The 112,231-nt window shown below is 46.4% G+C and overlaps 3 protein-coding genes across 7 annotated transcripts; 2 read left to right on the forward strand and 1 right to left on the reverse strand.

The window, feature by feature from the left end:
- Positions 1-343: 343 nt before the first annotated feature.
- Positions 344-13,563, forward strand: POPDC2 (popeye domain cAMP effector 2). 4 transcript variants are annotated; one of them, XM_074897204.1, is made up of 4 exons: positions 344-1,273; positions 3,659-3,767; positions 7,047-7,554; positions 13,109-13,563. In XM_074897204.1, exons 1-3 carry the CDS (start codon positions 729-731, stop codon positions 7,506-7,508), a joined length of 1,116 nt encoding a protein of 371 aa, XP_074753305.1. In that variant the 5' UTR covers positions 344-728; the 3' UTR covers positions 7,509-7,554; positions 13,109-13,563. The 4 variants fall into 4 exon arrangements, with proteins under 4 accessions (XP_074753305.1, XP_074753296.1, XP_074753314.1 ...); XM_074897195.1 differs by having other exon boundaries at positions 7,047-7,499; positions 13,120-13,563; XM_074897213.1 differs by having other exon boundaries at positions 7,047-7,416.
- Positions 13,564-15,254: 1,691 nt separating this feature from the next.
- Positions 15,255-33,867, reverse strand: PLA1A (phospholipase A1 member A). Of its 2 annotated transcripts, XM_074927784.1 has the most exons (11): positions 33,728-33,867; positions 31,708-31,909; positions 29,719-29,896; positions 28,106-28,214; positions 24,599-24,700; positions 23,635-23,724; positions 22,595-22,762; positions 21,476-21,565; positions 20,907-21,015; positions 17,289-17,453; positions 15,255-15,973 (listed from the first exon to the last, which is right to left on the reverse strand). In XM_074927784.1, the coding sequence occupies exons 1-11, from the start codon at positions 33,798-33,800 to the stop codon at positions 15,889-15,891; spliced, it is 1,371 nt and encodes a 456-aa protein (XP_074783885.1). In that variant the 5' UTR covers positions 33,801-33,867; the 3' UTR covers positions 15,255-15,888. The 2 variants fall into 2 exon arrangements, with proteins under 2 accessions (XP_074783885.1, XP_074783895.1); XM_074927794.1 differs by lacking the exons at positions 21,476-21,565; positions 22,595-22,762.
- A 6,703-nt stretch (positions 33,868-40,570) lies between these two features.
- Positions 40,571-76,920, forward strand: CD58 (CD58 molecule). Its single transcript, XM_074900282.1, has 13 exons — positions 40,571-40,685; positions 53,392-53,691; positions 54,346-54,600; positions 55,086-55,187; positions 57,525-57,581; positions 57,796-57,849; positions 58,822-58,916; positions 60,401-60,446; positions 60,904-61,101; positions 64,518-64,586; positions 64,765-64,830; positions 65,167-65,235; positions 71,643-76,920. The coding sequence occupies exons 1-12, from the start codon at positions 40,634-40,636 to the stop codon at positions 65,232-65,234; spliced, it is 1,362 nt and encodes a 453-aa protein (XP_074756383.1). The 5' UTR covers positions 40,571-40,633; the 3' UTR covers position 65,235; positions 71,643-76,920.
- The last annotated feature ends 35,311 nt before the right edge of the window (positions 76,921-112,231 follow it).

The raw sequence follows: 112,231 nt of genomic DNA on the forward strand, positions 1-112,231 counted from the left end.
TTGCCAAGTCCCTGCCACTGCTACAGGCCGCAGTGGGAGAAGGGGGTGACCTTTTTCCTTTTTTGTGCTGGGTGAAAGTCATTCTTGCAGGAGCGCAGAGCGGTGCAGAGCTCCACGCGAGGCCGGAGCTCACGGTGATAAGCTGGTTGTTTTCCCCTATCCTATCCCCTCCTTGCGCTGCGCCGGGCTTATCTGGGCGCCTGAGTTATGTTAAGTAGCGGGTGCGTGCTTGCTCTCTGTTCTCCTCGCTGCTTTTGCTCCTTGGATTTCAATTCCAAACATGGTTATCCATTTGGGGTCTCTCTCCTTTCCGCTGCCAAGTGATACACATTCCACACTCAGCACCGGCTCCCTCCACTGCTCTCTCGCGGTCGCTCTTTCCATTTGCCGGAGGGCAGGCGAGAGAGGCAGCGCGACGAGATCTCTGTCCTGCCTGCGAGTTTTACAGCTAATGGCCTCTACTCTTTCTTTGACTGTGCTCTTTTGGCCTCTTGTTTGCCAGCTCCTTTTCTCACCGGTGTGGCTAAGGAGAGAGCCAGCTGCTGGTTTGTGAGCCACAAAGAGGAGAAAAGAGCACTTTTGGGATTTTTCGGGTGCAAAAACGTTCGGCAGCGCTTTAACATGTCACTCTGAAGCGCGCTGCTGTGGGACCTGCCGACGCTCAAGAGGAGGAGGAGGAACAGCTACCCAGCAGCTCTGGTTTCAGACCTCTGCAGCACCCTTTGTGTATGACAATTCCTTCTGAGCGCAGGAAGGCCAGGGAGGGTGGGGAGTGGGGAAGGATGAGCGCAAGCAGCCTCTCTTGGGACCAGGCTGTTCTCCAGCCTCCAGTGTGTGATGCCTGGAAGGAGGTTATGGAGGGAGCAGCCTACCACCTGGCCAGCTGCATCGTCCTCCTGGGTTACATGGGGGGAAGCGGCATCTTTGGGTCCCTCTATATCTTTGGCCTCCTGGCCCCAGGCTACTTCTGCTACGCCCTGTGGGGCTGGCTGAGCGCCTGTGGGCTGGATATCTTCACCTGGAACATGCTGCTCGTCCTTGCCTGCTTGCTTCAGCTGGCTCACCTGGTTTACCGGCTCCGCAGAGACACCATCCCAGAAGAGTTTGACCTCCTCTACAAGACCATGTACCTGCCCTTGCAGGTGCCCCTGGAAGTCTACAAAGAAATCGTGAAGTGCTGTGAAGAGCAAGTGCAATCGCTAGTCAGAGACCAGAATTACGCGGTGGAGGGCAAGACGCCCATTGACCGCCTCTCGTTGCTGCTGTCTGGCAGGTAAGGGCTCTCTGGTTTCTGGACAAAGTCTGACAGCAAAAGCACTGTGGCTTATTGTTGAATTTTCACCCTCTGTAGAAACTGGGGTGAGGACTGTTTCCTTCCTCTGAAAGGGCTTTGAGATACACACCTGTTTGTTGGGGAGGGGTGTGATTTGCTTTTGGGGGTTGTTTTTGTTTTCTCCCGTTTTTCTAAGTTAGAATATTTCAGGGAACAGTTTGCAGAATCAAGCTATGTGCGAGCTCAGCCTTGCTTGTGATACTGCTGGGGAATCCTTACCTCTTTCTCTGACATTTTAAAGTGTTCTTATTTCTGATGGGAGCAGACTGGCCATGAGAAAGTGTTTCTCAAGGCAGGAAGGCAGTATGCCTGGACCTGTGGTCTCAGAGGGTACCAAACACACCTCTGTGATGCGAAGGGCTGTGCACCGAGTACACCGAGTCCTCAGTTCACCTTCTCCCCCTGGCCAGCAGTGTTCAGGGAGAGGTTCCACCCCTGTTCCCAACACCTTAACCCTCAGGGCTCTGACATTTTTTGCTTTGAGAGTAATTTTGTAAAAAGAGAGAGCACTTTCCTGTGGTGGATCCTGCCTCATCGGGCCTCTTTCTTTCCCTGTGCTGTCATGTATTCATGATGTTCCTTCCTCTGGACCATCAAGGATGACCTCAGGGACCTCTAGGTAGTCACGCTGGGGGTTTGATTATTGAGAGAACTGTGCTGATGGAGTGTTGGCATTTGTTCACCTGAGATCCTGTGGCATGCCTTTATGAGCATAGCTCTTAATGAGCTGCAAAATTCAAATGCATGCAAATAGTAATGATATTGGCTTCCCAGCTGCTGCCAGGCACTTGGGACTAACGTCAAGTGAGAGTGGGAAAGGTAGGAGATCTGTAAATGGGAGCAGTGCTGAGCTGTAGGAAGTGTGTCGCTAAGGTTTTCCTTTGGGAAGACAAGCTCAACATCACCTGGGGCTCATGTTTTACTGCGGTGGTCCATCCTCTCGGATGAGGGTGGAGGGGGGGGGGTGGTGTAAAGAAGAAGGGTTGTCCTTCCTTTTCTTGGTGTTTGTACCTTTTCTAGGATGTGCTAAAAGCATTCTGGGGCCACTGAACAGTGTTTAATGGCAAAGCACTGGAAGGAAATTGGGTACGTGTTTCCATGAGATGTCTTTCCCCTTAGCAGATGTCTGTGCTGAGCAGCTTTCTGTGAAGTTTACTGTATCCGCAAGTAACGTTAGCGAGGAAGAGTCTGTGCTGGCTTGCCCTGCACTGGATAATCTGATGCTGCTCAGTGGGCAAGAAGGTGCTGCAACAGACAGTAATCCAGTGCTGGCAAGGTGATTGTCTGCTCTTTTGTGGTGGGAAGTCTGCATCTTTGCTGGTATAGTATGCTCTGTGGAGATGGGATCGGATTTGCATTTTCTGCTGCCATTCTATGGCTTTGTGAGGTCCTTGCTGGCCCAGCAGAGCATTTCTACTATAGTGGTGCCCCCCCTTAAACTGAACAATATCAAGATAAGAGGGGTTTGGAAGCACAGAACATGCCTGGGTCAGGAAACCTGTCTTGCAATCCCTGACCCTTCCAGGCAGCACTCCCAGCTGGCTGGAAGCCAACGGTGAACTGAGCCTTGTAACTCCTGAAAACAAGAATTGCCTTTGAGCAACATACAACGGGGGGGAACATGGCAACAGGGAGGCAAGAGACCCCAAATCTGGTGGTGCAGCACCAGAGCTCCAGAATGCCCTGGCATTGCCCCAGGCCTGTGCAGCTCTCCTCTGCTCCCACAGCAGAGCTGGGTGCAAGTTCAACCTTGATATTGGTAGGCAGTTGTAGCAGAAGTAGGGGAAAGGGATACTTGGGAGGCCAAGAGAGATTGAATGGTAAAGTGCAGCTTGAGCTCACAGTGTGATGTGTCAGGAACGATGGCCAATGTGATTCTGGGGGGTTCTGGGTCTAACAGCTTCCCAGCATCAAGGCAGGGAATGCCTGCGTGCAACCCTGGGGACAGGAAAAAGATGCAAGTGTGAAGAGCCACAGACTGGCTTAGAAGTACCTGAAAAGCAGCAGCAGACTTGTGGGCTGAGAAGTCCTGGGTTAGGATCAAGCATTGCACCTGCGAGGGCTGGCTTTGTAGCAGTAAACAGAAAACAGATGGAATATGGGGAAGTGGAGCAGATATTGTTTTCTGCAGAGAAAGGAGGGACAGCCCCATAGACTGGAGCATCTGCAGCTATCCCGGAGAGGGTACAAGACACGTGTGAGATGAGGAGAAATCCCTTCCTCCCTGGCAGGACCGGCTGCCTGCACGTTGTATGAGCTGATCAGGTTCGTGTGATGATCTGTTTTGTGGACTAAGCCTGTGTGCCTCACTTGTTCTCTCTGCAGGATCCGGGTGAGCCAGGACGGACAATTCCTTCACTACGTCTTTCCGTTCCAGTTCCTGGACTCTCCAGAATGGGAGTCGCTGCGACCCTCTGAGGAAGGAACTTTCCAGGTAACCCCACGCATCCCCGCAGCAGTCCAGCTTCGCTCCTTGCTGCTTCATTGCACGTCTGAGAAGGGGACAGAGGGGGGCTTATTATACCATTCAAAGGAACACTTTCCTCCACTTCCCCGTGCTTTAGCCAGCACAGGATGGGGCATCAGCTGCGTTAATTTATTTTTCTACCTTCCTCAGAAGACGTCAGTTCGTGCTCCTACTACCAGCTGATAGCAGGGAGGGTGGAGCGTGGTGCTCCTTCCAGTTTAGCAGGGAGACGAGGTATCAGATTGCTGGCTTTCTGCCAGCACAGCGTTCCCTAGTACCTATGTTGATGCATTTCCCCTACACACTGCTAGCAGGGTGCGTCGTTCCAGCATCACGACAATATGCAGCAGGGATGTAAATCCATAAATATCCTGTTCCTCAAAGAAGTACTGATGATGATATGTTTGGGATGGAGAAGCAGAAAGGATGATTCACACCCAAATATGGCTCTTTCTGAGCAGAAGAATCCTTTGCTGAGAGGCCAGACCAATTCTTATTTGCAGCAACTGAAAGGATTTTGCTCTTGCTGTCAACACCCCACAGTATGTGTTTGACTTTTCTTCTGGAGGAGATTACTTAGGTCCACATCTGTCTGCCATTAACTCACACCCCAGGACAGGCTGATCCCTGTCAGGAAATCAATCTAGAACATGTCGCTTAGGGCATATGAGGAGGGATTTTGCTAATCCCTTGGGAGCGTGGGACAGTCATAAGAGCATGATGATGCTTTCTTATGAGGGCAGCAACATTCAGACTTGGTTAAACCAGAGCAACTCTCCGAATCTGCTTTCCTCAGGTCTGAATTTGGCCTGTGTGTGAAAGGGTCATGGCAGTCGCTTCTGGAAGCTGTGCCATCGCCAGTGGTTACGGTCTTGCAAGAGGAACAGTTCCAGGAGATATCTGACCATGTGGCTGTGGCACAGGACTACAGCTCGTGGCAGAAATAGGGATGCCAGGCCAAGATAATGGGGTTTAGAGGGCAACAACAGCATGGCTGTGCTAGGGGTGAGGGTATCTTGTGTTTCACACAGAGCTTCAATCCAACAGCAGATTGTTACTAGCTCCTGGACTGCATTTTCCTGAGAATCGAGCAGAGAATGACAGCTGCTTGGTGCTCCTGGTAGGGGAATAGCTACTTGGATGGCATGTAACCTGCAAAGACCTCTGCAGCATTTTCTGAGCTAATTTCTTTGGAACTGAGTGTTCCCAAACCTGTCTTTATCTGCAGTGTGTGAGGCGGCTCAGGAACAAGCTGGTGCCAGGCTGCACCAGCCCTGTCAGCACCACGGTCTTGGCCCCTCTTCTTGCTCTGCGAGGCAGGGCTGGTCAGGGAGGTTGGTTGCGCCTGGCACCAGGATGGGCAGGTAGAGTCCCAGGTGGGGAAAGGCTGCAGCCATGTGCTGGAAATACTTGAAAACCCATGTCTGCTTACTGAGGAGCATGAAGAAGTAGCAGCCTTCAGCAGGTGAGTCTTGACCAGTCCATGTTCCTGGCAGGACAGCACCCTTGATGGCCGTGCTTAGCCACGGTGATGTGCTGCTTTTGGCAGCTGTTTAACCCACTAGTCCCTCTTACCTGAGTAGTTAATAAAACTCTGTGGCATGTCTCAACCTTATTTCTAGCATCACAATCATTTGGTTAAAAAAGTGTATGTTCGACTCTAGCACTTTGCTGGAGGAGTGCATGGAAGGTTTTCCTTGCCCAAGTTTTCTCCATGGCTCTCTAGATTGAGCAGTTTCAAGTCTGAGCCCACTGAAAAATGGCAGAAGCGTGACTTAGTCTACAAGGAGAGGTGATTTTCTTGAGCTTTCTGCTTTAGCTGTGTCTTCTGGTTCCCAGTGCCTGAAGGAGTTGGGTTTCAGGGTTGGCACTTTCCTCCAGAAGGCTGAATTATGGTCTCTGCAAATGCTGGAGCACTTGCATTGGGGGCTATTCACGAGTAAAATCTGTCCTGGTTAGGAGGCAGGTTTTCTTACTACATCTCAATCCCTCATGAGAAGCAGAAGCTTTTGGTTGCTGTACCAAAAGTGGGTTAGGAAAATGAGATTCTAGTCATTTTCGTTTCCATGTGACCCTTCCTCTTGCTCACCTCAGCCTGGGAAGGTTTTCAGATTTTATCTCCTATATTTCTTTCATAAGGCAGCTGCCTGCATGGCAGTGGCATTGGATATCAAACCCAAGGACACACACATGCAGCCAAGCCATTTTCAGCTTCCCAGTGGCCCTCTGCCATGGTGGCTGGCTGAGGAGACCCCTGGATATAGAGTGAAAGGGAGCCCCCGGGATATTTTGGCTCCAGCACTTGTTCACATGCCAGTGTCTCCATTACACTCGGATGTTCTTCTTTGGCCCAAGGCAGTTTGACCCTTCCTGTGTTTCTTATATTTTTGTATTATTATTATTATTATAGTTATATATTACAATATACACTCATGTATTGTATCATGGTTTTTATTATTAATAATCTAGTCTTACAGCTAGGGGGACAAACAGCTCAGCGTTGGCTCTGTTCTCAAAAGCAAAATGAAACATTTTCTAAAGTCAACCCAATAAAACCTCAAATGAGTTCCCTACCTACACACAAACACAGTAAAACCCTTTTATTTCCTCTCTTGTTGAGCTGTGCTGCGCTGCGCATCCTTCAGGGCCATTAAGCCCTACAGCGCCCAGCAGAGCTGGTGAGACAGGATGTCCCTCTGGTGCAGGGTGGCCAAGCAAAGCCTTCCAGATGTCCAAGCAAAGCCTTCCAGGTGGCCAGGCAAGCCCTTCCTAAACTCAGGGCCTTCTCAGAGCAGGGGTTGTGCGACCCTGCAGCCGGACGGGCTGGCATCTGGCAACTTAGATTGGCTGAGCATGAAGAAATGCCTCCCTCTGTAAGATTTCTGTAGAGGGATAAGGATGTCTGTGCTGCCCTGCTCCATTGAGCTGCATTGCTCAGGTGTCAACAGGGAGCATCATCTGAGAGCGAAAGGGTGAAACGTAGCCAGCCATGTGGCTAGGTTAAGCAAGGACATGCCACTGATTGCATTGGAGAACCTGGTATCTAGCTCCTTGTGGAGAAGAAACTGAGGTAGGTAAAGATCCCATTGTTCAGCTTGGACAATCTGGCTCTCCAGCCCTGCTGTCTCCAAGGAGAGCAGGCATCGAAGAGGCAAGGGGCCTTCCCTGGAGAGAAGCGTCAATCTCTGAGGCGGGTGAGCCATGCCCAGGCGGTGGGGCTTACTCCGCTCCCTCACTGCCCCACAGGTCACGTTGACAGCTGAGACTGACTGCAGCTTCATCACCTGGCCGAGGAAGAAGCTCTATCTCCTCCTGAGGAAGGACCGCTACGTTGCCCGGCTCTTCTCCTCCCACCTGGGCTACGACATCTCAGAGAAGCTTTACTCCCTCAATGAGAAGCTCTTCGCCAAGTTTGGCCTTCGCTTTGACATTCGCTTGCCCAGTCTCTACCACGTCCTTGGGCCACCGTCCTCTGAGGGGGACCCGGAGGACTGCGAGGAGCTGCCGCTGCCTGCCTCTGGCGAGGCTGGTGCCTCTGAGCCCCCTCCACAGCCACCACCGCCGCCGCCGCCAGCTCCGCGCCCCCGAGCATCCCGGCCCGACAGTGACCTGCTGGGTGAGGACTCCACCAGTCTTGTCTTGGAAGATTTTGCTGAGTTGCCGGGGTCTTTTATGGACTATGTGAGCGAAGGGGAGTATATGAAGTGAGGGCACTCCTGGCATAGGCACGCCTCACCCTGTGTGGGACCCCCGCGTAAGTACCCCTCTTGTGGAAGCAAGTCCTTCCTGTGGTGCAACTGCCCAGGCAGAGCAGCAGCCCCCAGCCTTTCACCCTCTTTTGCCACAGGTTTTCTCCTCTGTAGCACTTTTTTGCCTGCTGCCCCAAGGAATCCCATGAGGTGGGCTCAAGTTTTGTGACTTTTCTTAAGGAAAAGTAGCAGGGTAGAGGCTTAACTCCAGGCACCAGCTGCACCGTGCGGCGGCAGGGTCGGTAACCTGAGCGTAGAAAGCTCTTCCCTGCCCTATCCTCTCTCCATCCCTCAGGAGAGGCAGAGAAACTGAAATGATGTCCAGGCTGGCGGGTGGTACACGAGTGCCTGCAGAGACTCCATGAGGCACAACCTGCCTCGCCCTGAGGTAGAGTTGTGCCTGGAGATATTCCAGTATTGAGCTGAGGAAGATGTCTGCAGGTGAGAGAGCAGACAACCCAGAAGATGCTGACAGGGGTAGAAACAGTTCCGGGGTTTACAGCAGATTGAGAATGAGGAGCTGTTGTTCACCCTATGAGTGCTTAGTCTGGGCAGGGGGAGAAAGCTCAGAGTCCTTCTTCCCTCTGCCTGTCACAGCTCATCCCAGTATTTGATTTGTCCTCCTTGTGTCTACTGAGCTTCATCTCAGCCAGATCAGTGAGGTATTGGAAAGGCAGCCCTGTGTGGTATAGCTCTTGCCTCCGATCACCCTGACTGGACTGACAGGCTAAATCTTGTTTTAATGTGCCCCAAACTTCTTTATGGTGAGTGGGAATGAGATGTTCTCTTCTAAAATGCCAGCTTACTCTGCAAGGGAAAAATTCCCGGGCCTGGCGGATGTTGGGGCAGAGGAGCAACACACGTGAACAGAAATAGATGGAAGGGTGGCTCGTGCTTGAAATTCAGATCCAAGTGGCCAAGAGAGAAATTCCACACTGAGCTACTTTTAGCCAGCCACTGCATGCCAGCTGCAGACCCCAAAATGTACATTCCTGCTGCTGCCCTGTAATAGCTGCTTTCTGTAACCCAGGTACCACCCGCCAAGCCTGGGACTGGGATTTGTGTCTTAGAAGTGACTGCTGCGTGTGTCCCAGTTGGGTGTGTGGGGAGGAAGTTGCGGGGCTGGGCTGCATCTCAGGAGATCATTTTCCAGCAGGAATCCATAAACACGGGGCACCATCACACTCTGGTCTTCCCTGTGCCTGCTTGGCTCTACTTCTGGGCCACAAATGCCTGTGGGCTCACTGGCAGGGAGCATGAAGCGGGACACCCTGACTGCTGGCGTCAGCCCTGACACATCAGCAGTAACCTTCCCTACCCTGCAGTGTTTGTGTGCAAGTCTCACTGCTGTGACAGCAAGGGGACCCTCCCTCCTCGGGGCTCTGCATTTTGGAATTTTATTTAGAATCTGCATGGAAAAGCTATCTGAGTCAGACAGCGCTTGTTGTTTGCAGTAGGTCTCTGGTGGAAGAGGCCTTTCGTTCTGCTTCATCCAGTTGCTATTCTTAGTTTTTGAAAACAGTGGAACTGGAAGATCTTCCTGTTTTGTACAGTTTTGTTTTGAGCTGAGTCACATGCCTGTCTCTGTACTGCTTTCATGCCTCCAAACTTAAAATCTGGGATGTGAAGAAACTGGCCAAGGAAGTAACAAGTGTATTTGGTTTTGCTTGAATCAGATAAAAAGTCAGCAAGAGTTTTGCATAGGTTTTGGGAATTATTTTGAAAAAAGGCAGCACAGAGGGAAAAAGGAAACAAAAATCCTCATTTGTTTTCTAGCTTAGAAGTCCTAGGAATGTGAAGTCCCTGGGTTCTTTTGGTAGATTGCCGGAGAAACGAATTTGCAGCTTTTTCAGTCCTTACTTGGAGAGGCAGGAACATTGAATCCCTTATGAGACAGCTATCTTCCAAACTGTCAGGCATGTCTGTCGAATACACGCCAGCAGAAATGAATGCAGATAGTGTTGTGAAGTCACTTTGTCTATGCTTTTTTTTGTATTTCGTCTTCTCAGCAGGAGGGTATCCATTCTCAGGTCACTGGCAGAATTCTCCTAGTGGATCAAGCTCAATAAAATCAGAATTTCAAATGCAATTAGAAAAGGAAGGATGCAAGGAACACTGTTGCTTTTTTTGAATAGTTTCTACTCATTTCTGGTGATGAGTCAGTACTGTGAACATACACACAAGAGGTGTGTGTGTGTGTATGTGTGATGGGGAAAGCTTGTGCAACACAGCACAAAGCTGTTCTTTCTTTCACACAGTCCTTTTAAAATATGTTGGAAGCTGGAAGCTTTTGTCTTTCTAAATCTTGTGAATGAGACAATATCAAGGTGTGCTGATACTTGCAGTAGAGACCTGCAATAAAAGCTCAAATGTTTCAGAGGCTGATCTTTGGGGTGGGAGAGGAGGATGATCTTCCTTGTCTGTCAGTCTGGAGACAATAGCCAGTATAGTATTTCAATTTCTAAGGTAATTAGACAAGGAAATACAAAGTCTGTTTAGCATGTGCATAAGAGTGAAACGAGTGCTTCCTTGTTACTCTGCTCACCATTTGGGTATCCTAATCACACCCCATCCCAGCAGCACAATGGCAATTGGCGCATGCAGACAATAGTCCACAGCAACTTGGGACCCTAACCACAAAAATTAGTGGTACAAAGGGGCTGCAATTTTCCATTCTGTCCAGGCACTTGTCACAGCTCAGTGGATGGTGGTCTGCCATGGTCCGGGAAAGCAGAATCACAGAATCACGTAGGTTGGCTTTTAAAGACCTTGAAGATCATCCAGTCCAACCATTAACCTCACACTGACTGTTCCCACCAGATCCCTCAGCGCTGGGTCAACCCGACTCTTCAACCCCTCCAGGGGTGGAGACTCCCCCCCTGCCCTGGGCAGCCCATTCCAACGCCCAACAACCCCTTCTGCAAAGAAATACTTCCTAAGAGCCAGTCTGACCCTGCCCTGGCACAGCTTGAGGCCATTCCCTCTTGGCCTGGTGCCGGTTCCTTGGCTCAAGAGACTCATCCCCCCCTCTCTGCACCCTCCTTTCAGGGAGTTGTAGAGGGTGAAGAGGTCTCCCCTCAGCCTCCTCTTCTCCAGACTAAAACCCCCCAGCCGCACCCCATCAGACCTGTGCTCCAGACACTGCACCAGCTCCGTTGCCCTTCTCTGGACACGCTCGAGTCATTCAATGGCCTTTTTGGGGTGAGGGACCCAAAAATGAATACAGGAATCGAGGTGCGGCCTCACCAGTGCCGAGCACAGGGGTCAGATCCCTTCCCTGTCCCTGCTGGCCACACTAATCCTGATACAAGCCAAGATGCCATTGGCCTTCTTGGCCACCTGGGCACACTGCTGGCTCCTGTTCAGCTGGCTGTCAATCACCCCACCCCCCCAGGTCCCTCTCTGACTGGCAGCTCTCCAGCCACTCCTCCCCAAGCCTGTAGCGCTGCTGGGGGTTGTTGTGGCCCAAGGGCAGCCCCCGGCATTTGCCATTATTGAAACTCATGCAGTTGGGCTCAGCCCATGGCTCCAGCCTGTCCAGGTCTCTCTGCAGAGCCTCCCTACCCTCGAGCAGATCAACACTCCCACCCAATTTGGTGTCATCTGCAAACTTACTGAGGGTGCACTCAGTCCCCTTGTCTAGATCATCAATAAAGACATTAAACAGGAGTGGCCCCAAAACTGAGCCCTGGGGGACACCACTCATGACCAGCCACCAACTGGGTTTAACTCCAGTAGATTTGCCAGTAGATCGGTGCTTCTGCAGGGCTATGAACTGTTTGGGGTCTATTTTCTCTAGATGTAGGAGTCCCCACTGAATTGTGCCGGAGTGGATGTGGGGACAGGGGTGCTTTCATCTGCTGAAACAGTAGGATGGTTAAAATCTGTGCAGCTGCTTGTCTAACACAGACATTTGGCCAGTTTCCTTAAATATGTGTTCAGCTGCGTGTTTTGTTTTTTTATACAGCCTGTAGCACTGCTGGGGGTTGTTGTGGCCCAAGGGCAGCCCCCGGCATTTGCCCTTAGTGAAACTCCTCCAGTTGGCCTCAGCCCATAGCTCCAGCCTGTCCAGGTCTCTCTGCAGAGCCTCCCTACCCTCGAGCAGATCAACACTCCCACCCAACTGGGTGTCATCTGCAAACTGACTGAGGGTGCACTCGATCCCCTCGTCCAGATCATCAATAAAGATGTTAAACAGGAGTGGCCCCAACACCGAGCCCTGGGGGACACCACTCATGACCGGCCACCAACCGGAGTTAACTCCGTTCCCCACAACTCTTTGGGCCCGGCCATCCAGACAGTTTTTTACCCAGCAAAGCGTGGGTACCCAGCAAAACGTGCCCACCCAAGCCTTGAGCAGCCAGTTTTGCCAGGAGAATGCTGTGGGAAACGGTGTCAAAGGCCTTACTAAAGTCAAAGTAGACAACATCCACAGCCTTTCATAACTTTTCCTGCAGAAGTGGTGAAAACATCCATAATAAACAGGGATATTCCCTGCGGTGTCATTGTTTGAAGGAAGCGATAGCTGCGGTCCCTGAGGTCAGAGATACCCTGGGGCTTTCCCCTGATTGTGCTCTCACCTCCTTCTTCAGCAACAGCCAAACTGGGTAATCACCTTCCAGCTCTCTAAATTCCCTGTGCTGAAGTGCTTCTTTTTCATTTTCTGTCACTACAATGGCCACCTTGCAATACTACAGCGCAGGAGGGCAATTGTTGAGTGCCTAAAGTGCCGCAAAGATCATGCAAAAGAAAATATTCATGAGAGATACTTTGGTCTACCAGTTCCTTGAGTTTCTAGTCTGCTTATGAGCAAGGCAGACTGTGACATCCTTCTGAAGAGCACATTCTTTCTCTGAGGTGGAGAGATATTTCAAGAATTTACAGGCTGCCTGTTTAAAAGAGGCAGGTTCAAAGGTTCTGTTTAAAACTTGCTTTTACAGCGTACAGCTGTAAAGCTGAGAGCTCCATAGCATACTAAGCCTTATTCCTTGCATGAAAATTCAAACAACCGAAAGTCACCTGGTTTTTCCCCTTTTCATGCTGCATTTGTTCTAGTTTGTTGCTACCAAGTACTTGCAAGATACGGAGCTGTCGCTACCTTGTTTTGTACAATTACATATTGGGGCTGGCTTTCTATTTGGTGGGTGAGGTGGACGGATGGCTGAATGCTCAATGGCTTCTATCTTGGTATCTAAGTCGGTAGGAATCATTTTATACCTGCTTTGAGAGCAAAATCAAAGGAGCTGTGGTCTTTGTTTCACCGGTATCAGAGAAGATCCTTTTTAGAGTTGGTTTTTTTTTTTTTTTTCTGTCACAAAATGGTTGTGTAATCCCATTTTCTCATGTATCCCATGTTCAAGAATTACATAGTTTGCATTCTAATTTAGGAGGGGAGGGGAGCAGGACAGGTAACAGTGGGCTCTATGGGGTTTGTGTATTGGAAAAGTTTGGAAGTAAAATTTATTCCTGTGATAATAATGGTATACTCTTTCTTTCTCTTTCTCTCCCCCCTTTCCCTGCTCTCATTTTCCTCCCTTCTTTATTGTTTTCCTTCTGCAGCCTCTGGAAACCTTCTCCGGAGTTCTCCCCACCCTCCCTGCAAAGGACGAGCCCCTCTGGCTCCCACTCAGACCCCTGAACTCTAGGGAACAACAGGCCATTTTCAGCCCAAAGCCCTTCCAGGGGACCGTATGCTCACCCAGGTTTCTGACCAGAGAAACACTCTTTAGCACGCACTGAGACATCTGCCTGCAGACATGTACACTCAGAAGCACGTGAAACACATGTGTGAGACTGCGGTGTGACACTCCAGCACCTCCCACCCCATGGCTGTTCACCAGAGCTGCCTGCCCCAGTGTGCTCCCATGGTTTGTTTTCTAGTCCTGCCTCTCTGAGGTGTGTCGGCAGCTCTGATACCAAGGTACACCAGTATCACTGCAAGTGATACCAGCCTGCTCACAGAATCTGTGTTCCCTTTGATTTAATGATTCCCATTAAAGTCAAAGATTAAACTACTGGCGTTTGAGGATTTGGAGAGGGAAATAACACCGTTTGAAAGGTTCGAGGTGATCTTAAGGCATGGAGGGGAAAGGACAGGGGAAAATGAGATGCCTGATGGCTTTGGTAATAGGCTTGCAATGGAGGGCATAATATGGAGGTTTGATAGCATGCATCTTACTGGGCATCCGCTCTAGTGAGACAAGAAATTACTTTTCCAGGGGTTAGGATTTCTCATATATGACAAGCACCACCTCTCAAAGAAGTTACTGACTTCTGGTGAAAGGTTGGTTATTTGAGTTGATTCATTTGGAATAAGAAAGAGGAGCAGCTGGGACTGGGGGCAGGTGTAAGCAAGGAGAGCCTGAACCCTTAACCATTTTTTTTTTTTTTTGTGAGCTCACTGGGGGATGACCTCAGGGTGCACACACCGAGTGATGAAATGAGTGAGTACAAAACATCTCTGGGGTGAGCAGTCACTGAGTCACTGGTAGGGAGAAGTGAAATATCTTAGATGAAAGAGTGTAGAGATGGAAGGCCTCTTCCAACTTCAACGGGTGTTGGCTAACGAGCTTCCCCAGACATTTCCTCTGGCAGGGAATGGGAGATGGCAGTACTGGTGGAGGAATCCTCTGTCCCACAGAGCCTGGTGCAACCAGGCTGGTGGTGAGGGTGGGAGCTTCTCCGGGATAAATATTAAGGGAAGGAGCGAGGAGCGTCAGTCCCTCTGTCAGCATGCATGGGATCATCCTGCTAATGGTTATCATCCTGCTCTGTTGCTGCATTCTTGCTGTAGCCTGACCCCATTGCTCTTCACAGCTGGGAAATGTCTCCAGCAAATTAACAGGAGAGCTGTTGGGGTCCTTTCTGCAAAGAAACTCACAGGAAATGCACAATGGAACTGCTTCCATCTGTCATGGTGCTTTATAAACCTGCTGAAGTAGGGGACTGGGCTGGGCTGAATTACACTTCACGGGTGCCTGCTGAGGCTATATTCCAGTCTTCCAGTCTGAGCAAGAAGCTCCCTGGAAATTCTTCAGTCATGGCACTGACTAACCTGGATCTCTGTCAGGTTGTCAGAGCTCAGCTTTAAGCCCCTCCCTAGCATATGGTGGAGATGGTGTTTGTTAGCTGGCCGTCCAAACAGCCACATGGCAGGGCCCAAAAGCTTGGATGTGAGCTGAAAGCAGGAGCTGGCTCTGCAGTGACACTGTCTGGTGGAGCAGTAGTGACAGCTCATGCCAAATGACAGGCTTCTTCATGGCAGAGATGCCTTTAGCAAGCCCCTCTCTCCTGACAGTGGTGTTCCTAGTGCACTTCTTTATCGCCCAGTGAAGCCAGTTCAGGGAACCAGAGAAAATGGTCCACAGAAGATGTGGTTTGTGAGCAGAAGTGATGAAAGACTTGTCTCCTCTCTAATTTGGATATGCATCAAAGTGGTGGAAAAGCTGCATCTGGGTGAGGCCTGATTCTATGTATGTGCACCTCATATTGTAATCTTACACCTATTCTTTCCAGACCTCAGCTACTTTTTCAGGTCTGAAAAGCTGTGCTGAGTTCCTGGGACTAATTTGTGTTAGGTGGCCCTGTAGCTACAACACTCTGTCCTCCTCTTACTACCTTCTGTTCTGTGCAGTTGGTCAAAGCCGTGCAAATTTGGACACAAGAGCAGTGCCGAGCTCCTGGTGTCTGTTTTGCTTCGTATGTGAGCTTCAGAGAGAACAAGCCAACAGCTGGAAGACCTGCTCCAGGACTATCAGGGAAGGAGATCCATTCTGATTACTCAGCAGGAGTGCTAACATGAAATCAGTAGGGTCTCACTCTGAAAATGTCTTGTCGATGGGACTAGTGAGTTTGCCATGGGAGCGCTGGCTAAGAATGATCCCTTCCTGTGCCAAACCTGAACCACACCATATCCCCTTGCTGAGGAAAAATAATACCTCTTACCTTTCACATAAAGATCTAAAGATACTTTAATATAAAACACAAATTAATTGTCCCAATACTGCTGCTTGTAGGAAGAGTGATATTATCTCTTCCTTCTTTCATAAACATCCAAGTCTTCTTGAGATTAAATTACTTGCCTGTCTCGGAGCTGGGTACAGAACCCGTGAGATAAAAGTCCCAATCCAGTCTTTTAACTGAGACGTCTTGATGTAACCAGTCAACCTGGTACTCATCGATCTGCCGCACACTTCTTTTCCTTGACATCCTGTCCCTAATGCAGGAAGTAAACAACCCATCCAGTTTTATGGTGAAATTATCATCTGTGAGCAGAGAGCAGGAATAAGTTTAAGGCTCCTTTCTGGATTTGGGCATGCCTATGTGCTCCAAAGGCAGTGCTAGGCACAAGCGGCGGGCAGCTCATAGGAGATGTCTGTGTTGCCAGGGAGGGTGAGGTTCCAGGGCAGGCACGACATCGTCCTGCTGTGGGAAGAGCAGAGCAAAGTCAGGCTGGGCATTAGGAGGTGGATGCTGCTCTAACACAGAGGCAAGCGAGATGCTGGTGGACAAACCCTTGGCATGACGAACAGGGTGCTGTGCCCTGGCAGGGGTGAATTGGCTGGAGGGGTGGATGTGGGGTTGTGTCCTTCACCTTCCCACTGCTCTCTCCTAGCAGTACCATTGCTGCTCTGAGTGCTCCCAGTTTAGTGATAACTTGTGCAACTCTACAGCTTTCTACCTCCATCACAGCCAAGACCAGTGCTTCCAGGGATGCAGGTTAGCACACCTTTAAGGTGATGGGCCATGCTTTCCCATTCCTAAGTGATGAAAAGCCATGTATGTGCACATCCACATCCCAACTTCGGAGTGCTTTGCTCTGCAAAACATGCTAGTCAGTAATAGTCCTTATGCTCAAAGGAGTGCCTGGTATTTACACAGGAATGCCTCTTTTTTCTTCCCCCATCTGGGCCTACTGGATATACTTTTACTGCCCTTGTGCTCCTTACTGCCCATCAGAACAGAATTTGAATGTAAGCCCAGTTTGCCTTCTGGTTTTCCCTGCTTTGGAGTACCCACTAGCTTGCTTCAGCCTGGAGCCAGCTCAAAAGCAATTTAGACAGAGTTTAGTATGTCAGTATAGACCCAGCCATTTTACCCTGCCTGCAAGAACCTTAGATCTGCAAAACTCCTGGCAAGAATACTTATGGATTATGGAGAAGACCATTATCTCTCTCAGGATGAGGAGGACTTGGCTGCTTCTACTCTGGGTAAGGTTATTATGGCTGAAGACGTACAGTCTACAAAGCCTGGCCTAGAAATGCCAAAATGGTTGTCTTTAGCCTTAGTGCTTTATAATCCTGTGCAGTATAAGATGCAGAAATAGATTACTAGTCCTCTGTTGTGTCATCCTGAAAAATGTTTATCTGTCATGTTGCAGATGGAGGCACGTTGTAGACAGGGGCAAGATGGAGAGAGCAAGCTAGGGCAAAAGGAATAAATTCAAGTTAGTACAAGCTTTTGCCATGGTTTGCGACTTAAGCATCTCTAAGGTGATGTGAGTTGCAGCCATTTTCCATGGCACAATGCTTTTATCCTGGAGGAAGTATTGTAGAAAACTCCTAAAGAACCACCTTGATAGTTTTTCTTTCTCACAGGTAGAAAATAACTTACACAGGGACATAGAGGTGATGGGAGAGACCTCTTTACATGTTTATCTAAAGAGGAGAAAGTGTTCTTTCAAACCACAGGCTGCATCCACAGGCTTACTGGATCCCTGTAAGATATTCTTGTGACTTACTTGCTATCAAGAGGCAGCGGGGCTGCACAGAACATGCCAACAATGGATGATTCATCCTTCCTCCAGAAGTGATCCTTGGGGCGGTACCTCAGTGTCACGCTGTTTATCTGGGAGAGGGGAACCCTGTGGGCCAGCAGCCGTTTGCCCACCTCCTGGTGCTTAGGTCTGCAAGGCAGGGTGAGAGATGTGGGGGAGAACATTCAATCAACCTGCAGATGCAGGCCCTATGCAGATGTGCTGAAACACTGCGACAACCTGGAGTGTTGTGAAGCCTTCACATAACAAAATGGAGTGAGTCAAAACAGGGCATTGCATGAGAGTCTTACTGGTATATTTCTGTATGAATATCCTTCCTTCCATCACACAATTACAACAAATCTTGCTATTGTGTATAGATTGAACACTGCCAGGATTGGTATGGAGAGGTAAGTGGTAGATAAGCTCAGCATCTATGAAATCACGAATGGCATGGATAGGGATCGGTTGTTCACCATTTCTTCCAGTACACGAACAAGGGGTCATCAAAGAAAGCTAAGAGGTGGCAAGATCAAGAAAAGATTGAACACTGCACAGAGCACCTTTCCTTTTAAGCTGTTAAAATCCTTGCTGTGGAAAGCTTACATGACTGTACAAGTCATGGAAGGGAGACTGGACAAGTTCATGGGAGACAAAAGTTAATAAGGACAAAGACTTCACCTTTGTCTCTAAAAGTCCCTGAGATCCCAGTCAGACACTGGGAATCTATTTGGGCAAGTATTGCTAAGTGCTTACACTGCCTTTTTTTATACTCTTCTCTAGGTATTTGCTTTTGACTGTGTTGAAGGTGGGATGCTTGGATAGAGGAATGTTTGTCTGTCCCTATGCTCTTACCCAGATAACATGAACTGAGAAATTCCAGAGGTTTGGTAAACTGCCAGGGATCAGAGCCCAGTCGGTCGAGTGCTGCCCAGCCAATTTACATAGGTGGGCCACCTGTGGAGTCCATCCAATGGGCCTTCCTATGCTTGAGCTACTTGGCACCTCTAAGAGCCTGGCGATCATCGATTTCCTTGTACTCATGAAGAGTATGTGTGTAGCTGACTCAGCACAATCTCAGAAGCACCTGGGCGACAGCCTGATCAGCAATGTGATGGTAGGGAAAGGGGAGAGGTGACAGAAGGAAGAGCCTACAATTCTGCTAACTGAAGTAGCTCCTGGCAGCAGGCTGACAGCTGCACTCAGCATCCCCCTAGGCCAGATTGGCCAACCCAGACCAGTACATCCAGTCCCTCCCTTAGACTGCAGTGGTAGATGCTGGATGTGTTTCTGACTGTGGCTTGAAGCTGCCAAAACCAGTGAGCATAATGGAATTGTGGTTATAAAGGTGAATAATGGATTGCAAATGAAAAACAAACAGAGGGGAAGCCATCTCTCTACTGCATACTGTCCATGGGCAGGATCCAGCCCTGCCCGAGGACCGAGGAACACAAGGTCCAAGGTTAAGCAGGTCAAAGAAAGTCACTCTTGGGACTGACGTTTGGTCCAACTCTACAAGCTTTGGATGGATGTAGGACTCTTGGCTGGCTTCAGAAGTATGTTTTCTTGGATATGGGGGATGATGTTATGCGATGTGTAAGCAGTGGCAGTGCAGCTGGGAAGTGTGCTGTGTAACAAGCTCCTTACTCTGTCAGCCCCACAGCAGCCATGGGGCTTGGGGACATGTCTTTTGGGACACTCTGATCACTGTGTGGGTCATCCCAAGGAGTGAGATTGGAATTGATGTTTGGGAGAGGAGAAGAGAAGGGCAATATGAGGCAAGACACAAACACATGAGTCACTCGCTAAAGGTATGAGACTGGATGAACACTCCCAAGTCCCTCTGCACTTCTGGGGAGCTGCAGGGTGACACGTGTGTCAGATCACCTGAAATAAGTCTGTGATCCATCAGTGTCTGAACTGTGATGTGAGAATCTATGTTTAGATGCCTGTTGGACACTCTGAGCTTGACTGCACTGGAGAACTGAGTGTTGCCTAGAGTGGGGAAGTTTCTTTGCTACTGTGGGAATTAAAAGGGATATCTTCAATTTTCTTTCCTACTGTGGGAGTTAAAAGGGATATCTTCAATTTTATACTCTCAAATCTGTAGGTTTATTGCCGTAAGAAAATTTTTCCATTTAGCCTTGTGCTTCTTAGGAAGGCATTTAAATGAAACAACAGCTGCTGTTCTCCCAGGGTAAGGATATCTCAGGATATCTTACCCTGCTAAAACTCTACTGTCTGATTAAAACTTGAGGGTACAGTAAAGCCTCGGGATTGCCTGCCTGTCTTGCTTCCCCAGGAAGCCTTTCTCTCCAGTGCTCACATGCCTCCTGCTGGGCACCTCACAAGCCCTGTGTCAGACAACTGCAAAATGAAGTGCTGCATGTCTTTCTGAGCAGATCAAGGATCCTGACTTGATCTGGGTGTTACTATTCCCTCCTTCCTGCATCTTAGGAAAAGGCAGATTTGGTTTCCAAGTTGGGGAGGGGTTGAGCAGGCTGAACCCCACCAGGCTGGAGTACAAACTCCAAACTGCAGTGCCTGGCTGGAAATCTGTGACCAAGCAACTATGTCACACTGGAGAGCAGCCTAGAGCGTGACTTCCCCTTCCCTGGTTCTCACCCCTACCTCCTGGTGCTCCGCACTGAACCAGCAACACAATTAGCTTCAGGTCACAATGTTTTGGCTTACCAGTCAGGATGGTGTGGGTGCCAGGACCGGAACCCCTCCAATCCAGGGAGAGCTGGCTGGAGCTCTTTAGCAGACTGTTTTCCTGCTTCCAGAGGAAGCCAGCAGCATGCTAGCTGACATCTACATTGCGGTTCCCAGCCCACAACAGTGGGCAGGAAGGAGTAGGAAGAAGTGAGGAAGACTTCTGGGGAACTTCTCTGTGGTGGAGAGATCCCCCTGTGGCAAGGGCTGTGGAACAGGAGTCTGTTATCTTAGTTCAGATATGGTTTGGAGAAGGGTGGTGCTTTTCAGAGAGATCTGTCTGTCTACACATGTGGTGTTGGTCCCTGGCCCCCTGGACTTTTCCCTACAGTGTGAGGCTGTGTACTTTGCTGCGTTACCGCAGAGGCAACAAGCCACCGAACACACTTCTGTCTGCGCAGACATGCACTCATCTCCTCTTTGCAACTGCTGTCCTATTGGGCATCAAGAGAAATGTCTAAGCCACCAAGTTCACGAGTCTGGAACCTCTGGTGGATGGGGCCTTGCTGTAGCCATCTCCTTCTGGCAGAGTAAAGCTGATAACTATTTGACAGTGACTGCGGTTTGAATTGGCACCGGGCAAGGGTATGGTGTAAAAAAGGAACCAGTGTAGCAACACAAAATTATGCAGATTTGGGGATTCTAGAATATACCTACTGCTCTGTGCACTCAGGGAAGAGTTGGACCTAGCCAGGGTTACCAAATAATGGTAGCACATGCCTGATTTTTGGTGTAATGCAGAGGGACTCAAGAAGGAAGGTTGTGGTTCATCGCACAGTGCCTGCACTCAAGGAGATATGCTATTGTTGAGCCTTTCCTGAACTGGTATAAACAACCTTACACACAGAGCTGGGATAAAACAGGCCAGAAGCACGCACTGTCACTCACATGGTGATCTTCGTTGTGTCCTTGGTGCTGTTGCTGCAGAAAGTGATTTCAATGCTGGTGACTATGTTTCTTTTCTTCTTCAAGTGGAACTCAACCAGGCTGTGATGGACTGAGCAAGAAGCAAAGTATATGGGAGTGAGGGCAGGGACTATCATTTGGACCTGCCCCAGCCAAAAGAAAGCCTCTAGCACTCATTCCCTGGGCCCACCAGCAGAAAGCAGAGTAAACAGACATAAGAAAGAAACTAGTCTCTGTGGTATGAGAGGCACAGTGGGCAGGTCTGCATAGCCCAATGTAAACACACAGGCATTTTCATGACCCTTTACTTCAGTCCTGAAGCCATGGGGCTGTCTTAATCCAGGACTGTGCCCACAATAATAAACCCATTGGTAAGGGCTTTACAGGGGAGATGAGCAGGGTTATTGCTCTTCAGCTGTGCGTCTCAGACCATCTGGGCCACAAGAACTGATCTGGATGGGGCTGGTGGTTTGTAACTACCTGACCTGTCCAGGCAACCAGCCTCATTTTGTCAACCCCCTTCTGACTCATTTTTTCTCATTGCTACTTACCACAGAATGGAGCTGAGGGACTGGTCATTAAATAAACTTTCACTTCCTTGGGCAGCTTTCTCATGTTGACGCCTGCCTGCTCCAGCAGGCCTGCAGGAGGAAATTAAGCCAGTGCAAGGAAAGCCATGAATGACCCAGAACAGAAATATAATCGGTCCCAGTTCACCTTCTCTCACCCTGCCCAGCTTCACTGTCTCAGAGGTCAGACCCTTTGTTTGTACCAGTGCAAATCGGAGGAAGCACAGGTTTGTGGTGTCTGTTTGACAGGTTAACATCCCCCTAGAAAACCTACTCTGGCTACCCCAGGTAATCCATCAGCAGCAGAGTACCTCTCTGGTTTTGTTTCATTCCTCTGCTAACAAATGGTATCATCAGTTGCACCTGTGCAAAACGAGCAGGACTAAAGACTATGTAGTGCAAATGTAAATGACAATGCAACACAAGGTGCTGGGAAACTGGATTTCTGGATCAAGTGAGAAGACCACCATAACTTGAGGCACCTGCACCAGTGACTAACTGTCAATGTAGCTTGGTGAGTTTGGGGAAGGGGTGGCTGGTCTGAGAGCACCTATACCAGAAGAGGCCTCTCCTTATGTTCCTCTGGTACCAGACTGCAAATAGCACCAGAGGATACTTCCTCTCCTCATAGCCCAGTTTCAAAAGCCTAAAAGAGGCAACTACCACCTTCTCCCATTCCAGGGGGTTCATCTCTGGGGTGGCCATAGCAGGAATTTATGAGAAGGTGGTGACACAGCAACAGTGAGTGGTTTGTAGACAAATGGGGCTCCAGGCTTGGGCTAAAATATCCATCTGCTTCTCTAAGCAAGACACTTTTTGAGCTAATTGCCCATTTGTTAGGTAGGTGATTCTGGAGACTCCCTTTCAACTCATTTGTGGGCCCTATGAAATGTTTAAAAATCAGAAATGTTCAAGATGTTGGTGCTCTACCTTGGGCAACATATGACCTGTTAGAGTGTCTCTACAGAAACCTGAAAACAGAACAGCTTCTCACTATCCCAAAGGAGATCCTAAACAAATCCTGCTTAGAGATATCTGGACCCATACCCATCAGGAATGTATTGTCATCTGCTCCAGGAAGGTCTTGTGCTGGTACTGTACCTATTCTAGGACAGGAGAACAGGAAGGGGTCAACACAGTCCAGGCAATGACCGTTTAAAAAATCTTGATGACTTGCACAGGGGAACGCCAGGATCAGACAGGGATGTTTCAAGGCACTGACATAGAGATGTACTGCCCTCATGTGATCACAGATCAGATACTTATAGCCTGCAAGAAAAAATGCATGCAGAGAAAAGCAGGCATGAGCCAGCCTTTCCCTCAGCTTCAGACTTTTTGCATGTTTGCCAGGAACTGAGAATCAAGAAACACTGTTAATAATTCTACAGCCATCCCATTACCCTTAATAAAACTTTGCAGAGCATCTGTGACTACAAGCCCAGACCCCCTGCAAGAGGGGTTATGCAGGAAGGTAGAAGTGTATCGCCCAGACTGAGTCCTCCAGAGGTGGGGGGACCACAGGGCTGCCATGTCTCCATCTGTGTACCATCGATGAAGGCACCAGGCTCTCTGCAAGGGGGTACAGCAGTGCAGTGACTCCCACCTGCACTGGGACCCCAGCTGTGGGAAGTGAGGTACCAGAGGTGTCCCCTGTAACATAACCCTCAATGCAGCTGCCTCATCCAGAACATACTTGAATATTTATCCACGCTGTTTACTGTATAAAGGCCTAGTCTCTAGAAGGAAAAGGCAGTGATTGTACAATGTAAGTATAGACACAGCTTACAGCATGGAAACAAAAAGCTTTTGCTAGTAGTACCTAAGAGCCTTTCTAGCAAAAATGTTTTCTTTGTTGATACAAACTCTACTGATGGTAGGGTTTTGGCTCATAGAGAAGTGTCACCAAAATCTTGTCTCTTGACAGGGGTGCTGCCAAGACACTTGATCTGTATGTGATTTTAATTTCAGCTACTTGTTGTACTGCTGAGAGGAGATGTGGGCCATGAATCTCTGCTGCCATGTGTCTTTACATGTACATGTTGTTCCATTTTGATGTCTGCCCTGACTGAAGCAGGACCTGGTTGCCAAACAGCTTTTTCACAGGCATGAGATCCCTTTTCTTAGCCACAGATTGTTCTCACCTGCAGAGATGAATCGGGGGCATCCTGGCTGATCTTTGCCTCCATTGACAAAATAATCGATGTGGCCTACAGGAATTCGGATCCCAAAATCTGAAAGAAGATGAAATGCCACTTCATTCTTATTCTTGGCTCTTCTATAGGCATTCCCCTACATGGTGTTTGAAAGACCCCAATAATTGGTTGAACATTAGTAGTGCTGGATCCAGCTCCAGTGCTGGAGACAACAAGGACAGACTTCCTGTTCCTACACACCTGCATCATGCAGGTTTGCTGCATGGAGCAGGGAGTGCTCCAGGCCCCGCTATCATAATGACTGGGAACTGTGGCTTAATTACCTCTTCTGTGACTCAGGTTCTTGAGTTGGTATAAAGGAGAACAAAACTGACCACAACCTTAATGGGAGGTTATGAGGCACGATTGAGAGATACATTGTTAGAGATTTTTGTGATTTCCTGGCAAGAGGTGTGACACAAAGGCACCACATTATTCTTTAGCACATGTTCTGCCTACCTAGACCCTAAGTGCTTTAGAAAAGTTACTCTGCTGTTGCACCAGCTGTTGGTTTGACGCTTAACTTTCCACAGGCCCTTGCAAGTGGCACCCTTCTTACGTCAAGTGGTTAAAAGGAATGTAAGATATGTAAATTCTTTCCAGGTTATAAAAGCCACACCGAGCTGATTCTACATAAACTCACCCTCCTGTAGCAGAGTTAAGGAAGCAATATTTGCTGGAAGATTTCCCTGTATCTCATCTCTAGCTACCTGCTGTGGTGAAGTATTCTGGGATATGGATACCTGCCAATAAATTAATCATTAAAGCCTAGCTAATCGAGAAACATCCTCAGAGTGAACTGGAACTCATGGTAATCTGGCATAAAAGGCACAATCAGCTACACACATTCCTTAGCAGTAATGACAGCAGGAGGAACAGAAGCACAAGCTGAAGAAGATGGAAGCCAGCTTACTGTCAGCATCGGTATGAATGGCTTCCACAAAGAGGGCATCCCCAGGATCCAGGCGTTCCTCAGGGCTGGCTCTGGTGTACTTAGGGCCTGCGGGATCCAGGCCTGTAACAAAATCAAACGCCTTAATAAGAAGTGCTCTTCAGCCCCTCTCTTATTTCTAGACCAGTTATTTTATCCAAAACTTTAACAATGTTGATAGGCAGAAGTGATAAATTATTCCCAGGTCTCACTGACCATGCTCCAGAATGGTTTCTGCCCTTGCTCACTTCCACCATATCTTCCTTACCTTGTTCTCCACTGTTCCTTTAGCAGTTTTGTACCTCAAGTTTCTAGGCTGTAAAGCCATGACTGAGCTTCAAATAGGTCTGACAAGGTGGGTGCAGCGTCTTTTGGATTTTCAGTGAAAGAGAATCAAACTCATAACGCCTTCCCTAATTGTACTGTTGCCTGTGTTAGCACTACAGTCTGAGAAATGTCACTGAAGATCATCACTTGGGTGATTCAGCATCTCAGGCATTAGCCAGTCCAAGCATTACAAAGGTTTGATACCATCAAACATCCTTAAAACAAGGAGGCTTCTGAACCCTCTCCCCACAAATAAAATTGAGTCCTTAAGCAGCCATCTACATTTTTGCCTAAATCTTGCTCCCTCTAGGTAGTCAAAGAAATACAGAAAATTATCCGTGGCAGTAACAAGGAACAGATTAAAGACAATTTTCTGTAGTTGTTGTTCTGGCTGAGGTTTATCCTGTTCAGTTTTCATGGAAAAGTAATCTCACAAGATGTTTTTCACTCCTCAAGCAACAACAATATTTTAAGAAGCAGCTCTGCTTGACATGCCACTTAGCCTCAGAGCTGGCCAGTTTCACTGCCTTGGACTCAGTCACATTAATTCTGACATATGGAGAAGGCAATATCAACAATATACAAACTAATGTGGCTGCATTTGTGAGGGGGGAGAGAAGGAGGAAAAGGAGAAGGAAAAAATATTCCTATTCTTTCTATAAATAAAATCTAATAATGGGACAAGTGGTCAGAAGAATGTACTGCTTTAATTTTTCTCCTGTGTTCTTTAATCTTGACACATAAAAAAAGCTGAGAGGTTCCCCACCCACTTTTACAGAAGGAGGAAAAGGAAAACAAGGAAAAAAAATTATTTCCTATTCTTTCTATAAATAAAAGCTAATAATAAGACAAGTGGTCAGAAGAATTTACTGCTTTATTTTTTCTCCCATGTTTTTAATCTTGACACACACAAAAAGCTGAGAGGTTCCCCACCCACTTCTACAGATCAAGTTTTTGTTAAAGGCTTTAAGAGATACTGAAAAGTATTGTTTGATATATTCCTGAGAAGGAAGAAACACCAAATAGGAGCAGCAGCCAATTATAGCACAGCTCCGTGGCAAGCACGTTTCTATCCACTATTCTCTATGCTTATCTCCTCGAAGTACAAGCAGCATAAACTCTGTTGAGATGTACATCCTCAGCAGCTAAGAAAACTATACACTGAAGCTATGCAGCTGAATTCCTTCAGCCTTTTAAATTTCCTCTGCAAGTATTGAAACAAATTGCTCTTCAGCAATTTTGTATACGGGCTGTTCATTCCAGTTCCTGTACCATTTGCTTTCCTGCACAGGGAAATATCCACAGGAACAGGCATGGGTCAAAGAAACTCACTTCACAAAAATAGTCTGTTCTCTGATCTCCAAGACTCACTCTGGTTTTGCCCCACAGCTCTTTTTAGGTCATTGAAAACACTTCAGCAAACTATGGCTCTGAGATCACATTCTTCTCTGTGTGTATGCATGTGTGTGAAGAGGCAAGAGATGAGATCAGACATATCTTGGGTCTAATTCCACCTATCTTCAGTCTCCTAAATCTCAACTGGAGCTTGCAATGCCCAGTGTGCCTATGAAATCATAGGACAATCAAGAGCGTAGAAAAAGGGTTGTCTTCTAGCAGAGTTAAAAAATAATGGAATAAAGAAACCTACAGAGTTTTTATTACCTGTGGACAACATAAAGGGGAAAAGTCTCTGACTCTGAAGTTACTTACCATGGTTTTCTGGGAAAATGTCTGCTTCTGCTCATTTGAAGATGTTGCTGCTCAAAAAATCCTGGTGCAGGAGAGCGGTTACTCTAAGACCCTCCTAATGTAAATTTTGATTCACAGCTTAAAAAAAGGCCTGGCATTAAACTCAGCTCCTGTTAAGAAATGCCTCTATGTCATGCAGTGTGGGTAGCTGTGACATGTGAAAGCTGAACCAACATTTCTCTGAACTGCCCGTCTGAGTGCACAGTGAGACCCTCCTTAAGGATACCTCTGTGAGACAGACCAGCATGGGCGGAGGCAGGCTGGGAGCTGTGATCACTCTGCTGAACCCTTTATGTCTGCTCCTTCTTGGTGGCATTTTCCCTCCTCTCAAAAGGAATCTATATCCCTGGGGATTCCCAGAACTTGACCAGACCTGCAACAACCTGATCTCACTTAGAAGGCAGCTTGCTTTGAGAGTGTGTGTGTGGACTAAAGGTCCCTTCTTACCTAAATCATTCTGTGACTCTATTCATGCTCCATACTGAAAAGCTGACAGGCCCTGAGTGAACCCAAAAGCTCTAAACGCTATGATCAGCCTCTAACTATCTTTCTCTGTAATTTTCCCCACTGCAGCCTCTTCCTCACACCCAGGAGTCTGCTCTCTGTTTTTAAGGTCAGCTCTGATTTGGTACAACTGGGTGGCCTTGTACCAGTCTACAGTGAAAACAGCTGACTTGTGGGAGAGAACAGCAAGAAGCCTCATCTGGTGCCTCCCAACATTGGCTCAGGCTCTTGCCTTTGGTCTTTGCCTGGGGATGCCATGTCCAGCCATGTGTCTTGCTGGTCCTGCTTTTATCTTGCTGACTTGACTTCCTGGCTCAACTTTGGGCTTGTCTCATCACTACAGACTTGCCTGGTGATCACTCGGCTGTGGATGACCTGGTTCCTGTCACTGGACCTGCTCTGCTCTACTTGCCCTGATACAGTAGGTCTTGTGTCCCTCGTCAGTGAGGCCACTGTCCCTGCCTACCTTGCTGTCCCCTTGGCTCTCAGCTCACATTTTCCCACAGAGCAGCTCACACTTGTTGCTCCCCCACAATGACATGCATTGTGGGCTTTCATTTTAAGAGCTACAGAGGTATACATGCTATAAAGTGGAAGCAAAGCACACGGGTATTGTGGGCTTTCATTAGACACAAGGCTTCGTATTCTTTTAAACTGGCAGCAATTTGAAGAGTGGAGTAGAAGCAGAAGGACCCTTTTGCAAATACATGCATTCTTTTGGCATTGTGGGAGTGGCTGATGGCTAGAAAAGCATTCTCAGGCTCTCCTGAAGCTAAGAAGCAGCCTGTAAACTTGAATATAATGAGCCCTTGCGCAATTAAAAGAGCACTTTGGATTACTTCCCTTTCTTGCTCTTCCCTTCTCTCCCTTGAAGGGCAGGTGAGGACCCAAGACTCCATTTTATGATACCTGTTATCCGTCCCAGCTGACCGCCATGGAAGTGCCCCACCAGGCCCCCGACGTGTGCACCGAGGCTCACCCCAATGATGTGGATGGATGTCCCTGAGACTCCCAGGGCCTGCAGATTGATGATAATACAAATTAATGTTTCTGCAGCAGAAAGGTGAAATACCCTGTCTCAGCCCACACAGCAACTCTATAACTCTTCTAATATAGGACTGATTTTGAGGTGTATGACAGATAACCAAATAGATGTGGGAATGATGGGTATTGCCCTTTCTGTTTTTCAGAGTCTTTCTTCAGGTCCACAGATGCAAACCCAACCCTAACCAGGTCAATCAGATGTTCCTGTTCATAACTACACAGCCTGTAGCTTCTCTTTCCACGGCTTGCTTCAGACTGAATTTCCCTCTCTCAAGCTGAGTGACCCATGTTCACCATGTGAAGAATAGTTTTGTCAGTAAAGCAGAGGAAAATTTTTTTTTCACTTTCATACCACCATTGTACCAACATCCTGATTAGTATTTTAAGATTATATTTTCAGGGATTAGGGAGTTATCTATGGGCTGAACTGCCAGGTAAAGCCCAAACAGGTAAACCTGATGTGAGATGCCCCCATCCACGGGAATTCAGCTGCCTGCGGGCTGGTCTGTGTGATGCAGTACCATACAACGGGAGACAATGTGCTGCATGAGAGCATGGGGGCAAGATGAAAAATTCTGACTTTTAAATGTATGAGGCCATATCCTGGAGCTGTATTAAGGCTTATGAGAAGATAATATAATCTTCTGTGGTGTAGTATTGCAGGAGAGGCTGGATAGAAAAAGTCCTTAAGTAGCTGGACCAGAGCTCAGCACAGACACAAAATGAGTGGTGGAAACACTGTCCATCTCAGTCATTTGTTCACTGTGTCATCAGTAATGAGGGGTGACAGTCCTCTCCCCCTCGACTGCAGCCCCCATCCCTCTCCATCTAATGACACAGCATTCCAAGGGTTGCCATATTTCTGGATAGAATATGTGTGACTGCACACTATGTGGTGCGTACCCAAGAGCACCTATGCCCTGCAGCCTGGGTCTGCAATGCAAACATTACACAGAGAGTTTACACGTAGCTGGTTAACTACCATGTAGATACCATGTATCATCCTCACCGCATAAGTGTTGTTCAGCTGTGCTGTGCATGAATGAACTGGGACACATCTGGGGATTTCCAGCTACTGGGAAGTATATCTGAAGCCCAGAGCAAATATAAAATAGCCTCAAATCTCACCCCCTCCGGGTCCCTGAACAAAATTTCTGGGCAGAAGAAGACAACTGTCCAGTGAAGCACGGACCTAAGAAAACCCAAGCCACCCTTAAGGGTTGTCCCGGGCTGGAGAGGCAGTTGACAACTGGGATTTTTTCCAAAAAAATTCAAAACTCAAGAGAAAGAAGAAAAACAGTGGCATGCTCAAGTCTGGACTAAGAGAGAGGGGAAAGAAGAAATCTCTTCAGTGCTACACAACATTCACTCTGGAATAAAGACCCCGCTTGTCCAGCTCCTGGAGACAGCAGTCTGGGAGCAGTTCTCTGGATTGTTTGCACAAATGGTGTACTCCGGCCATGTTCCCCACCACTTACCAGGAGCTTGCTGATGAATTGTGAGATGGCGAGGGCCAGCTGTGTGACATTTTCCACTGCAGAGGGATAGGCTCCTGTAGACCCATAAACCCAGTCCACTGCGATCACGTTCACCTGGCTTTTGTGCAGTATGGCATGGACAAGCCCTTCAATCCATGAAGGTTTGGTACCCAAAGCCCTGTGGAGACATCAGAAACAAGTATGTTAGGTGTCTTCCAAAGCAGGGCATGTGCCAGCATGTTGTTCACTGGTGCTGGAGTTTCACGTGTATCAGAGGAGGCTCTCAGACAGTTGGTGAAAGTTTTTTCTGGTGCTAAACACCCACATCTGGCATTTCTTTGCAGTGGTGTAATAACACTTTTCAGAATTGTCTGATTCAGAAGGGAACCAGCTATTTTAATGAATGAGATAACATTTGCAGGGCTCAGGCTGAGGTCTCAGTCTTGCTGTGGTGCTTCAGGTAGCCACCACAGAGCCCACCTGGAGTAAGATAGCTGACCAGGAATGCCTGGATCCCGCTCTGCTACCAACTGGCAGGAAGTCCTTGGTCAAATCACCTAGTCTTTCACTGCTACATTTCCTCATCTGTAGACAACTGAAAAAAAAAATCTATACTCAAGAATTCAAGGAAAACTGAGATGCTATGTTCTACCCACTTTCCCTGATACCACCTGGTGATGGGTGTGCTGTGTCACATGAGGGCAACAACTGGTTTTCTGAAAAGACCCTGCAACATCTTTTGTGGTTTCATCCTGGTCTTCTAGGCACTCTCTATTCAGACTTTTGCACATCAAAACAAACAGTGTTATATGGTCACACCTGGCTGAAAAATGACACAGTAAAATAAGCTTGCAAAATGGTGACAGCTTAAAAAACCCAGCTCAAATTCCTACAGTTTCAAGAATAGAAGTATAATGTCTCTGGCAGGGCTTCTAAATGGCTGACTGATCCAAGCTGTTGATAAATTAGGACATGAGCTCCAAGAAAACAATTTAAAGGGACAAGAATCTTGAAGAAAAGACTTCTTAAATAAAAAGGTTGACAGAAAGAAAGAAAAGGAAAGAGAGAGGTAAAGGAGGAGTGAGAGAACAAGGAAGAGAGTGAGAGAGCATGAGAAAGAAAAAAATATTTTAATTCTCTGAGTCATCAGAGTGCAATCACAGCCCAGAAAACCAACTGTATCCTGGACTGCATCCAGAGAAGTGTGGGCAGCAGGTTGAGGGAGGGGATTCTCCCCCTCTACTCTGCTCTCGTGAGACCCCGCCCCCCCTGCAGTGCTGTGTCCAGCTCTGGGGGCACCCACAGGAGAAGAACACAGACCTGCTTGAGCACGTTCAGAGGAGGCCATGAAGATGATCAGGGGCTGGAGCACCTCCCCTGTGAGGACAGGCCGAGAGAGTTGGGGGGTGTTCAGCCTGGAGAAAAGAAGGCTGGGGGAAGACCTTAGAGAGGTCTCCCAGTACTTAAAGGGGCCACAGGAAAGGTGAGAAGGGACTCTTTATCAGGGGGTGTAGGGATAGGATGAGTGGTAGTGGTTTTAAACTGAAAGAGTGTAGGTTTAGATTAAATATGAGGAAGAAATTCTTTCCTGTGAAGGTGGTGAGGCACTGGAACAGGTTGCCCAGAGAGGCTGTGGCTGCCCCCTCCCTGGCAGAGATCAAGGCCAGGTTGGACACGGCTTTGGGCAACCTGGGCTAGTGGAAGTTGTCCCTGCCCATGGCAGGGGGAGTGGAACTGGATGATCTTTAAAATCCCTGCCTCTGGCCCTGGCCTACCAACAGCTTCCCAGACAACACCCAGGTCCAGTTCGGGGCTGAGCACTCCAGACTCTGACCTTAACAGGTGTTTTGCATACAGCCACTCTGCTGGTGAGACTAAGGTCACAGGAGCAGGAGATTTCTGTAGCAGCCCCACACAGTGCTTGGGAGTGCTCCAGCAGTGTTTAATTTACCACTAAAAACTTAGTCACAGTGTTCTTCTTTCTCTCACCTGAAGCCATGGATTATGATCTTGGTTTCCAGGCTGCTGTTGAAGCTCCCATTCTTGATGCCATCATCAGCTAAAATCAGCTTCCCACAGCTGGGGCTTGAGGAGGTGAACAGAAGAAACTGGACCTTAAGTTTACTGCCCCGTAGGAAATTTGCTGTCTGGAAGTCAGTGCAGTGATGCCCTGGGAGTCTGTCTCTATTCCCTGCAACAAGAGGGAGTGAATAGCATAGTTTAGTTTACATCTGTGCCATGAAAAAAAAAAAAAAACCCACCAAAAAAAACAACAAACCAAACCTCATTCAAATTCATTAGGAAGATGAAGGCAGCAATCTTGCTTCTATTGACAAAGATTAAAAGGATAGAGCATAAATTAAAATTAGCCTATTATGGAGACTGTCTGATCGAGTAGTGTTTCTCTCCTTTGATGGAATTCCAGAACTGGCTGGGGAAGACAACTGTGGATGTCATGGTAGCTTTAATTTCTGAAATTTGTTTTACTGAGCTGTGAATGACATTCTGTTGTTTGGGTTTTTTTCCAAATGAGCCACATATGCCAGCTACTAAGTACATTTATGAGCTGGTTATTAGATCTTAAAAAAAATGGTTGCTAACAGGTAGTCACCACTGAATGGGGATATTTCTATTCAAATTCTGGCAGGCTTAGTAGAAGGTACAAGTCTAATTGACAATTGTATCAAAAATCCAGAAATAAATATGAGAATGCTGATGACAATATGAGAATGTTTATGACAAAATGCGTCAGTGATAATTTCCTCATTGATCCATTTACTGGATGAAAATGCTTTATGGGAAGGAAAAGGCAGCTACTGAAAGGCACTTTGATCTAGACAGAAAAAAAAAAATCTCAAACCTGTAGCTAGTAAGCAACTGAGCAAATTTAGGCTAGAAAGTAAGCATAGGCATTTAGCAGTATGTGTGGCTAGCAGTATGTATAGCTAGGTTGCCCACAGAAGAGCTGAATTCTCCATCTTTTGTCATTTCAAAGAACTGGCTGTTGTTTTAGAAGGCTTATGGAAGGTAAGATGTTGGATTTACGGAAGGACTAATGGGGTGAAGTTTATTGACCTGCAATGAACAGGAAGACAAATAATTGATTAAATGATCCCTTCTGACCTATAAAGTCTTGCTTTATGAATTGTCATAGTTGCATGCACCTCCCCTTTTCTGGACTGGAGGAAGTGAAACAGCCTTGAATCTGCACATACAATATAATAGAAATAAAGAAATTAAAAAAAAAAAAAATCAAACAACCAGCTTCCTAACTGCCGACTGTTCCCATAGAAGATACTTTACATTAGCTAGGCAGAACATGGCATGAGGGTCAGCACAAAGGAATGAGATTGAACGTTCAGATTCCCCCTTGCGAGACGTGGCTATCCCTTACTGTTGTTTATTTTGATCTTCCTGTGTACTGAAAGCAAGAGAGAAAGGGATGTTCTCTAGAATTAATTTGGAAAAAACACAGTTCATGAGCCAGTTTAACCTGCACGGGCAGGTTCTGTGTAAGTGCAGTGCATGTCAGAAAAGGTGTAAGACAAGGGGGATTGTCAGTAAAGGTAGTGCAGGAGGTGCACTGCTGTGAAGCTGCAGGTGGTGTGGGACTGTAGTGATGACCACAAAAGCAGTTTCATTGACAGTATAATTAAGAAAGAAATGGAATTGTGGCGTCTGTTTATTTTCTCTCAGCTACTGCAGATTACAGTTACTGAGCTTTCATAGCAGGAGATGCCAGTGCCAGAGGGCAAGTGGTCCCTTTTCTTCTTCCTTACACTTCAGCATAAACCTGGATTGTTCTTTTAAATCAGGTCAGTGGAATTAAATCACTGAGACCGATTGAATCAAAGCATGGGAAAAGGCCATTCTTGCACTACCCTTTCTCCTGGCACCTAACTAGGTTATAGCAAGGACCTCTTGACACACAGGTTGTTTAGGGAGAATTGAATTCAGATCCTTCCATGTAAAACCTTCAATCCCTTGCCAAGCACTAATTTTTTCTTACCTGCTTGCGCTGAGCTGAGCAGCAAGAGGACAGCGAGAACAATGAGCGGCTTTCTCTCCATATTCTCAACCATCTTTCCCTGTCTTGTACAGGGAAAACCAGCCCGTGGTGGGTTGCTTGATCAGCTTGACTCTGTTAACGATCAACTAAACTGTGCTCTTTTGGGAAAAAAAGTGCAGGGGCGGTTACCTCTGCTCTTATTTGACCATTAGCCAAAGGCTGTGTCAGCAGGGGGCTTCAGTGACTCTTTGGTTAAAAAAAGATTATGACTATCCCTTTCCTCCCTGCCTCCATTTGCTCAAGGGACACTTCTCACTTCAGAAATCAGCTAATGAAAGCAGTCCCGGCAAGCGACAGAGTTACAGCACGTTATCCTTGCTACCTAGAGCTGTCTGCCAAACTCTGACTAAGGAGTCAGGAGGCTGATTCGTCACAGGGCTTTGCAGTAAGTCCATGCCAGGAAGACTGATACCAGCCTCGCATTTGTGTATTTTCCTATTGCATTGCTGTCTCTTTCCTATGTTTCTACTTTTGGTCAGAATTGCTTAACTGCCAAAAGAAAGAAAAGCAATGGATTACTTCTGAAAAGGGAGGGGAAAGACAGGCTAAAATGTAACTGGTGGCCATATCACCAAAATAAGCTCAGACTGTAAATGTCTTTGGGTGAGGACACTCCTCCTTTGGAGACTGCATTTCAGCTACTACAGGAAATAAACAGATGATCTCAGAAATGCACCAGCATTGTAAGCATGCAAATACTTCAAACAGATCTTTGAATAAAAAGTTTTACTGCTTTGGTGTAAACAGGTGGAGAAAAACATAAGCACACAACCAAATGTGTAACCAGGAGTCCATCACACGACATTCATGAGGTGGTTGTACAATCTCCTTGGCTGCATTAGACTTTCAGGTAAGGGTATACCTCTTTTCTAAGTCTCATTGCTGTGTGTTGGTCCTTCTTGCAGAAGAAAAAGGCAGCTTTGCCCTTGACTGTGTAAAATGGCAAGAAGGGTAACAAGCAAAGGAGCATTCCCTGTTCAGGCACTATTCTACAGCTGCTTTATTTATTTTTTTTTCTTCACAAAATGAAGAAATTGCTCCAGTCTGATCAGAAGGATGACGAATGACCTTTCCAAAAGCATCAGACAGTATTTTCCTTTACGCTTATTGGCAATAGTAGTCATTTCCTTACACGTTTGCTCCAGTCAAAGGCTTTGGGGCTGTTTTAGGCAGATCTTTTTTATTTCCAAGTCACTCCTGAGAGAAATTTCTCCAGTTCTCACAGGGAAGTTAGGCAGCGTCATCTGCCTGGCCTGGAGGGCCACTGAAGCCCTGCCCCATCTGCATCCTCCCAGAGACACATATACAGATACATTCTGATCCTGAAATAACTTGGCCCCACAATCAAGCTGGCTCATTGTCGGAGAAGTAGGTGTCTCTTCAAATATGAGATTGAGTTTGTTAACTCAATCAATTTTCCAAGATCGAAAGCTGCACTATGAATAGCCAACTCCTAGCTTCCAGCCCACTCTTCATCCTTCCAACCCTACCACTAGATTCACACTGATTCACAGATTGTAAGGCAAAAGCCCGTAGATTGCAATGGTCCCACTTCTGCATTACACCCACAAATTCCATGAATCTGGATAATCTCTCAATCAAGAAAGGGAAATAAACTTGTGAAATCATACCAATAGGCAATGACATTTCCATAGGGTCCTCCAGAGCAACAGTGTAATTGTGGAAATGACAAGGTTCTTAGAGTGTAACAAATTGGAGAACCTAAAGAAAACAAGCAAACATTTCTTCCCATTTTTTATTTAAAATTATGGTAATAAGCACTACTCTTTGTAACAGGATGCAACTGTTACTCTTTGCCAGGTTCTACAGGAATTTTGAAATGCCACATAATATAAGGCAGGCACTGATATTACAGCCTTAGAGTAAAACAAACCTGCAGCCAAGATATGCAGATGTGATTTAGTTTTACACTGCTGTGTGTATTTGCAGAGTTGTTAAACAACATCCTGGTATGATTAAAAAAAAAAAAAAAAGTCTTAATGAAATTGAAAACTCTGTTTTCTATGCAGGTTTTTTTCCTGTAGTCTCAGATTTAGTAATTCCAGGAAATTTTTTATTATATCAGCACACTGTAGTGGCCCTTCATGCAAGCAGTGAAAGCCACTCAGTTCCTCTGTGCTTAAAATGCTCTTACCAGTAAAACTATTTTGGTATGAAGAGTTTTCTTTTTTTTGTCTGTGAAATTAATTACTCAGTAACTACAGTTATATTAGTTCAGAAACTATATTGGTGCCACTTATTTTACTTCCCAATGGGAGTGATTATATAATGGCAACTGGAACACCGTTGCAAAGACTTTCAAACTACATTAGATTTCTTTTAACAGTTCTTTACAGTGCACATCACAAAGCACAATGTGATTCACTTGAGAATGAGTTAGCAAACAAACTTGATTTTAGGCACAAATTCTTTTCTTTACAAAAGTAGAAAAAATCTCACTGTTTGCACATTCTTCAAATGCTGAAAACGTTCAGCTGAAAATGTCACCTCCTCACCCACAAAGCAACAGCTGGCAGAGACATATAAGCACTGCAGATGCCCAGTAGTCAAGTGGAGTTCTGATCACAGCAAAATTCACTCAGACTGGAAAACTGTTCATTGATAGTGAAAACATTGCAGTCAGGGTAGCAGTGCAGGACCTTGGGGGAAACCAAGTGCGAGTTAAGAAATTATGACTATTTAAAGCCACTCCCCGTGGTCTTTGCATTCCAGGAAGGGCATGAAATACATGCAGAGCTTAGCTCACTGTACATTAAGGCCTGGATCCGCTCTACTGCTGGAAGACTTGGTATCCCAGCTCCTGTATTTTCTGTCCTTTGCCTGTGAAGTAGAAACCATGGCTTTACGTTAAGCACCTAGGCTCCGGTGTCTTGTTCCCAGGATTGACAGAGGAACCAGGTTTAGTTCTCACCTCAACAAAAAGCGATTCAAACTCCTGACTTTCAGGAGAGTCTCCTAACTATGAGATAGTAGGGAGAAAACATTGAAGATTGATTTGGCAACCGAGGAAGGAAAAACATGGGCAAGTCTGATTGGGTACTCAGTCAGGAAAGGAGGAAAACCTGTCATTTTCCTGAGTCTTTCATGAGTACTTTGTGGACCTTCTACCTATATATGACTGAGTAAGTATGCACAAGAAGGGAGAATGCATCCTTGTAGTCTCCCCAAAACAGGTGTGGGCACCAGCCACCAGGCTCAAGTTTCTCTCTCACTTTCTTCACCCCATGAAACCCTAATCATCCTTTACAACATGGAGCAGCCCAGTAGGAAGAACTTAACCCTGCTCTGAGTATGTGTGTGTGACCTCCTGCAGTTCCTTCCTCCCTAAATAATCTATTTCTGAGTGAAAGTGTCAGTCTTGCTTCAGATTTCTCTGTTAACCCCAAAGTTCTCATAACTTACAGGAAAGTTGTAGTATGCAAGGTGGGAGGCAGCATCCTCCCCACAGCAAGGTTCAATCCAAAGTCTCTGACATCTTGGGGGGACATTTTACCTGACAAGAGGGCTAGTCAGCTGCAGAGAACAGCTGTTCCTGCCATCAGGATACGGCAGAAATGTGGCCACATTCCATTTCTTGTGTAGACACTGCAACTTGGAAGGGTGGGAAGCTCCCTTTGACACTTAACAGAGATTGAGAACGGAGGGGAAAAGGGAACAGAAGGACAGAAAGGTTTGTTGTGGGTTTCTGTCACTGAGCAAAACGAATTTATGGGTCTGACTCCATTTGGAACCCAGTTATATGCCATGTCATTCCAACATAGCTCTGAAGAATGGATCAGTATTATTCTGGTTTTGGAAGAATTGAATGAGACAGCATTGCTCAGCTCAAGGTGCAGTGTCATTCTAACTTATGCTGCAGTCTGCTGAGATGAGGTAAGGAAGCTTGCAGCGATTCCTAGGAGGAAAAAAACCCCACAGAACATTTTCAGGGTTGATTTTAGAAGGTACTCTGGTTAGAGATCTCCGTGGCTGGCATATTTTTTTTTTCCTGAACTGCTATGGGCACTGTTGTGTGAAGAGTGGAACTGAGGTTGCTCCAAGTGGCATTGAATAGCCCAACACAGTGCCTTGGCAGTGAGTGCATGGGCCAAGCTGTCATGGATTAAAGTATTGACATAGTAATGATTCAGTAAGAAATCCAGATTTATTAATAACTAACAGCAATTTATCAATACAAAATAATTCAGAAATGTTGAAAGAAAGAAAAGCAACTTATTTACAGATTCTAAAATGACAAGATTCACAGTAACTTACTTAATGGTACCTTAGTTTATACATCTATACATGCACACACACAAAACGTACAAAGACGCACAGAGACAAAAGTATTTGGATCCAGTAGAATGAATACAAAATGTAAAAACACACACACAAACAAAAGTATTTGGATCCAGTAGAACGAAGTACGTACCCACACACCAATAAACAGAGAAAGAATGGGTGAAATAGAAGCTAGCTCAAAGAAAAAATTCCCTCTTGAGTTTAGAGCAAATACTCACAATGCCTTGGCATTCCTCAACAGACAATAACTGAGACTCGAGTGGGTTGACTTCGCCCTGGCCTTCCGTCAGATCTGGCAGCAGATGACACCTTAAGGGTTTTGGTACCTGGGAGGCATCCCAGCTCAGGGGAGATGCTGCTCATAGGCCCACTGCAATCCAGGAGAGCTCTAAGGCTCTCCCTTGTGGTCACTATTTATAGGGTCCAAGATAATTGACTTTGCCAGATACCTTCTGGTGCCTTCCAGCAGTTGCACAAGAACTTGATGAACGTGCAACTCTGTTATTGTTCCCATTTGACCACATCCCAGGCACAAGTGTGCCAGGCCCTTAGGAGATGATGGACCGTTATAACTGTTTGGGAGCAATGGGGAGGGGCAGGAGCCAAGCTCATTAAGGGGGCACCTTTTGGGGGATGTGGGTGGAATCACACCTAGCAGCCCAACAAGGAGGGGCAGGGAGGCGTGAGAATTGCATCACCACACAAGTGCACCAGGAGCGAGCCAGCTGAGGAATAAACCTGTGGTGAGAGGCTCCCTGTACAGCAATGGTGCCATGCTGGTATCCCTCAGGACAGGCACTCGAGGGTCCTGGGACCTCGCATGCTTTGAGGCTGCAAGGTCTGCAGCTGGATTGTCCTCAGCCAGGATAACGCACTGCAAGCGGGATGCAGGAGAACGACGATGAAGTGTCCACTCACAGTGAAGTGACTCCGTGCTGTGAGGAAAGCTGACTCAAGGCTGCTAGTATTTGGCAGATTATAATTTTTTCAATAGCTGCTGAGTATTAATATTTCCTAAACGATTGCAGTATTTTCCCTTTCTTCCTCAAAACCACTCTGTAGCGTCAAGATGCTAGTGATCCACAAAAGGGAATGTAAGTTTGTTTTAGTTTTGTGAATGGGTTTCTGAGCAGCTGGTGTGGAAGGAAACCCCTAGAAGTCAGAGCTGGTTTCTGTTTATTTTTTTCCCTTCGCTCATGCAGAAGGGTCACCTCTCCAGAGGCCAACCCAGCCTTGGGTGAAACAGGTCAGCATGGCCAGGCTGAGCCTCGAGCCCACCCCTCAAACGGAGATATTGCCAGGTGTCCCCCAAAGAGAACAGTGGGCATTTCGGGGAGCATCGTTGTCAAACTCCAGGCTCCAGGGAGTACAAGGTTTAAAATGACCATCATTTTCTGAGGTGGCAAGCGGCACGTTGTTACCTGCTGAAATTTGTTCTCCCGCTAACCTGGGGGGCTCCCACTCCACATTAAACTGATTTAATTTCAGCTTTTCACCCTACAGAGATGAAACTTCCCTGCTGTAAAGAGCAACATGACACTTTTTGCCGCCAGCGCTTCCTTGGTGTTCTTGCGCCCCATGAACCAGAAACGCCCTTGTGCAGCACCACCGTGTGATAGGTGGTAAAGTGTCTGTTCATCAAATTCAGCAAACTGTAATATGAACTATTGCATACTGTGTAATACTAATACTAACAGCAAATGCTTAATTGAACTAACATGATAGTGTAAAAAAAAAAAGTGACAGGAAGGGGGGGGGAACAACAAGAGAGGAAGCATCTGTAAGTCAGAAGATGTGGAGAATTGCAGGCGCATAATTGAATAAAACAGGAGGATGTTCACCACCATGAATCTCATTATGCAAAGAGATTACTGGGCCTAGACTGATAAGAACTCTGCAAACTCAGAGGATCATCACATTCCAAGCCAAAGGTGAAACGTACACTGTGAGGAGGACCTACGGCCTTCCTCCCAGAAGACCACCCCCCACGATTTGAAGACCCTTGACCGTAGTTTTAACAACTTCTGCGCAAGCGTAAAGGACCGATAAGCTAATTACCATACGAAGCGGGAGTAGGCGGGTTCAAGTAATGAATATGTATAGTGTATAATGACTATGTAATAGTTTGTAGTATAAGATTGAAACAGAGTGCCCTGGAGGGTGCGGTCCGTTGTTGGAGCAGGAGACTCCCCGGCCGCCCAGCGCTGTTTTGCTTGTTGCCGCTTGCTAAATAAAGAAATTGGGAACTCTGGCTCAGCCAAATTTAAGAAGTCAGTTTGTAGCACACCCCAGCTCCTCTCTGCCAGCCCGCGACCCACTAAGACACACCGGGGGTGGCCGCAAAGTCTGAAATCCCCTTTCCTAATGGGGAACCCCGGTTACTCAACACCCCAGAGCGGCTCCCCGCCACTGCCCCCCGCCTTCCTCGGCATGGCGGGGAGGGGCCGCCTGAGGGGCGGGCGCCTGAGGAAAGAGGCGGCAGGAAGCGGCTGGGGGCGGCGGCTCCTCTCTTTCGGTTTTTATTTGTAGTTTTTAAGCACAGTGATGAAGCTGCCGGCGTTGCTGCGGTGGCTCCCGTTTCTTGTGTCCTTGCTGGGTAAGTTGGGGGGGCGTGGGGGGTGTGGCGGCAGCGGCGACCCCTTCCCTGCCTCCTGGCTCCCTCTCGCCGGGGTCGGGGCTGAGGGAGCGGCGCCAGCGTTAATGGCCGCGCTGTGGGGAAGGAGCAGGGCACCCCCATGCCCATCCTTGTGCCGAGGCAGGGGCGGTGGCTTCGCCGTGGCGGTTCGGGTTTCGCAGCCGCGGTGAGTTCCGACCTGGGGAGCGGTTCCCCGGGGCCGTCCCCGCCCGGCCGCGGGAGCCCGGCCTGGCCCCCGCCGCCCGGCTCCGCGGGGCTGCAGGGGCGCTGCCCTGGCCCTGGATTTTCGGTCCCTCTGAAGGGCAGAACCAGGTAGCTGCTCCCCCCCCCCGCTCCTTCCCCGCCACAATGTCGCAGTATCACCGAGCGGTGTGTTTAGGATCTCCCTCTCTGTTCTTGGCACGGCGACATACTTGTGCTGTTGGTCTCCATTCCTTAAAACGGTAAGTTATAGTAGGGAATGGGTGTGTTTTTTATGGTAGCCTCGTATGACTTTCCTGAGCAAGTGAAATGGTTCTGCACTGGGCGGGAGGCACCTCGGAAACGGGGGAGCCCCGCGCTCCCACGGCACCTTTGTCCCCAGTTGCCGAGGTCTTAAGGAATTTAAGAAACTAGCGTTTATTTTTAAAATATTTGTGTCATCCCTGTATATGGAAATGCTGTTTATTTTGTATTCTGTCCTACTTCTTGCTCAAGGAAGAATCATCAGAGTTCTCAATGGTTTTGCATTGTGGTGTGGTTTGTTGTTTTTTTTTTTTTTTAAAGTAAACTATTAATATTAACTTTTGGTGAAATAGTAAACAAAGGCCTTCTTAATCCAAATTCCACCAGTGTGCCTGAGGAGCATAGCCCTATGTTCATAGCCCCATGCAAGGGCTATGGATATGAGAAGCATAAACAGAACTTGCGATTTTTTTAAATTGCAGACAGACATAAACTATATCATTGTCATCAGAAGTAGCTCCTATTGCTAGAAGGGCCAAGTGGCATGCCTTGCTTTATGTAGTTGTTAACATTCCTCTAGTCTAAGGTATTTCTCCGTTACTTTTGTTGCTTTGGAATTTCCTGGATGTTCCTAAAACAGGGCCTGTTGCCTCCCGTTTAAAAAAGAAAGAATCGTCTCCTATTGTCTTTCCTGAAGGCGCTAAGAATCTTGTTCTGCTTGTGAGTGTTCAGAATAATCCCCTGAGATGTCCTCCAGTACTATGCCAGTCAGACTTGTTTGGTTTGACTAAGATTGTGAGGTCCAGCTCAGCAGCCAAGACTGTAAGAGAGCACTGAAAATAAGTGTTAGTAATGCATGATAGAGTATCCTCTTGTAACTTTCTGTGTGTGAAGGCACTTTGTTACCTCACCTTACCTTACACAAGTTGGGATGCCGCTGCTACTCTGAGCATCTGAGTCCAAGTGCTGGGTGAGTGAACTAGAGCACCTAGAAGCATTCTGTGTCTGTAGTGAGGTTCATCTGAAAGCCAGGGAACTCCTTCAGTGTTCTGAGCATCAACTCATTTTTAAGAAGTATTACTACCTTCTAGTTCTTGAGTATTTTGCTGAGTTCTTTAATGCTTCCTTTCCCAATTCGACTTCTTTTTCAAAAATCGAGTTAAGTGGAGAAAACCTGGTTCACCTAAGAGCAGAAGTTACCGTATACAATACAGAGCATGGGCTGACAGGAAAATGTTGTTAACAGCACTCATGTTTTATTTCTGGCTTCTTCTGAAAGTGACAGACACAGAAACCAAGCTTACCTTAAATGTGACTTTTTGTTTCTTTCCCATTAGGCAGTTTAACAGGTTTGGGTGGGCTTTGTTTTAAAATTTCTTCCCTTTCTTTTTCTATGCACAAAAATTATGCTCCTTTCTATGTGTTCGTTGCTCGTAAAAATACCAGGAGTGTTCAGTGTTTTTTCCTGTGTCTTTCCACTCCATGAGAGGTGTCATGGGAACTACATCATGAGGCATGAGGAAGAATGGGTGGAAATATGGACTCCTAACAAAATCGGGTTGATTGTAGAGTGTACTTAGTTTGGTAGGCTGACTCATGAATCTTTTGAATAAACAGGAAGTTCTGAATTTTTCACAAAAAAAAAAAAAATATCTGCTGCCCCCTGCTTAAAAACTCTTGATAAATGCCTCCAGAGCTGTGGCTGTTATATTAAAAATGAACAGGAAAAAAAAGTGCCATTGATATTTAACACTAAAGGATGAACACAGAGTGAAAAAAATGTTACTGATAGTTTTTTCAGCTTAATTTGGTTAATGGTCTTAGTCCTTAGAAAGCCAGGGTCATCTCTGGCTTACATGCACAGACTGCTTTGATCTTGGGAGTTGACAGTGTGTTTCAAGGTTTTTGTCAAAAAAACAAACAAAAAAAAGATTTGATCATGTATATGGACTTTCTTTTTTTTTTTTTTTTTTAAATGATCCTCCTATGACTTTACAATCTTATGAGACCATACTGGCTGTGTTCAAGGTAGTGTGGCTGTAGGCTCTCTGGGTGATACAGGGTTTGGAAGTGACATAGGTTGTTGTTTGGAGTACGTTGAAACTGGTGTTGCCAGAGGACAAGAATGGTTCCTCTCTGTCACCTGTTTGTGCCAACAGAACTGCAAAGATGATCTGGATGAAAATGAACTTGATTGAAGGAAGTTGTTGAGACAGATGATTTTCTCAGTCCTGTTGATCATATAGCTACATAAAGGCTGTGCTGGCTCAGCTTAGAAGTGCTATCTGGATGTTGGGAGTAAGTGGCCAGAGGATTTGAACTGCTCTTTTTCTGGCAGTTCAGGGTAGATTTAAATGCAAGTCAGCTCTGTGCCTAGGAAAAGCCCAGAGTTCAAAAATAATCAGTATCCTACAGGACACAGTGATCCTCTCTAGTAGTGGAGGACATCTCGGGGAGTTGTTCACCATTGCTAAAATGGAGATTCCCAGATCTCCCCCTCCCTTGCCTCAGACCAACATGTGCTGTCTTGGGCAGTCTAGATTTAAGCTCATTGCGTTAATGGCAATGTAATTTGTCAAAAAAATCTGTAAGGTTAATGCCTGGTGTTGGCTCAGTCCAGGGAACAGGACCCTGAGACTGCCAAAAGGAGGGCAGAAGCAGCTGGAGGGGAGGGAGAGGGGGATGGCCCCCGATACCCAAACCCCATGAGTAGGTTCAGGTGTTTGCTTAATTGTCCTGAACTAATTAATTGTCCAGGGCAGGGGGCACAAGACTTTTACAACAGGAGTTCTGACATTGCAGCCTGCTCCTATGTGTGACCTGAAAAAAGGCCTTAGTGGTTATGTTCTTGACAGAACTAACTGAATCTTGCCTCAAAGTACAGGCAGTAATAGTATACTATATAAATCCTTCTGAAGCTGGACTTAAGTGATTAGGTTATCCAAAGTTTGTATATGCAGAGCATCTCATACTGTATCTACAGAACATACAAGTATGATTTTTATGTGCTCTCTTCCCACTGTTGCCCCATGTAGTTCCTCTCACAGCAAAAGATTTGGAAAGCATGGTCCTGCAACAATCCCCCCTCTGTATGGTGAATTCCCTGGAGTACTGCTCTGTTAGTGGGCTCTGACTTCCCCAGAATAGATGAAGTTTTTTTGCTCTAGAACTGCACATAAGAAAGTCTTGTAAGGCAGGGATCAGTCTTTCTTTGCCTTCTAGGGAATGTCTTTCACTTCCATAGTGTTTTATAGTAAGATGGGTTAAATCAGTGATCAGAATAACTGTGGCTGAATAATTAATAACATCATAATGCTGCTCAGAGGTAATTTCTGGGTCTGAGGCTCAGGAGGTAGAAGGACTATACAAAGCTAAAATCCTTGGGTTGTAAGGCTGCGTTATTATCCGAGTGGTAGGAATGGTGGAGGTGAACTCACATTTGTGCTAGCTAGGTAGTAAGAAGCAGTGTGACAAACTGCATGTAGTTTGCTTACCAGAAGTGAAAACTCTACTTAATCCAGGGTGATGATGAGAGCTGCGGGTAGGTGAAGTGACCAATGTTAGCCACAATACCACAGTCCTTAAAAGATAGAGATGTTATGCTAGCTAAAATGCTGGTAATTTTGTGAAGCTTTTTCCCTTGCAGCCTTTACTGTGGTCCTGGTGACACCATACACATCCTGGTGTGTGAACAGGCAGGCTTGCTAGTGATGGAATACTTTTGTTGATGTTTTTTTAGTATGAAATTAATAGACTTACCTAGAACTAACCTAAAGCAATGCTTTGGCAAAAAAAACCCCACCCAAATCAAGAAATTGCCACAAAAATAAGAGCCCAGGCATTTGCATTCAGAGAAAGGAGCATCCTTTCCAATGTGGAAATATAGCCCAGTGGATACTTCTAACATGAAGTTTACTTAGAGGCATCTTCTCAGAGTTGCTTTTCACAGAATTGCCTAGGTTGGAAAAGATCTTGAAGATCATCCAGTCCAACCATTAACCTCACACTGACCGTTCTCAACTCCACCAGATCCCTCAGTGCTGGGTCAACCCAACTCTTCAACCCCTCCAGGGATGGAGACTCCCCCCCTGCCCTGGGCAGCCCATTCCAACGCCCAACAACCCCTTCTGCAAAGAGATACTGCCTCAGAGCCAGTCTAAACCTTCCCTGGTGCAGTTTGAGGTCATTCCCTCTTGTCCCATCGCTTGTTCCATCACTTGTTCCTTGGCTCAAGAGACTCATCCCCCCTCTCTGCACCCTCCTTTCAGGGAGTTGGAGAGGACCATGAGGTCTCCCCTCAGCCTCCTCTTCTCCAGACTTAACACCCCCCAGTTCCCCCAGCCGCTCCCCATCAGACCTGTGCTCCAGACCCTGCACCAGCTCCGTTGCCCTTCTCTGGACACGCTCGAGTCATTCAATGGCCTTTTTTGTGGGGAGGGGCCCAAAACTGAACACAGTCATGGAGGAGCGACTTCACCAGTGCCGAGTACAGGGGTCAGATCCCTTCCCTGTCCCTGCTGGCCACGCTATTGCTGATACAAGCCAGGATGCCATTGGCCTTCTTGGCCACCTGGGCACACTGCTGGCTCCTGTTCAGCCTGCTGTCATCACCCCCCCAGGTCCCTCTCTGACTGGCAGCTCTCCAGCCACTCCTCCCCAAGCCTGTAGCACTGCTGGGGGTTGTTGTGGCCCAAGGGCAGCCCCCGGCATTTGCCCTTATGCAAACTCCTCCAGTTGGCCTCAGCCCATGGCTCCAGCCTGTCCAGGTCTCTCTGCAGAGCCTCCCTACCCTCGAGCAGATCAACACTCCCACCCAACTGGGTGTCATCTGCAAACTTACTGAGGGTGCACTCAGTCCCCTTGTCTAGATCATCAATAAAGATATTAAACAGGAGTGGTCCCAAAACTGAGCCCTGGGGGACACCACTCGTGACTGGCCACCAACTGGATTTAACTCCATTCACCACATTCATTTCATATCATGAGCCAAAGTCTCAAAGGTTAAGAAAACTTGCCAGAGCTGCACAATCAGTATCCGTGTTGAAATGTGCAGTGTGCTTGCCTCAGAGCTTCAATTTCAGATCTTTGAAGAAATGGGCCTGACATGCAGAATTGTGGGTTGGACTAATTGTCCATAATTCAAAGGCAAAGGCAGCAGGATTTCAGGTGCACTACTGTTAACCAGATCCTCCTGGCTCACAAAAGAATCAGAGGTGAGTAGTGATGTTTTGAAGCCCAACCCACTCACTTGCTCACTCCCTCTCAGCAGGATGGTGTAGGAAATCAGGAGGACAAAAGCAAGAATAACTCATGGCTCAAGATAAAGACAATTCAATAAGTCAATGGGGGAAAACAAAGGGAAGGGGAAAACCAAGTGATGCAGAGGTACACCCCTTCCCACCAGCAGAATTCTTTGAGCAATGGCTACTTTGGAAAAACTCTCCACTACCTCATTTTTATTGCTGAGCATGATATATGGTAGGGAGTATCTCTTCAGTCAGTTGGGGTCAGCTGTCATGGCTGCGTCCCCTCCCAACCTCTTGCCCGTCCCCAGCCTACTCCTAGGATTGGGCGGAGTGAGAAAGAGAGAAGGTCTTGATGCTGTGCAAGCACTTTTCAGCAGTAGCTAAAACATTGGTGTGTTAGCAACACTGTTTTGGTCACAGATCTCAAACACAGCACCATACAGGCTGCTATGAGAAAAATTAACTCCATCCCACACAGACCTAGTACACAAGTGTGTGGTAGCAATGCCTGTGGTGAGTAGTAGGAAGAGTAAGACTGGGCAAGTTATTGGAGGACAAAGAGAGTGAAAGGGGCTTGGGCAGGAAGCAGGGTGGAGGGAGCTGGAGGGATCTGTGAGGTTCAGCAAATGGGAGAGATGTAAGTGGGAACAAGGCAGAGGAACTGGTATTTCTGGCTATGGTAAAAAAGAACAGTCTCTGGAACCAAACTCACAAAACTTGCTGGAGATTCTCACTTTCCCCTTAATTCACATACCTTAAACTCTGAACCAGAGTAGCCCACCCAAGCTGGTGTATGACTGGTGGTACCTTTGTTCCTGTGGAGCTGATATTTTGTTCCTCATTCCCTAATTTCTTTCCCTGGAAGTATCCCGGATTGCTTAGTCCTTGTCATAGTCAAGCTTTTCTGCATCTTGCTTGTACCTGCACTCTCCTGGGATCCACCAAGTTCTTCTGTGAGTCACATACTGAGGCTTTGATAACCCTCCTGTAGGCTTCCCTGAGCTGTGCAGCAGAACGTGCCCCTTCTTCCTCCTCTTCAGGCTGTGCCAGTGTGCACGAAGGAATTAAAATGCAGCTGGCCAAGAGGGTCTGGTCTGATCAGGACACTAGGCAGAAGTTTTAAGTCTCTTCTTTAGTTGACTGTGCGTTTTATCTCTTTAACACAGGAAAATGTCTTGAACATGTGGTTTGACTAGTGAGTTACTGGAAAAAAGGGAGGCAGCGTCTCTGTCTCTGACAGGATTTTGGAAAGCTTTACTGCTGTCCTAGGAAGCTTTAGGGCTGGGAACCCAGAGCAGAGATAAGCGTGTGCCCTCAGTGAAATGCTTAAACACAAGGGATTGAATTTAAGATGCAGCTCAATCCTCATAATTTCCTGGTAACTGTTTTACTACTACTCTGGGAGTGAGTGCAGTCACTGCACTTGGGTTCAGAACAGTGCTGCGGGCCAAAGGGAGCCTGATTCATGTTCTTCTCTGGTTCACTTTCCATTCCATCTCATGCACAAGCACTGGGGTTCCCATGGCAGTTCGCATCTGGGTGTTGCAATCCTTCTGCGGGTTTGGGTTGGGTTTTTTTTGGAGTGGGGATGTGTGTCAAGTTAACTTTCAGTGTATTGTACTCTCTGCGTGACTCGTTCGTTGTGGGAACGGGCAGACAGAAACAAAGGAGAGGGAGAAATGGGTGTGTCATTTTCACACTTTTGGTCAGCAGCACAGATTTAAAATGACCAGGTAACCTTTGCATGGGGATGCTACCTGTTGTTAGGCCTGTGCTGAGGGATATAACCAAAGGTATGGATTTTGTGGTGGAGAAGTACTCAGACCTGTTGGTGGCTGCCACCTTTGGGTCCTGCCTTTGCTGATGTGTAGAGTTCTGTAGATGCAGGCAACCCCGTATTGTCCAGGGGTGCTGCAGTACACAGGTGAAAAACTCTGCTTTTGATGTTACATGTAAGATTTGAAGTCATTCCTGTGTGAATCTGATTTTTCTCTTACAACAACCTGGGACAGTGCTACAGCTTACTGTCACCTCTGTTCTCTTTCCTGGCTATACTTTTTGCCCGTGGTCTAAGTGCTTTCTTACTGGAGTTTGGGAAGTCGGTCATATATGTGGCCTGTGAGGGAGTTAGGAGGACTGTGGGTGAATATTTGTATAGTCCTTCTGGACTGAACATTTATTTCAGGGTTCTCTGCAACTGGTGGTTGTGAGGCTTAGGAGGGAAGATAACTTTCTGCTGCTTACAGTTGTTGGGGGAATTCACAATTTAAAAAACCCCCAAAAACCCCAAGCCTAAAAAAAGGGGTAGTTGTGAAGCTACAAAAAAATAGAGCAAAAATCCACTATTTAAAAAGCCCAGCTCCTGAGGCATACAGTTACTTGCTATAAGCTAATCAGTAAGGAATTTTCCACACAGCTTCAGCAGGTGGAATGGTAACTGTGGAATGTGGAGGGCTAACTTTGACCTGTTCAAAACACTGATTAACAAAATCCCTTGGGAGGCTGCCTTGAAGGATATGGGAGTCCAGGAAGGCTGGACATACTTCAAGAGTAAAGTCTTGAAAGGCATGGGAGCAGGCTGTCCCTGTGTGCCGAAAAATAAGCAGGTGGGGAAGGAGACCAGCCTGGCTAAACAGAGACCTTTGGCTGGATCTCAAGAACAAAAGGTTGATCTGTCACCTTTGGAAGAGGGGCCAGGTCTCTCATGAAGATTATAAAGATGTAGTGAGGTTATGCAGGGAGAACATTAGGAGAGCCAAAGCACAGCTAGAGCTCAACTTGGCTACAGCTGTTAAGGATAACAAAAAATGTTTCTATAGATTCATTAACAGCAAAAGAGGGATTAGGGAAAATCTCCCTCCTTTACTGGATGCAGAGGGATACGTGGTAACTAAGGGTGAGGAAAAGGCTGAGGTGCTCAACACCTACTTTGCCTCAGTCTTTAGCAGTGGAACTGGCTGTTCCCTGGACACCCAGCCTCGTGAGCTGGGAGATGGGGAGGGGAAGCAGACTGAGGTCAGCACAGTTGAAGAGGAGGTGGTCAGAGACCTGCTACACCACCTGGATGCACACAAATCTGTGGGACCGGATGGGTTACGCCCAAGGGTGCTGAAAGAGTTGGCAAATGTGCTCGCCAAGCCACTGTCCATGATTTACCTGAAATCATGGCTAACTGGGCAAGTCCCATTGGACTGGAGGGTGACAAATGTGACACCCATCTACAAGAAAGGCAGAAAGGATGATCCAGGAAACTACAGACCTGTCAGTCTGACCTTGGTGCCAGGGAAGGTCATGGAGCAGGTCATCCTGGATGCCATTAAATGTCATATAAGGGACAACCAGGGGATCAGGCCCAGTCAGCATGGGTTTATGAAAGGCAAGTCCTGCTTGGCAAACCTGATCTCCTTCTATGACAGGGTGACCTACTTATTGGATGAGGGAAAGGCTGTGGATGTTGCTTACCTTGACTTTAGTAAGGCCTTTGACACCGTTTCCCACAGCATTCTCCTGGCAAAACTGGGTGCTCGTGGCTTGGATGGGCACACGCTTTGCCGGGTAAAATCTGGCTGGATGGCTGGGCCTGAAGAGTTGTGGTGAATGGAGTTCTGAGGACAAGAAGGCTGCATAGGCAAAGGTATCTGGCTGCTGGAGAAGTAGGAACAGCAGATGGTGTAGATAAGATGAGGTGATGGGTTTGCAGAAGAGGCTTTGCTCACACCACATTAGCTTCTCTTTATCAGTAACACTTTCATTATGTGATTTGTCTGGAAAGCTGAAATATAAAGACATGGCATAAGGACGAATCTGGAATGGATTGAAGGAGGTACAGGAGCAGGTAGTCTGACAGTTTCTGTAGAGGCTACTGGAGGCTTTAGCACAGTAGTACTTTGTTGTGTGAACTTTATCTTGAAATAATAGGGTGTGCTAAGGAGAGAGGGAGAAAGCAGAGAAATATCATTCTTATTTCTGGCTGTCCAAAAAGAGTATATGAGAAAGTGTTTCTTTGTTACTTCTCTGTCTTTTCTCACGGCAGAGAGCTGTGAGAAGTTAACTGCTGTGGAATGGGAAAGCTGTCTCTATAAAATGAAGTAGAAAAGAGAGGAGAGTTCCTTGGAAATTTAGAAGACGTATGACACATGCTTTCTTTAGAAGCTCAAAGGTATGTGGTGGAGACCTTATGCAACATTTCTGTGTGATGATGTATAATTTCCTTGAAAAAAGGAAGCTGACATCATTGACTGGAAGTTTTCTTTGTTTTCACTGGAGTAGCAAAGCAGGGAAGTAGAAGTGTCCAATCCCTGGTTTTAGATATGAGATGACAACAGTTCCCCTGAAAGGATAACATTTTCCCTGTCTTCTGCTGCTTGCTGCCAAGCCTTTGTTTCACCAGCTAGCAAGAGTGTGTTGAAGAGGACAGCATTCCCCCAAGCCAAGCAGAAGCTGTGGAGGGAAAATGTGTTTTCTTTTCAGCTCTGCTTTTGTCCAGTCTCATTTCTGGGCTTGAAGAAGGAACAATCTCTCAACTCCACCCTAAACCTTATGACTAACTGAAAGAGAGCAAAGGTGTGGAGAGTTTACATGCATCAAAACCCAGGCTTAGGAAGTTATAAGTGTTTGGCTGAGGAGTGGTGGCTGTCCTTGCTCACGTTCTTAGTTCCCAGCAAATGGCTGCTTTCCTCACAGAAGAGAGTCATGTTACCTTGCTCTTGTCAACAGCCACTGTGGTTTGGCTTATGCATGCTGACATAAAACCACCACAGCTTGGTTGTATCTGTGAGCTGAAATTACTGAGAGGTAGAATTTCACAGTGGGTAGAGCAGGGACTTTTCCTCCATGCTAGGAAAACTATAGGTCCTTAGGCAGTGAGAGATGATTTCTTGAGGAAAAAGTGCTCCTAGAAATTGTCTTTATGAAACAAAAGTCTCCAACAAGAGCCCAAGCTTCATCAGATCAAAACAGTGTTCCATCTTGCCCAGCATTCTGCCTTCTTGTGGTCTCCAAACACAAATTTTGGAGCTCATGGGTTCTTCTCTTTTCTGGAAATTGTTAACTGAGATGAGTGGAAAGAGGTGCTACTACTGGAGCAGCAGGAGCAAATGAGATGTTTAAGTCTGTCTGAACAAGATAGAAGACAAAGAAAGGCGGGTGGGTTGTGTTGAAAAGATGTGGGAGTGATAGCTAAGCTCTCTGAGCCCTGTTTACTTTTTCCAGTTCCCATGCCTGGAAAAGGCCACAGTATAAGTGAAGACAAGAGGAAGTAGAAACCGTAACGGCATGAGAAGAATACTTTCATGGGCAAACTGCAAACAATTTGGGTAGTCCATGAGAAGTAAGACATGGAGAAGACCTCCTGCGTGTGCAGTTCTGTACACAAGCACATAGAAGTGTGTTTTCCGTTGCTTGCCTTCAGCCTCCTGTCTGAGAAAGTCTTTGTTTCTATGGTGTGGCACCAGGCAGAAGAGCAGGATGCTGTCAAGCACTATTTGCTGATGAGAAACCTAATCTTAATGACTAGCCCGGCTCACCTCCCAACTACTTTCATATGGAAAGGAGCTAGGATGTGAAGCAAGATGCGCTGTAGTTTGTTTTCTGGACTCATAGACAGTGAAGGGGAGTGATTTGGTTTGATGTGATAAAGCTGTAGTATCCACACTGATTTATGAACAGTAGTAAGTTTTCCTACAGTGATGACACGAGAAGCAGGGAAAGCACAGAATGCTATAGGGATTGGTGGGTTCTTGACTTGATGCCATTTAGGAATTAAAAAAATCAAACCCAAACCAAATCCCAAATAGTAGCTGTCACTTGGGAGCAGTTGGCTTGAGGAGTAAGCTTCTGAAATATTTTTCTGTCACCATGCACAGTTACTGTTTAAAGGGAACTTTTCCATGGTGCATGTTGGGAATCTTGCCTTAAAATGAGACCTTTTATATGTTAATCATGTCCTTCCTTCAATGTAGTAGTAAAAAATCACTAGCTACCATGGAGTGGGATTGAGTCCTTAATGCAAGTGTAACTTGAACTCAGCATTGACATGTTTTTGTCTGTCTACATACATGTCTGCTGTGGCAGTAGTCTTGTGATTTATTTTTTTTGAGCCATTCAGAGCTACTTGGAAGTAGGAGGTGATTGCTAAAGACTGAAGCAGGGACACAGAGGGCTAATGGTTTACACTATCTCTTCCCCACAGCAAAATTTGGTCTTATCTGTTACATCAGTAGGTTTTATTTGCACATATGGCTGTTTTTAATAAGAATAGGGAAAATCTCTTATCCCTTTTTTGTTGGTGTTTATTTATACTGAATGTTTGGGTGTCTTTTAGCAGAATATGATGGATTCAAAACTGATAGCAGTTAATGTTTCCGGACAGTTCCATTTCTTGCTTGCAGCTCTGCTGTATCTGAGAGGTTGGGATACTGTTTCACACACATTGGCTGTGAAATAAACTTGCTTAAGTGAAGTTTCCAAAGGAAATCCCTTGTATCCCCATGATTTCAGAGAAGGCACTTTAAACTGAGTAGTAATTTTGTATCAAAAGTCTGCTTTTTACTAACTGTGTGAATATTCATGCTGGAAAATTGCAGTTAATTTGCACAGTGGGAGCTTCAGTGTGGGCATTCTGCAGCAAGATGCTGATACTGTTTTTGCTGATGATAACAATTCTTCATTTCATCTTTTCCCCCACCCTATGGGCAGGAGGCCTAATTCAAGCAAACAGAGGGAAAGTATTCAGGATAGAGTAGCTTAGGACAGGAAGAAAGGATGATGGTTCTACCTCAGTATAGAATGTAGAAATTGGATCCCTTTGCAGTGCCTGTCACATGATTGTGTGGACAGGTTGGGTTTGGGTAATTCTTAACTGACATACGCCTTACTTTGCAACATTATGATGTGCTTCTAACCTATATTTGAGTGTATCTGATACAGAATTAGTCAAGCAATAGTTAAAGTAACGTTTTCCTTTTTTTCCCCTGTAGCACACATCCGCTGTGACGACGTGTTTGGTGTCTTGGGTGAAAATTTTACTTTTCCAGTAAAAATAGATCAAACAATAATGGAAATTATTTGGACAAAAAACAAGGATAAAGTGGCTGAATGGGAAGGGCAAGGCGAAACGATGTATTTTCCTTCTTTCCAGTACAGAAGCTTGCTTAGCAAGGAGAGTGGGTCCTTGACTATATTTAACTTGGAAGACAGTGATGCTGGCACATACGTGTTAGACTACTTGGATTCTAGGAAAAAAAATCATGTCTTAACCTTCATACTTGCTGTGTTAGGTAAGTAGTAGAACAACTGCATGAAGAATTTGCATGACTATTCCCTTTAAGAAGGCTAGAAAGTGGATTGTTTATTTGTCAGTGGAGCAAACAGAAACAGAGGGACCTGTTCTTTTGCTTGTTAACTTGCTTAGGCACTTTTAGAGAAATTTTCAAAAGTGGCATCTAATTTGTGTGCCCTCATTACTCACCTGGGAATGACTTTTAGAATGTGTGTAGATGGCACACTGTGTACTTTCAGGCAGATAATAGCTTGGTCAACTTGCTGAAAGAGTTTGGTTATCTCAGGCAGTATATATCTACTAAAGATGCTCATGCAGGCTTATTATACAGGCTTGAATATCTGTGGTATAATCCTGTGCAGATCTACACAGCTTCACTAAGTAGTCTTTGGGAAATATATTTTCCCAGTGTGTATATTAGTCCTATTGACAGTGAAGCATGAGGGATCTCAAACTAGGCACTGCAGAACTACAAACAGGGCCACTTCTAGAATAAATTTCTCATGCACATGTGTGTGCATGCACACACACCTAACACATACATTTTATCTGTACACTTTCCTGCTGCTTTTGTTGCTGCAGCCCTTGTCCTGTGCTAAAATTCAAGGCAGCGTATTACCAAATTAATACAAAATGTTTTCTCTCCTTTTAGCTCCTCCTTCAGAACCTGAGATAAATTGCAACATCACTGGTGATAACCTTGTGTTAAAATGTACAGCAGATTTCCAGAAGCCTCTGAATTATGTTTGGAAGTTCAGTAGCAACAAAAAACCTTATCAGACCCAGGAAGTTTCCATCAATAATAAGGATGTTGACTTTTCCGAGAAAGCTGCATGTTTCATTAAATTCTCTCAAACGGAAAAGAGCTCTGAAATCTCTTTGATTCAATGCTATCCAGATGGAAAAGGTAATGAATGGGTCAGGCTGTGTATGCAAGTCTGAGAGGTTAGGTTATGAAGCAGCATGGACTCTGAGTCTAAGGTTTCTACTGATTTCTCACGAAGTTGAATTTGAAGAGTAAAAAGCATCAGACGTCATTTTGTCTGCTAAAAAAGAATCACTTTTCAAGTGGATGATGTATCTTTGCTGAACTAAGGTACTTACCACGTAACTTTCCTGGAGCTGACTTAAGGTTTTGCTAATAACTGACTCTGGTGCATTAATTTTTTGAAGTTACTTTTTTAAAAACAAATAGCTGTAAAACATACTCAGGGTTATATTTCTGCTTAGGGTTTTGCTGATAACTGACTCTGATGCATTAATTTTTTGAAGTTACTTTTTTAAAAACAAATAGCTGTAAAACATACCCAGGGTTGTATTTCTGCTGAAGTAGTGTATCGCACAGTTGTTTTTTAAATAACCGATCATTATTTATTTTATTTTATTTTAAAGGAGACAGCTATAACAAAAGAAGCAGAGGTGCTGTTATTGCGGTTTCCGTTCTCTTCATTCTAGCTGTAGGAATAGCAGCAGCAGTATGCCAATACAGAAAAGGTTTGTATAGCGTTTCCTAACTGAATTTAACATGCTTTGAAATTATGCTGATCTGAGGTTCTGTAGAATGTATGAAAGTTTTTGATTGTGGGATGTATTGTAAGTACAGTAGTAGAAACAAATACCCCATAGGCAACGCTTAAGGGATTTGAATGAAAAAATACACTGAGCTTTCTTGCACTTGGACATTGGGCTCTGTGTACTGGGAAACACTGTAGCTTGTATTTGCATGTTTCTCTCTCAGACTGAGTATTTAATTTATGGTGTGTTTCTACTTACCAAGTATCTATGGCCTCTCCCATTCCTACTTGAGTGTGTGCTTTCACTGTCTTTTTGGAGAGTATCATGAAGCTGCCCTCAAGAGCGGATTTATTGCTGAGACAGGCTTTTACCAGGGCCTGTTGAATACCTTATACTGAGTCTAATCTGACAACTCGATGTGCTCAACTGATACGTAGGGACTTCTGAGACTCCTGTCAACCTGTATTGCCATCATTTTGGAGTTCTAGATTTGTATCGTGATACATCCCTACACTGAACTCAGGTATCTTTTTTGTAAATCTGATGGCTTATATGGTGACTGTAGGCTATCACTGTGTATCTGTTGCTGCCACCTTTTTAGGTTAATATGTCAGATTGTATTCTGGCTTGAAAAAGAGGTGCACACCATCTTTTCTCTTTGTGTTTGAGAGAGTCCCAACCAAGAATACATTGCCTCATCCTAAGGGTGCTCTACATGGAAAATTCCTGTTGGCTTCCAGGTGGGTCCACCCCTTGGGGGTGGCTGCAGGGTGGAGAGGACGGCATGCATCATCGCCTCTCTGGGAAGGACCGATTGATGATATTGTGGAGGGAGGCTCTGATCAGAGCATACATAAGTGTATATTGCATGAGGACCTTATGCTTTCCTGATCATTCCCCATTTAATGGCATGGAATCATAAAATAAGCTAGGTGGGAAGGAATTTCTGGAGGTTCCATCCAACTTGCTGCTCAGAACAGGACCAACTTCAAAGCTAGAACAGGTTGCTGAGGGCCTTGTCCAGTCAAAACGTTGAACAATTCTAAGGATGGAAGTTCCCCAGCCTCTTTCAGCCTGTGTTCAAGTGCTGAACCACCCTTGTGGGGCAGGATATTTCCCTTATTTCTGTTAGGGATTTCTCTTTTGCAACTTGCAGCCATTGCTTCCTGTCTTTTTGTTTTATACTTCCGAGAGGAGTTTCCTTTGTTTTCTATGTAAGTTATTTGTAGTCTGCAGTTAGCCACCCCCTTAGCCTTTTTTTGCCTTCAACTGAACAAACCCAATTCTCTCAGTACCTCCTTGCACAGCTCCTGCCCCTTCAACATCTTGGTGGACATTTGCTGGACTAACTTCAGAATGTCAGTGTTTTTTCCTGAACTGGGAGCCTAAAACTAGACACAGTACTCCACATGTGGTGTCACAAATACTGACGAGGGGAAGAATTATTTCTGTCAATGGGCTGACTATGCTTCTGCTAACACAACCCAGTATCTGGTAGATTTCTACTGCAGGGGCATATTTTTGACTGATGTTCAATTCAGCATCCACCAGGGCTTCCAGGTTCTTTTCTGCAGAGCTATTTTCTAGCCAGGCAGTGCTCAGCCTGTACTGTTCTGTGGGGTGCTTTAAAGAGGTGCAGGACTTTTATGTTTGCCTTTGAACATCACATCTTTTTTGCCAGCACATTCTTCCAGGTTACTGAAGTCCCTCTGAGGGGCAGCCCTGCCTTCCAGCATGTCCCCTACTCTTTCCAGCTTCACATCACCTGCAAACTTTCTGAGGGTGCCTTCTGTGCCCTTGTCCACATTGGTGAAGTTGAACAAAACTATGTTTGGTATCAACATGAGAAGAATCTCACTCAGAACTGGCCATCAGTTAGACTCAAAACAATTCAGCTACTTTCCTTGAAACAGCAAAGATTTGACCATGCTAGAAAATAAATTTCTTATAGCTTGGTAGAATAAGCACTGTACAGGTAATAATCAAACAGAAGATTCGATTTGCTGATGCAAGTACAAGACTCAGAATCATAAATTGCTAAGCTCTGCTTTGGATTTGGTTAAATGTGTTCTGACTTGTTGTTGCAGGAGGCCCGTTTTCTTGATCTCTCACTGATTGCTTTTGCCCCCAAACAATATTTCACTCTTTCTACTTTCCCCAAGTTGACTATTCAGTTGCATGTCCTCATTTTTTTTTTTTTTTATTTAGGTTGGGCAGGAGTATGGTTGAATGGATGGAGGCTGTCAGCTAGTTTCCAAAGGTACAAAACTTTATTTCTGAATAATTTCTCCAGGTATTCTATTTGTTTTGGTGCAGGTAGAACTAAACTTGGAACAGGAAAAGCTGCTCAGAACAGTCTCGCACGTGGCTCAGGTAAGAGAGTTAGTGTCATAAACGTGTGGAAATCAGACTGTTGCTTTAGTTTGGTCTATATAGGCTTGTAATTTTTTTCTCTATGTCGGTATAATCTTGCATTGGAGAGGTAAAGGAGTAAGTTTTCTTTCAGGTCTTAGTTGTTTTACAGAATGTAGTTATTTTTTCCAGGTCATTAATACATACTTTCTAAAATAAATAAATTTTGTTATAGAAGATCAGCTGCTTTGCCCTGTGGACAGACAAGAACAGCCTAACTTAGAGAGAGGTAAGAAACCTGTATTGGTGTTTAAATGTTTCTAAACATCTGCTGTTGGTTTGAGCAAAGAGTCTGATCTGCTCTTTCCATTTTTTCTGAGGGTCAAAGCTTTTGAGTTGATTTTCAGTGTGTGCACATGTGGCCTCAGGGTCTCAGCTGAGGTCCAATATTGGATAAGCATAGGGACCTGCACTTAGTGGGGCTGGCAGAATTACTGACAGTGAATGGCCTGAGATTTTCCTGGTCAGCAGCTCTCTCTGGAGGTGAATGCCTCTTCTGACAATGGAGAATGAGGGCTGGTCTCAGGATGAGGCCTGAAAAAGCACACACTATAGGCCAAACTGTCTGCTGGAGGACTTACTCTTTAAGTTCTGTCTGTTTGGTTAGGCTGCTTTATGTGCTAAAATGAGGTTAATATTTCTTCTGCTTCTTTTAATCTTACCTGCCTGTCCCATTTATATAAACTCCTCTCAGAAATTTGGTTGATTATTTTTCTAAACCCAGTATTCATTCCAAGTGCTTAGGGCTGGGCATGAATGCAATACATTGTGCATTCATTCCCAGTGTTCCCTATGGAAATTTCTTGCTGCCCTATCTTGGAAGTTGGGCAGCTAGCCTTTTTCTCTGTATATTGAATTTAACTTGGAATGCTGGTGGCTCCAGGGAGTGGGGGTTGATGCTGTGCATATCAGTAGATTTAATAATGATTCTTGAAGGTATTATCACATCAGACTGGCAGGAGTTTGCTGTTAGTTTACCTTGGTAATATCTTGAAAATCCATCCAAGGACTGGTAAAAGGCACATTGCTAGTCTGGTGTGCAGAACTCTGGTCCTTGCTTTTGGTGCATGACTCTGGTGCACACTTACATCCTATGGGTCAAGTTGCAATTGTCTCCTTTTCTTTCCCTAACACCTTTCTGTTGTTTCTGGAAAAAATCTGTCAGCAGCACCTTTTCATTCACTCTTACTCCATTTTGCAGGCCTGTGTTCTCCTTTTAACAGTCAAGATGAGGGAAGGAGACAGTGGAGGAACTTCTCACGTCTTTCCATTAGTTACCAGTCTGCTTCCCACCCATGATTTCTGTACGTGGTGCTTTTCTGCAGGCAGTACAGATTCTCAGGGTTGTCTGCATTCCTGTCTTCCCATCCACATCTCCACTTGTTTCTACTGTCTGTTCTAATCCTGCATTATTTTGGGTGGTTGGGTTTATTGGTTTTTTTTGGGGGGGAGGGGGCATACCTTCTTTAATTTGCAGCAAGATTGTTCACTTCTCCAGCTTTGGATCTGTGTGTTGGGATGTGGGAATCACTATAGGATGAGCAGCTAAGGAAGGGGACAACTCGTTTTGTCTGTGCTCCTTTCACAAGGGTGAATGAGGCTAACATGTTCCAGCTCTATGTATGCCTCGTGTTGCCAGGACCACTGTGGTCTGTTCTTACAAACCAAACTAAATTAGCCTCTATGCAGTCAAGCAGATGAGGGAGAGCAGGGGAAGGATCTTAAAAAACACTTTGTTCTGAAGGTCACCAGACTAAATACTGTTTCAGTGGGAAGTGCCCAAAGCTCCTGCCATCAGATACAAGCTCAGTGCCCTCTTGGAGTGTTCCGGTGTTGAACTAATGGTGGTAAGATACGCAGTCTGGTATCACATGAGCTACTAGAGTTAGTATAAAGCTGGAGCAGAATGTTTCTGGAATTCCAAACTACTGTGTCACCTTTGCAGAGATTTTCTATATGTTTCATTTCTTAAGGTGTTCTTTAATTTCTGAAGTTTCTTAATGTTTTTATGGGTTTGGAGGTTATAAAACGTGATGAGGTTCTTGGTGATGGGCCTGGAAAAGATGCCACAGGTAGAGAGGCAGCATTATGAAAGCAGGGCTTTGGGGTTTTTTTGTTGCTGAGTTTGGGTTTTTCTCCTCCCTTTCTACCCACCCTGCCCCAGCATATCAAAGTCTTATGAACTTTTTAGTAGGATTTTGGATAAAGAACTTGATTTTTCTTCTGATATTTTCATACAGTTGTTAAAGCTGTGGTTCTAGTCTATGTTTCAGAGATCACTGAAGTCTAGAGACTATGGATGGATTTGAAGGTGAAAAAAGGAGGACAAGAAGAAAAAAACCCACAAAAATTTACTTTAGAATGGCCCATGTTTCTATTAAAGATTCTTTAAGCTCTGCAAGAGAAAGGGTTTAAAGTCAGTGTGTTACTGCAACAAATAGATGAAGTAAAAAAAGGAGATGTGAATTCTCGGCTGTCTCTGGCTTTTTGTGGCAGATCTGTGCAGGTTTATCACCTTAAGTCAACCCACTTCAGAAAGATTTGGTAAAGCTGTAGGCATAAGTAGAGATAATGTTGGTTATGATCTGCGACTTTAAGTGGTTGCTGAAGGGAAATTCAAATTAATTGTGAGTCCTTTGATAGAGTAGCATAAACATATCAGTTCTCAGGAGTATCTGCTAAAAGTATTACAATGAAACTTTAAGTCCAAGTTGCGTATTTTGCAGATTATTGTGCTGTCTCCATAGACGTTTCTAAAAATTATTTCTGTTTGCTTGCAGCCATATCTTCAAACTGTTGACTGTGAGAATGAAAAGCCTAAAGCAGGTAAGAAGTGAGATGGTGCCCTAAAACAGGGCGACATGAAGTGGGGAATTAATTTTTCATGTGGCCTTTCGCGGTCCAGAACATGTGAGCATGCAGACTTGAAGTACATATGTTCTGGAGATCATTGGGGTTTAAAATAATAAATTCAAAAAACAATCTCAGCCAGAGTGAGAGGGTCAAGTAGCAGTCCCTGCTGAAATGCTGTCTTCTGGTTAACACTGCCTGCTGGAAGATCTCTGCAAAGGGACCTCCAGTCCCCCAGTGCGTGCACATGAAGCACTTAAGTGAGGAGCAAGAATTGATGTGACAAATAGGAAGCTTTGCCAACAGGAAGCTTGTTCTGGAGAGATTGCTGCTGTGTGAAATGGAGTCAGGCTGTCCTTTACTGTCTCTCGGGGAAGGCAGTACTCTGTGTGTGTCTCTCTTTAACCTCCCTGACATCTGCTGGAAATCCAAGACAACAATTCAAGCAGTCGGGAAGATTTCTGGGCAGCACTGGGGACAACTTTACACAGGCTACCGGACGCACCAGTGAAGACTGATGTGCAGCTGTATCTGCTGCTCGCTGACAGAGGAGGACTGGCTGGGGATGTGGTCACAAATGGCTGCCTTGGCTGTAGTGACCAAGAAACAGATCCTGAGAGGAGTGAGGAAGGTAAGCATAAGGGTACAGGCCCTGTATTTTCGGAGAGCAAATTTCCACTTATTCAGGAAGATGGTAGGCAGGATATCATGGGAGGCAGTTCTGAAGAGCAAAGGAGCTTAAGAGAGCCATCAGACCTTTAAGGAAGAGTTTCTCCTACTGTGAGCACAGGCCATTCCCACAGGCAGGCTAAGCAGGGAACTCCTGACAGGGCTCCAGTGCAAAAGTCACATATACTGGATGTAGAGGCAGGGACAGGCTACAATGGAGGAATTTAGGAGCACTTCCTGGGCAGGTAAGCATGGTGCCAGGAAAGCCAAGGCTTAGGGAGGCTTGAAACCAGTATGGGATGACCAGGAAAATGAGGGTACCTTCTGCTGCTAGGTTATGTGTAAAAGAATAAAGGAGGTAAACATGGGCTTGTTGCTGAAGAGGGGATTGATTTAGTGATATCTGATGCTGATGAAGATCAGGCTAGATGAGCAGATAGTGAGGTAGACTGAAAACTGGCAGAATGACTGAAATCAGAGGGTTATGATCACTGGTATGAATTCTAGTTGGAAGCCAGTATCTATTGGTGTACCCCAGGAGTCAATAGTGCGTCCAGTTGTTTTTAACATCTTTATTAATGATCTGAACGATGGGGCAGAGTATGCCTTCAGCAAGTTTGCTGATGATAAAAAACTGGGAGAAGTGGCTGACACACCAAAGGGATCTGTTGCTAACCAGAGGAACCTCAACAGACTGGAGAAACATCCTGGCAGGACCCTCATGCAATTCAACGAAGGGAAATGCAAAATCCTGCATCTGGGGAGGAATAGCCCCATGCACCGGTAAATGCTGGGGGCCAATCAGCCAGAAAAGCAGCTTTTCAGTAAAGGCCCTGGGGTCCTGGAGTATGAGAAAATGAGCTTGAGGTAACAATGTGCCCTTGCAGCAAAGAAGGCTAATGGTATTCCAGGCTACATTAGGAGGAATGTTGTCAGCAGTGTGAGGGAGGTGATCTTTTTCCTCTACTCAGCACTGGTGAAGCCACATCTGGAGTCCTGTTCAGGGTGATATAAGGGAGATACAAAGCTACTGGAGAGAATCCAGCAAAGGGCATGTAGATGATTAAGGGACTGGACGTGATCCTGGGCAGCCTGCTGTGGTTGAGCCTGCTTGAACAGGGGCACAGGACAAGATGACTTCTCAGGTTCCCTTCCAGCCTCAACCATTGTGTGATTCTGTGGTGTATCTCATAGGAGGAAAGGCTCAGAGAGCTGGCACTATTCAGTCTGGAGAAGAGACGGCTCAGGGGGATCTCATCAATGTCTATAAATAGCTGATGGTAGCAAATGAAGAAGAGGGAGCCAGTTTCTTCTCAGTTGGTGCCCAGTGACAGGAGAAGAGGCAATGGACACCTTCTAAAACACAAGAGGATTCATCTGAACATCAGAAAACACTTTTTTGCTGTATGGGTGACTGAGCACCGGAACACATTGCCCAGAGAGGCTGTGGAGTCTCCATCCTTGGGGATACATTAAAGTCATCCAGACATGGTTCTGGGAAGCCTTCTCTAGCTTCATCTGCTTGAGCAGGGGGTTGGACAAGATGACTTCCAGACATTCCCTCCAATGTCAACCGTTATCTGATTCTCTGATGTCAGATACAGATAAGGCTGAGATACCAAATGCTTTGCCTCAGTCTTGACAGTCTATGTGGTGTCCTTGCCTAGAGGCAGGTTCAGGGAAGAGAGGATCTGCTAGTAATGGAAGAGGATCCGATCAGGGATTTCTGGAGAGACCTTGGCCCAAACCAGTCCATGGGATCTGATGTAAGGGATGCCACAAGACCTGGCAGATGTCATTGTGAGGGTGTTCTTTATCACCTTCAAAAGGCATGTTGGAGAAGATCTGTGACAACCAGAAGAAGGGAAACATTGCAGCTATCTTCTGAAAATGCTAACAGGTCTATCTGGAGCTACAGGACAATCAGGCTTTCTTTCATCCCTGGGAGAATCATGGGGCAAGTCTTCTTGGAACATGTTTCTGGTCACAGAAGAAAGATGGTGACTGGGAGTAAGTGTAAATCACAGATGACCAAGCTGACAATGTGTTTTGGAAGATTACTAGGTCTGCGGAAAAGGGGAGAAAAATGGATGTCATATACCTTGACTTTAGCAAGGCTTTTTATGCAGTCTCCCTCAGCATTGTTAGAGTCCTAAGTTGGGATGTTCCAGTCTGAATGAACATCTGTCTACACGGGTGGAAAACTTGCTAGATTGTCAAGCCTGGCGATGGTTAATGGGTTGTACTCTATATGGATGCTGGTGGCAAGTGGAGTACTGCAGAGGTCTGTTTTTTGGGTGACCTGGACAATGGAGAGAAAACAAGTGTCATTGAATTTATAGATGACAGCAACATGTGTAGTGTAGTCAATCAGTATGAGGGCAGGATTGTTGTTCAGAGGGAGCAGGAGTGGTAGAGGCCTGTGTGAACCTCATGAAATGCTGCAGGGGCCATGCAGGATCCTGCACCTGGACGGACCAACACCCAGCACTCATGCAGGCTGGGGACTGACTGGCAGGGGAGCAGCTCTGCTGAAAGGTACCTGGGAGTCCTTACGGACAGTACTCTTAAGTCAACAGTACTCTACTCTGAGTCAACAGTGCTCTGTGGCAGCCAAGAAGGCTCATAGCATGCTATGCTGTTTTAAGGAGCGCTTAGTTAAGCCAGTAGATTTAAGTAAGTGTTTATTTTCTGGTACTTGGCACTTGTTCAGTGATGTGTATAATATTACATCTAGTTTGTGGCCCACCCAGTTCTGGCGAAGTGTTGGCAAGTTTGAGCAAGTTCAGCAGAGTTCCTGGGAAAATGCTGATAAATTTGAGCAAGTTCAGCACAGTGCCACCAATGTGGTCAGGGGCTGGACCACAATTCCTCTGAGGAGAGGCCAAAGAAACTGGGTTTGTTCAACCCCAGAGAAGGGCAGGCTTTTAGAGTACCTAACAGCAGCTGCCAGTACCTGTGGGGATATTGATAAGAAGGGTAAGGCAGAATGTGGACTGAGGTGGCTTAGTGGGATATCAGGTTCTAAACTGAAGCAGGGGAGATTCTCTCTGTGTATGAGGAAAACTATTTCTGCCTCTAAGCATAACTAATCACTAGGACAGGCTGCATGAAGTCTTCATGGAGTTTCTACGCTTGGAGGTTTTTAAGACCTGACTGGAGAAAGTCCTGAATGACCTGTCTAGAACTGAATGTTAACCTTCACTGAGGAGGGTTAGAGACCTCTAGGGCTCCCTCCCCAAGTTAGCCTGAGTGAGTCTGTGTGTCTTAGGAATTGTGGATGGTGGCTCATCTCTAAGCAATGACTGATACCACTGTGAAGTTAAGCAGCGAGATACATGCTGGAGGACTGTAGCTCTCCTGTGATCTCTTTTTCAGAACCCTCTGCTATGCAGAACAGCACCCTGACATCCACGTGTGCAGCTGACTGTGGTGTAACTGAGGGAGGTGAGTGCCTGCTCTGTCGTGGGGAGCTGTCCTGAGGGAAAGGTGTTGGCTTTCTGATCTTAGCTGATGATGTTGGCAATATGTTGAGTTGTAGCTAGTAGCTCACTTCTATGCAATAGCCAGTACTTTGAAGCTGAACAAGGCAGAGTACTGTAGTTGTCTTCTGATCTCTCTTCAGATACCTTGAAGGAGAACAGCAGCTTGCTGGCCGAGCATGCAGATGACTGTGGTGTGAATGAAGCAGGTAAGTGCCTGTGCTATAGAAGCAGTCTTTGAGTTGTGACTTGCATAATGCTTCTTGATGTGAAGTTATGGGTGGCACCATGGGTGCTGAGTGCCTTCTGTGCTTGGCCTTTGTAGGGTCTGGAAGAGGTCATGAGGATGGTGCAAAGTTGGGCATGGAGGAGAGAGGGAAGGTGTTATATGATGGTCCCATGAGGTGGAGAATGTTGGTCAGGACTATTATTTATGCCAAACAAATGGCCCAGCTCAGTCAGATTACTCTTGATCCATCTGAGCTGGAGAGGGCAAAGTGTTGTAAGCTCTAGGATTGTCTAAGTATTACCTGTTGTCCCTGCAGAAGTCACCCAGGATGCAGAAGGTGGAAATGGGGAACACCCGAGCAACTCTTCCAGCTGCAGTAAATAAGGTATGTGAGGGTGGAGCTCCCTGTGTCTGGGGAGAGTGTGCAGACTGGCACAGAGGTTGTGAGAGGCAGTGCTGGGCCAGGGTGTGTATGACCCTTGACCCCTTCTTGCTCAAGCAGAAAATTAGTGAGGAGTGGCTGGAGAGCTGCCAGTCAGAGAGGGACCTGGGGGTGTTGATTGACAGCCAGCTGAACAGGAGTCAGCAGTGTGCCCAGGTGGCCAAGAAAGCCAATGGCATCCTGGCTTGTGTCAGCAACAGCGTGGCCAGCAAGGACAGGGAAGGGATCTGACCCCTGTGCTCAGCACTGGTGAGGCTGCACCTTGAATACTGTGTTCAGTTTTGGGCCCCTCACCCCAAAAAGGCCATTGAATGACTCGACCGTGTCCAGAGAAGGGCAACGGAGCTGGTGCAGTGTCTGGAGCACAGGTCTGATGGGGAGCGGCTGAGGGAACTGGGGGAGTTTAGTCTGGAGAAGAGGAGGCTGAGGGGAGACCTCATGGCCCTCTACAACTCCCTGAAAAAAACTCTTGAACCAAGGAACAAGCGACAGGCCAAGAGGGACTGGCCTCAAGCTGCACCAGGGCAGGGTCATACTGGCTGTTAGGAAGTATTTCTTTGCAGAAGGGGTTGTTGGGCGTTGGAATGGGCTGCCCAGGGCAGGGGGGGGAGTACCCATCCCTGGAGGGGTTGAAGAGTCGGGTTGACCCAGCGCTGAGGGATCTGATGGAGCTGAGAACAGTCAGTGTGAGGTTAATGGTTGGACTGGATGATCTTCAAGGTCTTTTCTAACCTTGATTATTCTGTGATTAGGAGGGAAGGGGTGTATGTGTGGTGGGCACATGCATGTGTGATGTGTGCTAGGGAGTCAGATGTTGGCGATGGATGGTTCCGAAGACTGGCCAATTTAGCCAGTTTAAAACTGCAGGATTAAATTTTACTAGCATTCATTAATAACACACCTCTTGCTTGTGCTTGCACTTTTACTTAATAAGTGATAAAGGCTTATAGGCCGAGGTATCAGTAAGGCAGTATATTTCTGTGTCAGTAGATTTCTGAACTGCAGTTCTACCTTGTTAATTATGAATGCTGTTGAACATCATATTGTGTAACACCAAACGGTTGGTTTTTTTTATTGCTTAGGTGTGCCCCTGTGTTTTCTTTGGTCACAAAGAATTCAGAGTTTACTTAATTTGTGTTTTTTCTTGTAGTTTGTTGTTTTTTAAACCTATGTGGCCATGGTGGGAAAGCTAAACAGACCAGTGGGCCAGAGGGCTGACATGTGGAATGAGGAAACTGATTATTACCCTGTATGGGAGCGTAGGTGATCAATACTATATCTTATGGATATTAGTGAAATTCAGGCTGCAGAGATGCAGTGTTTCACAACAATTGTTTCATATTTCATGAATTAGAACCTGTACTCAGTCATCAGTTCTGCATTTACTATGGGGGCATAACAGACTTCCATTTACCTGTCTTCAAAGCTGCTTTGCCCTCTCTGTGTTTTCTCCATGGTACGTGTGCAGACTAGAACATCTGTGAGGTCACACAGCTGCTTCTTGGAGTACATCAACATGGAGAATATCAAAGCTCAGATTAGTCCTGTCCCAAATCTGATAACAGAAGAATGTAAGGGCTATCCTTTAATAAACTGTACAAGCAAGGACTTACATTGGTCTATCATCCATCCAGACCAGAATGCCATTTCTGTAGGTTTGGGGATTTATTTCTGGAGTAGAGAAAGCCTATGGAATGCTAACTGGTTTCACTCTTGTTACTGATTACTTTTACATTGATTCCCAAGAAGCGTTAAAGATCGTAGGTTTGGAGCTGAGATTGTTTAGTTTGTAGTGAAAAGTCTCACTGAGACATCTAAATCTGGCAAAGAAAGGACAAGACCTTGACAAGAGAGCAATTACTACGCTCTGAGTTTGGCTTCCTAAGCACCTGGTAGTATTGCAGAAAATATTGCTGAACACTTACCTGTAGAAAATCCAGAGCTTCTATCTGTGACACAGGAAGGTTCCGGGCAGAATAGTTGAAGCTATAGCAGACTGCTTTGTCTCAAAGGCCTTGGTCTTTGTGACAGCCAGATGGTGGGGGCAGATTAATTTCCCCATCCTAGTAGATTCAGCAGCAGCATGGAGAAATGAAACCATCTGCCATCAATAATTGTGAATTTCTTGATTCCCAAGGAATATACTTTAAGTGCATGACCTGCTTAGAAAGAATCTCACTGGAGTTGCATAAGACTTTCAGAATTAAAACTGTAGGTAAATATGTAATAAAACTTTCTCACTGCTGGTGTGTCTGCAAATCTTACACAGATTAAGATGATACCAAGAACAGATGCTGAACTTCAAATCCACCTAATGAGGAGAATCAAAGTATCTGGGTTTGAGAGACTTTCTGGAATTTACTGTAGTTCAAGCATGCTCTACTCTGACTCTAGGGAGCTCTGTCTTTCCTGTGGATGGGTGAAAATTGTTCCACGTAGACTGTAATTTGTAGGATGGCTTGAGCCGATCTGGCCACTTACTATGACTAAAAGTGTAGGTCTTGCTGTTTGGGCAAGCTCTGATGTTTGTCACCCCTCTGTGAGCCAGTTTAACTACTTTGTGTAGCAGGAAACTGACCCAGGAGGGTGAGGAAGAAAATCTGAGTGTTCTTCTGCTGGACTAATAACTTGTCTGGTCATAAAGGGCTCTGATAAGCACTAGGCTGACATACTGGGGGAATGGGATGCTGGTCAGCTGTGGATTCAAAGGGAGAAGGAAGGGCAGGAAACAGGGAAAGGGGCTGGGGGTGAGTGAGGCTGTTGCAGTGGTAGGAAGACAGGCTGAAAAGTGTGAGTGCAATGTATATAGAGTGAAACTGTTACTTTCTCTCACCATAAAGCTTTGATGAACTTTGACCATGTGGTAGAACAGCCCTAGTTTAACTGAGAATGAGCCTGATGGTAGAGGGCATGTGCTGGTTTCCCAGAGCGAAAGTAGCTACTTTAAAGGTACTTGACAAATAGATGTGAAATTAGGTCAGCTATAGCAAATAAACTGGGTGAGGGAGGAAAGGAACAGATGGAAAAAATGGGTTTGCTATTTGTAAAATGAAAGAGGTGACCTCCTTGCAGTCTACATCTTCCTCAAAGTGGGCAGAGGGGTGGGAGGCACTTGATCTCCTCTCTCTGGTGACCAGTGACAGGACATGAGGAAATGGAATGAGGCTGCATCAGGGGAAGTTCAAATTGAATATTAGGAAAAGGTTCTTCACGGACAAGGGTAGTCGGTCACTGGAACAGGCTCCCCAGGGAAGTGGTCACAGCACCAAGCATGTTGGAGTTCATGGAGCATCTGGACGATGCTTTTAATCGTGGCTTAATTTTAGGTAGTCTGGAGAGAAGCAGGGAGTTGGACTTGATGATCCTTGCAGGTCCCTTCTAACTTGAGATATTCTATGATTCTCTGAAGGGGTTTTTTTCCAAATTTATTATCTGAGTCACCAGAAACTTCTTGTTTTGAGACTTTTTATCTGATTTAAATGTTTAAAAAGAAAATTTAAAAAGCTTTTAGAAAATGTCTACTATAAGTCACTGTGTATCAAAGCATTTCTGTTTGGTAAAAAAGGAAGTTTGCAGATTGACTGAAAACTATTTTCCTTTTCTCAAAAGAAAAGAAAAAATGTTGTTTTGTCTGTCATATAGCCCTTAGTTAAGTGGTGTAACTATGAGTATTTCATACTGCTTTCTGCTTCGTGTGGTCGATCAGTGGTCTCCAAACTTAGATTGCACACCCCATCAGTAAAATATTTTGATCATACACACCCAATTTATATATATTTATTTGTAAATTGTATACATGTGCTGCCATACTCAGTATTATATATATTATAAAAAATGCATTGAAAAAGGATGAGATAAAGATGAGATTAAAATAAACTTTTAATTTTTAAATGTTATTAATAGTGCAAAAATATTTTCTTCCTGCACTGCAGTGGATTACTTGGTGCACACCTCACTTCAGAGACCACTGATGCAAATAATCCTTTTAAATATTCTCAGAATTCAGGAATGTGGAAGCTAGTGGCACCTTACTGCTGCAGAGTTTTCTGTTGTATTATCAGCCAAGCAATGACATTATGCTGGGTTTGTGTGTGTGGCAGGGTTTTTGGTGGCAGGGGAGGGGGCTACAGAGGTGGCCCCTGTGAGAAGTTTCTAGAAGCTCCCCCAGCTACAAGTCAGACCTCCTGCTGGCCAAGGCCAAGCCAGTTAGCGACGGTGGCTGTACCTCTGTGAGAACATATTTAAGAAGGGGGATCTGAGAGGAGGTTGGGACTGGTGAGGTGGAGTTACGAGAAGGGCACCTGTGCGAGCACCGAGGTCAGTGGAAGGGAGGAGGAGGAAGGGGGGGAGGTGTGCCAGAGCATGGAGCCCCCATGTATCCCGTGGTGAGACGGCAGGACCCTGCCACCCATGGAGGAAGAAGGGGAGGGGTGGAGGGAGGTGTTTTAAGATATGGTAGCACTTCTCACTGTACCTTAATTGTTGGTTTTGTTAGTGTTTGAGTTAGTGATGTTCTTGTTTTTTCTTCCTCTAATGAGCTTGTCTTTTTTGCCTGTGACTGTTAAATGGGTGATTGACCCCTCCCCGTCTTTATCTTGATTCCTGAGCCTTTTGTTTAATTTTTCTCCTTCCCAGCACTGGGGTTGAAGGAGTGAGTGAAAGGCTGCCTACTGCGACAGGCATTCAGATATTTGCTGAAGACAATGCTGAAAAGAGGGAAAAAGAAATCTTAGAATGTGAGAAAATATGGATGAGTGGAAGGGTGGGAGGGGGTTAGGAGTTGAGTATAAGAAACCTGACTCTGTGATGCTGATGAAACTGCCAATGAGACTGTCATAAAACAAGGAAACAGACTTGAAACAGGGCTGTGTAGCTGGAGAGGAAGCTGTGGTATCTTGTAAAAACTGAGTCAGATCCTCTTAGTTGCCAAGGAGTAATACTGAAGACCAAAGGAAGTAAGTCAGTATGTTATTCCTGGCCTACAGAATGTGCTGCTTTGCAAGGGCTGTTTATTCGGTTCAACTCTGCTCCTACATCATGCTAAAAGGTTTAGCATGTGAAATAGTGATGCTGTTATGTCATGTCAAGACACTGGATGTAGCTGTGCTTTCTTTGGTGCTGTTTGCAAGCTGTGTGGGGACAGAAAATTTTGCATGTTCTGTGGGGAGTGTGAAACCTGATGCTTATCACCACAGCTATAAAATGAGAGGAAAACACTAGTTTCATATTCAGGCCCCCTCACTGCATAAACACAACCGAATAGCAACACCACCCCCCCCCCACCACCACCACCCCCCCGCGACTGGCTTCTCGATCACTTTCTTTTATCATCAAGCTGGCACAAGTCACCTGTAGGTAAAGCAGTAAACCTGCTTTTTATTTTAAGGATACAAATCATAATAATACTTCAGGCCTGTACAGGAACCTTGTGAGAACCAGACTAGGGACATCTTTCTTTTTCTTGTTGTCTACAGAGATGAGTACCATGTGTCACCATATGCTGCTCTTCTAGACTGTCTTCTGGCATCTTATTCTAGGTTGGAGTGATGCTGAGCTAGAAACTAGGGGAAGGGAGGGGTAATGCTATCAAAATAGGAGCAAAGGCTGAATGACACAGTGCCTTGCCACATCCTGTTGATTCCCCTTATATTGTTGCTTTGTGTGCACCAAGACAGAAACACTGATGTAAGTGGGCCTTGTATGTGCTTTGCTGGAAATCAGCCTGGTTAGAGTTGGATGCATGTTGCATGCAGTGAGCTAGGCTGGGCACATAGTCTTGAATTTGCTGGATTCTAACTTTCTGCACAGTAACTTCCCTTTGCCTTCAGTTTCCTTGCATGTCAAATAAGAGCTCTATTTGCAGTCCTCAGAAGAGTAAACTCCAAAAGCACCTGGCCTTACTGCATGGAAGAAATAGCAGCAGCATCACGTGCATGTGTGGTGCACAGCTGATACTAAGATTATGTGCCTGAACCTCTGCAAAACAGTGGTGCCTTAAGTGCCTAGTTATGTGATCCAATGTCATGGAGTCAGAACAGCCTCCCAGGTTACCAGCTGCCTAGCAGGTGGCTGGCAGTAAGCACTAAATGTTCTTAACCTGCTCCAGTTGCAGAGGAATGTGTTTATAAACCATAAACAGATAATTTGGTTGAAAGGGCTAGTGGCTATCAGGTACCATGGGTTACAAAGCTGCTGTGATTGGATTGGTTTGGATCATGTGACAGTGGCTTAATTCATCTTCACGCTTCATTAGTATTTGAAGCCTGCACTATTCTTGTATAACTAGTTCAGTTTCTAGGAGAGAAGACATAGCAACTTACCTGCATGCTTTTCTTTTTCTTTTGCTTCAGATCTTAAATTATAAGCAAATAATTGCTTTGTGGACTACACAACAGTGGAAGAGAAGCAGTAAAATTCAACGGTGAAGGAACTGTTGTCGTTTTCTCTTAGAGGTTTCCCGTGAGCACTGAAGTAATCCATAAAGAACTGTTGAAGACTAGCTGAGCTGTTTCCAGAGCCTGTTTTTCTCTTCTCAGAAGAGACAGACTCCACTTCTGGTGTCATTGCATGAAGATAAATAGGCTGAATCGTGGTCAAAATATTTGGTATTGTTTTGTATCTGTTTTTAACAAACAGTGCTGTACTAACACAAAATGTAAGAGCGAAGACCTTTTTTATAACTGAGACTTAGAAATTAACAAAGGCATATCCATTTGCATGAATGTGGATAAATCGAGAACTAGTAAGCTTTCCATGCAGTTTTGGATCAGTACCTTTTTACAGGCAAAAGAAAGACAGTTCATCCTTCAGCAGTTCAAGATGGATGGAAGTTTGCTAGTTCTCTAGCAGGACCTCGATGCTCCAGACAAATATTCTTCAAGACAGCTATCTCCTGGAGTTGGCAGAAGACTGTCAAACTGATCATCTCCCGATGGTGGTTGACTTTGTGATAAACCTACAATTCAGTTCGCTGTTGCATTGTAACAAAGCTGCTTCTATTAGCATTGTTTTGGGTTTTTTTTCCTAGAACTTCGGATATTTTTTGCACTTTCAGGGTTGGGTTTTTTTATGTCTTAACTGCTTCACATTATTCTAAGAGAATGTCAACCTAACTATTTCTAAAAAATAATATATTTTTAGGTTGCTTGTGATTGGAAAGAAAACTTGAAAACTGAGGTCATATGTACACTGAAGCTCAAAAAGAATGAAAGAGAAAAGAATACCATATATTAATGTTTTCAGAACATCAAGCTATGGAGCATGTTTTGTGAATTCTGCATGCTAGTTTATGAAAGTTGAAAGTTGATTGTGAACTTGGTATGTGTAAAGAATCATGAAGGTTTGACAATGATAACCAGAGATCAGAAACTCCCTTTTCATCTTTCCTTTTGCTTCAGATTACACCCATTATCTCACATTCCCCCACCAGGCACTACTATGAAGAACATGTCTTGATGATTTGTAGGTACAGGAAGGCTGCTGTTAGGTACCCTTCCAAAGCCTACTCTTCTTCAGGCTTGGACAAGTACGGTGCCATCAGCTTTTTCTCCTAGTCCAAGTGCTCAGACTGTCTTGGTAGCCCTCCATTGAATTTGCTCCACTTTTATTGATATCTGTCTTCTTCAAGGGGTCTAAAACTGGATGCAGTACTCTAAATGCAGTCTAATGTGTGCTGAGTAGAGGAGGGATAATCACTACCCTCAATCTACTGTCTAAGCTCCTGTTATACAGCCCAGCATGCTGTTGGCTGCCTTTGCTGCCAGGGTACACTGCTGGCTCATGTTTGGCTTGCTGCTTACTGAGATCACCCTCCTTCCTTTCAGCAGAACTGCTCCCCTGCCAGCCAGACCCTAGCTTCTGTCATTGCAAGTGACATCTGCAATGCTTCATATTTGTCCTTTTAAAATTTTTATCTAGGTCTCTCTGACAGCCCAGGCCTCTAGCATGTTGACTCATTCTCCCCAATTTGGTGTCATCTGCAAACTTGACAAGACTGCACTTTATCCCCTCCTCCAGACCACAGATGGATGTTAAAAGGGACTAGTTCCCGAAAAGACCCTTGTAGTACTCCACTTGTTTCAGCCACCAGCTAGAGTACAGCCTGTTAGCCACTATCATTTAAGCTCAATCATCCAACCAGTTCTTTACCTATCTATAGAATCATAGAATGGTTTGGGTTGGAAGGGACCTTTTAAAGATCGTCTAGTCCAAACCCCCTGTCATGGCCAAGGACATCTTTCACTAGTTCAGGTTGCTTAAAGCCCCATCCATCCTGGCCTTGAACATTCCCAGTGATGGAGCATCCCCAGCTTCTCTGGGAAGGAAACTTGTTCTGGTGTCTCACTACCCTCATCATAGAAAATATCATCCTTATGTCCAACATAATTCTATTCTCTTTCAGTTTAAAACTGTTGGCCCTTGTTCTGTCACTACAGGCCCTGGTAAAAAGTCTTTCTCTGTTTGTCTTATAAGCCCCATTTATGTATTGAAAGGTCGCAGTAAGATCTTGCAAAGCCTTCTTTTCTCCAGGCTGAACAATCCCAACTCTCTTAGCCTTTCCTCTCAGGAGAGGTGTTCCATCCCTCTGATCATCTTCATGGGTCTCCTCTGGCCTCACTCCAACAGATCTGTCTATCTTGTGCTGGGGACAGTACTCCAGGTAGATTCTCACAAGAGCAGAGGCAAGGGAGATGATCACCTCTCTTGACCTGGATATGCTTCTTTTGATGCAGCTCAGGATACAGTTGGGTTTCTGAGCTGTAAGTGAACACTGATGGTTCATATCTAATTTTTTGTCCACCAATATATCCAAGTCCTTTTTCACAGGGCTACTCTCGATCCATTCATCCCCCACCCTGTATTGATATTGGGGATTGCCCTGACCCACATGCAAGACCTTGCACTTGGCCTTGTTGAACTTCATAAGGTGCATGGGGCTCACTTTTCAAGCCTGTCCAGGTCCCTCTGAATGACATCTCTTCCCTCAAGTTTATCAACAGCACCACTCAGCTTGGTGTCACCTGCAAACTTGCTGAGGGTGCACTCAATTCCACTACATCTTTCATTGATGAAGGTATTAAATAGTATTGGTCCCAGTGCAGACCCTTGAAGAACACCACTCATTACTGTTTTCCACATTGACATTGAGCCATTGACTGTAATTCCTTGGACATGACCATCCAGCCAGTTCCTCACCCATACAACAGTCCATCTTGTTCACCCATTGAAATCCTAATGTTCTAACTTGGATACAGAAATGTTGTGGGAGATGGTGTCAAAAGCCTTGCTAAATACCAGGTATAAAAATATTGCTTCCCCTCACCCATAAATCTAGTTACTTCATCATTACAGGAGACAGTTGTGTTGGTTAGGTGTGATTTACCCTTAGTTAAATGTATGCTGACTGTTCCTAACAACTCTCTCCTTCACAAGCCCAGAAGTGTGTCCCAAGAGGCCCAGCTCCCTGATTCTCCCAGGGATGAATGTGAGACTCACTAGCCTGTAGATTCCCCAGGTTGACTTTCTGTTGCTTTGTAAAAATGGATGCACATTTTCTAGTTTTTTCCCGTCCAGTCAGGGATTTCTTCAACCTCGATGACCTTTTAAAGGTGATAGCACTTACAGTGACATCAGCCAGCTTTCACAGCACCCTTGAACAGTTCCCAACTACACCAAGGCAGCCGTTTGTGACCACGTCCCCATTCAGTCCTCCTCTGTCAGTGAGCAGCAGATACAGCTGCATGTCAGCCTTCACTGGTGTGTCCAGTAGCCTGTGTGAAGCTCTGCCTGCTCCTGCCCAGAAATCTTCCTGATTGCTTGAATTGTTGCCTTGGCTTCCCAGCAGATGTTGGAAGCTCCCTCATATGTGTCTGTGAGTCAGTCTTCCTCAAACTATTTAGAGAAGCCTTCACCTCCTTCCAGTAAGGATCTGCTGGCCTCCGTGCTCCAACCATGTCATCTCTACTGGCCTTTCCTAGGAATGTGAGCCCCAAGCTCTCAGCCAGCCTGTCACCTGCTCTGTGTCAGAGCTCTGCATGTTCAAGGCACTCTTTCACAGGGAGGGCAGTCTCTCTTCTCCTCCTCCCTCCATCACTTTCCTCTAGAGCTTCTACACATCCACCGCAGTGCTCCAGTCATGCAAGCTGGCTCACCAGTGTCTCAGCTGTAGGTCAATAAACTCATGGAGAACTATAATTTTTCCTGCTTGCTTTCCATGCTGCATGCATTTGTGCATGTACCTTCATGCCTCCTTCTGCCAAATTTTTTTAACTTCTGAGGTCTGTTTTGTTCCTGTCACCCCATACCCTTTACGTATCCACTACTACTTAACTATGAGTTGTGATCTCCCTTCCCATCATTCCTACTTCAGAGCTTTCCTTATGAGGTTGGCCAGCCTGTTTACAAAGATTTTTACATTAGACAGCTCCATAGGACATTTAAACTACTCCTGTGTGTTTTTTCTGGTAGTGAAACCTAACTAACACCAGCAGTTTGAGAAGAATCAAAGTGACTTATGCCTGCACCCTGTCCAGCTGTAGGAAGTAGACCCTACAGAAAACTTGAGATCTTTCCTTATTGCTCCACATACCATTTAAATGTTTTCTTCCACTCACACAATTTCTTCTACTCTTTGCAGCTGTACTGCAGCAGTGTTCGATGGGATCTTTTGTTAGAGCTAGACCACCTTACCTCTACTGCTGACTGTAAATATTTTCTCATAATTTATTTTAAAAAGTTTGCTAATATGTAAAATCTTTGATATATCTTTTTGTAATAACACTTTTTATTTAACCTTGAAAATTAGTAACTGATCCCCAAAATAATCATTAGCCCAAAGTGATTTATTTTCTATATGTATATTTTTTAAGTCGTAACCCCTGAGCCAAGTGTTCTTCTCCATTGCACCTTCCACGGGTTTATCAGGGTGATGCTGTCTACTTCTTAGGAACATTTTAACAAGTTTCCACACAGAGATGCCCTTTGTCATGTGTACTATGGTAAGAGTAAACCTGTAGCTTATTTTCCTGCTTGGACAAAGGCTTGCTTTCTGTAATTAATATGATAAATAATGGCCAAAAAATTTGTTGTTTAGAGGAACTGGAATTCCTTGACACGTGATATCATCAACTAACTTTTCCAAAGCAAAAATCAACAGTCTTCAAAAATAGTAAGCAGTTGTGGTTAATTAACCACAGTTGCTGGAAGCCTTCAGCATAATTAGTAGAATTGTGGAGCTTTATCAGAAGCAGAAAACCCCACTTTGGCAGGCTGATGTAAGACCACGAACTGTGGGCTCTACAGAATCTCACTGCCTGCTTTCACCCACTCACTTTGCAGAGTGTCTGCTGTGCATGAGAAGCTTCTGCCCACTGGTAGAAGGATAGACTTTGCAGTTTTCAAAGCAAGAATGAAGCTCAGGGCTTTTTTTATTGGGTTTGTTTTGTCTTTGGTTTTCATAATGGGTAGCTTTTATTTTTTTTTCCATAGGGACATGAAGCCAGACATTTGGGAAAATAAATTGACCTGACTTCCTGCCAGTTTTGGTGACAGCATTTGAAGTGACATTCCCCATGCCCCTCTCTCCAAATGTCTCCTGAGCAATAACTAAAGAATAAACATTTTTTCTGTGAAAAACTTGTGTTCAATCTTCTCTTGCAGCAAACGCAAAAATAGGTGGTTTTTCAGTAGTAAAAAGTAGAAGCTTACTCAAGATGCAGTTACTTCTGGCTCGTGTATGACTTGAGTCCAGGAACTGCTGACTGTATTCCAGGAAGTGAGCCTGCCTTCCGACACCACAGAGCCCCAGCTCATGCTGACATCGAGACCTGATTGCTGCTAATAACAGAAACTCACAGTGAATAGAAGCTGCTGCTAAGAATTTATGCTCACAAGACACATCCCAGTTGATTCCTCAGTCCTGACTCTCCTTTAATACTAGATTTAACCTACAAAGCAACGCCTGCAGGAGATGTTGCTCCTCATTTATCCCAGAATAAATGAGATCAGAACTTGATTTCATGGATTTGGGGCATCAAACTCAAACCACAGTCATCAAGGCAGCTTTGTGTTGTGCTGATGTGCACAGGCTAGCTTTCAGTTGTTTGCAAACACCCTGTCCTGGATCTGGCTGTTGCTGGCTGAAAAGTTATACCATCCTCACTTTAGCACTGCCTGCACAACAGTTGGGAACAACCTCCTGTAGATAGATTACAGTGTGAAAGGAGTCGTGTGAGTTGAAAGAGCCTTTGTCAGTTACCAAGAGCTAACTTCGTATGGAGCTCCACAGGCAAAGCTGTGAGGATTGGCTTCCAGGAGCAGGACTACAGCAAAAGCTAGGGACAACAGCAACCCCAACAGGCAGCACAGTTGTCTTTTGAGCATTTATGCCTTAAACCCGGGGGCTGGTAACACCTGTCAGGCTGTGAGGAGGTGATGCATACCTTATGTGGCACACTACTGCTGGAACACAGGTTTGTGATGCTTTTTGAGCAGTAACAGGTTAATTTACCAACACCCAAAGCAGAAAGGGGAGTGTGAGCTTGTGTGCTCCCACTGTCTCTGGGTGCAGTTTGAACTGTGGTGTAGGTATGAGGACATGAAACATTTCTATGGACCCTAATGTGGGTCCATTTCATTCATGTGAATGAAATTTGAAGGAGCTTTGCCTTAGGGTTGACCTCAAGGGGACTTTCCTCCTTAAAAGGTGGTGAGTAGAGTTGACTGTGGGACACCATGTGGGCCACTGTGGCTTGGAACTGTCACAAGAGAAATCAGTGTATCCTATGTCCAAAAACATAGCTAAGCTTCTATTTTGTCAAGTTTTATATGACCCAAATAGAGAACTTGTCTATAATGCAGCTTCTGCCTCATCCCTGTTGAATATCTGAGGATGGGCCTGTGAGTCTCAAAACTTGTCAATTTTTTCTAGCAGTTAGACAAACTGTTCCTCACTACTTAGGAAAAAAAAAAAAAAAAAATCCTAGCCTTATAAATCTCAAGTTTCTTTCCCATTTAGTCTGTGTTTTCCTCTTCTATTGTATCTGGTTGTGCTTGGTTGCCATTCCTCTTCCTTGGGAAATTTGGTGCTCTTCAACTATGCATTTTTGATCCTTGTTTGGTTCCTGGGTGTGAGGGGGGACAAAAGAGTGGAGAGTTGGACCAGGAAGATGGAACAGAGGGGAACTGAGCGATGAAGGATAGGTGGAGGTAAGTCCAAATAAGGTGCAGAAATTCTATGTACAGGACTGCAAAACAGACTGGTTTTTAGGGCTTCAAGGGTAAATTCATCCTGGAATTATCTTTTGAAATGCTTGCCCTATGCTGCCGTGTCTTGTAGTCCTGGCAAGAGAGGAGCCATGCCTTTCCACCAATACCAGCATTTCCCTGTTAGTTCTGGTTGAGAATTGCATATAGAGAGGTTTCACATCCAGTTGCAAGTTCTCAGTTTTACGTGAATGTTAAGCCAACCTGAAAAACCTAATTTAACTAAACTAAGCAAGGAAAGTCCTTGGTGGCGATGGTTATATCACTCAAACTAGAGGACTGTCCCAGGGAGACAACATCTGAAAAAGAGGCGAGAAGCGTTGGGTGCCAGAGTGGCAGCCTGCCAGCGTGTTCGGGGTGGTGTGGCTCTGCTGGGACAGGACATACCACAGGGCAGGACCCAGCAGTGCAGGGGAATTCCCAGGTTCCCTCTGCTGCATGGAGAGGGAAGTTGTCTAAGGAGAGCCATTGATTTGGAGGGAGAGAAAAAGGCACCTGAAGGTGAATCACTGAAGGATTAGCTGTTTCGCATTAATAGCTGGAGGGGCAGGTTGCTGCCTGCTTACTCAGACAAAGGGCATGTGGTGAGTGTGGGGGTGGCTTATCCTGTGGGAGGGTTTGCTGCAGATGTTTTCAAGGGCCAATTTTTTTTTTTTCTAAAGGAATTAGAAATTGGCTAAGACATGCGACGTTTTATATTATCTTTAGAACATCAGAAAGAAGGGCCTGGACTCTTGGGGGAAATTATCTCAGCTGTATCATCATGACTGAGGGTAACGCAAGGCCAGCAGGCAGGATGGGCTAAAGTGGGGATTTGAGAAGAAGAAAACTATAAGGAACTGGCTGTTGAACTTTGAGGTTAAAGGCCTTTATGGCTCAGGGCCAGCCTATGGGGGTGGGGGACTTTTTCCTTGTAAAAAGGTGCTGTGACCCAGGTATGCTGCAGATCACATCTCTCATTACATGTAGACTGCTGGTGCCCCCTACTTGTGTGCTGGGCTCTGAGGAGCCTCCTACTTCCCACCTCCACTGCTTTTCTTTTCCTCCCAGTGCAGCAGGAGGAGAAAAATTTTACCAGGGCAGCAGAATTTTGCCACTGAGGAGTGGAGTGGGTTCCACGTAGAGGTTTATTGCTCAGTGTCGTTGCACGGTTGCTAAATTACATCCGCTCTGAAGCGTGCCAGCATCCTGAGAAAAGTTTCGCTGACTTCCAGTGGGTGCAGCCCTGGTTGGTTTCTGCAACCAATCTGGCAGGGAAAAAGGTCACAGGAAATAATACCTAATTTGGGACCACTGTTATATGATCCCCAAATATGTCAGTGCATGGAATGCAGCCAGAGTATTACTGTTCTTTGGCTCCATCATGGCTCTGAATCATGAGTTTTGCTCAACAGCACTGGTTTAATATGAAAGTCCTCTGCTTCAGCTCTGCAGTATATCAACCAGAACTCATTTAATCCGCTTTTTTATAATCACTAATGGTATTGCAGTGATAACAAGTATATGGTGAGTTGAAACACTGTAATCATAAGTAATGTGCTCCATATTGATAATTATTTATCATCTGGTTGGTTTTGAATTCTCTGTTTCTGGAGCCATATAAATTATGACAGTTCATTGTAGTGGTGAAATCAAATAGTGAAAGTTTAGAGCACGCTAAGTTCAAGATTATCTCCAAGAAATGCTAAATTCGAGATTTTCCTTTATTCACCCTGTACTTAATGCATTCTGAAAACAGAGTGGTATTTTCAGCAGATTCCTGTCGCTGGTAGTAAATGGATCCTGCTTCAACATTTCATCCGAATATTTTTGCACTAACTCTGTGTAGCCCCCTGGCATTCTCTTTTAGGCATAATCCAAGATGTTTTTTAATTCACTTTCAGAAGTTTTTGAGTTATAATGTTCACACCATAGCATCTGACCATTTCACAGATGTATTTTCTACTCTCTAAGACAGATGGTAGTACGGTCCCCTTTTCACAGATAGGAAAACTGACACACAGTGAGACTACAATCAAGTCTGTCAGATGTGTGCACTGATCAGGGAGCACACGTGACTAAGTCTTGGCACGCTTGCGTAGTCTTGGGGTCTTCAATATGGTTAAGGTAGAGCTGCGTTCACCTTCAGTTGTGGCTACAAGCTACTAGCAAGACCTTTTGTTGCACACCTGGGGAAACAGGGAATGCACAAACAGATTCAGTTTGGTAATCCATGTATGAGTTCTGTCTGAGCGAATCTCCGTGTGTTTAGGCAGCAGAGAAGATGGACTTACCTGTGCTTTTGTCCCCCTCTTCTGCTAGAAAGAGAAACAGTGCATCCAGGAGAAAAGTTCTTTATAAATAAGATGTACAAGCTGGTGCTTTGGCTTGTTAGATAAAGACCAGTGATGTCTGGAAATCTTGTGCTTCCTATGTGTGCAAATGTTGATTTTCTGTGTATGTGCATTAATGTGTGTGCAGCTGTGTGCTGTGCACTGCTTGTACAGGAGAGGGAAGCATGCTGAAGATCATCAGCCTTAGTGCACTGGGGCTTTTGGAGTAGAAATGGTTTTAGTTACTACAGTATTTCACAGAATCATGGAATCATGTAGGTTGGCAAAGATCTTGAAGATCCTCCAGTCCAACCATTAACCTCACACTGACTGTTCCCAACTCCACCAGATCCCTCAGCGCTGGGTCAACCCGACTCTTCAACCCCTCCAGGGATGGGGACTCCCCCCTGCCCTGGGCAGCCCATTCCAACGCCCAACAACCCCTTCTGCAAAGAAATACTTCCTAAGAGCCACTCTGACCGTGCCCTGGTGCAGCTTGGGGCCAGTCCCTCTTATCCTATTACTTGTTATTTCATTAAAGAGACTCATCCCCCCTCTCTGCACCCTCCTTTCAGGGAGCTGTAGAGGGCCATGAGGTCTCCCCTCAGCCTCCTCTTCTCCAGACTAAACCCCCCCGGTTCCCTCAGCCGCTCCCCATCAGACCTGTGCTCCAGACCCTCACCAGCTCCGTTGCCCTTCTCTGGACATGCTCGAGTCATTCAATGGCCTTTCTGGGGTGAGGGGCCCAAAACTGAACACAGGAATCGAGGTGCGGCCTCACCAGTGCCAAGTACAGGGATCAGATCCCTTCCCTGTCCCTGCTGGCCACGCTATTGCTGACACAAGCCAGGATGCCATTGGCCTTCTTGGCCACCTGGGCACACTGCTGGCTTCTGTTCAGCCGGCTGTCAATCACCCCCCCCAGGTCCCTCTCTGACTGGCAGCTCTCCAGCCACTCCTCCCCAAGCCTGTAGCGCTGCTGGGGGTTGTTGTGGCCCAAGGGCAGCCCCCGGCATTTGGCCTTACGGAAACTCCTCCAGTTGGCCTCAGCCCATTCCTCCAGCCTGCCCAGGTCTCTCTGCAGAGCCTCCCTACCCTCGAGCAGATCAACACTCCCACCCGACTGGGTGTCATCTGCAAACTGACTGAGGGTGCACTCGATCCCCTCGTCCAGATCATCAATAAAGACGTTAAAGAGAAGTGGCCCCAACACTGAGCCCTGGGGGACACCACTCATGACCAGCCACCAACTGGGTTTAACTCCAGTAGATTTGCCAGTAGATCGGTGCTTCTGCAGGGCTATGAACTGTTTGGGGTCCATTTTCTCTAGATGTAGGAGTCCCCACTGAATTGTGCCGGAGTGGATGTGGGGACAGGGGTGCTTTCATCTGCTGAGATAGTAGGATGGTTAAAATCTGTACAGCTGCTTGTCTAACACAGACATTTGGCTAGTTTCCTTAAATATGTGTTCAGCTGCGTGTTTTGTTTTTTATACAGCATGGGGGAGCTCAAACAGCAGCACAGATAACATCCAGTTTTTCAGAAAGACATTTAACAGCCTTACCGTTGTTTTTGTCGGCCTGCCCACCTCCCACCTACATCTGCCCTGTTTATGCTGAGGATGTAAAATGTCAACCTGATACTTCACGTGTGGCAAAACAGCAAACAAATGTGAATAATGGGAAGTGTCTAGCTGAGGCTGCCTAGTGTGGCACCCCCTGCCACCAGTGAGAAACATGGGTCTGTGAGTGTCCAGGAGAGAGTTTACTGTACTGTTTCAGGCCCTGGAAGACCCATGAAGATGGATGCATCCCTTTGCCGTTACCAGTCTTATCCATTTAAACTCCGAGACTTTATAAGTGGGGGGTCTGTGTGCATCTTTGTGTGTGTGTATGGATAGGTGTGTGTTGTTACCTAGAAGAGCTGTAGACTCAGGAGGACATACTCCAAATCTTCTACTAGAATTTTCTTTCATACTGTAAATCCAGGAATTACATGATGCTCAACTTATTTTCTCTTGTTCATATCTACATTGTCTCCAGATGTCAGGCTGAAGACAAAGTCCAGTATAACACATCATTACAAATCTATGGAGGTGGCATAACAGTCCTACATTATATCTCTGAAGATTGTTTCTTTGGGTTTTACTCTTTTTTGTATTCATCATTTTGTGAGCATCCAAGACACTGCCTCTGTGACGAGAGTTGTTTCACCCATAGCATCATTTCTCCCAGCACATAAGGACGGTAAAAGGGCAGCAGTTTTGGCACCCGTTCCACCCAGTTTGCATAACAGCAGCATCACTGTCATTTTGAGCATGTTTCTGTATGTAAAAGATATGTAAAATGTCAGACTTTTCAAATGCTCTTAGTGATTTGAGGTGCCTTATGCTCTCAGTATCCAACAATAGACAAGTTAATGGGCTTGCTGGGATTACACTGTCCAGAATCTGAGTTTCCACAGGCAACTGCATTATTGAAACTGTATCAGTAATACCAAAATAATAAAGTCATCCATTACCTTGGATTTGGCTTAAAAATCATAAAACCTTTAAAGAAAGACAAGAAATGGTGTGGGGCTGGAGGTCCGATAAAAATAAATACCAGACTGGTTCATAACACCAGGACACCTTGTTTGCAGCGGGTGGGAACTCTGTTGCCATCTCTCCGGCAGAAACACGGCAGAGCTGGACACGCAGCTCTTCTCTGGAAACCTTTTCCTGAACTTGTCTGCATGTTCGTCCACTGGGGAAATATTTCCAAGTGCTTCTGATGTGACTGGCCTGCAGGCACCGCTCTAGCATCAGCAATCGCATGGCTTGCGGTGGCATCTGTTTGGCAAATAGCTCCTGGCGGTCCCTTCCAGCTCCCTTTTGCAGGGGAGTGGTGTGGCTGTAGCTCAAAGGTTTGGCCTGGAAAGCTCAGCCATGGCCCGAGGGGTCTGGAAGCTGGGCAGTGAGTGGATTTACCTGCTTCCTGACACGGGGAAGGGGTTGCCACAAGATTTGTGCTGGGTTACTGCAGGCAGTTCTTGGACATCTCCTGGGTTTCAATACACCTAGATACAGCAATGAAGTGTTACTGACAGGTAAGGAGGAAGGTAATTTTAACAGATTAATATTTAATGCTCTGTGCTTGGAGGTTTCTGGAGGAGCTACCTGGGTGGATTTTCAAAGAACTGGGGAAATAGATTTTCGCAGGAAAGGCTTTTGCTTATTAAATTAGATTTTAGCTCCTGGAGTGCCCAGCGACTTGCAACCAAGTGCCCTTGTGTAAGCACAGTTTTCATACTCCTCAGCGACATCCAGACACGACCTATTCCAATGCGCTTCTTTCAATACAGCTGCAACACCCCCCCACACCCCCTTCCCTCCACCCTCTGGTCATACAGGTTTCAATCCCAGCCTATTAAAGCGGTGCAAAACCTGCGTGTTGCAGACTAGCTGTAATTAAATCTCCCAGCCGCAGAAGTAGTTTAAACAGGTACAGCTGGAGCTGACCAAAATTTTTCTTCATTGCCTTCTGGGCTTAGATCAGAGCCGGAAGGGGGGTGTGTATGTGTGTGTGCTGCTGCCTCCCTGGAACAGGTTGGGGAGGGAGCTGTATGAAGAGGGCAGAGAATGGACAGCTTTGTCAGCTAGAAACTGATTGAGTGACCTTTCTGCTCTCTGGACTGAAGCGGGACCATTTCCTCTGTGTGCTGACATTTGCTCCAGCCCTGTCCTTCTGCCGCTTTCTTCACCTCCGCTTCACTTTGTAATTGCCTTTTGTATTGTTGGTTTTCCCCACCCATCCCCATGCTCCTTTCCTTCAGCAGCGCCTCTCCAGGGATTCCTCTGCCTGAACCTGGCCAACACAACACAGGAGGTATAAAAAGGACAGCCATTGCTCTGCTTTTGTTGCCCTGTCCTTCCTGTTCCTGTAGGTTGGGTCTGTCTGATTTGAGATCTTATGGCACTTAACGGCTTCTGTTTGAGAAGAAGAAAAAGGTAGAAGGATCCTTTTCTTTTTTCCTTTTCTTCTTGCCGTGTAGATCTCCTGGGGTACTCAGTCTGTCCTCTGTGGGTTCTCACACCCTGTCTGGAGCTGCAGGAAAGTCAACTCTTAAACAGCACATCATTTCTTACTGACACTTTGTGCGTCATTGTGTTACTGTGTTTATGCAGTTGTTGCTTGCAAACAGCACTCTCTGAGTTTGGCTCGATTACCCCTCCGCTCTCCTCTCCTTTGCCCCGTTCTTGCCCTCTTGTCTTTCATTTGTTCCTGGTTTTGTCATGATCTAGGCTAGACAGGCTGGAGACTTTTAGTCTCCCGAAGACCTGCGTTTCTAATGTCAGAAAGCAAGTGGAAAAACATTTAATCTTTTTCCTTTGGACTGAGATCCTACAGGCTCCTTAATCTATTACAAAGGCACATAAAGGGCATAAGCGGCATTTCTTTTCCTCTGATGGTCATCTTTAAGGAGGGCAGGGGGGTGGAAAAAAGACAATACGGTTGATAAAAGAAGAAACTAAGATGCAGGATTCCCAGTTTCTGCTCTTGGAAATCTTCTGCCACTTGTTGGCTGTCTCACTTGGAGCTTGTCACTTAAATTTTGTGTCAAAGTTTACCTAACAGTTAAGGAATAGCCCTTGCTACATTTTCTCAGGCTCTTGCCTGCAGGAGGTGATTATGGAAAAGGTAACGGCTGAGCTGCAGTTGATTTAATTTGCAATTTGTTACGAAATGGTAGGTATTGTTTTACCTTCCTTCATCCCCAGGCTGGGGGAACTGGCACAGTGAGTTCCAGAGATAAATGGGGAGCCAAATAATTACAGGACTGGCTCCTAGAGGTGGCTTGAGGATTAATGGCTGTTTGTACAGCACTTCGAGATCCTTAGCTGAAATGTGCTTTTAACTCTGGGGCACTGCAGGCTGGATGTGATGGGTACCCCCGGGGTTTGGCAGAGCTCAGTACTGGGAGGATATCAGATCTTTGGGAGCAGAGATGCAGTTCCGGGGATGTGGCTGGTCAGGCACAGGGGTGAGATTTATGTTAGACCTGGGAAATGCTCCTATGTAGGGCAGGAGGGTGGCAGGCAAGAGTCTGTCCCTTCAGGCTTGTTGCTTTTAAGCAGGTCTGACTGAATGGAAGAGAGACCTGAGGAATAAGACATCCAGTGAATGCTTCTCTAGCCATCTTTTGGTCTTTCTATCAATCAGCAGTGTCCCAGCTGGTAAGAAGAAGTCATGGGTATAAGAAGAAAAAGGCTCGAGTTGCTTTTGATGCTAGCCAGAGCCTCCTTGGTCTTTTCCCCTCAGGAACCCAGGGGTCACCATCATAGGTTGCATTAAGCCAGAGCATTTCAAGTGGTTTGGAGCTAATATGCCTCAAACGACCACAACTCGTCTAGGCTGGGACATTCACTGTCATTATCACAAGTGAGGAAACTTTTCTGTCAGGTGCCTGCACAGTGTCGGAGACCCAGCCAGGCTTTTACAGCCCTAGAAGGAAGTGCTGAGTGCATTGCTTTCTAATCTTGCCAGGGAGATTTTCAGAAGGGAGGCTGTGCTGTGGGAAGCGGTGTAAGATACGGATGGATCCAACCAGCTTGCACTTGCTTGAGTCCACAGGCAGCCGCCAAGGGCCAGGCACTCAGGGAAAGTTCTCCCTGTCCTGTGGGAGGAGCACGTGTGTTTGGAAAGATCCGGAAGCCACAGCAGCTGTGAGTGGTGTAGGAGAGGAGAATTTCTCCTTGGGTCTCAGGAGTCCCTCAGGGTGGTGCAGGAAGCAGTTCAGTGCTCCTAGCATTGTCCTGAGCAGCAGCTAGTGGTGCTGTGTGACAAGGCTCTCCTGGCACTGAGGTACAGGGACCCTCAGGGCACTGACTATGTTAGCAACTGCAGTGACCATGGGGAAATGGGACAGCTCAGGTTTATGGCTGGGGAGTCTGCACTGTACAGATGCAGTCAGTCCATCCCAAATCCTTTGCTACTCACCTCGTACTGTGGGGGCAAGTAGAACAGCTTATCTCCTCTCTGCGGCTCAAGGTTTCAGGAGAACACCCAGCATCTCTGAGCTACAGGAAGTCATCCTTTCTTTTGCTGTCTTCTTGTAAGAGGCATATTTTAACCTTCTGTCCATTCAGTGGACAGAACCATGCAGCAGCAGCCTACGTATGGACTTTCATCTGGTAGGACTGCATTCCTTGTCCTCAATGTCCCCTCCTTAGTGTCTTCAACCCCACTTCCAGGTTTGGAGATGCCATCAATCCATGCCAGTTCCTATCTTGCTAAATCAGTACTGTCTGCAGCATGTCCAACACATTCCTTCTAAAAAGTCTTTTAAAATGGCTGTTGGTAGTCAGGGACCTCACCAGTGTCAGTATTGTCCATCTAGTTGGGGAGAATTTGCTGGGGAAGAGACCTGTCATCTCATCTTTGTCAACTCTTTTTTTTTTTTTTTCCTCTTTGTCTCCTCGTTATGGGCAATGCAGATAAAAGTGTCCATCCTCACTGCCCCTGCCTCTGGAGAGCAGCACGCTGAAGAGGAATGATAGGGCCATGGGAAAGCGAAGCATCATTTTATTATTATGACCTTTAAGGAGACAGTGGGAGGATGGAAGAGGAACACAAGGAAGACACTAATACAAAACCGCACAGGCAGTGCTTAAAGGGAGGAGAGCAAACCCGGAGGGACTTCAAAAGACAAACAGTTGGGAGGGGAGGAAAAGAGATGGAAACAGGAAACTAAGCAAGACTGGCAAGGAATGGCAGAGCCATCTCCTCCAGTTTTTCCAAGGAGCGACAGGAGCAAACCTGGGGCTCTCCGTCCATCAAAAAACAGCCTTCTGCGCACCATTCTCCCATTTTCATGAAATCTCTGCTTTTGCTCCTCCAGGCAACCATTAATCTAATATTAAGCCCCTTAACCTCTCTAATTGTTCCCTTTCAGTGTCAGCTGGTTTCCTATTAACCTTTCAATCTCTCAGTAATGCAGTTACTTCTGACTCCAGCCAGCCCTGGCTCTAAAGCTTTACCTCCGGCAGTGAATTTTCCAAGCTTTCACTTTTTTTCTCTTTCTTTTCTGTAATGATTATTACTGCTGTTAAGGAGCCAGTTTGAACCAGCCTCTAAGTGTACAGGGCTGAACCAGTTGGAGTCTATAAATAGCCCTTCACTAACCTTGCGCCTTATTTCATTAGGTTGATTGGCTTCCCTCTCTCCACTTCATTGCATCTCTGCCTCTCTCTACCTTCTCCATTATCGACGCTGGTTCTTTTGTTGCTATCTGAGACACCTGCTTGTTGATAGCAGGGTTGATTAGTCCTAGGTTTTTCTCTCCCAAACAAAATAGCATTGTTGCTGGGGAAGCATCTCTAGAGTTTCATAACAGAGGGAAAGCAGAGGGTGAGGAAGGCCTGAAGCAAGTTGGAAAATGTCCACACCATGCAATAGGAAACTGTGTAGGGACAGAGTTTGCTGCCTATAGGCTGGACTTCTGTGACACTCCATGCATTGGCCCATTGCACTGTCTCATTGTGCAATATCGAAGCCAAGGTGTCTGCCCGAGGACAAACGGCACTGCAGTTCAAATCGAGAGTGCTGGCCTAAAGCAGATGGACAGATCCCAGAACACAATGTGAGCTGTCTACTGCACCTGAGACAGGTCCTCTGGCAACTCAAGATGCACTAGGGAAGGTTTAGACTGGCTGTTAGGAAGTATTTCTTTGCAGAAGGGGTTGCTGGGCATTGGAATGGGCTGCCCAGGGCAGGGGGGGAGTCCCCATCCCTGGAGGGGTTGAAGAGTCGGGTTGACCCAGCGCTGAGGGATCTGGTGGAGTTGGGAACGGTCAGTGTGAGGTTGATGGTTGGACTGGAGGAGCTTCAAGGTCTTTTCCAACCTTGGTGATTCTGTGATTGTGTGACTTTGACATCATTAATCAATATACAACTGCTGCCTGACCCTGTAACCTGGCAGAGCATAGTTTGCTTCAGGACACAGCTTGGCAGTGTCTTCATGCTGTGCTTCCTCTAAATTCACCTGTTTTTTCTTTAGTGCTGATGCAGTTCCTGGGCTATGCTCAGCCCTGGTACCGCTCCTCAGGGCCTACAAACTGCTCCTTTTGTTGTAAAATACAATGAATGTTTTCGGTGAAGGCTGAGTTGAGCAGTTGCATGAGGTGACCTGAAATCTCTGGAGTCAGTGTAAATCACAGCTCAACATTACAAGGCTGGGTCTGCGTCGCACTTGCAAACTGCTTGTGTGCAGCGATGCAGCGGGGCAAAGCATCTGCTGGTGCTTCACAGATACTAGAGGTGCTACGGTACCATAACAGGTTTTGTTTGATGGACCAGCAACAGCAGTGGCTTCTACAGGTAGGGAAGCACCATCTCATTGCAGAAGAGCTGGGATCAGGGATCCAGCCATGCCTCTGTTTTACCCTGTGCCGAGGGGCAAGTTCTTGCCATGTGGAGTCTCACCTTTCCCTGAAGAAAGAAGAGAGAGACTGAGAGGAAACTTTTCCAGCCTGTGCTTAGGCTGACATTTAGAGACTTTTGCTTCAGCTCAGAAGAAGGATTTGTGTGTCTAAAAGCTCCTCTGTTTTTTTCTAGCTGTATCATTTGTCTAACACCAGCTGTTACCTTTCCCTGAGAGTCCTGCCTCAAATTCAACAGCAACTTACCAAAATAATAGGAGCTATTCTCTTCCGCTCTCTGTGCAGCTCTGTGTGTCCCTACTTGCCCACTTACTGCTATTCCTTGTTGTTGGAGGGCAAATTCTGGCAGCAACGAGTCTTTGTCTTATTTTCTGGCAAACAACATCAGTCTGCAACAAGACAGGAAAGACAAACAGTAAAGAAATGAGAGCTGGTAGAACTGTGGTTAAAGGAGAAGATTAACTTCTGGTGGTTTCTTTTGCAACCACCAAGTTTGACAGAGGGAAGGGTTTGTAAAAGTGTCTGCATGTGTATAAAGCTCCCCCCCCCCGCCCTGGCCAGGGCAGGTGGCAGCTGGCACCCTGTTTAATAATTCAGGTTCTCCAGGCTGGTCATGTGCTTGCTTCTCATCACTCACAGCCTCCTTGCTTTTGTGTTTATCCTTTTAAATCCTTGGGCCTTGCCTTCACTCCCATGTCTTTCGGGTGCCCAGGACTCACTGGGATGAAGGAGGCCCCCTCCTGCCTGCACTCAGCATTCCCAGCTACCATTCTGGCTGCTGTTCAATAAGGAGGGAGCTCAGGAAACTCTTCACATCATGCCTGTGGGTGCCTCGTGGCAAGTGTGTTGGAGGCTGAGCCTGGTCCTGGAGAAGGGTCGGAGAGCATGGTTGGTACCGCTCCCCTTGTGCTGGCAGGGTTCGAGGGCTGCTCAGAGACCCTGAAACACTTCTTGGCCTTCATGAAGGCTCCCATGCTGCCTACGGGAAAGTCAGAGCCCATGGAGCCCATTTGACCTGCTGATGAGCATGCTGCCCTTCTGCAGTGAGCACTGTGCTATCCCTCGCTGCCCGGAGAGGGGAGCGAGGCTGAGCAGAGCTTGCTCCCCTGCCTGAGCAAGGCCTGGTGGGATGGTGGCACTTGGTTGCAGAGTGACAGGGACTGCCTTGATGTCCCGCTGTCCTGCCTGCTGAGGATGCAGCCTTGCAGTGAAGGTGATCCAGAGTCCTGGGTCAATGGAGCAGAACACGTGTTCAGAGGGGAAGCCAATGGGAGATGTAACTCAAAGCAAAGTGCCCCTGTTTTTTTGATCTGCTTTAGGACAGCCCTATGGTATCAGATCCTCCCTTAACTACACTCCAGTTGCCCATTTTCTATGACTTCTATGATTTGTCCCATCTACTACACTTTCCTGTGGGAAGCTTCCTAAATATTTACCCCAGTGATCAATCATATGACCCCATTGTGGCAATGTGATATGGCTTTAGCTGTGCTAATCAGCTTAGCTTGGGCCCCTGACCCCTGTCATCTTATTTTAGGAAAAAACTTTACACACAGTGCCTGGCGAGGGCTGTTCAGTCCAGAGGATTTAAATCCAAAGTGAAAAATAGCAACACAGACTTTTGCTTTTTTATTTTTTAGCCAGAATTCAGTTTACCATTACAGCTTCTGATTTGTCATTCCTCTAGGAGGGGCTGAGCTTTGAAAAATACACAGAGGTTTCAGTTGCATGGTAAAATATTTGACTCTTTTGACTGTTAACAAAGAAAAATACCCCAAATAGTAAATGCTGAGTGGTTTGGCTGAAGCACTTGAGAGATTCTTGGTTATCCAGATGGACTTGGACACTGAATCACTTCCCTCCTTTCTCCTCCAAACTTCAAATTATGTCCTTTCAAGCAAAATGGGCTCTAGAGGAAAGAACAGTGTTTAGTGCAGGGGACTGGAAACATTTACCTTGAATCTCAGGGAGTTTTGTGGGGGAGACACCAGGGGAAAGACGGGCCTAAAGATATTCTCCATATTCTTGGAGTGTTTTTTTTCTCCATAGAGAGATATCTCTCCTCTGAAGCACCAGCAAAAGTCAGAGATGAATGAGCAGCCAAGAGCAGCCAGGACCCCAGTTTATCAGCTGATCAGCCAGTGATGTGGGTGGGAGAAAGAATGCTGATAGCTAAGTCTCTTTCCAAGCCTCCAGGTGTGTAGTGCAAGCCCTACAGACATTATAAGAAAATATGAACTACATCATGTCTGGAGGAGCTTGTTTTATCACAGAGATGAGTACTAACAACCTTCTCTCCACATAGTGTCTGAAGGGAACCGACTGGCTTTGTGAGGGAGAGACAGATGAGAACAAATTAACTATACTGGGGTAAAAGAATAACTGGAAATACATTATTGTGTAAGAGGAGGGTCTGGCACAAACTGAGCACCTCCCAAAGCCTGAGAACTACTACTGGTGACAAATTCTGTCACAAGCCCTGCAGGTGAACATCCAGTGTGCTGCCAGGCCAGGAAACATCTCCAGACCCCCCTGAGGGCTTGTCCAGACCAGCTGCTGCAGCAGCCTCTGATCCCAAGTATTTGAAACACCATCTGGATGCAACAGGAGGATCTTCCTTCAAACTCCCTGTTTGCCACATCTCCAGCCCTTCCCCCTCTCTGTGGAGCATGTCCTTGAGTGAGTTAATCATCCTGCTTTCTCAGCAGGTGAAAAGATCCTCCTTTTAGCATCCCAGGGGAGACATGGCTCAGGTGTAGTAGAAGACTTTGAACATCCTCAGGATTTTGAACTTGTATTGTCCTCTTGATGCTCGTGGCTTGAATATAGTCTGGAACTGATTAACTCAGCTGCTTCAATCTCTGGAAGAGAGTGTTCTTCCTGCAGTTAAATATTTACTCATCATTGGACATGGACCAGGCATTACAGAGGCTAGGGCTGCATTTGCATTTTCTCTTCATAAATTGAAAGAGAAAGGAGCATCCTCCAGTATTTCGGTGCTGCCACTTCCATCCTTCATGGTAGTCCAGTCATGCCCAGTTCATGGTTAGCTTCAGTAGCATTCCTAAACCATGAGATTTGTAGCTCACGCCATGGGGAGCCCACATTGCACACCTGACAAATACCTCGGTTCCAAAGTACATCCTCAGAGAACAGCATGAATCATGTTTAGGGAAATCGTGTGTGTCTAACACAAACACCTTTGTATGGCATTGCTTTGGGAGAGGTAGAGCTCCCCCTTGCTCAGTCTTCCACCAGCAGAAGGACTTTTATGGTAAAAGTAATTTCTATTTTAGGCAGCACCACAGTGAAGTGGTTAAAATAGACAAATCTGAAGCATCAGTATGGGCTTTTAGAAATACTGGGTTATTTCCATCTTCCCTCCGTCTCCTATCTGCTGTAAATGCTGGTGTGTGTACTTTTGACATGCTGATATAGCCAACAGGTGCCTATTGCCCCCCTCCATGGCTGCCCAGCATCAGGCTGCCCTGTTCTGACTGTGTCAGGGCAGAGAGGGCTGCTTGCCAGCCCCAGGACCTCGTCTGGCCCCTCGAACACCAGCATGTAGGTGCTGCTGGATCTGTGGCAGTGAGGGAAGAGAGGCCAGGAGGTGTTTCGGCTCTGTGCAGGGCTGAGCAAACACAGCAGTTTTGCCTGGAAATAGGTGTAGTCCCTGGCCACAGTGGTGACGTCCTTGCTGCTCCTCCTGTCAGAGGGAGTATCCTGTTTCCTCTGGCTCAGGCAGGGACTCCTTCTCTTTTTTTTTTTTTCCCATCTCCTTGACACTCTACTGTTAGCTTACCCTTGCAGGCAACAATGACAGCAACCAAAAAATAATATCACTGTACTCAGTTAATTCGTAGGAAAATCCCAGATTGGCACACAAAAGGTGGAGACGGTGCTCACTCATTTTCCCCTAAGGGCCTGGGCAATGGAAATTTTCTCAAGCTCTATTCATTAATGAAATAGATGAGCAGTTATGTAAGGTCATGTGAGGGAAGTGTTGGGCTTTGGTCAATGAAAGAGTTAGTCACACATCGTCGAACTTGACGGGCCTGGGAGGAAATGTGGAGACACCCTTTGCTTGTTCAAGGACTGCAGAGGGTGAATTTGAGCCCCAAATCCTCATTTGAGCCCCAGATCCTCACTACCCCCTTAGCTTGGGCACCAGCTTGACAGACTGGGCATTGCAGGAGGCATGTGGTGGTGCTAAGCAAAAAGCAGCGAGTTGAGATCTGTTGAGACCCTCCCCACCTTACTCCTCTCAGATCACTCACCCCTCCTCTGAAGGACTTAAGCAACCACCTGATGATTTTGGGGTGCAAATGTGCTGGGGTGTGTGTCCACAGCCAGTCTGCTCTGGAAGCACTCAGGGGGTGAGTAAAAGAACATAGTATGATTCAGTGGTCACAGGGCAGATAAAATCTGCATTAGGGCTCTCAGGAGCCGCTGGAACTTTACTAGGACATGCAGGTGGGGGAGAATTTTCAAGGATCTCTTCTGAAACTTGCCCATTACCAAAGTTTGTTCCTGGTTTCAACTGCTGTCTCTCCCACTTTGAATCAAAGACAATGCCATCATACAGAATTTCCCTGGAGACTGACTGTAGGAAAGAAGATTAGGACACTAACTGGGATCCACACTTCAGTACCCAGCTAGACATGGTCTAGAACAATATTCTCCCACTTCTCACTGCCTTTTGTCTTCTCCCCTGGTAGCTCAGCCAGAAGTCCTCCAGTCCCCTGAGTTTGGGCTACCATGGCCCTCAGCTCTTCTTAGCTTCTACTTTGAGGCTTGCAGATCTGACTTTTAGACAATGATGTCTTGCAGAAAACAATCAAACCAGCCTTGTTTTCTCTCATTTGCTCTAATCCCCAGGTGCTGAATAACTAGCTTCAACTTACTTGTGTACTTTCACCTTGCAGTCAGTCTCTTGAAGGTCATCCCAGACCTTTGGACTGGCAGGGAAGCAAAGCCTGGCTAGCAGCCTCCACAGGACATGGGGCAGCAGTCACCTGGCACAAGCTATCAGCAGGACTGTGGAGGAGGCCTGGAAAGGAAACTGTGTGAGGCAGGTAGGGAGAGTGTGGGTTTCAGGGTATATCCCAAGCATAGTTTGATGCCTGAGGACTGGGAATAAGTGGGAATAGTGTAAACCAAAGCCCCTCCCACGTCTGCTGGTCTGCCCTGAGTGCTGAGGTTGTGAAACCCTGGAAACCTGCTGCAAGGAGATGCTCACCCTGATGGCCCAGGACATCCTAAACCCACCTGGGAGGGGCTGCATTGCAGGGTGCACATTCAGCCCTCAGTAAAAGCCCAGCTGTCTCCCAGAGCAGATGGTTTCAAGGAGAAGCCACATTCCTGACCGTGAGGAGCTGAAAGGGCTGCATACAGGATATGCCTTAAAATAGACAGAGATACAGGAACAGAGTTCAGGTCCCAGCCAGAGTGGACTTGTTGGCATCTCAGGCGTTTGTTCGCAAAGGGAAGTGGTGCTAAAACTACAGCTGCCTCAGTGCAAGTGTCACCGCTAACCCTAGTGTCATGTTCGCTCAAGGAAAGGATTCTGGTTGAGATTTTTTTTCTTCCCAGTCAAATCCCTTTCTGCTTTATTGTTTTCTGCTTCTCTAAAAGTCAAGCTGAGTGGGAAATAGATTTTCCCTTTCCCAGAGGCTTGCACTATTGTGGAAAAAGGTGTAGCTTGAATTGGGAGAAAACGTTAAAATCTCTAACTTTTCAAATAATTGATATTTTGCTAGGGGGAAAAAAAAAAGTTCTTTTTGAAATATTTTATTTCAGTAACCTTATAACAGTTTTTAAAGAATCGTTTAAATATTTTAGCCTTCTGGTTTTTAACAACTAAGTATTCTAAATCTGTGGTGAAAATTCTCTTTTGCTTTAAAAAATGTCTAAATGTTATGATACTTAGAAAAGGGATCCCCTAGGAATATTTCAAGTGGACAAGTTCTTCGAAAGCAGCTCTTTCCCAGAAACGATTTGGTTGTGAAGAACTGGCATTAAAATTTGAGAAATGTTTGGCAAAATATTTCCAGCAAATTCTACTGAAACACATATCTTTGCTCTGGAAAGCTGTTCCTGGCCATTTGAAAACCAAGTAGTGATGGGTTGCAAGACAGTTTCTTGATGGCAGCTGGAGAACTCAGTGAGATTAATTTCTCTTGGCTTCCTTTCTTACTCTTGCTACATAGTTTGGCTTTGTTCTTTGAAATATGTTGTTATACGCCCCTCGTCAAAATAATATGCCACGTGTCAGTTGTTTCTGTAAAATACTTAGAGCATAGAGTCTGTGGAGTTCAAGGAACTGTTGGGACACTGCACTGCAGGTAGGAAGATCCAAGCACTGGCAGAGCAGTGAGCAGAAGGAGGAGAAATCAGTTTTTCCTTCATGTCCACCTTGTGCTCAGCTCCCCAGCCGTCACAGCCTGACTGCCTTGCAGCGTCTGCTGGAACATGTGGCACCAGGCGACCGTGTGAGTTAATTATTAAACAAAATGGAGTCATTATTCCCTGTGCCACTGCTGTTCCTCACATAAATCTGCTGCATGCTAGAAAGCCGATCCTGTACTAAGAAACCTTTTCAGGATGAGCCCATTTTTCTCTGCTGGAGAGCTGCTCTCACTTCACCTCCCTGGAGCTAGAAAAGTGATGCACTTGGTCTCCATAAAGGTGGGGTTTGGGAAAGAGAGCTGGAAGTGATATAGAGACTCGTGGCACTAATTTCCATGAGTAATCTCCCCAGCTGTTAGCCTGGGTCCAGAACCACTTCCTTATCAGAGAATACATTTCTACTAGCAACATTTCAGAGTGAGGAAGGAAATATTTTAAAGATACCTTTGGCATTTCAAGGCTAGCACAATTTCCACTGGGCTTCTCTGGAACTCTAGATAAAATATTAACTTCTGGATGAGGTGCAGAGGCCCCGACAGGCTGTCAAGCAGCAGCACAGATGAGGAGACAATCCATCCGGGACTAGTTTCACTTGACCTGACACACAGGAAGAACCAAAGACTTACAGGCGAGATCCATAGATGCCACCTATCCAGGAAGGGGTCTACTTTGCAAAAATATCTGGTCACCTTAGCTCTGAGAGGGGATAGCAGAGAGGAGGTCTGCTTTCTCTGCTGCAAAGCCTCTCTGAAGCCCCTTCTAACACAGAGGGGGAAGGTTCTCTCCTCTGCGTCTGCCAAACCTGGCAGGGGTGGGAGGTGAGTGAAGGGCATGTGCTGTGGCAGGAAGGATGCATGGGCTGAGACCCCTGCAGAGCTCCGGCATGTCCCCAGGCTGCAGGAAGGCCTTGGCTGAGGGGTAGGCAGCTGAGATGCTGGCAGTGGGGTGGGTCATGTCAAGGGACTCAGGTGTTGTTTAGACATTTGGCTTGTGTCCATAATGTGGTGTTCAGGTACTGTGTGGAGCTAGATGCCTGAGCCTCTGCCTCTCACCACTCATGAGAGCAGCCCTGTGGAGCCAGAGGGGAGGAAATGAATGGGCAACATTGTCTGTTTCCCTGGGGGGTTAATTCCTGAGGATCTGTGCTCCAAGCACTTTTACAGGCAGCCTCTGTACGTGACAAAGGTGTTAGGCTCTTCCTGTCTCTGCTGGCTGGTGTCAAGCTGAGTTGGTCCTTTGTCGCTCTTCTCAAAAGGGCAGATGTCTTGTGGAAGGAGTTCCTCCCCTTTGCCACAGGCTGTAAGAGCAGGGAAGCAGAAACACAGAGGTCCTGTGGCCTAGGCAAAGCCAAAAAGCCAGAAAGCAAGGTGACAGGCAAGTCTGGCCATGGGAGCCACGACTGGCTTGTATCAGCACTAGTGAGGCCAGCAGGGACAGGGAAGGGATCTGACCCCTGTGCTCGGCACTGGTGAGGCCGCACCTTGATTCCTGGTTCAGTTTTGGGCCGCTCACCCGAAAAAGGCCATTGAATGACTCGAGCGTGTCCAGAGAAGGGCAACAACGGAGCTGGTGCAGGGTCTGGAGCACAGGTCTGATGGGGAGCGGCTGAGGGAACTGGGGGGGTTTAGTCTGGAGAAGAGGAGGCTGAGGGGAGACCTCATGGCCCTCTACAACTGCCTGAAAGGAGGGTGCCGAGAGGGGGATGAGTCTCTTGAGCCAAGGAACAAGAGGGACTGTCCTCAAGCTGTGCCAGGCCAGGGTCAGACTGGTTCTTAGGAAGTATTTCTTTGCAGAAGGGGTTATTGGGCGTTGGAATGGGCTGCCCAGGGCAGGGGGGAGTCCCCATCACTGGAGGGGTTGAAGAGTCGGGTTGACCCAGCTCTGAGGGGTCTGGTGGAGTTGAGAACAGTCAGTGTGAGGTTGATGGTTGGACTGGATGATCTTCAAGGTCTTTTCCAACCTAGATGATTCTATGATTCTGTGATTCTGTGACTGCTGGCTCCTGCGAGCCAGCCATTGGCTTATTTTACTTCTCAGAACATTGTTTAAAGGGAAAACACAGGGCACACGCTTGTTCCTGCTGGGCTCGATCAGGTGTGTTTGTGGTGGCTCTTGCTTTTCATCAGGATCTTACCATGGCTTTTTTCCTACTGCTTCACTGGCATCCTGTGAAAGGACTGCAGTGACCCTTGTCATCCCCTGGATCCAGCAGGAGTGTCTGGACTAGACTGAGTCAAGAAATGTGCATGCTGCAGAGCTGGCTATGGGCTGGCTAGCTGTGCTTGCAGGCCTATCTCCCAGCCGTGGGTGAATGTGAGGAACGTGGTGAGGTCCCATCCCATTCCTTGCACATACTGCACACCTTAGCAGTGCTGTGCTGCAGCACCTTCCTCACCTGTGACCCCAGGATCTGCCCAGGGCTGCCCAGCCAGCGCTGTAGCCTCTTGGCTGCGATGTTGGGCATCATCCCCTGTGTGGTGCTGGGTATCGCTGTGTGCCCAGTGCAGCCCCTTTGATAAGGAATCTGCTTCCCCAACGGCTCACACTGCCAAAGACACCTGGCCATGCACCGCCTCGGCTTCAGGGTCACAGATGTTGTGCGAGAGGCCTGTAGTAACCTGCAAAGAATATTCAGCTGGCTGCTAAAGGAAAGTAAAGCTGGTGAGAAAAGGTGTTGACACCTGGAATTCCAGGAATGTGTTATCTGTTTTATCATAGAATCATCAAGTTTGGAAAAGACCTTGAAGGTCTCGTAGTCCAGCCATTAACCTCGCCCTGACCATTCCCAACTCCACCAGCTCCCTCAGTGCTGGGTCAACCCTACTCTTCAACCCCTCCAGGGATGGGGACTCCCCCCCTGCCCTGGGCAGCCCATTCCAACACCCAACAACCCCTTCTGCAAAGAAATACTTCCTAAGAGCCAGTCTGACCCTGCCCTGGCGCAGCTTGAGGCCATTCCCTCTTGTCCTGGTGCTTGTTCCTTGGTTCAAGAGACTCATCCCCCCTCTCTGCACCCTCCTTTCAGGCAGCTGTAGAGGGCCATGAGGTCTCCTCTCAGCCTCCTCTTCTCCAGACTAAACCTCCCCAGTTCCCTCAGCCGCTCCTCACTGACTCTCCTTCACTCTGCTCCCCCATCCACTCTCCAGACAGCGCCACAGGGAGATGGTATGAAGGGGCCCATAGCTACAAAGACTGGGAAAAGTCTGGACATGAATAAAGGCACAGCTGAAAGGCTGACCTGCTTCAGGGTCACTGCACTGTTTCGTTCCTCACTGAAGCGAGCAAGGGCACATCACCACAGGGAGGGGGGGACAAAGCCCATCTCCTTGCCCGGGCTCTAAGTTGTCTGGATGTGAAATAGCTCCAGTTCAGGGGAGATATAGGTGCACAAGGCCTGTGGTGGAGTTGTTGTAGCCTGCCTCTTTGTGTCTGTAGTCTGCATGCTTTCCAGTTATGTGTATTTACTGCTGGCAGGAGCCACAACAGAGTTTTCCTCTCATTTTCCTCTCTGTCTCTCTCTGAGCAGCTCAGAGGCTGTGTGTGACCAACCGTCTCTGGACCGGAGCTAACTTCACAATGTGATAAATGAATGTTGGTCCTCTGTTTCCAAAATCAGCTGACCCAGCAAGCTGCAATTACACATGGCAAAGTCCCCTCTGGTGCCTTCCCCACTGGGGTTTCTTGAGAGTTCAGCTGCCTGAGGATATGCAGACAGGCTGATCCCTCTCAGGTCATTCTGGACTGGTTCACAGTGACCCCCTGAGCTGTGGCTCTCTCCTCTCCTCCTGCCTCCCTTCTTGTCAGAGTCTCAGTCTTAAGAGTCTCAGTTCCCTTCCTTGCAGAGGAACAGACACCCTTCTGTACACAGACACCCTGTCTTGCCTGCCTAAGACCACAACCTTGCAACTCAGAGCTTTGTGGACTCTCAGCATCTCTGTTACTTCATGACCAACAGGCATGCAAACATTTTCCCAGGACATCTCTGTGTAAAATATTCAGCATCCCAGCAGAAGCAGGGTGTCTCCGGTACATGTCATATCACTTAGGCTCAGCTTAGCCATAAGTCACTGTTTACTGGATGGATTTTGTTTACTTAGCCAAGATCCTGAGCACCTGAAGTGCTTCTTTCTGCTGAGATCCTAATTCTGCGTGACATTTGTGTATTTTCTTTGTAACTTGACTCTATCCATGAACCAGATTCACTTGCATTTCTATCTCATGAGGCTGACTGGTCTGTGCCCTAAACCAGGAGTAAAATGTTAAGAGAGGCCCTAGCTGCTTCATCTTTCCTGCCTCTGGTGTTAAAGGTGACTGAGGAGATACCAGGGCTCTGCATACTGGCTCTGTGCAGCCAGCATCCTCTGTCTCCTGAAGGGGAATGGATGAGGCTTCTTCACTCGCCCCTTGCAAACCTTAGCTTACTTAGCTGTTGTGATCGGAAAACACACTGAATTAAGTAATTTTGTCTTCCCCCCTTCTGAAAAAGCCTCTATTTATTGTTTATACTTTACACCTTGGCTGGATGTTATTCCTGAATGCAGATGTTAAAGTGTTTTCCCATGCCTACAGCCTCCCTGTAAGGTACAAGCTACAGATTAGGAGCTAGATATCACAGCAGGGGATCTGGCACACTGTTAGTCTTTCTTCCTTTGCTTGGAAAGAGCAGGGACAAATATTAGTTCGGGATGAAAGTGAATGTCTTCACTTTGTTAGGAACAGGGCACTGACAATGCCTCTGCCTCACATGCTTGGCTAGCCTTGTGCCATGCCCTGGGAGGCTGCCAAACGTGCGTTCAGCTGACCCCTTGCTATCTGCGAGGGAAGGCAGAGCCAATGCCCACTCAACGGGACTTTGTCCTCCTGATGGCAGGCAGCTTATGAAACGTCAGCCTTTGCGTGTGCTGGCATGGCAGAAAGGCTCTGGCCCTCACAATAGCGGTGTTTTCAGCTGGGAAAGGCAAGCCAAAGTTAAACCTAAGTGCGCGCAGGCAGGCATAGAGCACTTTTCAGCAAGATCTCATCACTTATTGGCCGTACCTTAGGCAAAGCCTGCAGGTTGGATGGGCTTTCCACAGCACGGGTATAAGAACAACGGCATGTGCATGCAGATATAAATGTCTATACTTGCATGCATTTTCTGTACGCGTAGACTAAAAGCCACAGACTTTGAGAGCTGTTAAAAATCATCCACCACATTTCACATATTCTGTGTACGGGAGACAGGGCAGCTGGGGAGGCCAGTCCTGTCTTTTGGGAGGACCATACTACCCAGACACCGTGCCTTGGGCTGTTGCTGCCACAGACGCTGTTTGCATGGAGCCCATCTTTGCCAATGCAATTAAGTCTTTCCTGTCCAGAGATGCTTTGAAACTGTGAGAAAATCCTGTTCTGTCTTTTGTAGTCCTTTCAAAGGGCGGGTTTAGCTGTTGCGTTGATGCCTTTGTGTTCGGATCTGCTGCTGGCAGGATCAGGTGCATCTTCTGAGCACATGTTGGCCCTATGGCTGTTTTTAAGTAAAGGTTAACGAGGAGGTGGGGCTCTAAAGAGTGTAGTCTTCTTCCTGCCAAGGTCTGAGCTGGGAGGCTTACCTCTGAGCTTACTTTGTGCTAGCTGCTTGCAGAGGGACCTCTGTCTGTGACCTGACTGAGAGAGCAGGTCAGGGTGCTTGAGGGAGCTCTCGCTGGTTAGTAGGAAGGTAATGCACCAGTGTGGCTGCAGTTTCCAAAGCAATCTACCCTTTTATTGGAAATCAAACTAGCTGACACAGGCAAGGGGAAATGTTTTTTCAGTTCGAGATCAGAGGCTCTTGTTTTGAAAGCTCAGTTTTATCCTCAGTCCTAACTTCTCTCCATACAGCATTATTAATCACTGGCCTGGGAACAGAGGATTTGAACCGTCTCCAGAGCAATACAAGCAGATTTGGTGGCTCTCGGTAGTACTCTGTAAATAAGTCCCAGCAGGCAACTGTGTAAGTAAACAGCTTCTTTGCGAGCACTAGTGACTTTCTCTGCAGGTTACATAGTCTGGCAGAGGGTGCAATGGAAGGGCTCTGCTAGCTTTTGCAGGGACAACCTAAACACCACACACACCAGGCAGGGACAATCTGCAACTACCAACTGACAGTGCTACCCCCCGCCTCACTGCAGCTCAGCAAGAGCAGGGTTTGTATCAGGGAGCCAAGAAACCAGCTGTGTTGCAGAAACAGCTGTGCCATGACATCATCTTTGTCCCTTGGTGCGTATGTGTTTCAACACAGGCTTTAATTACACAAGCCCGAACTCACCTTACCTATGGGGCAGGTTTCTTACAAAGCAGTGTGTGCCTGCTGGAGGAAAGGCATCGTTTTAAGATGAGTGAGTGAGTGACAAATTCTCTTTTAATGCTTCGTGGTAGACTTCTAGAGCAGGGCATGCTGATACAACCAAGAGTATTATATGTCCTGAGACCTTGCCAATATTTTTTTGAGTATTCCCCTTAGAAAATGACATTTTTTTGACCATTTGCATAGAATATTTCAGAAAGTCTTTGCGTGCACATGTGCGCAGTTGAAAATTTAGAGAAAAAGAGTGTGTTTGTCTATAAAAGTTTTCATTTCCATTAAAAGGCTGTTTTTCTCTGAAGTAATACCTGTTGTGGGTTTTTTTTTCCAGCAGGACAGTATTGCCTAGCCCTGGGGGGCCTGATGTTATCAGGCAAGACTCAAATTATTGAACCACCAAGGATATAAATAAATGCCGCTAAATGGTTTAGCTCAATGGCCTTTGCCCTTCCTGGGGGATGGAGCTCATCTTCCATCAATGTGATTAGCGGAGGAGATTGTGTATTGATTAATTGTCCAGACTCATTTCTCATTAGCTGGCAGTAGCTTGTGATGCATGACCTTTTCCACCAAAGTCAAAGCAGCACATTTTACTCCCTAGTGGTTGGGTGCCCAAATCCTTCAAGATCGTGAGGGTCCATACTACAGGTTTGATAGCTGTCTCAGTGAGGGTAAACAGAGCTGAATCTGCCTGGCAGGTGGGGGGAATGTCCTGCTACTCCCTCCTGTCTCTGGGGTAAAGCACCCCTAACAGGCAGACCTTTGCAAAAAAGGACAAAATCCAGCCCGGCGCGCAGGTGTGCTCTGTGGCGCACACACAGCTCAAGCGTTGGCCAGTTCATTGCTGAACAGGCTGCTTAATCACCGCATCTGGGCATTGTCCGTAAATCATAAATCGGCGTTTTCCTGCCAGGGCTGGAGCGCAGTCAGCTGGGCGTTGCTGCTTTCCCGCAGAGGAACTCCCAGTCCCACGGGTGAGGGAGTGCTGGTGCAGCTGGATGGGGCCCCAGCGTTTCCAGCACAACGTGTCCCCAGGCCTCCAGCCTCCAGAGCTGGCACCTCTTGCTGGCTATTGTGTGGGGTTTTAGCAGCGTTAACCTGTTCTTGAGCTTCACAACAGCACACGGGCATTACCGCTGCACTTGGACGGATGTTGCTTTTTCCCAGCAGGGCCTGGCCCTGGGACAAGTGGGATAAGGAGGTGGAATTTGGGAGCTCTATTCCTGTCACTGCCACGCAGCATGACCTTGAGCAAGGCCGATGAGACGCAAGAGGAGATGGTCCTGTGATGCTGCCACCGTCCTTCACTGGGCTGTGGCAGTTTGCTTCTCAGCCCAGCAAGCGGGAGCATCATGTCGCTCTCCCTGGACAACGCAACCCTATCTGGGACGGAAATTTAACACCCTCAGTGCTCCATCTGTGCGATGTTACCCAGCGGTGCTGCACTGACCAGCGCGGTACCCATACAAAAGAGGTGGAGGAGCTGAGGGAAGGACACTGGTTCAGGCATCAGCAGAGGGGAGCGGGAGGTCTGACGCCTGGACTAGGGCACTGAAGATGTGCCCATCGTTTCTGCCTCCACTTGAGTTATTTGTCTAGGACCAGGGATTCTAAACAACACAGTCAGGTGGAGATACCTACAACAGAAACACATCATCCAAGTCCCCCACCCCCGGCAGCTCCCACCCAGTGCCGAGGGGCAGGCAGCAGCAATGTCTATAACTGTCTTCTGTCACTAACAAGCGGGGTTATTTAACCTCTGTCTGCCACCATGATGCACGATGCAAGTAGTAGCAGCTGCCTACCTCCTGGTGAAATGAGATTCTTAACTCAAACTTGTAATGGGAATTGTTGTCTTGACATAAAGGCTGTTGTACGTTCTGGCCTTGTGCTGCTGCAGACCACCCTTGCTGCTTTAAGTCAGCAGGCCACTTCAGAGCTGGGATCTGGATAAGACTAAATTAGGATTACAGCTTCTGTGCTGGTGAAATCTCACAGCCCTTTTCAGGAGTTCAGGTTTTCAGTGTAGAGAGGGATGCACTCAGGTCATCCCTACTGTACTTTCTGAGTAAACATCAGAGCAGAGCTTATCAATCAGGCATGTTAGCAAGTTCTTCTCTGCTACTGCATTATTTGAAGTTCAAGAAAAAGCTTGTGGACTGGGAATGGGGAGGGAAAACAACAAGGAAAAAGGAAAATCTAAACCCAGCAGAGAACGAAAGAGGAGATGAGGATGGCTCAAGGTCAGAGGCTGGGGAAGCATGAGTCCAGAGACCTGCAAAGGAGGAGAGGCTGCAGGAGGAACTGCAAAAGGCAAGGGGAAGGGACAAAATTAAGCTGGACACCCCCAGGAGCACCAAGAAAGATAGGTCTGTGTGAGTGGGGATGCTTTAAGACAAGTCATCACCCTGTTACAAAGGGGTTCAGGAACTGAAAAGGAGCCTGACAGGAAAAGAGAATAATCCAGTGATCTCCTTCATGCTGAGACAAATGAGGGAGCTAGATTCCCACTGAAATGGAAGAAGAATGACAACAGATACTGCTCAAGGCACTTTAGATACCTCAGTGAAACACATCCTAAGAGAAGAAGGGCAAATCCTTGGCCCAGATATTACAGACGCCTTGGGAACTGCTGCCAGCAATGTGTTGTCTCTTTGAAGGCGCCTACAGCAAAAGGGCTCTCCTTGGCAGCTTGAGTGTGCATGTGGAGGAACACAGACTGCTGGGAGCGAGATGGCCAAGACAGGCTTTAGACTAGGACATGGGGAGGAGGACTTGGGATTTTGTGGGGGCTTGCTGGTTGGGACTTGTGTGGTTTCCATGCTGGGTTTTGGTGTGTAGTTTAAGGAAGAGCATAGATACTAAGATACAGTCATGACAAAAGGAACGTATGAGACCAGCAGTGTAACACCAATTTGAGCAGGAAACTGATACTTCATCCAAGATTATATAGCCAGTATATATGGGAAACTGGGAGAAACAATGGAAGTGCCTGAATGCTAAAACGAGGAGCTCGTGAGCAATATGTAGGACTAGGGTATGAAACTGTGTATACCAGAGCTTTTGGAGTCAGGATGGACAGCTGACATGGTTGGACCACTGAGAGTGAAAGATTTTGAATTGCTCAGAAGAGCAAAGAAAAGTGGGAGATGTGGTAGTATTCCCTGCATGTGATATTGCTGAGTATGAAGAAACAAGCAGCAGCAGAGGTGATAAAACAGAATCTGTGTGGGTTCAAACCACTTTGAGGAAAGACAGCTCTAGTTCTACTGCAGTTATACAAGGTTGCATCAGGATACTGATAGAGGTCTGTCATGTTTTTAGGAAGTTATGCAGTGCCAGGGATTGTCATGAATACAGGTTTTTAACTTCTTAAGTGGAGAAAAATTGCTACTGGCAAAGACTGGGCCCAGGTATTCCTTGATGCACTGGCTGACATGTATTTTCACTAAAGAGGCAGCAAAATAATCAGAGTTGCTGTTGTGTTTGACCTGGTCTTGGTAATCAGTGAGACATTACAGAACAATGTGGCAGAAGATAATTTTTAACCTTGACTGTGCACAGACTGTTTCTGTTTAAATTAAATGGAAGAGTAAATATCATGGGGCCACAGCTAAAATTTTTCAGCCTCAAACCAGGAATGGTCAGAGAAGCTATGAGACTGAAGTGATGAAATAATTTGAGTTAAAGTCTCAAGTACTATGCGGAAGGCATTCTGACTCAGCATGGCAAAAGCTAACTGCCTTTCGTGAAAAAGAGAGTGGAGTGAGAACACACAGAAAATGTGGCGCTCTGGTGAAAAAATTTCCTCAGTGAAAGATGGGAGTGGTCAGCAAAGAATCTACATTGCAGAGGTCACAAAGTTTAGGGAAAAAGACACGTCAGTCAACAGAAATCAAGGTAAGATAGAGCTGGCAGAGTTGTTGAAGTTCGTTCTTTGTAAAGGTAAAAAGAACAAGGCAAGATATCAGACCTCTGCACAGTGTGGCTAAGATCGAGGTATGCCTCAGAAACCACAAGTTTTGCCTCACTTTGCAGGAAAGATAGTGTAGAAGAAGATTACAAGCTGGTAACTAAAAGTGTCTGGAAATAGAAGGAACCCCATCAGAGGTCAAGGCAAAACCTGCAAGGTTCATTCAGATCAGAAGGTTCCTGGAGACACATCAAGTAGCAAAGCCAATAGCATCGATGTTCAATCAACCTGTTCGCCTGAAGGTTGGATAGGGACCACACAGTTGCAGCATATCAACAATTTACCTAAATTTAATTAAGGAACAGAAAAGAGATGTGGTTCCTTACAGACCCAAGGGCTTAGAACTATTCTTTTTATCCTAGAACAAAGTAGGAATAATTGTAGATAGACATAGACAATAGGACCAAATAATTAAAGACAGGCATAGACAATGGGACAAAATTCAACATGGCTATATGAAAGGTAGAGTATTTTTGATAATTTTTATGCTCGGGAGGAGAACAGATCATTTTTTAAACATCGGTTATGTGGAATATGAAATGTACCTAGGTTTCACAGACAATGGTTGGGAGGTTGTGAAAGCAGGGGAGTGCAGGGATTCACACTTGAACTGAAAAGTGGGTAATGAATTGCTTAATAAAGAGACTCTGAAAGATAAAGTAGTAGGTGATTGCTAAATGAAATTCCTTAAGGACTGGTTTTGGCACCAGTTAATTTCATATCTTCACTGATGACCTTGGAGAAAAAAATGTAAATTTTAGCTGAAGAGACAAAGCAAGGAGGCATTGCCAGTACTGAGTATGAGAAAAGTACCTTCCAGAAGAGCTGGAAAAGGGGAGAGAAAATTGTAACATGTGCGAGGAATGGTACAAGAGTGGTGTAGGGAAAAAGAAAGAGATGATGGTAGGTAGACGGTCTTCGCTTTTTTTAGCCTAGAGAAAGGAATGTTAAGAGGGCATATGGTTGCTGCCTATTAATACATCAGAGGGGTAAATCCCATTGAAAGAGAACTGCTATTTCAGCTAAAAGACTGCAGAGTACTGGCATGAGAACATATATACCTCACCTACTTAAAATAGAGGGTAGATACTGAGGTCATTTTAACCACAATAACTTAGAGGCTTCCTTCTAGCCACATGTGAACTGTTTTCAGATGTGTGCCATAAAAAACAGCTCTGGAGACAAACTCTGTCTGTCCCTTGACCAATCTCAAATAAGCTTAAGCTCTGTTGTGGGCGATGTTAGCTAAACCATGCTGTAGATAACTCATAATTCCTGCTGCAGAGGGCCAATCCCCCCCCCAGAGATCATAGATTGAAGGGCACTGTGGTTCTGCCCAGCTGCACGTGAGCTAAGGAGAGTCCCTGGTCTTCTTGTTCCTGGGATCTGGATCATGAGTGGCTGCTACTAGCATAAAGAAGAAACTTCTTTGCTGACCTCCCCAAAAAAGCACGTATTTGGCACAGCCTGTACCATTGTGCAGTCTCTGATACAAGAGAACATGTCACCACAGCTCTTCATGTGGCACTGGACAGTAGCCCAAGGGAAATAAAGACATATGGGTTAATCAAGATGTCTTGCACCACAAAGCACCTTTTAGCTTCTCTTTTCATTTTTCTCCTGAACTTACCCTACCCATATGTGGAGTCATCTGGTCCAACCTTACTCTAAAAAAATAACGCTCCAGGACCCAAACCGCAGAGGAGAGTCTGAGCTGTGTTCCTGGGCTGCCTGTGGAGGCCTCAGGACAGAGGCAAGTCTGGCCTCATATGTGTGCACCAGGCTAGGCTTCATGTGAGTCATGTTGCCTGGCATCAGACACAGCCCAAAGGGGAAAAATTAGCTCCTGCGGAAGCGTAAGGAGAGAGGAGGAGAAATTAGACACGAGCCCCTTGTTTTGACTGATGTCCACCTCTTTAACCTCCGTTCAGAAATGTTCATCTTTTGTTCAAGGAAGGCCACACCTTGTAGTTGCACTACCCTGTGCAAATGTGACCTGGAGACACATCTTCCAAAGCTAGATTTGGGATTGCTTGGCAGCAGGCATCTCCCAGTGGTGTGACCTGTGTGCAGACATGGTGGCCAGCAGGTAACGTTTCTGCTGAGGTCTTTTCACGCATCAAAACTACAGCAGAGGCTGTGGCACCTATGTTGTCTCCTCCATACTCTTCAGTTTGCCACTCTCAGAGGTTAAAAAATCTTCTCCCTGTTTTCTAAAAGGTAAACTGAAACATCAACTTGAGATCTAATGTACTATGCTGCTTTGTCAGATTCCCCTGGGGGACAATGACACTTGGGATTTCTTGTAGAGCAGTAGAAGATATCTGTGTCTGTCATTGTCTCCATGTACTATTCTGATTGTTCTTGCAAGATCCTTATCTTGCAAGTGTGCCTCTGTGTATATGCCTCTGAAAGTGTCTTCTTGTATGTTAAGAACTGTGTGCATCAAGGCATGGGCCCTATTTTGTGTCTCCGTATGTCTCTGTGCAGGTTCATCCCTCTGTACCAAGAACATGAGAAATGTAATGATGGTGAAATCCTTACGCTGCCAAGTTAAAGAGCACTAGAAATGTGGCTGGAATAATCCTGCCATCTGATAGCTCAGACTAGAGCTGTACAGACTGGGAATACTGCGATCACAACAAGTGGCCTTGCAGGTGCACTCTCAGATCTTCAGATATTGCCCTACTGTGCATGCCCTCCATTTACAACATGCGGATGCCAGGAGGGGAAACAGTGGGGCGGCAGAGGGGCTATCACTCAGAGGACGACTGAACGTGGGAAATGTGTCTTCCAGCTGAGTGCCTTGATGGGAAAAGCTCTACCACCCACCACAATGCCCTGGGCACAGCCACTTGCTAAAGATCACTGCCTGAGAGGCTACTGCTTCTTGGAAAAGCATGCACCACAGGCAAGGATTACACCAGCAGCAGTCACTTGCCTCTTCTCACGTGCTGGCAAAAGCTTCTTAAGTCTTTTCTTCCATGTGGGGGGAAGAAAGAGGTCACCTTGATGACCACCAGCTAAGACTCATCAATACCACCTCCCTTTCCCCTGCACTCATCTGCCAGGAGAGGCAGGAGAGCAGAGTGCCCAAGTGACAAGTTTAGGAGGTGCTGAGGGTAACCTATGAGATGAACCAGAAAGCCATAGGAGCACCATGCACGCTCCTGGTATCCTATGGACCTGTCAGCTCAGGGCTTGTGATCTGCCTGTGGTTGTGCTTAGTACCAAGGGGCTCCCAGGACCGTGCAGCTCCACGCGGTGATAAGGAGATGAGCCTTTGCCTGTGCCCACCGTGGAGGGCACCAGTGCGTGAGAGGAGCGTTTCCCAAGGGGCAGGGGTGGTGGAGGTCCTGGTGGGAGCTCTCCAAGGCACACCACCCATAGCCCATATACTCTTAAAACATGCACTGTTCCAACACGCCTATGAACAGCTCGAGGGAGGTGAAGGAAAGAAGGAAGCCCTTTGTCACTGCTCTGGAAACAAAGGCTGGTCTGTGAGACCGAGAGTAATACTGACCCAACCAGCATCAGCTGCCGTTGTTTCTTCCGTCATGCTGACAATGCACAGTTGCAGGGTTTCTTTCCCTGTGAGGAGAATGGGATTTAGTGATACCATAAGTTAGTCAAACATCAGCCAAGATACCAATTCAAGTCCTGTTCAATGGATGCAGCGTTTGCTTTGTGTTGTTTTTCTCCCACTTCCTCTATTTTGCACTAAGACTCATTTCCTCTTGCTCTTTCTCGGCAGCACCAGTACCACAAATGCGCACACGCTTTCACTCCTCTCGCTTCCATTTACCTCTTATTTTGGAGGAAGCAGCTGCGCATTTATATTGCTAGGGAGATCAAATGTTTATGCCAACACAGCCCTCGGAGAAGCAAACAATGTTAACCACTGAAATCAGCATCAGTGTGCACCGGCGTTGTCATGTCCATCCAAATGAGTGGGACAGTGCCCCTTGCTCTTTCTAGCTGGGGTCTTGCATAGACACTGGACCAGCATCTTCCAGTAAGTTTCCTCTGGGGTTGGAGAGAGGCCACAGCCGGTCCCTGCTGGGAGCTGGTCTCTGGGCAGGGAACACAGGCAAGGAAGCAAGGCTATGATGTTGGATGCTGGACGAATGGACGCTGAATGGATCTTGAGCAACGTAGCTTGGCTGCTGGCTGACGACTCTGTGTTGTTGTTAAATAACCCCTAGAACAACAGAGGCTGGGGAGCTGGGAGCGCTGCTTGCAGTGGCTGGCCCAGGTGAGCTGTCCCTGCAGTGGCTGGCCCAGGTGAGCTGTCCCTGCCCTCGCACCCATCCACGCTCAGCAGAAAGCTGCCTTCCCCCATCTCCTGAGAAAGGCAGTCCTGCCCATGCGGCTCCCACCAGGCACTCGCAGCGCCCCACGCATCTGGTGGGGTGGTGGAGAGATGGGACCGGTTGCAGGGTCACCCAGATGCTGGTGTCCTCACACCTTGTGAGACCTGTAGCAGTGCACTCTTGGTGCCCAGAAGCAGCTGCTGAGCTCCAGCTTCCCTTTTCTCCTGAGCTGCGATCCAGCTGCAAAGAGAGCTCTCTTAAGTTTCCTTCTCCATCTCATATGTGCTTACTGTCCACACGGTCAGGAGGAAGGCACGCAGTCTGGCTAGATTTTGTCTCTGTCTGAAAGCCACTTGCTTAGCTGGTCCCTGTGGCTACACATACCTGTAAAATCAGGACAGTTCTGGCTGACTATCTGAAGGGTTAGAGATTGGTCACAGATAGAAAAAACAGCTGGTATGTGTTCAGATTGAGCTGAGAAACCTCTCCAGGATCTCCCTGGTGCATCTTGTTTGTGCATTTAAGGGTAAATCAGTGTCCAAATCTAAGCCAGGAAAAAAAAAATATTTGTTCTGGTCAGGTAGAGAAGAATTGTGGGGATGTGATTTGGTCCTCCAGGATTTCACCTGGCAGGTCTATTCCTGATATTTCAAAGAGCTGTTAAATGGCAGCTCTGTAGCTTCCAGGCTTTTGTACTAAAGAGTTTCCATCACTTAAAGGTGCTGGGAGGAATTTCTTGGGACAGAGAAGGGGCAGACTCTGCATGTAATAAACAGAGAGGCACCTCCTTATTGAACACAGGCAGGCCCCTGTCCTGCAGATAAATACCTGAATTATTGAGTAATCTTTGATGATCACACAGTGCCAGACATACAGAGAAAACATCAGAGCAGAAGGATGAAGCACGCACTTGAAGCTCCACTGGAGCTCTGGGGCCGTGGGGAGCAGCAGAGGAAGGTCAAAGACTGTTTCTCTCTGTGCCTGCACAAGGTGTGAGGAAATAAAAAGACCTTGAGAAATAGTCCTGGTTCTTACACTGACTGGCTTGGGTGCTCTTGATAGATTTGGTAATTTAAGGGGAGGAGAAAGGAAAAGAGGAGCATAGACAACTCCCTTAGAGGAGACTGGAACTGAACTCCCTGGAACCGCAAACAAGAAGGACTGCTGGAGAGCCAGAACTAACTCTGGCTGTGCCAAGCAACACAGCACATCCCCTTTGACAGCTTGGCTATGCCTGGACAAACAGGGTCCTGAAACTGTTTGTAGAGCTGGGTCACCACAGCACCACAAGAAAGGGAGTTTAGGACCTGTAGAGCAAGGTTTGTGGGTCAAGGATGACTGCACAGAGAGCTGTGGCCCCTAGGCAAGCCGTGCAAGCCACAAAAATAGGAACATGCCTGAATATAGCTGGTATCTGATGCTCTAATATGATAACGCATGAGACTGGCTGCAGTTCAGTGGGTCTGTGGTAGAGCAGCCTTCACAGAAGAGTCAGACTGGTGGCTGCTGATGCCTATCATTAGGGATGGACAAAATGTAAAATAATCCTGCTTATTTTGAAAAAGACCCAAAGAAGGGCCTAAACTGTCTCAGAAACTTGCCATGGAGCTCATCACCCAGATACCCCGCTATCACAGGTCCAAGAACGCTTCCGTTGCAGAGTGACTGGCAATGTGCAAGTAGAGTGGCACGTGTGTAAATATAGACACAGATTGCATAGATGTATGTATGTCTGTGTACACATGTGTATGTGTGTATCTATATGGATATATACACACACTCACAGGCAATGAACATACAATATATATGTTATGTATGCTATTTTATATGTTTTAAATATATATTTATATATGATATATTTATATATAAATATACTAATATTTATATAAATAGTATATATAATATATGTATTATATAAACCGTTGTATTAAA

Source organism: Athene noctua, chromosome 1 (assembly GCF_965140245.1).
Source record: "Athene noctua chromosome 1, bAthNoc1.hap1.1, whole genome shotgun sequence".
NCBI classification, from domain to species: Eukaryota; Metazoa; Chordata; class Aves; order Strigiformes; family Strigidae; genus Athene; species Athene noctua.

Excerpts from the sequence above, each read along its gene's own strand:
- POPDC2 (XM_074897195.1), top strand. The coding sequence starts at position 729 with ATGACAATTCCTTCTGAGCGCAGGAAGGCCAGGGAGGGTGGGGAGTGG. Across the intron at positions 1,274-3,658 it reads TCGTTGCTGCTGTCTGGCAG|GATCCGGGTGAGCCAGGACG; the intron begins GTAAGGGCTCTC and ends TTCTCTCTGCAG. Across the intron at positions 3,768-7,046 it reads CTGAGGAAGGAACTTTCCAG|GTCACGTTGACAGCTGAGAC; the intron begins GTAACCCCACGC and ends ACTGCCCCACAG.
- CD58 (XM_074900282.1), top strand. The coding sequence starts at position 40,634 with ATGAAGCTGCCGGCGTTGCTGCGGTGGCTCCCGTTTCTTGTGTCCTTG. Across the intron at positions 54,601-55,085 it reads ATGCTATCCAGATGGAAAAG|GAGACAGCTATAACAAAAGA; the intron begins GTAATGAATGGG and ends TTTATTTTAAAG. Across the intron at positions 60,447-60,903 it reads GAATGAAAAGCCTAAAGCAG|ACAACAATTCAAGCAGTCGG; the intron begins GTAAGAAGTGAG and ends TGGAAATCCAAG.
- PLA1A (XM_074927784.1), bottom strand. The coding sequence starts at position 33,800 with ATGGTTGAGAATATGGAGAGAAAGCCGCTCATTGTTCTCGCTGTCCTC. Across the intron at positions 21,016-21,475 it reads TCCCTCAGCTCCATTCTGTG|TCCATCACAGCCTGGTTGAG; the intron begins GTAAGTAGCAAT and ends CTTCTTGCTCAG. Across the intron at positions 15,974-17,288 it reads CCGCTGCCTCTTGATAGCAA|CAGGACGATGTCGTGCCTGC; the intron begins GTAAGTCACAAG and ends CTCTTCCCACAG.